Source organism: Macaca thibetana, chromosome 2 (genome assembly GCF_024542745.1).
Source record: "Macaca thibetana thibetana isolate TM-01 chromosome 2, ASM2454274v1, whole genome shotgun sequence".
Lineage (NCBI taxonomy): Eukaryota > Metazoa > Chordata > Mammalia > Primates > Cercopithecidae > Macaca > Macaca thibetana.
The window spans coordinates 10,934,172-11,056,067 of NC_065579.1; the positions used below are offsets into that span (position 1 = coordinate 10,934,172).

The window sequence follows — 121,896 nt, forward strand, 5'->3', positions numbered from 1 at the left end:
TGAGCAAATCAAAGGACATAAAGATGGAGAAACAAAGTTACCTCCAAGAAATGTTCAGGAGAGAAACTTGGCAAGACCTGATGACTAGTGTAGAGTTTGAGATAGAGAAAAGAATCAGGATGATGCCAAGGGGTTGGCTTGGGGTGATGGGACAGTCAGCAGATGGAACATCTTCAAAAGTCTGCCACTGCCAGAGAGTTTTATTTTGTGGCCACCTCAGAGCCCTCCCAAAGGAGTTTCTGCAGAAAGAGAAATGATATATTAACTTCATGAGTTGGCAAGGAGTGAGGAATAGGAAACACTAATTACAGGCCAAGATAATTAACCAGCAAGTCTGGGATCAGCTGCATGTAACCTCAGCTCATCTGCTCCTGAAAATGACCAAGGGAAGATGTGAGGGGAAGAGTGTGGGCAGGACATTTTGCAAATGCTGAGGGAGCAGCTGAGCTCAGGCCTCGGTGACACTTGAGTTTGATGTTCTTGGCACTTTGGCTCTGGTTTCTGGAGCCCTTGGGGGTGCCAGATGCACTGCAGCCGGTCAGCCAGTTGTCCAAACATCACTTCCGCCTCTGGGCCACTAATTACAAGGCTCCACTTTAGCCTTGCTGCTGTGCTGCATTAGGGCTTGCTGGTGACAGGCACGGGAAATGGACTAGAGGCCATTAGACCATCCAGGTTGAGAAAGGTCAGGTCTTGCCTCTGGGGAGAAAAGCCTAAAGTCTAGCTTTATAATCTGATGCTTGAAGCAGGAAAAAGATCTCAGGACTAGGAAAGAGGGATAAATTCTTGTCCCAGCCCAGTCATATGACCTTGGGCAAGCAAATCATTTCACTTCACACAGCCTCCGTTTGCTTACCCCTTACCTAGGCATAAATAATCCCTTGTTGGGAAGATCAGATGACATCAGAAGCACGGAAACACCTTCTGAATGGATAGCGCATTTTAAGAGCTCTTTTTCCTGCTGTTGATGTTAATTTCTAACACAAACATTAAGGTACACTGAACTGGGAAGGAAGAAAATAGGGTTTTGATCCCATTTCTGACTCTGATCTTCATATGACCTTAGGCAATTCACGTCTCTCCAGGCCACAGTTTCATCTGAAAACACTGATTTAGATCAATTATTCTCAACTAGAAATTTGAATTATAATTGCCAGTGGAGCTTTGTAAAGATGTCCATTCTCCACCCCAGATATGCTGAAGTAGATTCTCTAGAGAAAGGAGAATCTCGTGCCCACTGAGAACTGTTGGAATGGACGGTCAAGCTCTGCCTTCCTCCCACGTCTGCATACCTGCTCCCCCTACTGCTAGAACTATAGGACCCCTCCCTTAGGATAAGGCTGGACACAACTTCAGCTCTGACCCTATCCTCATGCTGAGGCACTTAAACCACGTCATGCCCAAGCTCTGGACCTCAGCGTCAAGTCTTCCAAGTCCCGAACTGGTTCTGACCTCTTGTGTCAGTCACATCTAAACTCCACCCAGACATCAAGATGTGGTGCTCACCTCATTTCCTAGGAGAGCTGCATGATGGCCTTGTCCAGCCCTGCTTGTTTGGCTTTTCTAAGAGTCTGAACCCAAGGCTACTAGCTGAAAGATTGCCCTGCTCTGACCACCTGCTGGGATTATACAGCTATCACTGGCCGTGGGACCCTTCCTTTTGTCATTCCACCTGCCTCACAAAGAACCCTGTCCCAACCTGAATTCCTGTTGGACAGCATGATGGGCTTCCCAGGACTGCATGTGGCCTGTTGTGCAGTGTAGCAGGTGGCATTTTCTGCCTCTAGGCTGCCTTCTCAATCCTTCCCTACTCCGAGCTTATTCCTGCACTGTCCAGCTGCAACCAAAGTCATTTTGTCCATTTCTGCCCCACATGTGATTTCAGTGGTTGCTACTATCCCTCAGGGCTGAAAAGAACCAGAGTGGTTTCTCTGGACTTCAGGGAAAGCACTGAGCCTCTCTGGGCCTATTTGCTCATCTGTAAAATAAGAGTAACAACCTCTGCCTTGTAGGAGTATTATCTGACTCAAATGCTCCTCCCCATCTATTAACTGAATGAACTTCCTGTCCTCTGGCCTTAGGTCTTAAACATTGCTTCTTAAAGATTTCCCTCACAAACATTCCCCCCGCAACTCTTCTGTGCTCTGAGAGCAACCAGTACTTTTCCTTTCCAACTCCTTAAACTTGTGTAATTGTTAATTACCAGTTGAAAGTCTTTCTCCCGGCCTGACGCAGTGGCTCATGCCTGTGATCCCAGCACTTTGGGAGGCCAGAGTGGGTGGATCACTTGAGGTCAGGAGTTCAACACCAGCCTGGCCAACATGGCAAAATCCCATCTCTACTAACAATACAAAAATTAACTGGGCGTGGTGGCAAGTGCCTATAATCCCAGCTACTCGAGAGGCTGAGACAAGAGAATCGCCTGAACCTGGGAAGTGGAGGTTGCAGTGAGGTGGGATCACATCACTGCACTCCAGTCTGGGTGACACGAACAAAACCCCATCTCCAAAAAAATAAAATAAAAAATAAAGTCTTTCTCCCTTACTATTTCATAAGTGCCATGAGGGCAAAAACTACCTCACCGCTATTAAATCCCCCATGCCTGGAATATAGCAGACATGAAATACACATATCTGAGGACCGACAGATGAAGTGTTGAAATCAACGAATATTATTCTCTCCTCTCCTTTCCTCTCCTCTCCTCTCCGAGAGTGCACCACTAAGCCCAACGCAGACAGTAATCCCTCAGCACAGAGCAACACAGAGCATAGCCGAGCTGTTGCATGAGGCCTAGCCCGTCCTCTCTCCTGGGCCCTGTGTGATCCGAAGCCCAAGTAGCAGCCACAAGTAACTCGAAGTCTGGTGAGAATGATGCCCATATCAGCAGTTATCAATCCTGAAGTATTCAGTATTTAAGAATTTTCATCTGGAAATCTTTTTTTAAATAGTGGTGCCTTTGTCCTACTCATAGAGATTTTCATGTAGTTGGTCTGGAATGTGGCCTGGTCTTTGGTCTTTTTAAATAATTTCCCTAAGTGAACCCAATATACAGCAATGGATGAGAACCACTGATCTGGTTCAATCACCATTTTTCGGATACAAAGGCTGAGGCACAAGGGGGAAAGGAGTTAGCCCAAGAACCTCCAATACCTTTTGCAGAGCTGGAGCTAGAAGTAGAAGAGCTAACTTTCCACCCACAACCCCTTCCACTGCACCAAGTAACAAATTGAAATCCCCTTTATCAATAGCAGAGGCGGCTTTCCTGGCATCAGACAAAGCTGGGAGGAGAGAGCTTGTTTTTTCACCCTAAAAGATCTGTTATTAAAAGCCTGTTTATGCAAGAAGGATATAATTAAAAGTGAATGAGTGCGATTTTTTATCGCAATGAATATTAATTAAAGGAAAACACTGAGTCAATACTCAATTAGAAAAAGACGGAGGCTGAAAGGCAGACTGCTCATACCAGGGTTGTCAATCACATCAGGCAGTAATGAGATGACAGGACCCTAATAGCAAAATGTTGCTCTATTTTCCTCAAATCCTCTTGGATTTAGAAGTTAGCCAAAATGCAAATCTGCTCTCAGGCTAGGCTCCATGGCTCTGCGCTCTGTTTGGGCACAGGACTGTCTTGCCTAGGACACAGCCCTCGGAGGGCGTCAGGCTGTAAATGGTTTTACTCATGCAGGGTCAGAATGCTAGAGAAGCAATTGGCCTCTTCAGCCTCTCTAAAGAGTGAGGGCCAAACAGATGCAGTGACTTGCCACATCCTTCCTGTCCCTGAGCCCTGGGAGAAAGGCAAAAGCACAGACTTTCCCAAAGAAGAATCCCCAAGTCATCAGCAGGTCTCCTGAGCTGATAAATTAGGCTCAACCAGGAGGCTTTTAAAAATGCAGTTTGCCAGGCCTTGCCTTGGTCCTACTGAATCTGAATCTTAGGGCTAAAGCATCGTAATTGGGAGTAAGCATTTTAACAAACTCTCGTGTTAAACTCTGGTTTTTAGCCCAGCTCAAGATCTTTGCTTGCCTTTGTCAATTGGGGAATTAGATGATTTTAGTCATCTAAGAATCAATCAATTATTGATTCACTCATTCAGCTGATAAACATTTGCCTTCATTAGGCACTGTGCTGGTCACACATAAAGACAGAGACTTGACCTCTGTTTTCTAGTTTCCTGTGGTTTCACAACAGAAACTGCCACAGTGATGACTGCACCGTGAAGGAGGAACACAGTGGTGAGGGAACACAGAGGTAGGAGAGCTCAGCTCTGAATGGGGAGTCCATGAAGGCTTCCAGAGATGATGAATGGAGAACTAGGTTGAGTGGTATGTTCTCCCAGCAAAGGTGCAGAGCCTTAGAGAGTTGGCTGAAGAATCCATTTTAACTGGATGGGGAAGAGCTCATGCCATGTAAAGGCATGTGCATTTCATCATGTCAAACACACATTGTACCTAAATTGTCTGACAGAATACAAATATCAGCAAAGAGGAAAAGAAGTGAATGGTTCAGGAGACTGACGCATACATTGGTGGGTTCTAGTGGGAGCACATGCAGAGATGGCAGGTTTAAATGCTTCTTCATTATACTGGACTTTGGAACCAAACAAGTGTTTGGGGGAGTAATACGGTTTGGCTTGTGCCCCATCCACATCTCATTTCGAATTGTTATCCCCACATGTCAAGGGAGGGAGGTGATTGGATCATGGGGCCAGTTTCCCCCATGCTGCTATCATCAGAGCTAGTGAGTTCTCATGAGATCTGTTGGCTTTTTAAGTGTTTGGAAGTTTCTCCTTTGCTCTTCTCTCTCCTGCTGCCTTATGAAGGAGATGCTTGCTTCCCCTTCATCTTCCACTATGATTGTAAGTATCCTGAGGCCTCCCAGGCCATGTGGAACTGTGAGTCAAATAAGGAACTCTTTTATAGTCAAATAAGGAACTCTTTTATAAGGAACTCTTTCCTTATAAATTACCCAGTCTAGGGTATTTCTTTATAGCAGTGTGAAAATGGAGTAATACAGAGAATTTCAAAAGAAATGCCTGATAGGAGGGGCACATCTACTTAGGAACCAAGATAGCAAATGTTTAAGTAATAATGGAAGGCAAGAAAAAAAAGAGACCAGAAGTTCAGAGAAAGAAGTGATATCTTCCCAGAGAAGCTGAGTAGATCCTGAACAGGCAGGGAGGAGAGGAGAAGGAACTTTAGGCTGGACAAGGCTTGGCCCTGGGACCAGCAGCAGTGAGCAAGGGCCCTGACCACTATTGTAAACCAAGAATGTCTTCATGGGCTTTTTGACCCATGGCTGTGGACAAATGCCTAACAAATTCCCAGAGAGAAGGGCCCCATGTTTGGCTGCAACTGCACAAACAGAGCAGCAGGATGGGTACCAGTTCTGATGACCAGAAACAGGTGAGCTCTGCACTCACGTGGGTCCCATGTGGTATATTTTAGAAGCGAGTAAGTGGATTCTATTTTTTCTGACACTGGTCTCACAGAATTGGGGTTCTTCAGCTCTGGAATGGCCTGCAGAGCTCCTCCATAGCAGCTCTCACAACTCAGAGAGAGGTGAGATTTCAAAATGAATGTCTGAAGGTATGGGGACCCTCCCACTGTCACTCTGCCATTTAGTCCCACCTGAAATGAGACCTTTCCCCTTCAAGGACCTGTTCTCTATTCTTCTGGTTAGCAAACCCAGCTTCACATTGCACTGGACTCTCCTGGGGAGTTTTAAAATTTGTTGATGCTTGGGTCCCACCCCTAGAGATTTTTTTTTTTTTTTTTTTTTTTTTTTTTCTGAGAGACAGGGCATTGCTTTGTTACCCAGACTGGAGTGCCATGGCACGATCATGGCTCACTGCAACTTTGAACTCCTGGGCTCAAGCAATCCTCCTGCCTCAGCTTCCCGAGTAGCTGGGACTACAAGCACACACCACCATGCCTGGATACTTTATTTTTGTTTTTTGTAGAGACAGGGTCTCACTATGTTGCTCAGGCTAGTCTTGAACTTATGATTTCAAGCTGTCCTCCTGCCTTGGCTTCCCAAAGTGCTGGAATTACAAGCATAAACCACTATACCAGGCCAGAAATTCTTATTAATTGATGAGGAGTGGGGCCTGAGCATTAAGCCTTGTAAATATTGCCCATTCTTACTCTCATTTAGATAGTCAACCAACAGATGTTAGAAGGAAATTAAGGAATTATTCAGCAATTGAGGTGTTCGCTAAGAATGTTATTCCTATTTTAATGAAGGATTATTTTCTTTTTCTTCTTATTCGTATCTTGCTGATTTTCCTTTCAAACTCCAAAGCAGTTCACACTTATTGCTATAGTCCAAACAACACAATAAACATTTTTGTGTATCTAAAATTAAGCTATCTATATTCTCCTTTATTTATCATAACAAAAACAATAACTTCCTACTACCCACATCCTACACAGGGATCATTTGGGGATTGATCTAGCATAATATTAATTTTTTTATTGTCCAACAATTATTTAGATTTAATTTTAAATTTTCTTTCTTTACTCAAGAATGCTTCTCTCTCCTGTGAATTCCTGTTGTATTCCTTTTTCATTTTAAAGATTAGAGTTTTCAGGAATTCTTATAGTGAGAATTGTGTAGAATTTTGTATCCTGAAATACTTTTATTTTGATCTTGCCTTTCAATGATCATTTGAGTCAGTACAGAATTCTGGTTTCAAAATTATTTTCCCTCATAACATTGAAGATACTATACTATTCCATTGTCTCTTCAAGCCATTATTGCCAACCAGAATCTTGTCGTTTATTATTGCTGTGTTCTTTCTCCTTTGTACATAATCTTTGGTTTCTTTCTAGAGGCTTTTATATTGTTTTTGCCTTCATTTTCCAAAATTTGGCTAGAATATGTCTAGGGTTGACTTGTTTCTTCCCAGTCATTTTGCTTAGAAACCTGGTGTGCCCTTTCAATCTAAAAGTTCTGGCACTAGGCTGGGTGCGGTGGCTCACGCCTGTAATCCTAGCACTTTGGGAGGCCAAGGTGGGTGTATCACGAGGTCAGGAGTTCAAGACCAGCCTGGCCAAGATGGTGAAACCCCATCTATACTAAAAAATACAAAAAACTTAGCTGGGTGTGGTGGCAGGCACCTGTAATCCCAGCTACTCAGGAGGTTGAAGCAGAGAATTGCTTGAATCCAGGATGCAGGGATTGCAGTGAGCCAGGATTATGCCACCGCACACCAGCCTGGGTGACAGAGCGAGACTCCATCTCAAAAAAAAAAAAAAAAAAAAAAAAAAAAAAAAATCTGGTACTAGGATATTCTTTTATATTATGTCTTTGATTTTTTTCTCATTCATTTTGTCTGTTCTCTCCATCTTGTACTCTTATTGTTATAGATACTGGAATTTTTATGCTATCCTTTGAATGTCTTAACTTTCCCCACATATTCTATCTCTTGGTCCTTCTGTTTGTTTGTTTGGTTGGTTGGTTGGTTGGTTGGTTGGTTGGTTGGTTTTGAGATGGAGTCTCACTCTGTCGCCCAGGCTGGAGTGCAGTGGCACGATCTTGGCTCACTGCAACCCCTGCCTCCCGGGTTCAGGTGATTCTCCTGCCTCAGCCTCTGGGGTAGCTGGGATTACAGGCGCGCGCCACCATGCCTGGCTAATTTTTTTATTTTTAGTAGAGACAGGGTTTCACCATGTTGGTCAGGCTGGTCTTGAACTTCTGACCTCAGGCGATCAGCCCCCCCTTGGCCTCCCAAAGTGCTGGGATTACAGGCATGAGCCACCACGCCCGGCCGGTCCTTCTGTTTTAAGTACTGGCAGAATCACTCCATTCAGTCTTGCTGCACACAACCTTTCTCTTCATGTATATCCAATGAGTCTTTGCAGCCCATTTATTGACTTTTTCTTCTCAACTAGCTTTTTTTTTCATTTCTAAGATCTTTAATTGGTACTTTTTTATAACAGCTTGTTCTTATTTTATAAATGTAAATGTTAATTATAGTTTTTACATTTTATTTACTGAATTTTCTCTTTCCTAAGGTGCTATTTTCTGTTAAGTTTTATTCCTTTCTTTCTCAATATTTGTTTTCTTAAATACTTAGTAATTCTTGGTGACATATTCAACTTTGTATTAGAGATTGCTTTAGGCCATCTGAGAGTGCTCTTTCTTTACCAAAATCTGATTCTAGTCCTGTGGTGGAGGAATGGGATGTGCTCTAGTCAATGAGTTGTGGCTGTGCCCAGAATTAGGTATGGGGGTGGAGGCATTCCAGCCCCTGCCTCTGGGGCCCCAGCACTAGGAGGCACTGTCCTGTTGCACTCATTCATCCGGCTTGCTACTTGGCTCTGTGAAGGGAATTCAAGGCGAAGACTGACAGCGCTACTAGTGGGTCTTGAGACCCTCCAGGTCTGGGGAAGTAGTGTGCCAATGCTCACATGTAGAGGAAGTGGGCCTCTCTTTGAATTTTATTAGTACTGGGCTCAGAGACACTTGGGAAATACATGCATCCAAACATAATCCAAAGACCAAAAAAAAAAAAAAAAAACCTTTAAACATTTCACTATGCTGCCTTTCCTTATTCTAGGGTGAATATATGTGTTTAAAAGGCCAGACCCTACTGGTTACGTGTGCATAGTTAACTTGAATATGTTAAGTGTTTTCCACAAGACCTGAAGCTTAATAAATTAGAGCCACTATGAAAAGACATTCAAAGAATGTATTATAGTCATCAAAAGTCATACGCTCTCCTCTTTTTCCCTCTATCTTTACTGCTTCTCTCTTTAAAATCAGATTTTAAGTTAGAATGGGTCTTAGAAGCCATTTACTTCAATCCCTATATTTTCACTTTTTTGAGGTTAATTAATACATTAATATTTCAAAGTTAATTAAAACATTTTCATTGCAGCAAATATGGAAAGTAAAGATAAAACAATACGAAGAAAAAGTCATCCATAAACTCATTACCAGAGACCAGATCAGCTCCATAATGTATAAGCTGTGGCTCAGGAAGGAGAAGTGGTGGGCCCGGAATCTAGCTAGCCATGAGTAGGTCATTTGTCAAGTCGTCTCCATGCCAGTCCTTGGTCCTTCCCTCTGAATCAGGAAGACTTTGTGTTTCCTATTGGTGGGAGAAACACAAAATTGACAACAAGCCCAGGTAGGGTTGTGGTTTTGCAAAGCAAGTACAGCACACAGAAGAGAAGGAGAGGTAAGGGATTTGGGAGTAAGTACAAGGAAATTGTAGCAATAGACCCTGAAGAAAAAATCACTGTCTTACTCAAGAAGCCCAAATGAAACCTCAATTCTGCCTGCTCATGCCCTCTTTCCTGTCCCTAATCGTGTTGGTCACAGTGTCTGTCTTTTGAATCTCATGGCCTCTCAGAGCTGAAAGAATCATTCTGCTCTTTGCTTGTCTTAAAGTATGAGTGTGGTAGGGGCTTTGTCATTCCAGGTGTGAGGCCATGCCAAGACCAGTCTTGGGAGAGCTGTGGTGGCTGTGCAATTGTTCCCCTGCATTACCCGGAAGCTTCAATGTCACCTCCAACTTGAAGTCCTCCTTCCTCTGGCCAGGCAGGGGCTCAGTCCCAGCTCTGTGTTCCTTAATACTTAGTGCTTATTTCTCCTACAGCATGTATAGGGTGAATGTTTATTTATAGGTCTGTCTTAACTGAACTTCCTAAAGACAAAGATACAACAGCTAGCACAATTCCAGGCACATAGCAAGGGATGAATAAAGCTTGATGAATTAATGAATAAATGTTCAAATTACTACACTTTACTAAGGAGGCTTACCAAATATTTTGGAAGCATTTTTGTTTATACGGAAAATAGCCCCAAGAACAAACAAGACGAATTCACGTGCCATACTAAACGTGATATAAACATTCTAATCAAGGCTTTCTTCTGTTAACATAGACATTTATTCCCTGACATATCCTAGAGTCAGGGGTGGAAAGCATGTGAGCAGTCATTCACTCTCACACCACAATCACTGCTTGCATTTATTTATTCTGCAGCACCTCAGAAGAGCGCTAATCTAGTACAGACTCCTCCACTGTCAGGGACACACCTGCTCTCCAATTCACCTATTTCAATCTCAGGAAAACACTATTTTTAGAAGAAAGCATTTTAGGAAATGGAAAGAGAATTGAATTTAAAGTTAAAGATTTAGACTTGAAGTCTCGGTCTGCTATTAACCTGCTTTTGTGTTCATCTCTTCACTATCCCAAGCCACATTGTATTATCTTGAAAGTAGAAATAATAATAACTGCTATCATAGGTGACTGTGGACACAAAGTGTGAAAATGAATATAAAAGGTTTTGTGAATAGTGAAACATTGTGTACACTTAAGGAAAGAAAGGAAGGGAGGATGGGAGGTTGGTCAAATTAAAATGATCCTTCTCTAAAGATGAGAGGGAAATCGTTGCAGTCATGGAATATCATATTACAGGGAACAGGAATGCCTTCCTTAGGGTTATGTGGGGAGTCAGCAGAAGGAATCAGTTTTGTAACTCTAATCTGATACCCTGTCTTTCCTGCCTCCATCCTCCAGCCTTTCTGATCCTGTGTCTCTCATAGGGAGCTATGTGCTTTGAGTCACACTGCCTCGGTTTGGATTCTGGCTCTGCCACTGATCAAACCTCAGAAAGTACTTAACTTCTCTGTGCATCACTTTCCACGCCTGTAAAATCGGTGTAATTATAGTATCTCCACATAGGGTCCTTTCTTCCCTCTTATCCAACTTTTTCTTCAGGGTCTATCACTACAACTTCCTTATACTTACTCTCGACTCCCTTGCCTCTCCTTCTCTTCTGTGTGCTGTACTCGCTTTGCAAAACCACAACCCTGGTTAATCAAACCCTCCTTTTCGACTCTCTGCCTGCTACCATGCAACTGAGAGGAGCTTGAGAAAAACCCACAACCACACAAACTGCCCTGCTTTAAATATACAACCCAGGACCACAGGTGTGCCCTTAAGGTTACTTGGCTACCATATTGTGTTTTCTCACTCTCCTCACTCTCCCACCTGCTAGAAACAATTTTGCACCTTCCCCCCTCCTTAATCTGCCATTGCCCACACCTGCGGCAAGTGACCTTGCTTTCCACATCTCTGAGGCAATGGAAACAATTAGACGAGCATTTCTATGGACTGTTGCAAATATATCCATAAAACTGCCAGCATGTTCAAACGAATCCTCTGCCTTCCCTTTTATTACTAAAGACAAATTTTCCATCTCCTCTCTAAAGCTGTTGTGGGTTGTATTGTGTATTCCAAAAATTCATACGTTAAAAGTCTTAATCCCCAGTGCCTCAGGATGTGACTTTATTTGGAAATGAGATCATTGCAGATGTAATTAGTTAAGATGGAGTCATACTGGAGGAGGGTGGGCCCCTAATTCAATATGACTGATCCTTAAAAAGAGGAAAAGTATATTCACAGATACACACATGGGGAGAAGGCCATATTAAGATGAAGGCTGAGATCAGAGTGATGCACCTACGAACTAAGGAACACCAACACACCAGCAAACACTAGAAGCCAGGGGAGCAGCATGGAACAGATTCTGCCTCACAGCTCTCAGAAAAACCAACCCTGCTCACACCTTGATCTTGGACTCTCAGCCTCCAGAACTGTAAGACAATGAATTTATGTTGCCTAAACCACTCAGTTTGTGGTACTTTGTTATGGCAGCCTAGTAGACTACCACGAATTCCAACCCTTCAATTACCTAAAGTGGCTAGTTCTTACCCTCTTTCAACTACTTAAAGATGTTGTTTTAAGAGCACTTCCTTTCCTCTCCTGTCGTGTTAGTTTTTCCCACTCTATTGCATCATTCTCATTGGCATCCACATAGGCTGTTATTTGTCCCATCATAAAAAATAATAGTTTTTCACTTCCTTTGACTCCACCTCCTCTGCCTTCCACCCCCTCTTTTCTCTGTAGTACTTTGCAGCAAAAATTCTCATGTTGATATATTCACTGTCTCCAGTTCTTCTCTTCCTATTTTCTCTTAAAGAGACTCGAACTAAGTCTTTCATGCTCATTGCTCCACATCAAGAGTTCTTGTCCAGGTCACTAGTGACTCCACATTACTAAACCCAAGGGTTGATTTTCAGCCACGCTCCTACTTCAGCCACCGGCAATATTTGATGCAGCCAATCTTTGCTTCCCCCTTGAAGCATTTCCTTTCCTTGGCTTGTGGGACAGCACCACTTTGGCTTTCTTTGTCCTTTTTCACTGGCTGCTCCTTCTCATTCTCATCTTCTTTGTGACTCCTGACATTGGAGTCCACAGGGCCCTGTCCTTCATCCTCCTCTGTGTGTGCACACATTTCCTCAGTGGGTTCATCCAGGTTCAAGGTTTTAACTACCGCGTGTGTATGAAAGACTTCTAAATGTATACCTTCAGCCAAGCCTGTTCCCTGAATCCCAGGCTCCCCTGGCCTACTTTAGTAGATACCAACAAACTTAACATGTCCCAAACTGGACTCCTCATCTTCCTCCAAATGCCTGCTCACCAGTATTCTTCTCCCTCTCAGTAATGGGCAACTCAGTCCTTCCAGGAGCTCAGGCCAGAACCTGGTAGTCATCCTTAACTCTTCACTTTCTTTAACTCTTCACTTTCTCTCACTCCACAGACTCACTAAGTTAAGAAGCCTGATTGGAGCGACATTTAAGCTATATCTGGCATCTAAACCTTTCTCACTTCCTCTGTGAAGCTATCATTCTCTCTCCCTAGAATTATTGCAGTCACCTCCGGACTGGTCTCTGGATTTCCACTCTTGCACCCTATGTCATGGGTGTAACTGGCTGGGGCTGACTTTGCGGGTGGTAAAGGAATTTATCAAGACAGTTGTAGGTACAAAAAGGCAGATTTATTAGAGAAAGTAGGAAAATTTTTTCAAGGCGGCAGTGGGCAGCACAGCAGAGAAAGCACTATCTGCAAAGATGCAGGGGCTGGAGGGAAGTTTTTTAGGGTCCTGTTGAAGGGGACTATGTGTGGAATAAGGTCATTGTGCCTGCCAAATAATGTCATTATACCCACAGATTATTCTCCCCCACCTGGGGCCCCTTCCTCATTGTTGCTTCCTTACCTTCTCAGGATTCCACACCCTACAGTCCGTCTCAACTCAGCAGTCAGAGAGATCTTGTGAAACACAAGTCGCATTAAGTCAGCTCACTTTTAAAGTCCTCCAGTGGCTCCCTGCTTGATCTTACTTGATTTGGAGAGAAAGCCAAACCCTTACAGTGGCCCCTTAGGCCCTTCATGGCCTCTGCCCACCCTTGTATCTCTGACCTCATCCCTTTTATTCCCCTCCTGCCTCCACTCCAGCCACAGGACTCCTTGCTGGCCCTAGAGCATCCAAGTTGCTCTCCCCTTAGAGTCCATGCACTGGCTGGTCCTGCCTGGATCGCTGTGCCTCCAGCTACCCACAGGGATAACTTTCTTTCTTTTTTTTTTTTTTTTTTTTTTTTTTGAGATGGAGTCTTGCTCTGTCGCCCAGGCTGGATTGCAGTGGCACAATCTTGGCTCACTGCAAGCTCTGCCTCCCGGGTTCACGTCATTCTCCTGCCTCAGCCTCCCGAGTAGCTGAGACTATAGGCACCTGCCACCACACCCGGCTAATTTTTTGTATATTTTAATAGAGACGGGGTTTCACCGTGTAAGCCAGGATGGTCTCGATTGCTTATTCACATGATTATCATATATGTTCTACCTCCCTGTGCTAGACTGTAAGCTCTGGAGGGCTGGGATTTATTTTTCTGTTTTGTTTATTCATGTATGTAATAAGTGCTTGTGAAAAGAAAATACATGTCAAGACCCCCAAATCACTAAGTGAAAGGCAAAAGTCAAGCTGGGAACTGCGTCAGGCAAACCTGCCTCCTATTTTAATCCTAAATAAGATAGCTGCAAAGATTTTTTTTAAAAACTATATACCTCCGTCACAATTTACCTGCAAGGAAATTCCTTGTGGGCCTCAAGATCTTTGCCCTAAACCAGTTCTGTTGAATTTCACCCTGGCAACATAAACTGATAGCTTATCTTCACAAGTGCGGGACAAAGGACAGACAGAATCAAGGTCATTCCTCTGCTCACCTGAAATAAATGCATACCCAGTTGCTTCCTCTGCCCTATTGTTTATGTAAAAATGCGGATTCACTGAGTCAGACTAAGGCATAAAAGACTATTCCTCCTCTACCCCCTCTTATATGTAAATTGTGTCTTTGGTGAAAGGCTGATCAAAGACCCAAAAGAATGCGACCTTTTGTCTCTTATCTACCTATGACCTAGAAGCCCCCATTTTGAGTTGTCCCACCTTTCCAGACAGAACCAATGTGTATCTTACATGTCTCATGTCTCCCTAAAATGCATAAAACCAAGCTGTGTCCCAGCGACCATTCGGCACATGTCATTAGGACCTCCTGAGGCTGTGTCACAGATGCATCCTTAACCTCAGCAAAGTAAACTTTCTAAATTGATAGAGACCCATCTCAGATGCTTTTGGATTCACATACTCAAAATTGATTTGTTAGATGAGTGAATAAACGAATGGATATAAAATTTTTAAATAGTGCCTGGCACCAAAAGAGTGCTTCATAATTATTTGCTATCATCAATGTTACCACCCATTGTTCAGATCACATTTGCATTATAGAGATCTGGGAACTTGGTTGGCAAAGAACCCCTTGAAGGAAAAGACCATGGGTGAGGAGGAAAACGCAGGGAACGTTTGCAGATTAATGAAGCTCATCCAAGACTCATTTATTTCCAGTAGACTTTGCATGGGCTCTTTGGTTTTTCCCCAATCGATCTCTCATGCCAGACTTGAATGGATCCCTTGGACCTAACCCTGGCAGAGCTCTGCTAAAATCACTGCTCTGGGTTTCTCAGGAGAACCACGGGCCCAATTTAGCTAGCAGGAAGTAAAAATTAACAACTTTGAAGAAACCTCAACCTATTTCTGCTATTACCTCATTTCCAGAAATTTGCTGTCTTTAAGAATTTAAACTCAGCCAAAGAGCTGGTAACGGTTAATGCTACTAAACAAAGAACAAGCAGGCTCTGCACAGCCTCTCAGGATATTCCAGTGATCAGTAGAAAATACAAATCGTTTAAAATTTGTTTTTAATAGAAGGGCTTACAAGGGGACTGACTTAATCAATCCATGTGACTTCTGCTTTACAGGATGACTCTGGCTGTGGCTTTTAAAACAGAGTGTAGGGTAGAAGGGTAGAAGTAGGGAGACCAGCTAGGAGGCTACTGCAATCATCCTGGAGAGAAGCGATGACAGCTCAGATCACAACAGTGACAGTAGAAGATGTGACAAGTGGGTGGGTACTAGATATGTCTTGAAAAAGAGAGTCAGTAAGTAGGATTTCCTGGCTGGCCGGATGTGTGATGTGTGGCATGAGAGAAAAAGAGGGGTCAGAAACACCAGCACAGCTTTAGGGCCAAGCATCTGGAAGGACAGAGTTGCCCTCAGCTGAGTTAGAGGGAGCCCTCAGAGCACCTCACCCCACCTCCAGGACACTGCTGATGTTCAGAGAATGTGTGCTTGCAGTTGCCTTAAATTTTTTTGTACATGAACATTTCACTTTTTTTTTTTTTTTTTGAGACAGAATCTTGCTCTGTTGCCCAGGCTGGAGTGCAGTAGCATGATCTCAGCTCACCGCAACCTCTGCCTCCTGGGTTCAAAAGATTCTCCTGCCTCAGCCTCCTGAATAGCTGGGATCACAGGCGTGCACCACCATGCCCAGCTATATTTTTTTTTTTGTATTTTTAGTAAAGACAGGGTTTCACCATGTTGCCCAGTCTGGTCTCGAACTCCTGACCTCAGGTATTCTACCACCTCAGCCTCCCAGAGTGCTGGGATTACAGGCGTGAGCCACATGTCTTCTTTAATGCAGAACTAACGGGTATTTTTCAATTTTCTCAGAAACAAGAGAGAATAATTCAAAATCCCTAATCATTAATTCCTCCTTTCCCTGCCTTTTTCACTCTGTCCTGGAAAATTAGTTTTCTGAATGATATTCACAGAACAGAAATAGCTCAAGTCTGACATGTTCTTCAATAAAAATGCAGATTTTAGTGACCTCCACACACACACAGCCTCTCCCAAGTGAACACAGACCCTCAATGTACAAGTCTTGCCTGAAAGCCTCTATGTCCATTTAAAGCCACCCAGTAAGAGGGGCAGGTATTTCTGTAACTGGGAGGAGTACTGGGAAGAGGTTAGAGATAACATTTTATATTTCTGAACCCTTGGGATAAGAAAGAGCCCCATTTTCTTGCCTGAAGTCCTGTGCGCAGTTAGAACCACTGGGCCACTGCCGCTCATCTGTAGCCCGTCCACTGATAGCTCCTCACCCAGACACAGAACCTGACCCAGCCTGCGGACCTGGAGAGGAAAAGGGGATAAGAGTGGGAAATGGGAACTGAGGGCCTCCCAGCTCCCCGTTATAATATTAATTTACTTTCTATATGCCACTATGGCTATGGGAATTTAGGACCACATGAAGCAATAAGATCAAGTGGAAATCTTGACCTGCTTGTTTGGGTGAATCAGGTTTCCTGGAAGGCTCAGGGCATTGTAGGGAAAGAATGCATACAAGGTGAAAGCATGGCTGCTGCCGGAGCCCAGGAGACCCCATGAGTTCAGTCAAGGCTGGGAGAGAGTCAGGGGCTCTACCCTGTGACCCCCCAGAAGAGCTTGCACCCAGCATGTCACAAGGGCACTGCTGCATTCTCAGAAGGGACCTGTATTACAACAAGTTTTCAAATGATTCACTGCTCTTTAGATCAAGGTTATTGTTATGAAGCAAAAGCAGTAGGAAGAGTGTGTGAGTAGAGCACTCTGCAATTAACAGAAGGTGTTCAGATACTTGCTGATTTGATTCTCAAACTATCCTGCACTGTCGGCTTCATCAAGACAGAGAATCATGTCTGTCCCATTCATTGTATCCACCGTGCTTAGGACAGGGAGTGGCACGTAACAGCGCTCAGTGCATATTTGTTAAATAAAAGTAAAAGAACCCAATAAGATAAGAAATAGGAGTGATTATTCCTATTTTATAACTGAGGCCGAGAGTCCCACAGGTAATAAATGGCAGAGCCAAGACCAGACTGAGAATCCTAATCCCAAGGTCATTGCTAGCTATTTTGTCTTATGAGGCTTCTAGGTCACAAGCTGCAGGATGCAAAGAACTCCAAAGGTAGGAGCATATGGAGGAGCTGTATAGTGCAGAGAAAAGCAGGCAGAGTCCCTGGAGCTTCCCAGAACACAGAAAGATTTACAAAGAAAGCTCAGGACTGAGATGTGGACACCGACATGGCGAAGCTTCACTTCCTCCCTGCGTGGCCAGGGCACATCCCCAGGGAGCAGGCACTCATTGGGGCTATGTGTGGCTTTTTAGCCTCCCCTGCAGGAGAGTTTCAGAATGCACCCTCTCTAAGGGGCTCAAGTGCTCATAGGAAAGCCCAGATCTGATGGATGATCCGCTATTGAGGTATTCCTAAATAGTGAGATTCATCACCCCCACTTCTTCTCCAGAGGAAATAACCAAGAGTTTAGTCTTACTACAAATAAGAAAGCTACTAATGTGCATCGCTCGTTATGAAGGACAACTATAAGACATTGGGTTCTTAACCTTGAGAGGAACCCTAAATAGTCCATAGCCTGGGTCCCTAGACGAAAATCTGCGAAGCTGCTGAAATAATCTGCATATTATGAGTATTCTGGAGGGGATTGTCCATGACTTTCATCAGATCCTCAGAGGGGTCTCAGACTCAAACCCAGCCACAGGAAGGTCTAGAATTACCTCTTCAGCCCCTCAACTACCCAGATTTGCTCAAAGCCCCAGGGACGGGAGGTCCGTCTTTCCCAAGGCAGCCGAGGTCATTTCCTGGGATCAATTCCTGCTCCCCACAGAGAGTGAGGAATGTACAGATGGTTCCACTAGAACCCGAACAAAACAACTCCCTCCATGTGTCCGGCATATGAGGTCCAAAAATGAGCTGTAGGGTGGGAGTACTGGGACAGCCTTCAAAATGCACCAGCCAGCATGGGAAGTGCTGCTTTTTAAATTTGTGCATTTAAAGACAACACTAACGACTAGTTTCATTGCCTCCCACAAAGTGAGGTTTTTAAGTGACAAATTCTGCTCCTCTGTCTCATGATAGTCTTACATAAAGATTAGGCATGGAGCTGATGGCACCCATCAGTCCCAAATTCGAGTGGACCACCTCCAGAATGAAGTTTAAGTCACGGAGACAACGCCCCGCGCTTGTGCTGAATGAGATCCTCTAGTGCTATCTGGTGGCTGCGACTTGTTACTGCACCTTTCACAACGCATTTGTACCAAGTGTGTATTTCTGATTTTTTTAAGTATTTCAAAACTGAAATCAGTTTAAAGTCCTCTCTTTGCTTACATATGAGTTTGGGCTCAACGACTGTATAATCAATGTGTCATGTGACTTATCAATGGCAGAGCCAACACTGGGGCTTAGGCCTTTCCTCTCGTTCAGGAGCTCTTCCCCACTCTGAGATTTGAAGGTGGGTGCAAGTGACACTTGATGGAGGGCATTTTGGTAGCAGGAACTGCCAGGCTCAGGGTGCGGGCAAGCCGGTGTGTTAAGGATATCTCCAGAGCACAGAGTAGATTTGAGAGTTGGGGGCAACCCAAGAGCTGCACAGGGGCCAAATCACCAAAGGTCTTTTATGCCAGGATATGGAGCTTAGCGTTTGTTTGTAAGGAAGAGAGCCCATGAAGGATTTTAAGGAGGAGAGCAATGGGATGGGGTCAAGGCAGCAGTGGGGAGGATAAACTGGGAAACATTGAAAAGTATGGCCCACAGGCTGGGCCCTGTGGCTCGTGCCTGTAATCCCAACACTTTGGGAGACCAAGCAGGGTGGATCACTTGAGGCCATGAGTTTGAGACCAACCTCAGCAACATTGTGAAACTCTGTCTCTACTAAAAACACAAAAATTGTACATGTCTGTAATCCCACCTACTCAGCAGGCTAAGATACAAGAATCATTTGAACCCGGAAGGCGGAAGTTGCAGTGAGCTGAGATCCCGGCACAGTACTCCAGCCTGGACAACAAAGTGAGACCCTGTCTCTCTCTCTCTCTCTCTCTCTCTCACACATACACACACACACAAAGGATGGCCCACAGCCTGGGCAAAATAGCAAAGCCTCATTTCTACAAAAATTTAGAAATTAGCAAAGTGTGGTGGTGCATGCCTGTAGTCTCAGGTACTTGGGAGGCTGAGTTGGGAGGATCACTTGAGTCCAGAAGATGAAAGCTACACTGAGCCGTGATCACACCACTGCACTCCTGCCTGGGTGACAGAGCAAGACCCTGTCAGGGTGGGGGTGGAGGAGGGCGGGAAAGTGTGGTCCAGGGAAAGTGTCAGAATCTCCAGGAGAGACAACTTATAATGCACGTTCCTACCCACCTCCAGAGACTCTATACAGTAGGTCTGGACTAGAACTCCGGTCATACCTTTAGCAAGCAGAAAGCTCCTTGGGTGTTTCTGACACAAAAGATTCCAGAGCCATACCTGAAGAGTCACTGGAGGAGAATGAGAGGAGGAAGCAGTCAAAGACAGGCAATTTGCAAGAAATGAAAGGGAAAGAGTGCCTTGAGATAACAGCTGAAGGGGGGCAGTCCAGGGTGTAGGAAGGAGAAAGGAGAACAGACAATGTGCGAAAAACTAAAGGAAGATTGTTTCAAGGAGACAATTGTTCACAAAAACATACTCAACAGGAAAGTTAAAGTAGGTATGAAGAGAAAACGGGTTGATTGGATGTGGCCACTCAGAGGGTCTCTAATGGCTCCAGCTGGCAGCGGCTTTATTGGAACAATGAGGGCAGAAGCAGACAATAGAGAGGAGGAGCTAATTGGAGAAGAGAAATAAAGAGAACTCAGGAAACATTCCTCTCTCCAGAAACTTGACTGGGAAAGAAAATGAGAAAGAAGATGAAGGCTGAATGGGAAGGGAAATTTTGTGCCAAAGAAGGATTTTGTTTTTCGGATGGGAGAGATTTGAATATCGGTCTAAGCTGTGGAAGATGAGTAGGCATAGAGTCACAAGCAGTGGATACAAGACAGAGTTGGCATCACCGGAGACCGGAGATTCCTGAGGACCAAGGAGGAGGGCCCCTTCCCTCCTGAGGCAGGTGGCTAGAAGCAAGAGGAAAGTGTGAGGGAAAATAGGTTCGCAGGTTGATTAAAGGTAGAGGCAATGAAAATAAATGTCCTGAATACAAAAGCTCATTTGGTAAAATTTGAGATACTATAAATCTGGGAGAACTGATGAGTTCATTAAATAACTGAAGATTCAAAAAGATATACACAATCTAGAGTGAATTGCTGCAAACTGGCTTCAGTAGTATAAGTGGAAATTCTGCAGTTGGTTTTTAAATTAGCTTGTGCAAAGACAGGAGAATGACTTGATCTAATAGCAAATGACGACATGAAAAAAATTAATTGGTGATATCTCCATTTGACTAAAAAGGCTTAGGAGGCTTTGAAAAGCTAAGAATTTGAGGTTATCAATGTGGGCTCTCAGGGGTTTCCAGAATTCTAGCCTACCAACTATTATATCATTTCTTTCTAAAGATGCAAAGACAAGAAATGGTGGGTGGTGTGATTGTTGAGGCAACTTAATCTATACTGTGCTTTGTAATCTTTTAATGGCCTTTATTTGCAAACCTTCCTGTTTAAGCTATAATTGGAAACCAGTTCTCTGTGACCTATCTCAAAACTGACCATACCAAAGGATGTGGCTACAAATGAGGCTCATAAACCTCCCCGACTACCTGGAATTTGTTTTTTGTTTTTTGTGTTTTTTTTTTTTTTTTTTTTTTTGGGATGGAGTCTTGCTCTGTCACCCAAGCTGGAGTGCAGTGGCACCATCTCAGCTCACTTCAACCTCCGTCTCCCGGGTTCAAGCAATTCTCATGCCTCAACCTCCCCGGTAGCCAGGATTACAGGTGCACACCACCACGCCTGGCTAATTTTTGTATTTTTAGTAGAGACGGGGTTTCGCCATGTTGACCAGGCTGATCTTGAACTCCTGACCTCAAATGATTTCCCTGCCTTGGCCTCCCAAAGTGCTGGGATTACAGGCACAAGCCACCACGCCTGGCCTGGAAAAACTTTTTAGGAAGGATCCCCACAGAAATTCCAACTGTTTAGGTCTGGGCAGGGGGTGAGAGGCCAGTGAATCATTCAGATGATCGGTTAGGTTTGAAACCACTGAAGTGCGTAGGAAACTAGTCATCAGTTGGTTTGGAAGTGACTGGTTCCATCCTCAACTCCTACAGAGAGATTGAACTTTTTTCCTTGTGCTTCACAAGCATTCAGAACCATTAGATTGGGCCTGTAGTGGGTATGACAAACTTATGTGCTTGAATCTGTGGCTAATTATGATTTACCAGTGGCCTTTGTTGGTATTGGATATGAAAATGTAGAAAGATCTGCTTAGACTTATAAAACTCATTTTCTTAAAAAGAATTCAGTTTTCAAAATAATTTCGATCAGTATTTATCTATTCTTTTTAATATTTTCAAGTGAATAGTCATTGATAAGCAATAGCTATGTGTAATGATGCTGTGGATGTTATGAAGAGAGATGAAGAAAGTAGTAAGAGGTAGTTTGGAACTAACTTGTCATACCCAGAGAACCTACATTTTAAAAAATGAGTAGGCCGGGCGCGGTGGCTCACACCTGTAATCCCAGCACTTTGGGAGGCCGAGGCGGGTGGATCACGAGGTCAGGAGATTGAGACCATCCTGGCGAACACGGTGAAACCCCGTCTCTACTAAAAATACAAAAAAATTAGCCGGGCATGGTGGCGGGCGCCTGTAGTCCCAGCTACTCGGGAGGCTGAGGCAGGAGAATGGCATGAACCCGGGAGGCGGAGCTTGCAGTGAGCCAAGATTGTGCCACTGCACTCCAGCCTGGGCGACAGAGCGAGACTCCGTCTCAAAAATAAAATAAAATAAAATAAAATGAGCAAATAATTTATCATCTGCATTCTTTAGGTTTAATTGTGTTAGTCATCTTATTTATTTGAGTTGTGATTTATAAACCATGAAGTCCATCCTTGATAAGTGTATTGTTTGATGAGTTTTAGTAAATCTGTACCACAGCGTAAGCACCATCACAGTTCTAGAATGCGTCCATTGTCTGACCGCAAAGTCCCCTCCTGCCTATGTACAGTCCCACAGCCTCAGCGAATCTCTGATCTACTTTCTGTCTCTATTATTTTTGCTTTTTCTAGAGATTCCCTATAAATGGAATCATAAAACCTTTAGGCTTTCGTGATTGGCTTCTTTCACTGAGCATAATGTCTGTGAAGATGATCCTATTCCTTATGTGTAGAGGTATGATCAGTCACTCCTTATTTTTTTCACTCTTGCATTTCTGTCTGTGATCCATTTACTAATCAATTTTTTGTGTATCATGTGAAGTAAGACTCTAAGTTTATGTATTTATGTATATGTGTATATATTTATTTATTTTTGCATCTGGATAACCAGTTGTCCCACTGCTATTTAAAAAGACCATCTTTCCCCCATTGAGTTACCTGGGCACCCTTGTTAGAAATCAATTGACCTTAAGTGTACAGATTTATTTGTGCATTCTCTCTTCTATTCCATCAAACTTTATGTCTATCCCCATAGAAAGCGTATTAATTTATGAAACCTTTGCTTCAGTTATATAAAGTAGGCTACTGTGTAAAATGTATTTCTTACTGAGGATTATGGTAAAAATATTTTTTAAACGACATTTGTCTAGGGAGTGCCAGATAATATTCACAATAAGACACAGAAAAAGAGTCCTAGAATAAATAGGCTGTTGGAACCCATAAAGATTGCAGAACTGGGTACACCCTCATGCTTTGCAGAAGGGGAAACTGAGGCTTATGGAGAGAAAGTAACCTTCCCAAGGTTATCACAGAATGCAAGACCGAAGGACCCCTGCCTGGAAGACCCCATCTTCCCACTGCATCTCCCAGCTGCTTCTACATCCTCCCTCCACTAAGCTCCTGCTGGCAGCAGTTGGCAGAGCCCACGTGGGCACAGGGCTCGGCAGCAGCCCACTGGTGCTCCTGTGCTTACCCCTCTCCTTAGCCTTCTCTCTGAATCTCACTGAAAACAGTCTCCCCAGATGCTGCAGAGCCCTTCCAGGTCCAGATGACAGTTCCCTGGGCTCTTGCCCCTCCCTTCTTCAGAGATGAAGGAGCTGGCTTTTCTTCAAGGACTCTTCTCAGAATGGAAAAAAGAAAGCAGTGCCACCGACGTCAAATGGCTCTTACACAATGGTAGCATCTTGCTCAGAGTTGTGTAAATAACTGGGGAACACATGGATTAAATTTCCCTCTACTTACCCAGGAATGTAGTTAAGTCAGGACTGTGAACAAAGGCTGCCACTTGGCCTTGGCACTTAGAACACTTGAAGGAGTTGTCGTTTCCCCAACCTCAGTGGCTTCCTACCCTGGAGCATTTCTATCCCTCTCAAGTTCCAAGGGCCCCTATGTTCTGCAAGGCACCCACATGTGGGCTTGGCTCTGTCCCGGACAGGTTGGCGTCAGTCATGACCTCAGCGTCCCAGGCAGCCTCCACCCCTTCCTTCACACGGAGAACATGCTTCCAACCTCTCAGACAGGGCTGATCATTAGTTCATTCATTCATCTCTTCACTCAACTAATACTAGTTAAGCACTGTGTTGGGAAATGCTGTGCTAGCAGTAGGAATACAACAGTGAACAAGAAAACACAGTCCTGCTCTCATGCCTAGTGAAAGAACTTTCTGGCATTCCAAGTAAGCAAAGCTTTTAGATAGAGGTGAGTTCCTAGCACTGGAAGTGTTCCGCAGAGGTTGAGACTCAAGCATCAGATGAAGAATTGAGTTATCGGACTCCAAGATCACACCCAAGTGCAAGGTTTCAGGAGGATTTTAAGTGCCTTCAGCACTGCACCTGCTCTCTTCCTGCCTCCTGCCTGTGCAGTTCTCTTCAGACAGCACCTGTAGAAGCTTTCAGCCACAGGTTTCTGTTGAGGGCATGGATGGTCCCTGGAGAAGCAACGATGAGTCTAGGTAAAGCAGATGCTCACCTTTCCTGCCTGAAAAAAAAAAAAATCATTATAATTTTTAAAAATGTTCTGTCTTCTCTGTCCCCTCAGAAAAGATCTGAGAATTTTCTCCTGAATGTGAATAAAGCTGAATAATAAAACAAAAATACTTAAATATAAAAGTTCTAGATAAGATGTTCCCATTGGGAGAAACTACATAAAGAATGCATGGGAAATCTTTGTGTTTTTTTTTAACTGAATGTAAATCCACAACTAACTCAAAATAAAAAGTATAACTAAACACCCCAAGAGCTCCTGATGCTTGTACCATGGGTATGTAAGATGTTACAACTAGGAGAAGAGGAGTGAAGCAGGTTCTAGCAAGGGAGCTGCAGATCCAAGCTTGGGAGACAGAGAGAGGGCATGACCTGGGAGAGAGAGAGATAGCATAGCCTGGGTGAGAGAGAGATGGCATGGTCTGTGAGAGAGAGAGATGGAATGGCCTGGACAAGAGATGGCATGGCCTGGGATAAAGAGAGAGAGATGGCACGGCCTGCAAGAGAGAGAGAGATGACATGGCCTGGAAGAAAGATGGCATGGCCTGGGAGAGAGAGAGAGAGAGATGGCATGGCCTGGAAGATGGAGATGGCATGGTCCAGAAGAGAGAGAGAAATGGCTTGACCTGGAAGAAAGAGAGAGAGATAGCATGGCATGGGAGAGAGAGAGATAGCATGATCTAGGACAGAGAGAGAGAGAGATGGCATGGCTCAGGAGAGAGAGAGATGGCATGGCCTGGGAGAGAAATGGCATGGCCTTGGGTATGGGAGATCAGAGTAGGTATCATTCCAACAAGATAAAGGGTAGAGGGAGAAATGGCTCCAGCTCTTCCTCTTATTTCTCCCTTCCTACCCACAACAAAGCCCTGCCCTCTATAAACCCCACCCCCTCCCCACCTGCACCCCTGCTACTCCAGAGCCAGGAGGCTGGGACTCAAGTTCAGAAAAGGGAGAAGGGCTCAGGCTAAAGTGCTGGCTGCAAAAGCAGAGGGAAGGAAAAGGAGGAGTGAGGGAATTTCCCCAAAGCCTAGAACAAACAAGCTGAGAGGGGAGAATTGACCAAATTTAGTCAATTCCGGTGTGGGGGGGATGCTCCTGGGTAATGTGGGAAACTAGATAAGTTGAAGGTTGCCTGTGGTTGTGTTTGTCAACACACAAGTGATCTAGTGGAAAGTTACGTGGATGATGAAAAAAAAATGGCTAACATTCATGAAGCATTCAAATCAATGGCTGACTCTACACTAAGCAGCTTACACACTATGTCTTCATGAAGTAGGCATTATTCCCCATTCATACATAGCAACTGTATGTCATACCAGTACCTGAGTTACACAGACACCCAAACTGCCTGAGGCCTGGAATCAGACTCCTGCTCTATCCACTAGGTTGCTTTACAACCTCCTGGGCTCTGTCACTGCCTACAAGCTGTATGACTTCCAGAAAATTGACCTTTCTGAGCTTTAGGATTTTTTACCAGTAAAAGAAGTTATGGTAAGTATTCCCCAAAAGATTTTGAGGTTCAGATAAAATAGTAAGTTAAAATGCAGGTTGCTTCATGAGTCTCAAACACCAACCTGATCGCTATTAGTAGTGGCTATGGCCTCTGACATTCACAAGGGTAGCCACTTAGAGAGTTTACATTTAGTTCTCAGCACCACTGGGTTGACATTTTAATTCTATTTTAAATAAAACCATTACTCACCAATGTAACTAATGTTTTATTGTAGCTAATTCCAGAACCATTACACCATGGAGCCAGAAGTTAAAAAGAATTTAACTGAAGACCAAAACATGCTCAGTAACAAATGCCTGTTTTATAAATAATTTCTATTTCAAATTCTAACTTGGAAATTAAACAAAACACTCCTGAACAACCAATGGATCAAAGAAGATATCCAACAGTGTCTTGAGAGTAATGAAAATAGAAACACACATAGCAAAATGTGTAGACTTCAACAAAAGTGGTCCTGAGAGGGAAGTTTATAGTAATAAGTGTCAACATTAAGAAAAAAGAAAGGTCTCAAATAAACAACCTAACTAACCTTCCTCAAGGTAGTAGAAAAAAAGAACAAACTAAGCCCAGTGTTAACAGAAGGAACTAAATGTTACTTCTGAATACATGCAACAGAGACTAGAAAGACAATATAAAAATCAACAAAACTAAGAGATTTTTTTTTAAAAAAGATAAAATTAACAAACTCTTCGCTGGACTATCCAAGAAAAAAATAAAGAGAAAACTAAAATAAATAAAATTAAAAATGAAAAAGAAGACATTACAAGCGATACCATAGAAACACAAAGAATATATTTTATGTCAACAAATTGGGTAATCTGGAATAAGTGGATAAATCCCTAAAAACATACAACCTACCATGAAGAAATAGAAAATCTGAACAGTCCAATAATGAGTAAGGAGACTGAGTGAGTAATGAAAAACTTCCCAACAAAGAAAAGCTCAAGACCAGATGGTTTCATGGGTGAATTCCAACAAACATTTAAAGAAGAAATAAAACCAATCCTACTCAAACTCTTCCAAAAAAAAAAAAAAAAAAAAAGATGAAGAGGAGAGAAAACTTCCTAATTCATTTTATGAAGTCAGCATTACCCTCATACAAAAGCCAGACAAGGATACTACAAGAAAGGAAAATGACAGGAAAATATCCCAGATAAACATAAATGAGAAGATATAATAAAATAAATAAAGTAAACTGAATTCAACAGCATATCTGAAAAATCATTAATCATGATGAAGTGGGATTTACCCCCAGGATGCAATGATGGTTTAACATATGCAAATCAGTAAATATGATATACTACATAAGCAAAATTAGGAAGAAAAACTGTATGATCATCTCAACGGATGTAGCAAAAGCATTTGACAAAATTCAGCATCCTTTCATGATTAAAAAAAACTCTCAAGAAATTAAATATAAAAGAAACATACTTCAACACAGTGAAGACCATATATAACAAGCCCGCAACTAACATTATACTCAATTGTGAAAAGGTGAAAGCTTTTTCTCTAAGATAAGGAGTAAGACAAGAGTGCCCACTCTGGCCACTTGTATTCAGCACAATACTGGAAATCCTCGCCAGCGCAATTAGAAAAAGACATAAAAATAAAGGACATCCCATTCAGAAAGAAAGAAGTTAAATTGTCTCTGTTTACAGAGATATGATTTTATATACAGAAAGCTCTAAAAACGCCATTAAAACAGTTTAAATTGATAAACAAATTCACTGAAGTTTCAGAATATAAAGTCAACATACAAAGATCGGTAGCATTTCTATACATTGACAAAAAACAGCCAACTCCGTCACCCGCCCCCCGCAAAAAAAAAATAATAAATAAGTAAAAAATAAAAAAAGAAACACTGAGAGTCCAGACACAGTGGCTTATGCCTGTAATCCCAGCACATTGAGAGCTGAGGCAGGTAGATCACCTGAGGCCAGGAGTTTGAGACCAGGCTGGTCAACATGGTGAAACCCCGCCTCTACTAAAAACACAAAAAAATTAGTTGGACATGGCAGTGGGTGCCTGTAGTCCCAGCTACTTTGGGAGGCTGAGGCGGAAGAATCACTTGAACCCAGGAGGCAGAGGCTTCAGTGAGCCGAGATTGCCACTGCACTCCAGCCTGGGTGGCAGAGTAAAACTCCATCTCAAAAAAAAAAAAAAAAAAAAAAAAAAAAAAAAAAAAAAGAAACTGAGAAAATTCCATTTACAATCCCATAAAAATATTAAAATACAGTCGTATGGTGCTTAATGACAGGGATATGTTCTGAGAAATGTGTTAAGTGATTTTGTCATTGTGCAAACATCATGGAGTGTACTTAGACAAACCTTAATAGTACAACCTACTACACACCTAGGCTATATGGTATAGCCTATTGCCCCTAGGATACAAAACCAAACAGCATGTTACTGTACTGAATACTATAGGCAATTGTAACACAATGTGTATCTAAGCATCTTTAATCATAGAAAAGTTAATGTGTTGCACTGCAATGCTAAGATGGCTAAGACACCAGTAGCTGATAGGAAATTGTATATGCAATCCATCATTAATTGAAATATTGTTATACAGCACATGACTTTACTTAAGAATAAATTTAACCAAGGAAGGGAAAGTTCTATGCACTAAAAACTACAAGACATCGACAAAGAAATTGAAGACATAAACAAATAGATGTCTCATGTTCATGGATTGGAAGAATTAATATTGTTAAAATGCCCATGCTAACCAAATTGATCTACAGATTTAATCCAATTCCTATCAAAATTCCAATGGCATTATTCACAGAAATAGAACAAACAATTCTGAAATTCGTAGGGATCTATAAAAGACCACAAATAGCCAAAGCAATCTTGAGAAAAAAGAATAAAGCTAGAGGCATCACACTTCCTAACTTCAAACTATAATAAAAGTAAATAATTAAAGCTATAGTGATCAAAACAGCATGGTACTGGCATAAACACAGACAGATAGACCAGTGAAACTGAATAGAAAACCCAGAAATAAACCCAGGCATATACAGTCAATCTTCGGCAAGGATGGCAAGAGTTCACAATAGGGAAAGCATAGGCTCGTCAATAAATGGTATTGAGAAACTGTATATCCTCATGTAAAAGAATGAAATTGGACCCTTATCTTATACCATATGTGAAACTTGAAGTGGATTAAACACAAATGTAAGATCTGAAACTGTAAATCTCCCAAAAGAAAACACACAGGGAAAGTTCCTTGGCATTGGCCTTGGCAATAATGTTTTGGATATGATTGATACTGAAAGCACAGACAACAAAAACAAAAGTAAAAAGGTGGGACTACATCAAACTGAAAAGCTTCTGCACAACAAAGGAAACAATCAACAAAATAAAAAGGCAACTGACAGAGAAGAAAATATTTGTAAATCATGTATCTGATAAGGAGTTACTATTGCAAAATACATATATAAGAAACTCATAAAACTCAATAGAAACAACAACAACAAAATGACGTGACTGAAAAATGGGCAAAGAACCTGAATAAACATTTTCCAAAGAGCACATAGAAATGATCAACATGTATATTGAAAAGTGCTCAACATCATTAATCGTCAAGAAAATTCAAATAAAAACTGTGATGAGATATTACCTCACACCTGTTAGAATGGCTTAAAAAAATAACAAGTGTTGACGAGCATGTGGAGAAAAGGGAACTCTTGTACACAGTTGGTGGGAATGTAAATTTATACAGCCATTATTGAAAATGGTATGAAGATTCCTCAAAGAATTAGAGATAGAACTAGCACACAATCCAGGTAATCCACTTTGGGGTACATAGTTGAAGGAAACAAAATTAATATCTCAAATATCTGCGCCCTCTTGTTGATTGCAGCATTATTCACAATAGCAAGATATGGAAACAAGCTAAGTGTCTGTTGATGAATGATGTACACACACACACATACACACATACACACAATGGAATATTATTCAGCCTTTACAAAGAGGAAAATTCTGCCATTTGTGACAACATAGATGAACGCAAAGGGCACTGTGTTAAGTGAAATAACAGGCACAGAAAGACAAATACCATGTAATCTCACTAACATTCTACTCTCAAATTCTGTGAGTTTGACTTACTTAAACAGTAAGGTGCTGGTAGGTGGGAGTGGGGATGCAGAGGTACTGGTTAAAAGATACGAAATTTTAGTTAGATAAGAGGAGTAAGTTCAAGAGCTGTACTGTACAACGTGGTGTCAATAGTTAATAACAATGTATTGGATTTTTTAAAATTTCTGAGAGTAAATTTTAAGGGTTTTTACCACAGAAAAAGTATGTGAGGTAATGGTATACATATGTTAATTAGCTTGATTTAGCCATTCTACAATGTATACATATTTCAAAATATCATGTTATACACAATAGACATATACAATTTTTGTCAATTATGAAGTAATTAATTTTAAAAATAAATTAAATGCTTACACATAAAAAAAAAAATGCCTTAGGATTAGCCAGCTTCCCTGAGATGGTTTTTTGTGAATAAGTATTTTTATTTGTAAAATCCTGCTTTTAAAAAAGCCATTGCCATTCAGATTTGCTGTGTTGTGACAGTTGGAGTGTTTAAATTTGCCCTGTAGTTTGGCCAGAGAAGCCAATGGACCACCCAGCCCCTGTGCTCCATGTCCATGACCCTCAGGCAAGATGGGCTCTGGCTGAGGACCCAGAAGGTCTCTCCAGCTCTTTTCTGAGCGGCCTTATCTGACATTTCTCCTGAGCCTATGGAGGTGCATGAGAACCAGGAGACTTGGGTACCTGGGTATTGTTAGCTCCCTGGCTTACCCTCCGGTCTCTCACCTACTCCTTCCCATCTCCCATACTACTGTCAAACAAGTGAACTATAATAATAATAATATTATTATTATATTTATATATTATTATTATTATTATTATTTTGAGACAGAGTCTCACTCTGTTGCCCAAGCTGGAGTGCAATGGTGTGATCTCGCTCACTGCAACCTCCGCTTCCCAGGTACAAGCAATTCTCCTGCCTCAGCCTAGCGAGTAGCTGGGACTATAAACACCCATGCCCAGCTTATGTTTTGTATTTTTAGTAGAGACGGGGTTTCACCATGTTAGCCAAGATGGTCTCGATCTCCTGACTTTGTGATCCACCTACCTTGGCCTCCCAAAGTGCTGGGATTATAGGCATGAGCCACCGCACTAGGCCAAATAGGTTAATTTTAAAAATCACTTCTGGCCATATCATTTTCTGTTTTAAAAAACTTTTATCTAGCCCCATTGCCTAAGAGTGTTGTGGTCCCCGGCCCTGGCCCACTGTCAAGATTCTGGATTGGTTGGTCTGGGGGATGTGGCAGAAGTTGGAGTTCTTCAAGTTCCCCACGTGACTCTGATGTCCAACCAGAGTTGAGAAGCACTCACCCATGCCATAAATTTTCTTTTTCTTTTTCTTTTTATTATACTTTAAGTTCTAGGGTACATGTGCACAACGTGCAGGTTTGTTACATATGTATACATGTGCCATGTTGGTGTGCTGCACCCATTAACTCATCATTTACATTAGGTATATCTCCTAGTGCTGTCCCTCCCCACTCCCCCCACCCCACAACAGGCCCCAGTGTGTGATGTTCCCTGCCCTTTGTCCGAGTGTTCTTATTGTTCAATTCCCACCTATGCGTGAGAACACGTGGTGTTTGGCTTTTTGTCTTTGCGATAGTTTGCTGAGAATGATGGTTTCCAGCTGCATCCATGTCCCTACAAATGATATGAACTGATCCTTTTTTATGGCTGCATAGTATTCTATGGTGTGTATGTGCCAAATTTTCTTAATCCAGTCTATCATTGGTGGACATTTGGGTTGGTTCCAGGTCTTTGCTATCGTGAATAGTGACACAATAAACATATGTGTGCATGTGTCTTTATAGCAGCATGATTTATAATCCTTTGGGTATATCCCCAGTAATGGGTCAAATGGTGTTTCTAGCTCTAGACCCTTGAGGAATTGCCACACTGTCTTCCACAATGGTTGACAGCTTTTTAAAGCTCAAGAGAGGCACCTCCCAGTAGAGACCAACTGATGCCTCATACGGCTGGGTGCCCCTCTGAAACGAAGCTTCCAGAGGAAGGATCAGACAGCAACATTTGCCGTTCTGCAATATTTGCTGTTCTGCAACCTCCGCTGGTGATACCGAGGCAAACAGGGTCTGGAGTGGACCTCCAGAAAACTCCAACAGACCTGCAGCTGAGGGTCCTGACTGTTAGAAGGAAAACTAACAAACAGAAAGGATATCCACACCAAAAACCCATCTATACATCACCATTATCAAAGACCAAAGGTAGATAAAACCACAAAGATGGGGAGAAAACAGAACAGAAAAGCTGAAAATTCTAAAAAGAAGAGCACCTCTTCTTCTCCAAAGGAATGCAGCTCCTCGCCAGCAACGGAACAAAGCTAGATGGAGAATGACTTTGATGAGTTGAGAGAAGAAGGCTTCAGACGGTCGGTAATAACAAACTTCTCTGAGCTAAAGGAGGATGTTTGAACCCATCGCAAAGAAGTTAAAAACCTTGAAAAAAGATTAGACGAATGGCTAACTAGAATAAACAGCATAGAGAAGACCTTAAATGACCTAATGGAGCTGAAAACCATGGCATGAGAACTACGTGACGAATTCACAAGCTTCAGTAGCTGATTTGATCAAGCGGAAGAAAGGGTATCAGTGATTGAAGATCAAATGAATGAAATGAAGCGAGAAGAGAAGTTTAGAGAAAAAAGAATAAAAAGAAACAAACAAAGCCTTCAGGAAATATAGGACTATGTGAAAAGACCAAATCTACGTCTGATTGGTGTACCTGAAAGAGACAGTGAGAATGGAACCAAGTTGGAAAACACTCTGCAGGATATTATCCAGGAGAACTTCCCCAACCTAGCAAGGCAGGCCAATATTCAAATTCAGGAAATACAAAGAATGCCACAAAGATACTCCTCGAGAAGAGCAACTCCAAGACACATAATTGTCAGATTCACCAAAGTTGAAGTGAAGGAAAAAATGTTAAGGGCAGCCAGAGAGAAAGGTCAGGTTACCCACAAAAGGAAGCCCATCAGACTAACAGCGGATCTCTTGGCAGAAACTCTACAAGCCAGAAGAGAGAGGGGGCCAATATTCAACATACTTAAAGAAAATAATTTTTAACCCAGAATTTCATATCCAGCCAAACTAAGCTTCATAAGTGAAGGAGAAATAAAATCCTTTACAGACAAGCAAATGCTGACAGATTTTGTCACCACCAGGCCTGCCCTACAAGAGCTCCTGAAGGAAGCACTAAACATGGAAAGGAACAACCGGTACCAGCCACTGCAAAAACATTCCAAATTGTAAAGACCATTGATGCTAGGAAGAAACTGCATCAACTAACGGGCAAAATAACCAGCTAACATCATAATGACAGGATCAAATTCACACATAACAATATTAACCTTAAATGTAAATGGGCTAAATGCTCCAATTAAAAGACACACACTGGCAAATTGGATAAGGCAGGCAGATCATAAGGTCAGGAGATCAAGACCATCCTGGCTAACATGGTGAAACCCCACCTCTACTAAAAAAAATACAAAAAATTAGCCGGGTGTGGTGGCGGGCGCCTGTAGTCCCAGCTATTCAGGGGGCTGAGGCAGGAGAATGGCATGAACCCAGGAGGTGGAGTTTGCAGTGAGCCGAGATTGTGCCACTGCACTCCAATCTGGGTGACAGAACGAGACTCTGTCTCAAAAAAAAAATAAAAATAAAAGAGTCAAGACCCATCAGTGTGCTGTATTCAGGAGACCCATCTCACGTGCAGAGACACATATAGGCTCAAAATAAAGGTATGGAGGAAGATCTACCAAGCAAATGGGAAACAAAAAAAAAGGCAGGGGTTGCAATCCTAGTCTCTGAAAAAACAGACTTTAAACCAACAAAGATCAAAAGAGACAAAGAAGGCCATTACATAATGGTAAAGGGATCAATTCAACAAGAAGAGAGAGAACTATCCTAAATATATATGCACCCAATACAGGAGCACCCAGATTCATAAAGCAAGTCCTTAGAGACCTACAAAGAGACTTAGACTCCCACACAACAATAATGGGAGACTTTAACACCCTACTGTCAACATTAGACAGATCAACAAGACAGAAAGTTAACAAGGATATCCAGGAATTGAACTCAGCTCTGCACCAAGCGGACCTGATAGACATCTACAGAACTCTCCACCCCAAATCAACAGAACATACATTCTTCTCAGCACCACATTGCACTTATTCCAAAATTGACCACATTGTTGGAAGTAAAGCACTCCTCAGCACATGTAAAAGAACAGAAATTATAACAAACTCTCAGACCACAGGGCAATCAAACTAGAACTTAGGATTAAGAAACTCACTCAAAGCCACTCAACTACATGGAAACTGAACAACCTGCTCCTGAATGACTACTGGGTACATAACGAAATCAAGGCAGAAATAAAGATGTTCTTTGAAACCAATGAGAACAAAGACACAACATACCAGAATCTCTGGTACACATTTAAAGCAGGGTGTGGAGGGAAACTTAGAGCACTAAATGCCTACAAGAGAAACGAGAGATCTAAAATTGACACCCTAACATCACAATTAAAAGAACTAGAGAAGCAAGAGCAAACACATTCAAAAGCTAATAGAAGGCAAGAAATAACTAAGATCAGAGCAGAACTGAAGGAGATACAGACACAAAAAAAACCCTTCAAAAAATCAATGAATCCAGGAGCTGGTTTTTTGAAAACATCAACAAAATTGATAGACCGCTAGCAAGACTAATAAAGAAGAAAAGAGAGAAGAATCAAGTAGACACAGTAAAAAATGATAAAGGGGATATCACCACCGACTAGGTGGCTTAATCAACAGAAATCTATGAAATTTGTTTTCTCACGATTCTGTAGTCTAGAAGACCAAGATCAATGAGTTGACAAGTTTGGTTTCCTCTGAGGTTTCTGAGGCTTTTCTCTGTGACCTGCAGGTGTGTCTTCTCCCTGTGTCTTCACATGGTCTTCCCTCTGTGTCTGTGCCCTGATCTCCTTTGTAAGGACACCGGTCATATTGGATTAGAGCCCACACAGACCATCCCACTTTAACTTATTCACCTTTTTAAAGACTCTATCTTCACATTCAGTCACAGTCTGAGGTAGTGGTGGGCAAGGACTTCAACATATGAACGTGGGAGACAATTCAACTGATAACAGAGAGTATATGTATCAAGTACTTAAGAACTTGGGGAGCCTGAGGCTGGCGGATCACCTGAGGTCAGGAATTCAAGACCAGCCTGGCCAACACGGTGGAACCCCATCTCTGCAAAAATTGGCCAGGCATGATGGAGGGTGCCTGTAATCCCAGCTACTCAGGAGGTTGAGGCAGGAGGATTGCTTGAACCCAGGAGGTGGAGGCTGCAGTGAGCCAAGATCACATCATTGCACGCCAGCCTGGGTAACCCCCAGAATTCTTCCTAATACCTCACCCATGCTCCTGCAAGATTACCATGGGGGAAAATAACCAAAGAGGAAACCAGATATCCTGTGTTACCAGCTAGGCTATTACCCGATTTCATAGCATTGGACTCTTCTATAATTCTGGGTTAAATGACAGGGCTTCCTTTGATTTAAGTGGAGCAGCCCTAGCCCCTACCAGAGCTTAAATCCTAATCTTGGTCTATCACCCTTTGTCCAAGTGCATGAAGAAAGAAAGACAAAGCCAGAATGATTTAAAGGAGTCTGGTCCCAAGCTGTTTTTTCACTGTATGAAATAGGGCAGAAAGCAGAAGTTAATGTGTAATATGGCCAGGTGATGACACTTTCACTGCCCGCTAATGAACAGACTCTGGTCTGGATAAGAATGAAGAAGAGGGTGGGCAGCAGGTTAGGCTGAGAGGCTGGAAAAAGGGGAGAGGTGTTCTCTCTTACATAGTGACTAAAGTAGGTTCTAGAAGTGATCATCCTAATGGCATCCAAGAAAGTGTGCAGATTTTGTTCTTCGGGAGAAAAAACATCTCAGTGTACCTTTATTTGACAATACCATGTGCTAGAAAGCCAGGCTGTGTTGACCAAGAAAAGGTCACTTTGCACCTTCAAAAAACAGTGAAGTTTCTTTTTAAGTACTTGCTCTCAAATGGAATGGTCAAAAACCTAATGCAAAAGAATATGAGCATGGCTAAGATATGGAATTAACCTAAGGGTCCATCAATGGATGAATGGATAAAGAAAGTGTGGTGTGGTATATATACACAGTGGAATACTACTCAACCTTCAAAAAGAAGGAAATCCTGTTCATTTGTGACAGCATGGATAAACATGGAAGACATTATGTTAAGTGACATAAGCTGGGCACAGAAAGACAAATCTCACACAATGTCACTTACATGCATGTCTTAGTCCATGTAGTGTTGCTATAAAGAAATATTGGAGACTGGGTAATTTATAAATACAAAGAGTTTATTTGGCTCGCAATTCTGATATTTGGAAAAGTTCAAGATTGGGCACCTGGTGAGGTCCTCAGGCTGCTTCCACTCGTGGCAGAAAGTGAAGAGGAGCTAGCAGGTGCTGAGATCAATCACAGGAAGTGGGGGTGGAAGGACATGACAGGCTTTTTTTTTTTTTTTTTTTTTTGAGATGGAGTCTTGCTGTTGTCGCCCAAGCTAGAGTGCAATGGCGTAATCTCAGCTGCAACCTCCGCCTCCCGGGTTCCAGCAATTCTCCTGCCTCAGTCTCCTGAGTAGCTGAGATTACAGGCGCCCACCACCACGACCAGCTAACGTTTGTATTTTTAGTAAAGACAGGGGTTTCACCATGCTGGCCAGGCTGCTCTCAAACTCCTGACCTCAGGTGATCCACCCGCCTCAGCCTCCCAAAGTGCTGGGGTTACAGGCGTGAGCCACTGTGCCCAGCCGCCTGGCTCTTTTTAAGACCCGCTCTCATGAGAAAAGATAGAGTTAGAATTCACTCATTCCTGAGGGAGGGCATTGATCTATTCATGAGGGATCCATCCCCAGGACCCAAACACCTCCCATCAGGCTCCACCTCTAACACTGAGGATCAAACTTCAACATCAGGTTTGGAGGGGACAAACATCCAAACTATAGCAATGTGTAATCTAAAAAAGTTGAACTCATAGAAGTAAAGAGTAGAATGGTGGTTGCTAGGGTGTGGGGGGAGGTAATATGGTGGGGAGATATTGGTCAAAGGATACATGTCAGTTAGATAGGAATGCATTCAAGAGGTTTATTGTACAACTATAGTAAATAACAATATGTTGTATTCTTGAAAATTGCGGAGACTAGTTTTTTTTTAATGTTCTCAGTGCAAAAAAAAGTATGTGAAGTAATGCATGTATTAATTAGCTTGATTTTTCCTTTCTGCAATGTATATATAGTTCAAAACATCACGTTGTACACAATCAATATGTACAATTTTTATTTGTCAATTTAAATGAACAAATGTTCAAAATGAAAAAAAAAGAGCATGAGTACAGGGAAATCCGTGTTCATGATCCCAGCCTCACCTACCTTCTATGTGACCCTGGGCAAGGCCTTTCTCTCCTCTGGGACTCAATTACCTCCTCTCAATATTGCTAATTTTATAAGTAAAGTGAAGATGATCATGTTTGACTTTTTCTGTTGTTTTCAGTATGAAATGAGTATTAAAGGAGAAACATTCTTTTTGGGAATAATGTCTTGTTTAATACCAGAGTGCACCCCCTTTTTAAAACTACTCTGAGAACCTCTAAAACTTTAATCCAGTCTTAATAATAATGTAATAGGTGTAGTTCCACACACTGAAACAGAGATACCATAAACTGTTTTGAGTAGAAATGTGCTTTAAACACACATACACACACACACACACACACACACACACACACCCCACCAAATCTGGCTCAACATTGTGAATTAGAAATCCAAAGCCCAAGGAAGACCAAAAGTTCAAGGTTTCACATTGGGTTAAGACAGAAATTGGCCTCTGTCTCAGGCATCGCAACTCACACTCCAGTCCTCTCCCACCTTGCCGGGATGCTTTTACTGAGTCTACTCTCCAGAGCAATGTTTCTGTATTAGTAAGGATCTCTAGAGAAATAGAACCAGTAGGAAATATATAGATTAATAAGGGGAGATTTATTATAGAAACTGGCTCACATGAGTATGGAAGACAAAAAGTTCCAGGATATGTCATTTACAAGCTGTAAAACCAAGAGAGCCGGAGCTGTAATTCAGTTCGAGTCCAGAGGCCTAAGACCCAGAGGAACCAGTGATGTCTAAGTCCAAGGTTGAAGGCCTGAGAGCTTGGGAGGGTGGGATAGGCATGTAACCATTGGTGTAAGACCCAGAGTCCAAAGGTCCAAGAACCAGGAGCTGTGATGTCTGATGACAGGAAAGGACGGATGTCCCAGCTCCAGAAGAGACAGCAAACGCACCCTGCCTCTGCTTTCTTGTTCCACTGAAGCCCTCAATGGATCAAATGATGCCCACCACATTGATGACAGCAGATCTCCCATACTCAGCCCACTGATTCAAGTGATGATTTCTTCTGGAAACGTCCTCACAGACAAACCTAGAAATAATATTTTACCAGCTATCTGGGCATCCTTTAACCCAGTCAGGTTGACATATAAAATTAACCATCACTATTTTTAACACTTGGTAATTTATCTTTATGTTTTTTCATATGTCTTAATACCACCTGTATTATTACTTATTTCTATATTTTTGGTTAAATCTATTCTGGAATTTTGTTTGTTTGTTTTTTGTTTTTTGTATTTTTAGTAGAGACAGGGTTTCACCATGTTAGCCAGGATGGTCTTGATCTCCTGACCTCGTGATCTGCCCACCTTGGCCTCCCAAAGTGCTGGGATTACAGGCATAAACCACCGCACCCGGCCTATTCTGGAATTTTTGACAGAAATCCACATATTTAAAAGTATGTTGGCCAGGCACAATGGCTCACGCCTGTAATCCCAGCACTTTGGGAGGCCGAGACGGGCAGATCACTTGAGGCCAGGAGTTCAAGACAAGGCTGGCCAAAATGGTGAAACCCTGTCTCTATTAAAAATACAAAAATTAGCCAGGCGTGGTGGCGGGGGCCTATAACCCCAGCTAATTGGGAGGCTGAGGTTCAAGACTTCCTTGAACCTGGGAGGCAAGAGGTTGCAGTGAGCTGAGATTGAGCCACTGCATTCTAGCCTGGGTGACAGAGTGAGACTGCATCTCAAAAGAAAAAAAAAAGAAAAAAGTACGTCACTACCACTGATAATACTTTTTTTTTTTTTTTTTTGAAACAGAATCTCATTCTGTTGCCCAGGCTGGGGTGCAGTGGTGCAATCTTGGCTCACTGCAACCGCTGCCTCCCGGGTTCAAGCAAGTCTTGAGCCTCAGCCTCCCGAGTAGCTGGAATTACAGGCACCTGCCACCAAGCCTGGCAAAATTTTTGTATTTGTAATAGAGACAGGGTTTCGTCATGTTGGCCAGTCTGGTCTTGAACTCCTGGCCTCAAGTGATCAGCCCACCTTGGCCTCCCAAAGTGTTGGGATTACAGGCGTGAGCCACCGCACCCAGTGATAATACTTTTTTTAATTGTCAAACTCTGGAATACTAATGCCTCCACAAGGCTCTGAATCTGAGACCCATCATTCCTTTTTAAGAGGCACATTAGTGTTAATGGCATAATGGCCCCTTGAAGCTTTCTTCTTAACTTTCTTCTTAATAATATCGGGAATGAAAGACAAATGAAAAAGGCAGGACTGTCTCGGCACGTGAAGGTAACGAGAGCTGACTCCTGCAACACTGATTTCCAACCTCGGGCTTCCTTGCTGCCTGCCTTGCCGTATAAGCTGCAAAATAAGAATTTGACTTCCCAGCCTCCCTTGCTGCTAGTGCTGGTTGTGCAACCCAGCTCTGGCCTGGGAGACACAAGCAGGAATCTCCCAGTGCTACCTCTTCCTTGTGCTCCTTTTCTCCCCTCCCGCTTTGAATGTGGACATGACATCTGGAGTTACAGCAGCCTTTTTGTGACCAAGAGGTGGCAAGCATGAGGAGGAAAGCCCCATCCTAAGGCTGGCAGAGTGGAACAATCTTGAGCAGTTGCCCCAGCCATGCCTACTTCCTTACTTCTTGCTATGTGAGGAAAATCAGCCCAATCTGCTTCAACATTAGTGAAGATTTCTCTCACTTCCTACCAAACAGAGCCTTAACTGACCCAGGGTTTGTTAATTCCATGAATGTGATGTGTGAAATCAATGCGACACCCGTGGTAGTATGGGTTTCATGCTTTGGGAGGCCTTTCTGTAAGCCAGCTGTATTCCTTTGCCAGAGATGCCATCACAAAACACCACAGACTGGGTGGCCTAAATCACAGATAGTTATTTTCTCACAATTCTAGGGGCCAGAAGTTCAAAATGGGAACTGATCATAATCCTAAAGGACAGTCCCAAATGCCATCATCCCCAATGTTAAAATCCTGAAAAATCAAAATCCCAGAAATATTTTAGAAAAAAACTTTTCCAGCCAGGCGTGGTGGCTCACACCTGTAATCCCAGCACTTTGGGAGGCCGAGGTGGGTGTCACGTGCATCCGTGTGAAGAGACCACCAAACGGGCTTTGTATGAGCAACAAGGAGGCTGTTTATTTCACCTCGGTGCAGGCGGGCTGAGTCCGAAAGAGAGTCAGCAAAGGGTGGTGGGATTATCATTCGTTCTTATAGGTTTTGGGATAGGCGGTGGAGTTAGGAGCAATGTTTTGCGGGCAGCGGGTGGATCTCACAAAGTACACCCTCAAGGGTGGGGAGAATTACAAAGAACCTTCTTAAGGGTGGGGGAGATTACAAAGAACTTTCTTAAGAGTGGGAGAGATTGCAAAGTACATTGATCAGTTAGGGTGGGGCAGGAACAAATCACAGTGGTGGAATGTCATCAGTTAAGGCTATTTTCACTTCTTTTGTGGATCTTCAGTTGCTTCAGGCCATCCGGATGTATACCTGCAGGTCATGGGGGATATGATGGCTTAGCTTGGGCTCAGAGGCCTGACATGGGCAGATCACCTGATGTCAGGAGTTCAAAACCAGCCTGGCCAAAAGACGAAACTCTATCTCTACTAAACATACAAAAATTAGCCAGGCATGGCGGCGGGCGCCTGTAATCCTAGCTACTTGGGAGGCTAAGGCAGAAGAATCGCTTGAACCCAGGAGGCGGAGGTTGCAGTGAGCCGAGATTGTGCCACTGCACTCCAGCCTGGGCAACGACAAAAATAGCAAGATTCCGTCAAAAAAAAAAAAAGAAAAAAAAAAAAAAATATATATATATATATAAAAACATGACAGAACTCTTAATAGGCTACTTTACACAATAAAATGGACAATAATACCATATTTTTTGCAAGCAGAAACACTCAGATATACTAACAACAGTCACATGGGTATAACAGTTATGAGCATACGAACCATATTCATAAACAAATAGATCAAAAAGCAAAATATAAAAATGTATATCACACTATGGTTGGTAATTTTGTGCCCCCAGCTTTATACAGCAGTCATCTGAAATACTGTGATTCTTAGATTCTTCTAAGTCTTTTGATTGATTAAAAACCATGATGAATCACCACCATATCACCACATCAGTTGCCCAAAGAGCCAGGGTATTGAGAAATTTTATTTTTCATAAAAGCAGATGTACAAAGAAGATACATTTGCATTTATTGAGGAAGTTTTAATGTCTTTATGCACACACATGTTGCTTACACACAAGTTCAACATTTTGAAAATACACTGTCATGGAGTTACATTTGCAAAAATGCACAAAGCAAATTAGAACTCTCCAAAACTCTTTGTACAATGCATATAGCATTGGAAATGATGCAAAGATGAAATAGGTAGCATAGAGAATTATAAAAAAGAATGCTGACAATTTCAAATAGTGAAAGAAACTAAAAAAAAAAAAAAAAAAAACCTAGAAACTAAAAAGAAAATTCAACAAATAAAAAAGTTATGGAGCTAGATTATGGGCAATTGCATGGAGATTGTCCATAAGAGCTGGCGAACTTTCACAGTCATTAACTATATTTTGAAGTCTCACATCACAAGAAACAGCTACTTTTTTTCTTTTAGGACATGGCTGTCCTTGGAGAATATGTTCACATTTATTTTCTATGTGACACTGCTCTTTTGAAAACTCTTCTGTGGTTTAATATACACCTACATGAGCATTCCTCATTAAGTTTTCCCGTCTTCTGTGCCATCCTTCCGTGTTGTTTCCGTGTTGTTGCGGGTCTGTGGAAATCTATTCCATACGCACACACACACAGACCACAGATCTGGTGGAAGCGATACTGGTGATTGAACTGCAACAATACTGCCCATCATGCACGTAACTGTTTTTGAACCAGTCAGTAACTTCGCTGGCTTCTTCAGGCAAATGTGGCTTTAATTCATTAAAAACTCCTGGAATACCATCAGAAGGAATGAATGCCAATACAGGCAAATGACGCATTTTTAAACTGAAGTTTTCGTCATTGCTGTATCACATGACCAGTCCACTCATCTGACTTTTCTGCCAAAGACATTGGACAGAATGGAAAAAACACGCTTTATTGGTAACACCTTGAAGTTTGCCTTTAGAAACCTCAATCACACCTAATTCTAAATCCGTCTTAATGGTTTGAGGATTCAATTGAAATCCATTTTCCTCTGCATAAAGACAATAACAAAGTAAATAGTTTCATCTAATGTGATGCAACTATCCTGTGATTTCGATTTTGGGGGTTTTTAGATGTTAGGGATTTAGACTTCAGAGGTTTTGATTTTTTGGAATTTCAATATTTGGGATTATAGATTTCGGGATTGTGGCTTTCGGGACTATAAAGAAAACCTGTCCAAGATGGAGATGTTGGCAGATTTGGTTTCTTTTGCGGCTTTGACCCTTGGCCTGTAGATGGCCATCTTCACCCTGTGTCTTCACGTGGTCTTCCCTCTGTGTGTGTCTGTGTCTTCATGTCCTCTTATAAAGACACCAACTGTATCCGATTAGGGCCCATTCTAAGGATCCCATTTTAGCTTAAACACCTCATTAAAAGCCCTTTTTCCACATACAGTTACCTTCTGAAGTACTGAGGGTTAGAACTTCAACATATGCGGGTTAGAACTTCAATATACGCATTTGAGGGGAATGTAATTCAGCCCATAACAGAGTCTAATTATTTATTTTTTAAATAGAAGCTATTTTTGTCTTCTCTAAAATATTGTAATCACCTGACAGCATGGCGCATGAACGTTCAGAGTCCACAAGAAGTAAGAGAAATTTGCAGACGACAGGGAAGAGCCTTGCATTTGAGATCAGGGGGCCCTGGGCTCTAGATAGATATCATTCACTTACAGGCACGGGCAGGTTTAGTTTCTCTGAACCTCTATGTCTTTACTTGTAAAAAGATGTGAATACTACAGGCAATAATATATACAAAAGTATCTGGCATATACGAAGTATATCTTATCAAATCTAAGAAGCCATCAATTATAAAATGTTTCATTATGCTATTTGTACCGAAAGTGGCAAAATCGTGCCAGGGGAGATTTTCAAATTACAGATTCAGGAGCCCTACCAGCAGATTCACTGAGTTTGAATCTCCTGGGATGAAGCTCAAGGATTGTCATTTTTAAAAAATATTTTCCCCGTTATTCTGTTGATAGACTCAGAAGCCAGGACTTTCAGCATGCTGTCAGTCAATGTGCTGAAAAACCGAAATTTTAATTCTAAGCTGCCATCTTTGGAGCTACTTATCGTTTTCTCAGATATTCTATAGGAAGCCTGGATTTCCGCCCTTGCCAACAAAAAGTCATTGCCCAAATTCTTTACATTTTCTAACCCATTCATTGAATTCCAGAAACTCTAGCTCATAAGTTGCATAAAATAAATACTTTGGTAGAACATGTAAACAAAAACCTGTTCCGGTGGTAGGAATGCTGCTGCATTTACCCTTAGTAGGTAGCTCTCTGATCCCTTTCCCGGACTATAGGACTATAACGTGCGGGTGCTGAGCCCCCCTCGGTCATTCTACACTTTCATGATTCTAAATGATGTCAGTTCCCTGTATTTTTTAAATCATTTTTGCCAAACTTTTAAAAAACTAGTTGAACCCTTTTAAATATTACTTTTTCTGAATATCTATGATTAAATTCTGAGTAACAGTAACCTTATTATGAGCACAGAAAAAGCAAATGTCAAGATTATTAGAGCTATTTTGAACTCCTTGACAATCTTTTAGGTCTAGTAAACTACCTAACCGCCTCCCAACGACATCATTTCACAGTCTTCAGATCCACATGTATATGCTCTATGATCTCAACTGAGTCCAAGCCCCTGATTTCATAGCTGAACAAACTGATGCTCCACCCCTCCACCCCTCAACCCCCACCCCTGAGAAAGTAAGTGACTTCCCCAAGGTCACATCCAAGCTGGCCTATAGTCACTGAGCCCAGTTCTCCTATTTGCAGCCTAATGTCCCTTCCAGTCCTCCCACCCCTCATGGCCCATGATCTGTTAGTGACACTTCAGGGAGATTTCCCAAAAGCATCGGACAATATGTAGTCTAACCGAGCAGAAAACTGCCCTGAATCACACACAGATCATTCCTGAGCCACGTAGTTCCTGTTTTTATGCAGATTTCCTCTGAGCCTTGGCTAACTCCCAGGGAAGCGCACATATCAGCTCTGCTATATATTGGCAGAACTTTGGCTTAGAACACATCTCGAATGCTTTCCGTTGAACATTGGCAGCCTTGAAGAAACATGGCTAGAAAATTATTCCAGGAGGCCTAATTGCTCGGTGACACTTTACAAGGAGAAGCTGATGGCTTTCTCGCCCAAGCTCTTCCCTCTGTGCCCAGAACAAATGACTGCAGTTCCCAGTATATGCCCTAAATTAGGAGAGGGCAAACTCAGGGGCAGCATGAATTGAGGGACTGTCTCTACTGGGCAGGGGCTCTCTTCCCAGCACGGTGTGCATTTTGCCAAGCTCTTTCTCCTTCAGTTTTAAAACCCTGTGTATTCCAAGAGAAATGTCGTCCATGTGTTTCTGATTCACTTACACTTAAATCATTAAAATGTTGTTTTGTGAGAGTTATTTAATGTGTGAGGAGCTGGTGAGTCTTCTTAATGGGAATGTTAAAAGCTTTTTTTCCTGCGCTGACTGAGACAGAAAACATGTTGCTAAAACAGTGCCTGAGTTCAAACATATCCTCCCATCTCATATACTTGTACCTGCATTATCAACCACAGCCTCTCGATTATGCCAAGCTTGGCAAGGCTGGCATTCAAAAGTGTGAAAATTAGAGAAACTGGAGAGAAAATGGAGTAAGAAGTGCAGTGAGAGTCAAGCCACTGTTTCCCAGAACGTGCCAAAGGAACGTTATCTGAGGGTAGAGAGTGCCTGTGTCTGCAGCTTTGGTGGGCGTGGCTGGCAGCCCTCTCTCTGATACTCCCCTGGACACTTCTACAAGCACAATCTTATTTAAGCCTCATAGTAACTCCCATTTTCCAAATGAAGACACAGAATCAGATACGTTAGGTATTGTGCCCAAAGTGCACAGCTGTCTTGGGTAGAAAGGAAAGATTACAGCTGAGTCTAATCTTCTTTTAAAATGACTCAAATTGAGTTTCTCTGTGAATGCTGTGTGTGTGTGCATTTGAAATTCCATATGCATTATAAAATGTTAATGAGTAGCAGTGTAATACAGTGGCTAACACTTCAAATTCTGCCTCTATTACTTTCTAGCTGTGTGAACTTGGGAAAGTTACTTAACCTTTCTGGGCAATTTCCTCTGAAAAATGAGAATATTACCAGCTGTGTATACAAGATATAAAGATGACTGAAGGGAGTTGATCTATTAAGTGCTTGGAGTAGTGCCAGACACATAGCACTCAATAACAGTTAGCTTCTAGTGGTCGTGGCAGTGAGGAGTAATAAATAACTGGATGATCTTGGCAAGTGGCATATTCTCTCTGAGCCTTAGTGTCCTCACTTGTAAAATGAGTATAACAGCAGCACTCTCACCAGTTTGCAAAAGTAACTGAGATGACGTTTGTGCCTAGCACTGTGTCTAACACAGAAGAGGTGCACAGTCAAACTTAACTTCTACACGCAGATATGCCGCTCCCTGTTCAGTGTTGGTTTGTTGTTGCTGTGGAGGGGGTAATTTTCTTATTATTCAGCTCATCTTAGATCTAGTGTTGATTTCTCCAGAAGCCATGGGTATACACACGTATACAGGCCCAGGTCTTTCTATACCCCTGGGGCAGTGAGATTTCTTACGTGATGGGCCCTCTCTGGGCTGGATTAGAGCCATGCACACTCCAAGCTGGTAAATAGTGCCACAGGTATTGCTTATGGGAAGGAACAACCAGCCAACTTCAGGACTTGATGCTCCCCCAATTCTGGGGCCAGTGGCTCCGTTCACACGAAAACCTGTCGGCGTTTGTAACTCTGATCATGAGAAAACCTGTAGTTATTTGGGGCTCTGCTCACAAGGAAACCTGTAGTTATTTGCAGACAGAGGCTCTGGGATTTAGACCTTTTTTATCTTCTAGTGTGGGTGCTAGCATTGCCTTCTTAGTTGGTTGTTTCTATTTAATTGCTTTACTTTCACGGGTGTCCTGAAGAAAGGCAGAAAATTATAGTCATCTGGCAAAAAAAAAAAAACTAAAGAGAAATTAGACTTTGTCCCCTTTCACTCTCATTCTCCACACACACACACACACACACACACACACACACGGAGTGATACAAATACCTGCTTGAGCCCCTCAGTTATTTTCTCTCAAGGGCTGAAGTCGGTCACACGGGATAAAGGAGGGAACGGAAGGAGCAGATCTTTTCGGGAAGAAGACACGTTTTGTTGTCAGGTTCCTGGGAGTGCAAGAGCAAGTCAAAGCAGAGAGAGAGGAGAGAGGAAAAGCCAGAGGGAGAGAGGGGGAGAGGGGATCTGTTGCAGGCAGGGGAAGGCGTGACCTGAATGGAGAATGCCAGCCAATTCCAGAGACACACAGGGACCTCAGAACAAAGATAAGGCATCGCGGACACCACACCGGGCACGAGCTCACAGGCAAGTCAAGCTGGGAGGACCAAGGCCGGGCAGCCGGGAGCACCCAAGGCAGGAAAATGAGGTACGTGCCAGGGGAGGAGAGGGCACAGTTCCCTTTTGGGGACCCGCTGTCAAATAGCAGGGAGGGTCTGACCTTGCCACTGGACAGACTCACCTGTGTGTCCTGCCTGTGGTAGAGAGGGGGGTTCTCAGCAATTCTTGGGGCTCTGAGAAGGGAGCTGTGGGTGGGCTAGGTGCCTTCCCCAGGACTCCGGGAGACCTAAAACTTGAAACGGGAGACTGTGTAAATCCTGCTTCGGGCGCTGCTGAAGCTCGGATTTCTCCCACTGCCTGCGCAGGGTGCTGCCTGCTGGCGAATGTGACTCTTCTCCTGCTCACCCACAAGGCTGATTTTTCCGTGTTCCTCCTCTGGAAAGAGCATTGCTTTCTCTCTTCCAACACTTTGTGAGTTAGATATGTGTTTGTGTGTTTATTCGTTCTGACCAGAAAAGAAACCAGCTTCCCATAGCTTGACTCTGTGGTTTCTTCAACCTTTACAAGTTTGCCAGTTAAACCTCAATTTAGAAAACTAAAAATCTGTCCCCATTTTACAGTTCCCTACAAATTTTCCGCATTTCTCATTGAAATCAGAGGCAGCTGGTGGCATGAATCAGGCTATGAAGTACACCAAATGGCTCTTAAAGAGATATCACCCTTAAAAAAATAAATAAATAAAGGATTTTAGAGTTCTGAAATCGAGAACTTCACATTCTAATTGGTTTTAAACTCTTTAACCTTTCTTATTCCTCATTATACTTGACACTCCTTACCAGACCTTTCATACAAGTTTTTTCCCGCAAGTCTGAAAACCCAGCCACCCTAGTTATTTTTATTACTTACGTGTTAATGCTGTTAAACACACACACACACACACACACACACACACACATACACACACAATGCTCTGCAGATGTGCAAAGTCCCTAAATACCTCTTTTACTATAATTTTCTTTTCAGTTGGGAAAGTGTTTTTATTTGTTTCTCTTCTGCAAAGTAACCTAGCAACTTTTCTGGGTCTGAGACCAATGAGAGGCTTCAGACTCTGTTAACTCTTTGAACTCCAATTACCTGTGGTTCAGAGAGATAACCAGGTCTTTAAAAAGTTAGTGCAATAATTCTGTTCTTTTTAAATCCATTGTAATTTTAAACCTGCCATTAAACATCATTTTTCTTTCTCCAAAAAAAAAAAAAAGGAATTTATGTCAATCTATGTTGAATGATCATCTCATTTATCTGTCAGTGATCTGGTCTGAATCCCACCCTACCATTCAGTGCCCCAGCCCATATCAAACTACTTGGCTAAGAGATAGTTCTGTATCATTGCATATGCTCATCTCTAAACTTGGAGCAACCTTCTTCTTTATTTTCCACCTAGAAGACCTGATTGTTCAAGCTGGCACAAATATCTCTCTCTCTCCTGACCACCATCTTCCAGAGTGAGCAACCCCTCCTTTGTCCTTTGTTCTGTCTCTGTCCCTTAAAGCTGCATCTCTTATTGTCCTTGTAGTATGTCCTTGTTTAAATGTCCACCTCCCCTTACAAATCTCAGTGCTCCTTAAGTTACATGATCTATGTCTTCGTGTTTGTATGGCCAGCACCTAACATAATGTCTATTTCCTACTAGCCATTCAGTACCTATTTGTTGAATTGAATTCAATTTTTGAATAGCCAAGCAACTACGAGAAAAGCGCTCCACTAGAAAAGTCTCCAGCAGGTCTTGTCTCACATGGATACAGTGTTTCAGTGTTTGCAGAGCACTTTCAAGAGCACTGTCTCATCTGGTTTTCAGATTCCGGATGAAGTAAGGATTTATGGATAAGTGGTGGGTATAAACGCAGTGAAGCAACTTGCCCAGACCACACTGATGATCATGAAAAGGTGTAAATTCAAATTTAGGTCTTCGAGCTCCAAGTTCAGGATTTTTTCTACTATATTCCACTAGACTTTCAGCCAAGCATATTATTCTAAACTGATGGCTCGTAATTCTGACTGTACATTAGAACAATCTGTGGTGCCTTAGAACATGCCAGTGCTCAGGCCTCACCCCAGACCAATTAAACCAGAATCTCCTGGGGAGACACTTTGGCATTAATATTTTTAAATTTTTCACATAAAGCCATGGATTTTTAAATTATTTTTCACAGAATTAATTGCTTTGGCCAGATGCCTGGGCATGATATGGGCACGGACCCAGCTTCTTCTGTGAGCTCTTATTATTCCCTTCTTCTGTTGAAGTTATTCACCATATGGTATTGAGCATGATGTGACATCTCTTGGGGTCTCCTTTTCATCATCTGTCAAATTAGGGTGCTCTGTAAGGGATCCATGCAGTCCCTTCCAACTCTTCAGTTCAAAAATGGAGTCTTGGTGTGGTGTGGGTTGAAACAAGGGGCGTGTACGGAGAGTGTATGGAAAAGAGAGCAAGCGTCATTCATGCCACGATCAAGATATATGCAGGCATTTTTACAGAGTCCTGCTAGCCTGTTCCTACAGTGGGACCTATAAAATCTCAGCTCTGTATATTACTTTTGACATTTCAGCAATGTAGCTAAACTTTTTGATTAGCCGGAGGATAGATAGCAGGTGTCAGAAACTATACAGCCGGTGCCTGGTATATAAGAAGCCAAAAACATTCAGAGAGTGTGACGAGGAATGAAAGCTGCCACTTATATTCTTCAATTTACAGCCCCTAACGCGAGCAGGCAAACATATGCTCAAGCCCATTACATGAAGGGAGATATTTGTTTCATATGTTTGAAACCGTTTTGAGATGCAAACAAAGTAGAAGGGAACGCTTCCTGGGCCTTCCTCCCACGCTGACCAGTTGCCTACCACACATGGCACCGGGTTTCTGGGCTAGACAGGGCTCTCTGCTGCCAGTCCTTGACAGAACTGGCCTCAGGAGGTTCAGTGTCTCCTCAATGTGGTCTGGAAAAAGCAGACATGGAGGAAGTTGACCTTTCAGCCTTGCATAATTTGGGTGTCAATATTATAGGGAAGTCCGGTTTAGGAACCAAAGCTCATTCCTGACTCTTGCTTTTCGGGAAGTAGCGCGATGGAATAATCATAACTAATGTTTGGTTAGGGCTAGACAGTTAACAAAATACTTCCCCATCCTCCTTTACTCTGATAGCAGTGCTGTGGGAAGTCATTATTATTACCACTTAATGGATGAGGAAACAAGACCTCCCATGACCTCCTAAAATGGACAGGACAAATAAAGTCAAAGCTGGAGCTGAATCTAGCTCTTCTGACCCAGGGCCAGTGCTCTCCCCTCCTCAGGAGGCCTGAACTCCAGCCCTGTTAACATTGGTTCATTTCCTCACTTGAAAATGGGATGCTTGGGCCCTGCCAACTGGTTTTTTGACTCAGCTTTCCAACTAATTCGCAGGTTAACTTGGACATATGCCTTCCCTTCCTTCTGCCTCTGAGGCCCTCCTTCCACAGATTGGTTTAAGAAAATATTGACATTGGCTATGGGATTAAGATATTTTGTTTTCTTCATAGAATGTCACATATTGCTACTGTAGGGACCTTGAAAAAAATTAAATAAATTTACTTTCTTTTTCTTGAAAGAATAGTACATGGTCCTTCTTGACAAATGTAAACATTTTATATGCATAAAAATAGAAATACTTATATTCCCATTTCAGAGATAACTACTGTTAATACCTTGGTGTATATCCTTTCAGACTTTTTGTACTTACCTATTTACACGTTATATAAATATTAACGTGACACCTGATTACCAAATATATCACTGTTAATCTGAAGATGCTGGTATGGTTTCCCAGCATTGACTTTTTAGGCTATCTAAGACTCAGGCCCCACTTTCATGGATTCATTCATTTATAATCTGTTATAAATCAGACTCTATACTAGGACCTTTATATGCATCATCTTTCATGCTCATAGGAGCCTTATGAATTAGATATTATAATCTCCATTTTATATCGGAGGAAACTGGGGCTCAGGGAGACTTGTTGCCCAAGTTTTCACAGTCAGTAAGTGGAAGAATTGGGACTTAAATCCAAGTACATTTCACTCCAGAGGGTGTGACTAAAGTAGTGCAATGTAGTGCAATAATAGAGAAATGTGCAGGGTGCCGTGGCTTGTGGAGGAGTGAAAGGATACTCCATAGCTGGGAAGCTCTGAGCTGGATGGTGGAGGACAAGCAAGACGGTGGAGGATAAGTAGGTGAGGAGTGAACAGGGCACATGCAATGAGGCTGGAATGGAAGGGCATGGCATGGCCCCAGAATAACTGGGGGATCACAGGGCTGGCTACTGAGATGAGATGGGAAGGACAGATCAGCCAGATCAAAAGTGCCTCAACAGCCATCCCAGAAGCAGACACTTTACCCAGCAGACACAGTAGAACAGCATGGTCACCTCTGTTTTAAAAAATCAGCTTTGGCAGAAGACTGTTGGTGGTTGGGTCGGGGATATCTGTTAGGATGCTACAGCAATAAGTTGTATAAGAAAATGTAAACTATGTAATTAACTGGAGAGGAGGAGAGACGGATTTCCAAAACATAGGAAGCAGAATAAGTAGGACGTGGTAACTATTGACTCTGGGGTAAATGAAAAGATGAACGGTTAAAGTTCAGGCCAGGGAACTAGTTGATGGTAATACCATGAACAGAAATCAGAAACAAGAGCAGGAAATGATAAGGAGAGGAGTGATGAGGCAGCTTCAGCACCACTAAGTTCAAGGTCACCAGACCTCACAGGGGAATCAGTCTGTTTGACAGAGGCCTGGTGTAGTGAATACTGACTGACCAGGAGGGCTTTGACCAGCCTTGGTCATTCTGCCTCGTTATTGCGTCAGCCATGGTGATGTGCTCTGTAAGTTTTATTGAATTTTCCTTGCCTCTTTTGCAACTCTTTATTAGTCCATTATCTCTGATTCCTACAGGAATAAGTTGTAGGTTTTCAATCCTTTTACTAAGAGGAAGAAAACTTGCTTTGCTTATTCCTTCTTTATTAAAGATTTTGCATACTTTGACTGAGTTTGTGGTGAAATACCATTTCAACGTGTTAAATCTGTTTAAGGTACTACAGATTCCATCAATGCATTTAAGCCTCATCCCAGTATTACCATGTTATTATCATTTACTTTTTAGAAAAGAGAATCGAGAGTTTATGATTCTTAAATTAAGCCAAGCTGAAGAAATATCAACTTTTACCTAATTATGAAAGTTACATTTTCGACAGTAAAATGGAAGTGTCAGACTCCCAAATGTGATACTTTCTAGGAGTTTAAATTTAACACTATTATCAGAGCTTTGAATGAGCAAAACCAGAAGAAATGTTAGAAATTATCTAGTTACCATTTTCCCATAATACAGACCGAGGAGGAAGGTCAGAAGGGGAAAGGTAATTACAGCACGCCAGAGAGAGAGACATGCTGAGATCTTGTTCTCCTGGCTGTGATTGAGATGAATGGCGGGGGCCTGTGTTTATAAATGTAAGTAGACCTACATTCATGTCTTTCAGGTGGCTGCTTCTCTATCATGCTCTGTGCTTCTCCCTGTCAAAGGCTTCAGCCCACACCGTGGAGCTGAACGATATGTTTGGCCAGATCCAGTCGCCTGGTTATCCAGACTCCTATCCCAGTGATTCGGAGGTGACTTGGAATATCACTGTCCCAGACGGGTTTCGGATCAAGCTTTACTTCATGCATTTCAACTTGGAATCCTCCTACCTTTGTGAATATGACTATGTGAAGGTGAGACTCCTGATGTCCCCTAACTGGGCCTGGCTCTCTGCTGGGATTTAGACAAGGCAGTATGAAACTAGACCCTTCCAGGGTGGCATATAGTGAGAGAGACACACAACATCACTATGGTAGGAATTCATGTCAAGGTGGAAAGTTAAGTGCAAGCTGATGGGTAGAACTAGAAAGGTCCATGAAGGAAACTGAAGCTGATGGAGTATGACTCAGCCCAACACAACATCCCTTCTTTCTTCCTGTTCTCAAAGCCTTTAATGATTCTACCAGTCTCTGTTCCAAGGTCACCTTTAATTCAGTGAGCAGAAAAGGGCAGAGACCTCGGAGTAAGCGGTAATCATGGAAACAGAACCATAATTATGCCCAAAGTTGAGGCATTACAAAGCAGTGTCCAATTTCCCAAATAATGATCAAGTATATGGGAAGTGCAGAGTATACAGTGGTAAAGAGTCGGAGATGAAGTAGGAAGGGTGCGTGGAGGGGACATTCTTAAGGGCCTTGAATGTCATGCCAAGGAGTTTGCATTTTATCAGCAAAAAGCATGGGTAGGGAGGAGAGGGTCACTATCAGAAGTAGATGTAAAAAGTAAATATGGGGGAAGAGCAGGACCGCATCAAAACAATATACCCTGGAATTTAGAGAACCCCCCACAAAAAAAAATTTCCATGGGTGAGAAGCTGTTCTTCTTTTAAAGTGCGGCTGAAAAAGGTCAGAATATTTCTAAGGGATCAAGTCTATTGCAATTATATCTAGTTAAAAAAGATGTGGAGACCTAAGAACCTACCTTCTAAGCTCTCTCCAGCTTCCTGGAAGAGGTTCTCATCAAACAACGCTAGAGCATTTAGACATTTTTAGTATTATTGTACACTCATTATTCCATAACCAGTAATTCAACATGAATTAACCTTGTATTAATCAGAATATTTAGTCAACAACAGAGAAGTGAGTTCACAAGGTGCTTTTATAATGATCTCATTCAAACTTTAAAACAATTTTGAGACAGGAGCTATGATCCCATTTCACACGTAAAGAAATAAATCCAGGAAGGTTAAGCAACTCACCCAAGGTTGTACATCTGGTAAGTGACGGATTAAGCTCTCAAACCCATGCCTTGTGTTTTTGAAACACATGCTCTTTTGTCTACACCAAACAACTCCCAAGCTATTCTCCACTGAGCCTAGGATACAGCAGGGGCATATAAAGGCACTGTGCTTCCACTTATTTTATATGTAGAGTGTTGTCATTGTATATGTTGGGTCTGCTTGCAATGTCCCATTTACAATAGGTCTCTGCATCTAAAAATTTTCCAAAATTGGTGTTCCATGGTAGGGATTTTTAACCTCAGCACTACTGATATTTTGAACCAGGTGATTTGCTGAGAAAAGCTGTCTTGAGCATTGTGGGATTTTTAGCAGCACCCCTAGCTTCTATCCTAACTAGGTGCCAGTAGCAGCACCCCCCTCCCAACCAGTTATGGCAATCATAAATGTGTCCAGATATTGTTAAATGTCCCAGAACCACTGCTGTATGGGATGATGCCTCTTAGAATGCCCTGTGCTAGGGACAGTGGAAATATTAGGACACAAAAGATCTGGTCCCTTAGAAAGAAAGGTGAGCCTTGAAAATAGCCATTGCACAAGATAGAAAACAGTGATAGCAATAAAAGACTAACTGATAAAGAATGACAAAAGGTGGAACTGGTTGCTCTAAGAGACAATGTAGATTGGTAATCTAGATGCAATTTCTATAAATTCATTAAAAATAGAACTAATTTCTCAGGGTCACAAGGATCAACCAAGAGGTCTTCACTGAGGCTATGAGTATGTATCATCCTAAACTGAACTTTCTGATGAAAAGGTTAGTTATGCCTTTCAGGATAAAAGGGTTAACCAGAGTTAAACTCCAGGATAAGATAGATTATAGGTGTGGGTCTTCAGGCTAAGTGGAATTTCCCAGCCCATTCCCCCAACTAATGTTGGTCACAAAATCATGACATTCTTTAATATTTTGATTGGAGTGGTCTTAACTGGAAGAAAAATTATCAAACCTTGGTTTAATATGACAATAAGTTCCATGGATTTAGACAAGGCTTGATATGAACTTTCTAACTATATTTTTCTCCACTTTCAAATACGTTAACCATCTAGAAATTTTATCAGTGCCAATAGCTTTTATTGGTACCTGAGACTCAAGATCACAGAAATTATAGAATATTTTTCCTCAGTTGTAGCAATGACCTCTTCTCATAATTTGCCCCCTCTCCTCCTTAAGGTTTGACTCTTAACTTCATATTCATTGAGCAATTCTTTCTCTTAAGTTTGATTCTTTTTCAGACAGAAGACAAATTTAACCTTGTTAGATCTCCTTTATCAAGGTGATAAACACAGAAAAGAGGGTTTAGCTCTTTTCTTTGCTCCAAATAAGTGGAGCCTCCCAGGAAGGCAGATGAAGCAGCTGACATAAAGCAGCATTTTGTTAATGGGGAAAAACCGATGCTACTTTTCAAGAGCAATAATAAAATCTGAAGACCTCTTCTAACACTGAATTAAAGATACTGGAATAGACGTCTATCCAAAGCTTGGCTTTCTAGGCTACAGAATATTTTGGAAACTGGTTGATGGTTTCTATCTAGAGTGGTGAGACTCCTTCCTGAAACCACAAGTAGATGGACATGGGCCCTCTGGAAGAGGCAGTATGGTCCTGGGCTCTTACATGAAATTCAGAAAATTCCTTTTCTGGTCTCAGATCTGTCACTAACTCCCCAAATGACATGGAGTGGAGAAAAATATTATTTTACAGCATCCTCTCTGCTCCAAAATTAGACAGAAGACCTCTGGGCATAACAGAGAAGTAGTCTACTTGAGACAGCTTAGGGACTGAGCTGCCTACCTGAAGTGCCCTAAGGTCCTTGCATCTGTGAGTTGGGACATTTTTCCAGTTCCTTTGAAAGAAGAGAGTAACATGGTAGCGGCAGGAGGTGAGACAGATTTCTCCACTTGCGCTTGCACAGCTGACTGTCTTCCAGAAAGCCACCCAAATGTCAGCATTAGCCTCCTGCAGAGGTTCCAACAGCCGTGGGGCACCAGCAGGCCTCACCTCTGCAGGGCGCTGCGTGCTGGTTGGCTGACTACTGGTGCTCATGTGGAGACCACCCCGTGCCCCTGCCGACACACAACCAGTGAGTTGCCCTCCTAGAACTGAGAACTCACAGAATGTCAGGCTGCAGGGGCCCTCGGGGACGCATCTGATCTTAAGTTGTGGTTTTCAAATATGTTCTCCCCAGTACACATTTTCTTTTTTTTTTTTTTCTTTCAAGACAGAGTCTTGCTCTGTTGCCAGGCTGGAGTGCAGTGGCGCGATCTCGGCTCACTGCAACCTCCACCTCCCGGGTTCAAGAGATTCCCCTGTCTCAGCCTCCTGAGCAGCTGGGACTACAGGCACATGCCACCATGTCCGGCTAATTTTTTGTGTTTTAGTAGAGACGGGGTTTCACCATGTTGGCCAGGATGGTCTCCACCTCCTGACCTCATGATCCTCCCACTTCGGCCTCCCAAAGTGGGATTACAGAGATGTGAGCCACCACACCCAGCCCACATTTTCTTCTTGAAAATCTTCAGTTAGGCCTAACATAGAGAAGAGACAGAAGTGAGCTGCTCTAGCTGTAGGTGGCCCTGCTTGCTCATCCTCCTTGGTTACCCTGAAGCACCTTGAGGGATTGTGACTTGAATCTTGCTGCTCTGGTCACGTTCCTATTGGACAGAGAGGAGGTCAGAGTTCAGAGAGAGGGTGAGCATTCTGCCTCTGAAATCCCAGACCCAGAAGTCTTCCACACTTAGTTGAAACCCACTGACTTTTTCTAATTGCCTGGCCAATGCTAGCCCCTATCATATATGCTTTTTCTGGCCATAAATGGAAGAGAAACTCTTCCCTTTCCGTCTAAATAAAAGCGCAAATACGCCACGTGGCCCCCGGGTAAATCCATATCCCTCTCCAAAATTCTGTTTTTTCCTCTGTTCAGTGAGAGGGTGGAGTGAGATGATCCCCATGGTCCTTTCAATTCTGGAATTATAATCCCAATCTTCCTCGCCAGAACTTCTAAGACGACCCCATCAAACCCTCCTTATCATAGTCAGGATAACACCAGAAAACAGAAATCTTATGTTTACAGCAGCTGCGTCTCAATGTTGCATAGCTGCAAGCACTCCAGTAGGAGCCTGCAGCCTGTTGGGGATGCCTTGGTGGTATGTCATCACAGAACTTGTAAACATATCATGCCAACACTGTCCTTTACAAAGCAACTTAAAATAACACTGACTTGCCTTTGGCAGGATAAAATTCCCTGTTTTAAGGCATTTTTGCTCTATGACTAAATTCTCCTCCCAGGCCTATATAGGAGTGGGTTTAAGAAACCTTCCAACTCACAGGAACATTTTCCAGCCAGCCCAACCCCACAAACTGCCCTTCCCACCCAGGCCCATCAGGGCAATGATGATGGAACTGCTGATACTGCTCATCAGTAGCCTGTAGAAGAGCAGGACCCCCAAGTCTGTGGTCCGGATGCTCACATTTATGAAAATCCCTCTCCTGCCTGATTTCCCACAGTTCTTGGTCTTCAAGACTCATGCACATCTGCACAGCAGCATCTGCTTCCTGGAAATGTTGCTGCAATGTTTAGATTCCTGTAGTGCACGGATGAGGCATACGAATCCAGGCTGGTTAATGCTGCAGGCAAGAGGCAAAGCACAGATGCTGGTCAGAGTCAGGCAGCCTGGGTCCTGGGTGTCATTCTATACTAACTAACCTTGGGCAGATGACTACACCTAGAAGGAACTCTGTTTCCTCCTCTGTCAAATACAAAGGGTAAAACCAGATGGTCTCTAAGGTCTACTTTGCCTTGATACTCTGTGCATCTAAGACCTTAGAAATCATGATCCAACCCCATGATCATCATGTCCAAAGCCCAGGGAAGGGCAATTCATTGGCCAACATCACGCTTGTATCAGAATTTACATCTTAAGATTCTCAGTCTTTTCTTCTAGTTATTTAACAGAGTTATTTAACAGATTAAAAAATAGCGAAGTCCCATCTTATGAATGACTAGGTTTTTATGTTGTAATATAAGACAAATATTGTCTATAGTCAAACTTACCATTAAAAAAATCCCTTAAATATTGTAAAGCATTATCTTTTAGATGTCCAGAAAAGAATTTTTTTTCCAGAAAAGCAAGAAATTAAAGTTTCTTTGGTTGAGCACCAGAGGTGCTTACAAAGAAACTGTGAAGCCATGGTTATGGAGAGAGTTTAGATAGTTAGAAACCAGAACCACCAAGAGAACAGCAGATTACACATTCCAATTTCAAGTTCATTTCATGGCATCTATTCACTGTAAAAGGAAGCATAAATTACCTGCATTTGGATACTCTCTTTTTTTCTCTTTATGTCACCATGTGTAATATTTCAATAGCATCTGTGGCATGTTTATGTAATGCAATGCCACTGTTTTCCTTTTAACCCTATATCCTCGATGTATTTGATATTTCTTCCCGCCTTTCCACCGTTAGTTCCTTAGTTCCAATTCTTATTCCTCTCAACTAGTCTATTGTAATAGCCTTCTATATGTCTACCAGATGTCAGCCTCTCCCCATCTAGCCTACCTTCTATGAGTATCCAGAAGGATCTTCATCGAACATAGCTTTGATTATGCTACTCTAAAAATCTTTCAATGCCTCCCCATTGTCTATGGAATGAAGCACAGTAATCCTATTGAAAATCTACCATAAACTTGAGACTATGCCAAAGACTGGGTGTGCAAAGATCAGTAAAAAGAATTCTTCACAGTAAAATGAACTGTAAAGACCTCAAGGAATTCAGAGTTCCATAGAATGTGATGAAATAAGTGCATAATAAAGCCAGACAAAGTAACACAAGGGGTATCAGTCAGTATATACATTTGGGAGTGGTCATTTCTAGATGGCCAGGGAGAGCTTTGGAAATACTTGATGTCTGAGATTAGTCTTGAGGGGTAAATAATAATTTGGCAGTACAGTTCCCTAAGTAGGATTTCTTAGCAGAGCTACCATCAAAGCAGGGAGGTTGAAGAGGATGGGAATGATGCAAAACTGAGAATAATCAGAGTTGGCATGCTTTGGGGAGAGGTAAAACCCAGAAAGATTATCTGAGGGTGAACTGAGAAATGTTTGGTAAATTTGGGTTTAAGCATGTGCTCCCAAAATCGCAAAAAAGTGGTCAAAGGTTGAATTAATTTCACCAATGAATTTTGTTAGCCAGCCTAATACTAATTTATACTATGATTTGGGGCCGGGGTGGGGAGTAAAAAAAGAAGAAGAAAGAATTACGACAACATAAAATTTCCAATCTCACACAACAGTCTACATTTCCAAATTATCTTGGAATATTAGAAAATCTGGCAAATCTTGCAGCTTCCTGCCTTCCAACAGCCAGCCAGCGCCAGGAAGAGGTGGCCCTGTGGGTAGAGTCCCCACCATTCCCCATAACTCCCCCATACTAATGCTTTCTGGCCTCTTCGTGGCACCATTGCTTCTTTTACAGTAAAGAAAGTGACACATTTTTCCCCAGTGTCTCTATCAAAAATAGGAAAGTTGAAAGTTCCTGAGAAAGACATGTGTTTCAGGAAAAATCTCTTTGCAGAGTGAAGAATATCCCTCTGTATTTAACATGCAAAGTGTGTATTTCTGTCTAAAGAATTCATAGCAGCTTGTTTCACTCATGTTTTCTGCCTGGCATCTTTTAGCATTTGAGTCTAGGACCTCCAATTAGAAGCTGTGATGTCACGGAGGGAGGGGGCAGTGAGGTTCGGGGATGTGACACAATCATGGGTATGCTTGAGCAAGGTTAATCTGGAGCTACATAAGGGGCATCAAGGACTGGTAAAGTGAAAAGAAACTGGAGCCGCTGAATGAGGCCATTTAGGTGGCTGTGCTAAATAGATTGGATATGACTATGTGGAGCGTAGTATACTTCAAGAAAGCCCACAGGCTTCTTGGACAGCTATGGAAGAGCAGGTAGGATGTGCAGAGGTAAACCCCACAGGAACTGGCTGCATATGGGAGAGGAAAAAGGAGGAATCAGATGCTTTAAGCTCTAGTTAGGACAACTTATTGGCTACTAACCCAGAAATTGAGATCAGGAACGTGAAGATGCGTAGATTTGGAAAGATATAGAGTGCACTGAAGTGCATTGAGTTTTGAATACAGCTGAAAATGCTGGTCTAAAGTTTGAGACAGAGCTTAAAGAGTTGTAAGAATGGGTGTGGGAAGAGCACAGAGACAGTGATGGAGAGAGGATTAACACATTGAGGATTAAATTCTGTTTCTGCCACCATCTGAGTGAGGAATCTTGGTGAAGCTCCTTGATCTCCCTCAGCACTGGTTTTGTCATCATTTGAAAGAAAGAGTTCCTAATGAATACAATGTCTTCCTCACAGGTTGTGGGAGGATTTGAGTGACAGAAGGGTCTGAGAGGAATCAGTACTGCAAGCGCAGTTGTGCTCAGCAGTTGGGAGCTCAAACTTTGGAGTCATTCAGACCCATGGTCAAGTCTTGCCTCCACTTCTTACGGGAGCGTTTGCTTAACCTTGCCAAGATTTTCTTCTCCACCTGTAAAATGGAGATAATAATGATGTTTATTTCATAGGCTTACTGTGAATGCCAAATGAAGTAAATGCTTCAATGGCATATGTCTAACACATCTCTAATTAGCTCATAAGTACATTATAGTGGTAATGAAGGCAATGGGATGAGTAATAAAAGTGTCTGCCTGGGCCGGGCGCGGTGGCTCAAGCCTGTAATCCCAGCACTTTGGGAGGCCGAGACGGGCTGATCATGAGGTCAGGAGATCAAGACCATCCTGGCTAACACGGTGAAACCCCGTCTCTACTAAAAATACAAAAAAACTAGCCGGGCGAGGTGGCGGGTGCCTGTAGTCCCAGCTACTCGAGAGGCTAAGGCAGGAGAATGGCGTGAACCCGGGAGGTGGAGCTTGCGGTGAGCTGAGATCCGGCCACTGCACTCCAGCCTGGGGGACAGAGAGACTCCGTCTCAAAAAAAAAAAAGTGTCTGCCTGGTATCATCAGATGCTCAATGAATGTCACTTTTCTCATCAACTCTGACCCTACCACTGATTAGCTGTGTATGGCCTTGCTAATGTTACTCAGTTTTTTCTGGCAATTTGTAAAAAAGTGCTTCCAAAACACTATTCAAAAGCTGGGGGTTATTTCTCCTTTGTATTTACTGTGTAGAAACACAAATTTTACAGCAGTTTTTAATCTATTCATTCATTTGATTCTTATGGAATAGGAAGAGTAGGGATTATTGCACCGAATTTACTAAAAAGGAAACAGGTACAAGTGATTTTGCTCAAGTCTCTGCAAGGAAAGCCAGGTTTGACTCCCTGCTCTTCTAACTCCCCGAGTCATGGTTCTGTCTGTCTATGGAGGCTTCCTCAGAATAGGCTTTATTGTGGAAGGGGCCCTGTTATGTTTCCTGGCCATGCATTATTCCTAAAACAAGGTTGTGGGAGAACCTTGTTCTCTCCTACTTGTCAAGATAATTTTATAAAATTTGGTAAAACAGAAGGTCCTTGAGGGGCCCTATATTGTCTAGATTATTTTAAATAACTTTCTCGTTTATCCTTTGAGAGAAAAAAGTGTTTTTTAAAAATAATAGAAAATGGAGTCTGAACTACAATGAATCGGCAAGTGCTTGTGTTATCTGCTTGTAGTGCGTAATTTCTAATGATGAGCTCAAGTTCATTCCCACTAGATTGCCAGCCCCATGAGTTCAGGGCCTATGTCTGTGTTTTCTCCAGTAGAAAGCACAGTCCTGGGCAGAACAGGAAAAGGCACATGTGGAAAGGGCTCTGGCCTAGAAAACAGCTGCTGACTCCTGCTGAGAGCTTGGGCAAGTCACGTCTTCATTCAAGGCCTCAGTTTCCCCATCTGCCTGATGAGGGAACTGGACCAGCTGGCCTCTCCAAACCTTTCCGGTTCTGATGGTCTGTGACTCCCAGTCCAATGCCCCTTCCCTCAGGCCACATTGGGTCAGTCTGCATCCTGCTGTGTAATTGAGAGGTAAGTCGCTCCCAAGGGGGACTCTTCTGACCCCTAAGCTCCTAATTTCTGTGCAATGCTCTGTGTTTACTTAGAACATGCCCTCGACCTTCCGGCTGAACTCACTTCACCTACTGCAGTAACTCTGCTCAGTCTCTGGGAGTGGACAGGAGGCCTTGGCCCCAGAAGGAAATGAGAAATGGGTAAACATTTCTCATGAATTTCAATTGTAGTCTCCAGTGGAATTCTCCCACTCCAGAGACACAGGGTCCCAAACAGCAATTCTAGCTGACTCAGAAGAATTAGAAAAGGAAAATGAGCTTGCATCAGGGAAGTGTGATGAAAGCTCATTTCATGCCGAAAGTGCAAACAGCACAGGCTACAGGGTGATGGAAAACAAAAGGAAGCGCCCAGTGCTGAGGCAGAGAATGTGGGTGAGTGTGAGCTGGGAATGTCCCAGGTGTGGGTGTACATGGGGTGCACATCTCTGTGCTTGAGTGTATTACATGCTGCTCTTCAAAACACCTTGGTGAAGAGCAGTGCCTGAATTTACTTTGATATGCTTATAAAGGGAAAAGTTAGGGAAGGAGAGGTGTTCATTTATTCAACAAATATTTATCTAGTGCCTACAATTTATTAGAGCTTAGGGTACAGTAGTAATTAGAACAGACAGAAATCTCTAAAGTGAGGCTTACATTGCACTGGGATACACAGACAGTAAACACTAAACGTAATACCTAACTAGATGATGTAGTAAGTAATAAGTTTACGGGCAAAGAAATAAAATAGAGCAGGGCTCTACATGAGTCGAGATGGGGGCTCTGATTTAAATATGGTGCTCATTGAGAGAGTGACATTTGAGGAAACACTTGAAGCAGGTAAGAAGGTTAGCCATGTGGCTTTCTTGGTGGGGGGGCTACCCTTGGGCCACTCCAACCAGAGGGAACATTCAGTGCCTCCAGGTGGAAAGTGCCTGTTGTGTTTGAAGAATAGCAAGGATGGCAGTGTGGCTGGAGGGCAGGAACATCAATGAAGACAGAGGTACAGAAGGACAGCGGGATGGGAGGCTGCAAAATAGGGTTCCTGCTAAATGCTGCCAGGCAATGGCAGGCTTCGCAAGCTGCTTTCATGCCCCAAATCTCATTTGACTTGACGTTCAGAGGATAGTATTAATGTCCACTTTTTACGTCTGTGAAAACTGCGGCCTGGAGACAGGGGTATGAGTGCTAACAACCAGATTGGGGGGTGGGGGCGGGGAATGGGGGAAAAGAGACGTGCAGTGGCTCATCATTCAACATTCAGATATCATAGACACAGAGAGCCCTCAGAGCATAGATCATAGAACAATCACATAATTAGGAAGTAATAAGTTTTCATAGAACTAATAGAATATATTTAATGGTAAGCTTGTGAAACTTAATGATGACTGGATTTCACAACAGGGGAGCAAAATCCCTGAAAAACTGACAGTTGGCTCCTAGAAACTGGTGAGAGCTGCTGGCTCCAGCACACCTACTGTCTGGGGAGGTTTAAGTGACCCCTGAGGTATGAGTGGCAGAGATGTGACAATTGGTCCTTCTTCCAGTGCTCTTGTAGGATTTCAGTGCAAAGATTTGAGGATGTAAGTTTAGTGTGGGCCAGGGCAAGGTCCTGGACAGTGTCACAGGAACACAGCGGCTCACAATCCTTGAAACTCTGCTGGAAGACACTTGCCCAAGGCGGCCCCTTCTGTCCACTCAGCACAAGCCTCATCACTGCCCTCACCGGCATCCTGGCTATGACACACCTGGAGACAGGCAGCTTCTGCCGCAGAAGAACACAACAACCCTTTGTGTTTCCCATCCTCGGGCTATTTTCCTGTCCTGAACTGTTTGGGGCCCAGCCTCCAAGTTGCAGAAGGGATTTGCATATGAATGAGCTCAGCTCTGGAGTTCCAGAAAGGGTGAGGTGGGGGAGTCTGAGCCATTCTCAGGCCAAAGAGAGTGTCAATCCTCCCTGGCTGTCCCTCCCAGACACAATTCCCAGACTCTTCCCTCCCACCCCACCCCCCAGCCCAGCTCCCTCTGAGACGGTGGGCACTGCTGGTTTCCCACCTGCGGGATGCCCGCTTCCCAGGCTCTTGGCAGGACCCCTCCCCTGCCAGCTCTTTCTTCTCCCTCTGCTCATGCTGCCCTTTTCTGACCAGAGCCCTCCCGAGAATGGGCAATGCTTCCTGGCAGCAGTGGGATTCTTGGACTCTTTGGGATTCCTGGACTCTTAGGACCTGCCAGCTGTTTCTCTGGACCCCACCAGCTGTTTCTCAGGCCCCCACATTCTTTATGGTGCCAAGCATTTGCATGTACACAATACCTGCTTAGGGGCTCACCCAGCTCTGTTAGGAGGTTTTCACCCTGATTGACAAATAAGGACACCGTCCTGGGAAGAGCAGTGCACCTGCGCCCGGTACTGGCTCTGCCATTGACTGACTTTAAATAAGTCTGTTTCTCCACGTAAGAAAGGACAGGTATAGACTTGAGGTCTTTTCATGATCTTTTCAGCTTTGACCTTTGCTCTGGCAGGTGGCTTATCAGCTGTGCGATTCCAATTATTGAGCCAAACCCGGTTGTCAGAACATCCGGATGTTGTCTCAGGTCTGCTACTTGTAGGTTGTGTGGACTTGGGGGAGTCCTGTCACCTCCCTGGACTCAGAACTGTCTCCCTGAAGTGCATTCACTACATGACTGCCATTAGGAGCAAATAAAATAGAGAAGGTAAATGTGCCCTGTCAACTGGAAAGTTCCACATAGAATGAGGAATTATTATCATCATCATTATTTTTATTACTTTTTTTTTTGATGGAGTCTCACTCTGTCACCCAGGCTGGAGTGCAATGGCGTGATCTCCGCTCACCGGAACGTCTGCCTCCCGGATTCAAGCAATTCTTGAGCCTCAGCCTCCCGAGTAGCTGGGATTACAGGCACCCGCCAGGACGCCAGGCTAATTTTTGTGTTTTTACTAGAGACAGGGTTTCACCATGTTGGCCAGGCTGGTCTTGAACTCCTGACCTCGTGATTCACCCATCTCGGCCTTCCAAAATGCAGGGATTACAGGCATGGGCCACGGTGCCTGGCCAATTATTATTACTCTTTTTTTTTTTTATGGTCGAAAGACTTGAGCCAGAACTGGAGCATTAACTTCCAGAACCTCTCATTTGGAGTCAACTTGAGCTTAGATCTGCCAGCTTAGTTATTTTTACTTTATGTGGCTTTCAAGAGCTTCTGAAGTGCAGCACACACATGCAAACACACATACCAGATGCCTCCTTCGTTTCTAGGCCCAGGTTTCTATCTGGTATCAGGTGCCTTTAACTTTCTTCTACTCAGATCCTTAACTGAAAGTAAAGCTACCTGGTGAAGTAGCAGGACTGGGCCATTAACCACTGGCCCAGTGGCTGGGAGTGATGGACTTTCCCTGAAGGTGAGCTCAGGAGTACCGAGCACTCACAATGAGCAGGAGTCAGCCCGGGGCTGTCAGTGAATCATTGGCCTACGATTCATGCATCTAGAAAAATCTTTTGAAGCACAACAAAGTAAAGAGAGAAATTCCTAGACTTAATGCTATCTTCTTGTGGACAGAAGCCTTCAGAGACCCCTCACTTTGCTCTGATCGCCTTTCATAACTTAAGAGTACCCTTTTGATGTCTCCCAGCCCCAGGACTGTTGGAAGGCTTTGCAAAGTGCAAAGAGCCAAGCAGCTAATAAACCACCTGCCAGAGGAGGAGGCTGGGCTGGGAGGTCTCTCTAGGTGCCCTTCCAGCTCTATCAGCTTGGGTTCTGAGTCCCCACAAAAGGGGAAACCACTGCTGATGGCTTCAGCAAGATTAGGAAAAGAGTGAAATGCAGAAAATAGAGGGTATCCAGGGACAATCTCAGCTTCTTAATGTTCTCCAAATGCATGAAGTGACCCATGGCAACTAGCTGGGAGCCAGAACGTGTCATCTTGGTTGGTGGATGGATCTCAGCAGTCCTGTTTTTCTCGTTGATGTACTGAGGGCTCAACATATCCCAGGCACTTCTCTGAGTGTTTTACGTACATCAACTCCCGTCCTATTTTCAATAGTTCTGTGATATAAATACTATTATTTTCACTATTTGACATATGAGAAGACCTGTATACAGAGAATATTAGCTTTCTATGACTTCTGTAACAATGATCACAAACTAGGTGGCTGTTTAAATGGTTAAGTTTCTTAACCACAGAAATTTGTTCTCACGCAGTTCTGGAGGTGAAAACCCTGAGATCGAGGTGTTGGCAGGACCATGCTCCCTCTGAGGGCTCCAGGGGAGAATTCTTCCTTGTCTATTCTAGCTTTCTAGAATAGGCAGTTGTAGGCGGGCAGTCTTTGGCACTCCTTGGCTAGTGGCAGCGTAACTCTAATCTCTGCCTCTATCTTCACATGGCTGTCTTCCCTCTGTGTGTGTCTCTGTGTCCAAACTTCCCTCTTCTTATGAGGATACCAGTCACTGGGTTAGGGTCCGCTCTAACCCTGTGTAGTGTCATCTTAACTTGATTACATCTGCAAAGACCTATTTCCATATAATGTCGCATGAAGAGAAACAGGGGTTAGAACTTCAACATGTATTCTAGGGGGACACAATTCACCCTATAGTACAGAGAATTTAAGTAATTTTTCCAACATCTAATCACTGGAGAAGATCATATAAAAATGAGGTACCCTAGTAAGTAAGGGGTTGCATCCTAAAGAAACAGAAAACCTAACAAATTGAAAACAATTCACAATTTGACTCAGTCTTGAGAAGTCAACAAAGGGCAGAGATGCTCTTATTGCAACCTTTCTTAAATATCTAAGATCTATCTTTCTTCTCTTTTTCTCTCTCTCTCCCTTTCCTTTCCTTTAGGTCTTCATGAACTCTGGACGAAGAAACTCTTCTGTCTCCCCTTAGCCATCTACTTACACCTACCTACTCACTCCTTGGACTTCACAGTCACAAAAACTGTCCCCTGACATGAGACCCTCCCTGCCATATACAGACATATGTGACTTTTAGGTATTCTGAGTTTCTTGATGTTTTCTCAGAATTTTACTTTTCACCTTATTGTTTATGAAGCAAAGATCTATTTTTCAACTCTGTTGAGACCCAAGGGCTAGAGAAATGAGAGGGGGTGACAGTGCTGAGGAGTACCCACGCCATGTTCTGTGATGAAGGGAAGACGAGGGGAGGAGGGTGATAGCAGATGCATGACCCTGCATTTCCAGGCTGGTTTAGTTGCTCCTCCTGTGTGCCCCACTTGTTTGTTGACTTGAATTAACCGATTTTATACCATGGGGTGAAAGATAGAGAGAAGCAGCTTTGAGCTCAAGTTTCTTTTTAAATGTAAAAAGAGAGGAAGAAGAAAAATTACCTATAGTTCCACTAACCATTGCTAAGAGTTACTTTAATTCCTTCTCCTTCTTATTTTCAATGCATACTTTCAACATAGGTATAATTATACCATATATACTATTTTTTCTGCTTTTTCACTTAGTATCGCCTCCTAAGAATATTTACATATTGCTACAAACTCTCCATGAATGTGATAATTAATGGCTGCCTTGTGTTTAGAAGTTAATACTAATTTAACTATTTCTCTAGAATGGGATATTTACAGTATTTCTAATATTCTATTATTATATGACTGCTATAAATATCTTTGTTTATAGAAGTTTTTTTTCCACATTTAGAATATTTTTCCCTAGGTTATATTCCCAGATATGGAGCCAAGAGATAACTTTCAAAGTCCAGGATAATCCAAATAGCCTGATCTATCTTGGAAGATGCTGAGTTTCTCATCCCTGCAGCTGATAGTGAAAAGGTGGTATGATATTCGCTAAGGGTGTGGTAAAAAGATAATAGGTTAGACTAGGTGACTTTTGAGGCCCCAGGAACGCATGAGATTGTGATTCTCCAAATTTCAGTTTACAAACATCAGCCTATTCTTTGTCCCAAATCACTTTCTTACTTGCTATAAAAGTTATCTATTGCTGTATGATAAAACACTCCAATAGTTAGTAGCTAAAACAACATCCATTTTGTTTGCTTATGATTCTGTGGTCAGGCGTTTGAGCTGGGCCCAATGAGATGGTCTTTTTGCTGGATTAGCCTGAGGTCATTCATGCAGCTACAGTTGTTCAGAGGCATGTCTGACGCTGGAAGGTCAAAGATGGCCTGAGTTGCTCATCTCGTGGCTAATGGTGAATGCCAGTGAATTGGTCCAGAGATTTTAATCAGATGGTTCATCTCTGCCCTCTGTGGCCACTGATTCTCCAGTAGGCCTCACAGGGCTTCTTCACACAGTTGCCTCAGGGCAGTATTCCACATATGTAAGTGTTAAAGAAAAAATTATTCCATTGTACTTGTTAAAGTGTGGTAAGGCAGACTTTATTCAGGACGAGGACAAAAAGTATAGGGACCACGACAATGGGATTTTGCAGTGAGGGAGAGAGATTGGGTTCAATTTTGAGTATAGCATGGGCAAGTGGGGATTTAAAGCCAGGGAGCAGGGTGGAGGTCAGCGGATGTTAAATTACTAAGAGGAAACATCAGGGGTAAGGGGGGTTCTAGCTAAAATGACCTAACAGGATTCTTGCTGATGACAGGCCAAGATGATCAGACAGCACCTGGGGGATGGTGGAGGATGAAGATCCCAATTCAATCTCTAGGGTGAAAAGATTTCAGGGATGGGGCATTCTTGCTACACTGATTCAGCAAATATTTTGCTAAAACTGAGTTTTACAAGGAAGTACACAGATGAGCCGAGGAGATGTTTCAGAAGTTGACTAAAGTTTGGCTAAGCAAAGAATCTTTGTTAATAGCTTGAGGCCTTAACAAAGGCCTAAACAAAGGCCTAAACAAAAGAACCTTGAGGCCTAAGTTTGGAAATAGTATACTGCTTTCAACGTGTTGTATACTTATTGTCAAAGCAAGTTAGGTCAATCAATGAGCGGTGAAGTTACATTGCAAAAATTGTCTGTGTGCAGAAATGGAAGAGATTATTGTGAATAATTTTTGCAAACAATATATTATAATCTATCCTAGGGACAAAACAATTCATGTTCTTTGCATATGCGAAATGCACGTTTGCCCCTTCTCTCAAAGTTTTATCCCATTAGCAGGTCAGGCTTGAACTCCAGGACCTCATGATCTAAATCAGGTCTAGAGTCAGATGACAAACAAAGATATAGCTCTTGAAGTATATCTCCTCTGGATTTAGAGATCTCTGAACCCAAAAGAAAAGTTATTTTCTCTCCACATGCTCAGTATCTCCTTGTCTTGGTGAGAGAAGAATAAGATAACCACAATAGAATTTCCATTGAAAAATGAAAAAAGTGGGAGGCTTATAGCAATTACTGCTCCATAGTATTTCTGAAATTTAGCCAGGCAAACGTTGCCGACTCCAGACACCAAGAATGTTCCTTGATTAGAGCCCACTTCTGCTTCCTGGGAGTGGTGAGAGTGGATCCCCAGTCCATTGCTCTCTGGGAGCGGTGAGAGTGGCTCTTGCCTCTGATCTTGACTCTGCCTCTGGCTTCTTAGCTTTGCCTTCTGAGACGTTCTTTCCTTTCTATAAGAAATGGCCCATGTTTGCAGCTGAGTAGTCTATTTGGCTCACTTCCTGTACATAGAAACCTGAAGCTCAGGAGCCTCTTTTCATTTTGAATTGCCACAATCATTTCTAGTCCAAGCTGATATAGCTCCCTTAAAATCTTTTTGGGTCTCCTATGTAGCAGAATATAGTTCACTCCACTAGATAAAAAACATATCCACAGTTCTTTTCAAAATAGACCTTCCTACTTTGAAGGGCATGTCATGATGCTACAGAACGATGTTCTTAAGATTCTCCTGGCTAACCCGGTGAAACCCCGTCTCTACTAAAAAATACAAAAAACTAGCCAGGCAAGGTGGCAGGCACCTGTAGTCCCAGCTACTTGGGAGGCTGAGGCAGGAGAATGGTGTGAACCCGGGAGGCGGAGCTTGCAGTGAGCTGCGATCCGGCCACTGCACTCCAGTCTGGGCGACAGAGCGAGACTCTGTCTCAAAAAAAAAAAAAAAGATTCTTAGGTGCCTTGTGGTCTGGCTGATAGGGAGTACTAGGTACTGCCTTAAATATTCTAGGTCTTGACAAATGATTCTTACAGCCACATCATTGATTTGACATTTACCCTGAAGCCATTTTTGGTTTTAAAATCTTTCTTTTTTTTTTTTTTTGAGACAGAGTCTTGCTCTGTTGCCCAGGCTGGAGTGCAATGGCATGATCTCAGCTCACTGCAACCTCCTCCTCCCAGGTTCAAGCAATTCTTCTGCCTCAGTCTCCTGAGTAGCTGGGACTACAGGCGCCTACCACTACACCCAGCTAATTTTTGTATTTTTAGTAGGGATGGGGCTTCGCCATGTTGGCCAGGCTGGTCTTGAACTCCTGACCTCGTGATCCACCCACCTCGGCCTCCCAAAGTACTGGGATTACAGGCGGGAGCCACTGCACCCAGCCTTAAAATCTTTCACTAGTGGATAGACTGTTTTCCAACCCAGCTAGTTCTGGGCGCTCTATGTTTCCTCTAAGTTCCGCTCACGTATTGGAGACTTGCTTCTTCCTGAAGTACATTGCCATACACAACTAGAAGAACATACTGACACTTTCAACATCCTGTCTAAAGATTTCCTTAGCCAGATATGCAAGTTTATTACATACAGTTTTCTTTTTCTTTCTTTCTTTCTTTTTTTTCTTAGACAGGGTCTCGCTCTGTTCTCTGTTGCCCAGGCTGGAGTGTAGTGGCATGATCATGGCTCACTGCATCTTCAACCTCCCAAGCTCAAACGATCCTCCCACCCCAACCTCCAGGGTAGCTGGGACTACAGGCACGTGCCACACCACCACACCTGGCTAATTTTTGTACTTTTTGTAGAGACAGGGTCTTGCTATGTTGCCTAGGCTGGTCTTGAACTCCTGGGCTCAAGTGATCCCCTCACCTAGGCCTCCCAAATTTCTGGGATTACAGGTGTGAGACACCACACCTGGCCCATTACATACACTTTTCTACCTTCTAAGTTGCCGCAGACAAGTTTTGCCAATTGATTCACCACTGCATTACTCAAGTGGTCTGTTTTATACTCCTATAGCAGTCTCTTCACTGTTTTTCTAGTATTTACTTGCTAGCCGATCCCAAAACTGAAGCCACATATTCTAGTTTTCTGTTACTGCAGCATTCTACTTCTGGTATCAATAACTATATCAGTCAGACTTCAATCAGGAAGGCAAAGTCTTTATGAGTAATATGAGATAATTAATATTTATGGGTATTAGAACTCATGTAATTATAGAAGGAGTTGGGCAAGTGAAAGTTGGGAATGGGGAGTTAGAGGATTACAGAAAAGGTTGTCACCAAGCAGTTCTTTTAAAGCCCTGGCATGGGTGGAAATACTTGCATCTGCAAGGGAATCTGATAAGTCAATTCAACCTAAGGGGCCAAAGTGCAATTATGAAGGGGAGGCTCATGGAAAGGGGTCTCTGAGAAGCTGTTGGCTATAAGCAGCTACCACCTCTGTGGTTTCACCTGAAAGCATCTGGTGATAGGCATGGGCCACAGTTGGTCATCAGAGCCAGCAGTTATAAAGAAGAGCTGGGTTCAGAGTAAAGGAATGTGAGAGCAAGTGAGGATGTATTGGACACATCTACACCTTTCTTTCTCTGTATGTGATTATAAAACAACCTTCAGTGAGTGATGACTATTGCCTTTCAAACTTGCACAAATTCCTCTTTTGGCCAACTCTAATGTGGAATTATACAGGGAAAGAAAGTCTGGGGAACATAACTCCCAGAGTAACTAAACTGGCAACAGGGTAATCCAGCATACTCCCTAAATGTCTGCCTAAATTAGGTCTGCAATGCTCCTCAAGGGCCCTGAGCAGATTTCAGAAAGGCTCCAGGAGTTAGCTCGGGAACATTGACAAACAAAGTCATGAGGCATTTGGGTTATAAGACAGCCTTTGTTTATTTGCCTAATGTCTTAGAGGAGCACTGGCTAGGGAATCAGGATGTTGCAACTGTGGACCTAAAGCCATCACTCACCAGATTCATTTATCATGAGATTCATTCTCCACTCACTAGATCCACCAGTCACCTTGTCCAATTTGTTCAAATTATCTGGGCTTCAATTTCCTCATCTATAAAAGGAGAGCAATCCCTCCTGGGCTGCTTTCTCTATACACTGCTTTCAGGAGCCAGTTGGTAGCCGTCAATGCATTTGTTAAGCTGATGTAATGAATTCATGGACATGCAGAGAGCAGCCATACATAGTGAGAGTAGCTGTCCTTCCATAGAGTAGCTGTTCTTCCATAGAGTATCTGTCCTTCCACAAAAATTTGGTCAACCCCTGCTGCCCTGCCATAGTTTTGCCTAGGAGGTTTGTGCTGTTTCTGCTGAGGTAGGAAACTCATGGAAACCAAAGCCTCGTGGCTTCTCCTTTTCAGATCTGCCTTCCCAGCTCTCTGTCCTCAACAGATCCCCTTTCTGACACCAGGCAATGGGTAGTGGGGAGGAGCAGTTGAGACTTGAATATCCCAGACCTTCACTATTTCCTCTCCCTACATACTCTACCCACCCCCTGCCATCCATCCACGATTTCTACCTGCCTAAATTCTATTCATGTTTCAGTCTCCAGCTCAAAGATTATTCTCTTCTTTCTAAATGTTTTCTGATTCCCCTCAGCTGGATGCAATCTTTTCCATTCCTTAAACCCCCCGGGCAGCCTATCTTTGATTGCACTTACCATACCCTGACAATACTCCAACACATATACCTTTGAGTACTTATCTTATTCTTCTACATTCCTGAGGCAGGGAACTTGCTTATTAAGCTCGTATAACAAATAAATAATTTTTGGCATACTTCACATTAAAATGTAGACAGAACTTAGTACATACATATTTGGTGAATTGAGTTCAAAGAAAACAAATTGAGGACATATAGCCACATGTTGGTGTCCTAAATAACAAGCCTATAAGGACACAGTTGCCCACAAGAAGAAATAGAAAAATGAAGAGTTTATGATTCTCAGCCGTGTGGGTCTCTATTATTACGAATATTTTATCTTCACTTGATAAGGTCTCTCCATCATGTTGATATGATGACCTCTGAGACGGGACAGTCCAAATAGAAGCTAGGTCTCAATCCGCCTATACTCAGAGGTAAATGATCTTTATAGAACTCCATACTCCACAGCAGAGGATGCAAATGTTAACCAGGGCCAGTGACCCCTCTGTTTAAGTTATGACTGGAGCTGTCAGTGAGCTACATCCTCTCTAAGAGACAGTCCATGCACCCAAGATAAGGTTTCAAGAGCCCTTTGAGCCAGGAAAATTGTTTGGCCAAGTGTCTGTGTCTTTAGTCATGTACTCTCTGGGTTGGTGGGTTCTTTTCTCTCATCTCAGAATAGTTCCCAAAGCAAAACTGATATCAGAAAATGTTCGTGTTATCTCTCCAGTCTTGAGCAAGTCACTTCCCCTCTCTTGACCTCTGTTTCCTATAGAAGGAGGCAGATGGAAATAGCTCTTAAAGGTCCTGCCCAGCTCTGATATTCCAGGACTCTATTCTGAGCTACAGGCTGAATTCCCAGGGCCCCAGGCTACTGGCCTTCTCTTCTCTGCTTCTAAAAGGATGTATGGCTCAGACTTTCCCATGGGCCTCAGCTGGGGCATGCTTCCTGTTCTCTGGAATACTGTGGCTCTGCAGGTGATAACCATTTATCTGCCATTACGAAAAGGTCCTTAAGCCCAGACGTTACAAGGAGGGAGGTCATTTATCGCAGACCCTAAGTAGTATCTCCCTAATCCAAATGACCAGTGGGTTCATTGAAAAGTTCATGTCCCAGTCATTGCAAAACCCAAAAGGCCTTGGGGATACCAAGTTACAGAAAGAAGGCTGTGTAGCTGGAACTGTTAATGCCCAAGGCATGACTATTCATTATTAACAAGTTCAAGTTCATCAACAGGCAGTAATCTGAGTGTTAAAATTCCTGCTTACCATCTTCTGGTTGGTTTATATAATATATGACTATGATGATTTGTTAGAATTCTATTAGACTATGATGACTACTATGTCCGAATTGGAAAGGAATCTAGAGCTCAGCTAGTCTAAACCCCTGTGTTTACAGGTGAATAACTGAGAGCTAGAAAGGAGATGGCCCAAAATGCAGGATATGGCAGTGTCAGGAACAGGACCCAGGACCTCCAACTGCCAGGTTCCTATATATCATATTACTCCAAAGCAGAGGTCACCAAGATGGTATACTCTAGTTCATGCAGTTACTCACAGAAGAATCCCTTTCCCAGGCCCTCATTCTAAATCTATTTAGCCTTTTTTTATTAAGTTCTAGCAAGAGCAGTTTAACTGGTTTCTAATTCACAACATATTAAAAATAAGCAGACAGAAAAGTACAGTGAATAGGCTGATAAAAAGACAAGAAATAAAACACCACATAAAGAAGATTTCAGAATTTCAAGGCTTTATAGTCCGGCAATGTTTAATGCAGGTCAAGCGACATTACACAACTCCATATCCCCAAGATTATCACTTTAATGTAGTATCACAATGGCTGACATTCATAACAATGTCCCTGGATCACCAAGAAAGGGTTAGCATGTTTCACTAGAGAAAGTGGGTACTTCTTTAAAGAACTTTTTAAAAAAGTGTTACACCGAAAAGAAAATTTTTAGTTATAGTTAGGTAAACCTTTGGCTATCTGGAAAACTGAGTCAGACAAAATAACACAGCAGCTGGGGGTTCAAGGAAGTGACATTTCAGCTGTGTGCAGATAGGCACATTCTACAGTAACAAGACTGGTGTGAGTTTGGCTGGTATCTGCAGAGAAGAGGAATAAATAGCAAAGCCATGATCTCATCTTCTGTTTACACTTCAATTCCCAAAGTTAGTGATTAATTGTACTTGTGTTTTGTTGCCAGGGCAAATTGTTTTTCTTTAAAACTCCCACTTATTTTAAATAAATAAACCATTAGTTTCAAAACAGAAGTGTCAAATGTCAAGATATTTCTGACATGCTAAGCTAATGAACAAAACAATGAATTCATTAGAAGCTACTAGAGATAGGCAGCCTTTGAGAACTTTTCTTTAATGACTCTGAAAGGCAGCAGGAGTCATTCTTGGTAAGAGATTTTTTTCATGCATCTTGGCTAAAATATTAGTCCAGAGGTTGCAAACACAAATACAACTTATAAGAATTGGATTAGGTATAAGATAATTGAGTAGGTACGTCAAGAATTCATACTCAAATAAATATACCAACTAGCTATCATATGAAGCTTCCCAAACTCCTGTCTCACATAAAATCAGCTTTAGGCCACCAGTTTAGGATCTTTGCCTGGATCTCTGAATTCGCTCAGAGCCTCTGGCTCTTCCAAAGAAGGGAATTCTTTTAGCAAACAGGCATGTTTTTTGCATCTAAGTCTTAACACGAACATGTATACACAGAGATACACATTCAAACTACTTTTGGATGATTCCAATAAATAGTTCTGTATTAAGACTGCCTATTAAACATTAATGTTCACTACATGACTTTCCTGCTTAAAAGTTTTCAGTGTCTTCCACTTACTCACAGAATTAATGGCATTCAAGGTCAACCATAATTTACTTTCCATGTATCCTTCCAAGTACATCTCCTCCTACAATCCCCACAGACTCCCTGGCTACTCACTGTTCACAGAATGGGGCTTGTACTTTTAGTTCTTGTAAACAAATGTTTATTGGATAACTACTATGTGCCAGGTCCTGTTCCATGAACTGAAGACACATCTCTAAAGAAAATAAAGTCCTCTCCTGTAGCTTATGTTCTAATGTGGATTGTTTGCCTGCTTTGAGTGCATATGCAGTGCTTCTGCTTGTATGAAAGCACTTGTCACACTGTATAATGCCTGCCTGTGTCTGTGTTCCTCAACCTCAACATTGCTGTCCTGTGCACAGAACTGTGTCTGACTATCTCTCATCACCTCCATCTCATGCTGGGCAGTAGGCACACCTTGGATATCAAGGAATGACTTATATTGTGTATACAGTTTCCATTCTTTGGAAATGTGGTAAGTTCCTGTTGCACAGAGAATCTGTCTGTGAGGTCATCTAACTTTTTTAAAACTTTCATATTGAGTTGTTTTTAATAAATAAGCCTTTTCGTTATTGACAGGAACGACAAATATCAAGTTACTTCTAATGGAACTAAATAAGATGAATGAAACTGATCAGATGTCCACATTGACTTAACCTGTAATGCATCTTTTCTCAAGAATCCTAAACCTCCTTTCTTTGGGTTTCTCAGGCTGACTAACCTACTCTTGGGTGGCCTCTTCCTTTTTCTTTTAAAGATAAGAAAAGAAGCCTAGCTGGGAAACTGCTCACCTTGTTCCCTTTCTCTTTGACCTCAAAGGTAGAAACTGAGGACCAGGTGCTGGCAACCTTCTGTGGCAGGGAGACCACAGACACAGAGCAGACTCCCGGCCAGGAGGTGGTCCTCTCCCCTGGCTCCTTCATGTCTATCACTTTCCGGTCAGATTTCTCCAATGAGGAGCGATTCACAGGCTTTGATGCCCACTACATGGCTGTGGGTAAGTTGGAGAACCGACTCATCCTCAGGTCTCTCTCTCTCTCTCCCAAGATAAAAACTGCCTGGGCCCTCTCCTTTACGATGGAAATCTGTGTATGCACCACATAGATTATGCACCACATAGATTCTACCATTAATGTCTTACTGCATTTGCTCTATCACATATCTATCCATCCATCTATCCTCTATCCATCCAGCAATTCATCTTTCACAAAGTGTTTTAACGTAAATTGCAGACATCAGTATACTTCTTCCTAAATAATTCAGCATGCATATTATCTTGCTAGAGTTCAATATTTGTTCACAGTATTTTTTCTTTTTGTGTAAAATTGACATAAAATGAAATACACATATCTCATGTATACATTTGTTGAATTTTGAAAAATCTATATTTGTGTGTAACCCAAACCTCTAACAAGACATTGAACTTTACCACCAGCCCAGAGGGTTCCTTTGTGTCCCCGCCCAGTCAATCTCTGCTCCCACTTCCCTTAGAGGAAACAACTGTTTTCATTTTTTTTTCTGCTATAGATTAATTCTTGCCTCTTCTAAAACTTCATTTAAATGAACACGTAGAGAATATATTTTGGGGATGAGGATTCTTTTACTCAGCATCATGTTTTTGAAGTTCATTTATGTGTCGCATGCATCAGTAATTTGCTCCTTTTGCCGGCAGAGTAATTTTCCATTATACGAAAATACTAAAGTATGTTTACTCATTCTCTCATTGATGGCTACTTGGGATCCAGCCATTTTTTGGCTCTCACTAATAAAGTTTTTATGAACCTTCTTGTACAAGTCTTTTTGCAAACATATGTTTTCAATTCTATTGAGTAAATATATAAGAGAAGAATTGCTGGGTCAGAGGATAGGTATATGTTTAGCTTTATGAGACATTGCCAGACCTTTTCCAAAGCAAATGTACCATTTTCTATCTGTCCCCCAATGTATGAGAGTTCTGGCTGCTCCACATCTGCACCAACATTAGATGTTGTCAATTTTTTAAAATTTTAATCACTCTGGTGGGCATGTAGTGGTACCTGATTGTGGTTTAAATTACATTCCCTTAATGACTAGCAGTGTTGAACATCTTTTCATGTGCTTATTGGCCATTTGTTTATCCCTTTTGGGGAAATGTACATTCAAATGCCTAGGACAGGGCTTGACCCACATTAGGGGCAGAAAGAAAGAAAGCATGAAGTAGAAGTTAAGAGCACAAGCTCTGTACCCAGCTTGTCTGGATTTAAATCCCGGGTCTGCCACTTACTATCTGTGTGACTCTAAGTTCGTTAATGCCTCCATGTCTCCATTTCATCCTCCATAGAATGAATAGTAACAGAACGTGTAGTAACAAATGTGCAATACTTCATGAGGTTGTTATCCCACACACGGTTATTATTATTATGACTGTTAGAGGATAGTGGTCCCACCAGAAGTCAGGTTGCCTGGGTTTGAACTTGGCTCTTTGTGACCTTGGGTAAGTTGCCTAACCTCTCTGAGTTCCAGTTTCCTAGTCTGTAAAGTGAAGATAATGGCTACCTCTGGGCTGTACGTGAGGATTAAATGAGAGAATGCATGAGTCTCCCAACATAGTGAGTGGCCCATATCAAGTGCTCTATAAATGTTGGCTATAGTCTTCATCATCATGCATGTATTGATGGAGAGGCTTTACCTGCCCTACAGATGTGGACGAGTGCAAGGAGAGGGAGGATGAGGAGCTGTCCTGTGACCACTACTGCCACAACTACATTGGCGGCTACTACTGCTCCTGCCGCTTCGGCTACATCCTCCACACAGACAACAGGACCTGCCGAGGTAGAGACTACTAATGATTCTATGCATTGCCCTTATAGGCCACATCCTCAATAACCTTAGATGAGGCTCAGAGAAAGACAGATATGCAGTAGAAATAAGTAAAAATGAAGTCAATGATGCACCTCAGACCCCACGTGGATGAAGATGCAGAAATGTCCACCCAGCCTGGAAACCCAAACTTGGGTTCCCAAAGGACAGAAGCTGTAGACTATTTGGCCATCTTTCTTTCTGGGCAGCATTTTTGCTATATAGGTTGCTGTGTCTTATCCTATTGTAGGCAATTGGTCTGGTCAAGTTAGGGGAAAACTGGGGTTTCCCAGTTCTTTCTCTTTGAGTCATGAATTATGCTTTACCCAGCAACCCCTTTTCCTCTTTTTTTCCATAGCCCCTAAGTTCCTCTACAATAAAGAGACCTCAGTCCAAAGGGAAGAAGACAGAGAGGAAAGAGGCAAACAGAAACAGCCAGAAAACTTCCCATTCCTTCTCTCTTTGTTTTCATCTCTCATCAACATACGTACTATGCTGTAGTCTCGTGCTTAGGGAGGGATGGAGAAATGGAAGGGTTTAGCCACTTTCTAGGAGGAGCTCTTGGGCTAGTAGGGTAATGGCCACGTAAGCAAATGGTGAAGTGTCTTATGGTCTCTATTTCAACAGTAATGTTTCCATTACATTTACATAATGGAAGTATGGACATAGCACAATCAGACCTGTGCAGGCAAACACCTCCAAGAGTTGTGACCCTTGACAGAGATGAAAGAATAAGGAGAAGAAGGGCCTTCCAGGTGGAGAGAACAGCTTCTGCAAACAGAGGTGTGATAGAACTTGCAATGTTTCAGGGAACAGCCAGTAGATTAGTGTGGTCCAGGATAAGCATCTATGCTTGAAATCTCACTTGGAAGCTCGGTGAGGGATCACTGGAGGAGGGCAAGTCTGGAGACAAAAGTTCTTTTTCTTCCTCCTTCAAAAGCTGCTATTTGCTTCTGAATAAAACCCTATATAACACATCAGTATAAAGCGATCTAAAACCAAAAGAACAGGCAAGTACAGGATTTTTCTTAAAGAGTGTATGTTTTCTATTGCTTTTATTCAGTTGAGTTTTTACTGAGTGTCTACTATGTGTTGAGTACAGTCAGGGCCAAGAATGCTTAGGGCAGAGCAAGCTTTCTCACTCATTTTCTTCATTTTCACCCGTCACCAGGAGCTTTTTAAAATATCATTTTCCTAATAGTTCCTCTCTCCTCCATGAAATTTTAATACCACAGATATACTATATATCTGTTTATGTACTGTATGTCCATCTGTATATTGTGCATTTAAAAAGTAAGACCTTCCCCACCAAGAAGGAATTTTAGCTTTCTTGAGGGCAAGATCGCCCCCATGAGAATGCTTGGGGTAAAAAATGAAAACAGTTGGGAACTCAGGAGACTTCTACCTTCACGTTGTCCTGCAGCTCATAGCTGTGAAACTTTAAGTTAGTCATGCCCTCTTTTTCAGAACCACAGTTTTCTCATTTGCAAATAAGCAGAATGAACAAGGGCATAGAAACATTGACATCCCAGATCTAGGATGAACTGGCCCAAGGGTAAAGTCTTAGTGACAAATCAAGGTTCCTTAGCAGGGCTAAAGTCATGTCTAGGTTCCCAGGACAGTGGATTCTTGGGTGCAGTAAATGCAGTGGGGAACGAGGCAGAATTCCTGCACTCACAGAGTTTGTAGTCCAGCGGGAGCAAGAAAATAAACATAAAGTAAAGGAGCTGTTAAAAGAAAAACTTGAGACAAATTAAATTTAACAGAGTTTAACTGAGCAAAGAACAATTTGAGAATCCTCCCCTCCACCCACCCTACCACCACCAGAATATGTTCAGACCAACTCCAGGGTTGCTCATGCTGGATAAGATTTATGGGAAGTAGAAGAAAAGTGATGGACAGCAAATGGAAGTCAGGTACAGAAACAGCCAAATTACTTACAGCTTGGTATTTGCCTTGTTCGAACATAGTTTGAACAGATGGCCACCCGTGACTGGCCAAAACTCCGTGATTGGTACTGTTAACTTGAAAATCAAGATTTCAAATCTGTAAGTTTAGAAAAAGAGAGGAGATTTTATTCCTTATAAAGTCTTACAGCAGGTGGCCATCCTCATAGTCTGGGAAGCACCACCTCCAGCCAAGACCAGAGACAGGCACTTAAAAGGAGGAGGGATTGAGGTAGGAGCTTTATGCTGAACAGGTTGGCTAAACATATTCAACAGGTTACAGGAGGAGCTATGAATATTTATGACAGTGGTCCTGACACATGCATATTGAACACACATGCATGCAACATATGACCCATGTTCATTTTGGGATGGAGACTTCACAATAAATGTATTACAGTTAGGGTCCAAACGTCTTTTCAGGACAGGAGGCATTCAGGTGTGCAGCCTCTGTAAACTGGCCAGAACCAGGCCATGGTCAGAAGTCTCTTATCAAGAGAAAGTGACTGAAATCGATGTCTTGTTCATTCAAAGCCATAGTTATGGCTTGTGGAACAGGGTGGGGATCAGCCAGTCGGCATCTGGTAGAGCTGAAAATTGTTTTCATATCACTTATTGCAAGGCCAGTGCTTGTTCAGCTGCTGGAGATAAAGAAAAACTTTGTAGCATCGTTAGAACATAGTTTCTGCTTTCAGTGCAGGGATGCATGACTTAACCCTTACCTGGCATGGCCTTAGGTCCTTCATCATTTACAATTTGGTATTTTATTGCCACGAGTAGTCTGTTTTCTCACTCTCATGATCTCTATTTAACATTAATGCTGGTCACTTGTTGTGTCCAAACTGCAGAGAAACGGATATAGAAGGAGTGTCTAACCTACCACTCCATCATAGCCAGGAATTCCGTTTCTGGAGATCCTTTTGCCTCAGGGGGCCCATTAGGTCAGTGGAGGGCTTAGGATTTTATTTTTAGTTTACAGTAGAAGAGTAGATTACAGTCTACTTAAAAATCCAATTAGGTTACAGTTCACCATGTATGCAGAACCCTTCAGGCTGAATTTAAAATATGTAAGAAGGCCAGGCAAGGTGGCTCACACCTGTAATCTCAGCACTTTGGGAGGCCAAGGCAGGCAGATGGCTTGAGTCTAGGAATTTGAGATCAGCCTAGGCAACATAGCAAGGCCCCATCTCTAGAAAAACTACAAAAATCAGCCAGGTATGGTGGCATGTGCCTGTAGTCCCAGCTATTTAGGAGACTGAGGTGGGAAGATCACTTGAGTCCAGGAGGCAGAGGTTGCAGTCGGCCGAGACGGCACCACTGCACTCCAACCTAGGTGACAGAGTAAGGTCCTGACTCATAAAATAAAATAAAATAAAATAAGTAAGAAGGAAGCTTAAGGCTACATTTAATTGAACACAGTGAATAGCACCATAAAGAAAAACAAAACAAAGACAGGGGCTAGAAAGTGAGGGTGTGTGTCAAGGGCCTATAGGAGATGAGGGATCTCCTGAAGTTCTGGGTGGAGGGAGGGCAGGATCACAGAGGTCCAGGCATCCCTCTGACCACTCCATCTCGAAACCCTTCCCTCTCAGATCCCTCTCCCTGACCCCCAAACCAGAGGATCTCATGAGAAGGATCTTCACACAGGGTAAACAGCCCTGGACAGACAATTAGAAAATCTGTGTTTGAGTCTCAACTCGGTAAATTGCTAGACATGAGACCTTGGATAAATCATTTCCTTTCACTGAGCTTCATTTTTCCCATCTGTAAAATGGAGATGCTGATACCTTCCCTGTCTACTGCTTGGGACCATTGGGAAACTCATATAGTAACAGATAAGCAAGGCTTGCTGTGGCCATGGTTGCGATGTGCCATCTTCTCTGCTATGTTTCCAACAGTGGAGTGCAGTGACAACCTCTTCACTCAAAGGACTGGGGTGATCACCAGCCCTGACTTCCCAAACCCTTACCCCAAGAGCTCTGAATGCCTCTATACCATCGAGCTGGAGGAGGGTTTCATGGTCAACCTGCAGTTTGAGGACATATTTGACATTGAGGACCATCCTGAGGTGCCCTGCCCCTATGACTACATCAAGGTGAGCCTGCAATGAACACTTGTCCTGGAGATGCTGGAAAATCTTGGCTTAGTTGGGAAAATTGATATTGCGGAATCTTCACCTTCTTCTCCCAGGATAGAGAGCCAAGCAGCTAGTTTCTCAAAAAGGCATTATTTAAAATAATATCTACCATCTTAATTAGATCTATTCCAGGAATCTCTGATCTGAAATGACCCCCCCGGCCATCAGGGAGGCTTGAGGAGGAGAGTCGTAAGGTTGAATCTGCATTTTAGAGAGGTCTGTTGCTGGCATGCCTAGCCTCATGGGCATGCATCCCATGCTGTCACATAGGGCCCTGTGCACAGAAGGGCCTCATGCTTGGTTTAATAAACATATGAAACTATGTTTCTTCTGTTTATTTTTTTAGCCAACTACCAAGGCAAAGAAGAATGTATGAAATTTTTAATTTGTTTTAAATAAGGGGCCCCGTATTTTCATTTTGCCCCAGACCCCACAAATTATGCTGCTGGGCCCACTTGCGGGAAAAGGCTATGTCGAAGGCAGATAAAGATGGAAGAAATACCACAGGCAAATAACTACTCTATTTGTGGTTATTTCAATATTATAATTAAGAATTTGAGCCATGGCTGGGATAATGGGGAGATATTTTTGAGATGTCTGGAAAGTAAAACCAGAAATTCTTATAGAGTGAACAGCCAAAACATCCAAGTAGAGCTGAATATTAGGGTCTAGCTCAGAAGAGACACTGAGCTGGGGATAAAGATGTGTGCCGTCAAATGTTTAAAGAGGTGCTGATTTAAACTGTGGAAATGGGACGTCCTAGAAAAGAAAAAAAAAGGAAGCCAGAACACAATAGATTATGAGACCTAGATGGAGGAAGAGGAACCCACAAAAGAGGTCAGAAAGAGCCAGAAAATGAGACCGCCCAGGAGAAAGCTGTCAACAGTGAGAGAGGCAGAAAAGCCTGAGAGGACACAAAAGAAAACTCTCGAACTTAGAGCCTGGCCTGTCCCCTACTTGGATACAGAGGCTAAGAGGCAGCTTGGCTGGAGGGTGATAGCAGGAAGCACAGGCCACGGGTTTTCTATTTTGCTGTGTTAGCAAAGTGCCACAAACATAACAGCTTAAAACAATGCCAATTTCTTATCCCAGCATTGTGTCGGTCAGAAGTCCCAGTGAGCACAATGGGATTCTTTGTTCAGGGTCTCATGAAACTGAAATCAAGGTGTCAGCTGATGGAGCTCTTATCTAAAGACTCTAGAGAGGAATCAACTTCCAAGATCATTTAAGTTCTTGGCAGAATTCAGTTCCTTGCAGATGTAAGACTAAAATTCCCTTCTTCTTCCTGGCTGTCAGCTAGTGGTGGCTCTCAGCTCTAGAAGTTGTGCTTAGATACTTTCACATTGGTCCCTGCCATCACAGACAGTCCCTTCCATCAAATTCCTGTCACACTTCAAATCTCCCTGACTTCTGCTGCTGCTACCAGCAGAAGGAAACTGTGTGGAATGGGCTCGTGTGATTGGGTTAAGCCCACCCAGATAATGTCCCTCATTTTAGGTCAACTAATGAATAACTTTAACACACCTGCAAAATCCCTTTTGCCATTTAACATAACATCATCACAAAGTAACTCCAGGGGTGAAGGTGAACCTTCAATCTAGAATTCTGCCTGCCATAGTGTCTCAGGAGCTACACATGGGAGCCTTATCCAAGCATGCAACCTCTTGGGGCTTCATTTGTTTCCCCCTCTCCTCAATAAGGACAGGACAAAGATGTCACTTGGGATTGTAGAGGTCACCAAATGATTGGTAACGAGTCATGGCCCTCAAAGATGGGAGAAAAGTGCATTAAAGACATAGAAAAGAACCAGGAATGAATGGTGGGGAATCTGGATCAGATAATAGAGCCTATTGCCTTCTCTTCCCTACTGCCCCCAACCTACTGCAAACTCATCACCTCCCTTCTGCTCAGCTGCAAAACTTCCCAACAGGTTTTTTTGTTTTGTTTTTTTGTTTTCTTTTTTGCTTCCACTCTTGACCTACACAATCTATTCTCCCATAGCATTGAGGGTGATCTTTATAAAAGCTAGATTCGATTGAGTTTGCACTTTAAATTAAACCTAAATTTCTCAGCACAACTTGGCCTTTGTCTGTTGTCCAACCTCATGCCATGGCACTCCCACTGCCCAGCCAGCCTGGCTTCCTGCCTATTCCTAACATGAGGCAAGCTCTTTACCAACCTTGGCCTTGATCTTTACATATGCAGTTTTCTCTCCCTAGAAAGTGTTCTTCCCTTCTCTTCAAATAAGCTCATACTCATCCTATGTATCTCAGATTCTCAATGCTACCTAAGGGAAAGCCCTTGCCTTGATCACCTAATTAAAGTTATTGTCTATTATATTATCATTATAGGAATGATTACTTCTATAGGTTACATAGATTTTACGTCAATTATAAACATATAGCATATATTTCTATTATATATGCATATCATCCTGATTATTTTTATTACCCTTATGATGCCCTATAATTATTTTGTTTATTATTTGTTGTTAGTCTCCCCCAACTAGACTGCAGGTTTTTTGACAGCAGAGATTGTCTCTGCTTTATGCACCAGACAGCACTCTGCCCTTCTCTGAGCCACAATATGTTTATCTTTAAGCAGAAGATTTTTTTTTCAATTTAAGTACTGGGATTCACATGCAGAACGTGCAGGTTTGTTACATAGGTATACACGTGCCATGGTGGTTTGCTGCACCCATCAATGTGTCACCTAGGTTTTAAGCCCCACATGCATTAGGTACTTGTCCTAATTTACTCCCTCCCCTTGCCCCGCCACCCTCTGACAGGCCCCAGTGTGTGATGTTCCCCTCCCTGTGTCCATGTGTTCTCATTGTTCAACTCCCACTTATGAGTGAGAATATGTGGTGTTTGGTTTTCTTTTCCTGTGTTAGTTTGCTGAGAATGATGACTTCCAGCTTCATCCATGTCTCTGCAAAGAACATGAATTAATCCTTTTGTATGGCTGCATAGTATTCCACAGTGTATATATGCCACATCAATGCCAGTCTATCACTGATGGGCATTTGATTTGGTTGTATACCTTTGCTATTGTAAATAGTTAAGTAGAGGATTATTAACCTGCCTTGTCCACTTCAAGAGTCATTGTAAATTATAAAAGAGAGAATGAAGATGAAACCATTTGGTGAATGGTACGGCTCATTAAAAACCTAAGTGAATATCAAGGGTTCATATGGAAGCTTCCAGAAAACCCAGAGTGCAGTGGAGAGGTATTACCTGCAGAGGCCATGTTGGCTGCTCAGATGGAACCCTCTCTTTCTCTCTCTCATATTTTGCAGATCAAAGTTGGTCCAAAAGTTCTGGGGCCTTTCTGTGGAGAGAAAGCCCCAGAACCCATCAACACCCAGAGCCACAGTGTCCTGATCCTGTTCCATAGTGACAACTCGGGAGAGAACCGGGGCTGGAGGCTCTCATACAGGGCTGCAGGTAACCTCTTCCCTCCCAGGTTACACTGAGCTGCTGTGCTTAGCCCTTGCAGAAGCAGTGGCTAAGGGAGGAGGGGTGCAAGCTTGGGTCTCCTCTCGGGACCTGATGGGACTCCCAATAAAGTAGCTGGGGATCAAGGCACGTGCTCTTTCCTGACTCAGTTTTCCATCTATAAAATGGGGGCAAGGGCAACAATAATGTTGGGTGGACTAGACAGGTGGTTTTCAAAACATGTACCTCAGTATCACATAGAGAGATTAAAGAAAAAGAAATCTTGTTTCCTGAACTCTACACCTCACACAGTGATTCAGTAGACTTGGGGAGGAGGGCCTTTTCAGCTCCAGCCTTCTCCAAGTCTAGGGTTAGAATTTGGATATGGGCCTGTAGCCCAGAATGTTTCACTATGGTGCTTTGCCTCCTTCTGGGTCCCCCATCGGCAAAGCCCATGGATCTCATGCCCCCGTCCCTCAAGTCAGTCAGTCCTGGCCCAAACTTTGATCAAGCCATTCAACCTGCAGTAACTGGTCTGTAGGAACTCAAGGAAGGAGAGGGTGAACATCAGTGACAAAAGATCACAGCTGGGCATGACTAATCCAGTTCATAGACTAAAACTCTGGCCCTGCCTACATTATCACATACACTGCCCAGATGGGGGAGAGCAGACAGGATCGTAACAAAGGAGAGTTTGTCTTAGAAAAAGTGTCAGGGATAGGCCCAGGCCTGAAGAGCCTGTCAGATTTAGCTTTTCGAGGAGAGGACTCAGAGGCATATGATCACAGCCTTTCTGATGCTTTGAAGAAGGGCCTTGGGAAAAAAGAGCAATTTGGGTCATCCTTGGTGGCCTGAGAGGACAAATGAGTAAAAATTACAGGGGCGCAAATTTCAGCTAAGAAGGAAAACAATGTTCGTGTAATCAGCAGAGTCTGAGCCTGAAAGGTACAGGTTAGGGAGGCGTTAAGCTCCCTGTCACTGTGTCCCTGAGCCGCCATACTTAGCCCTCCCAGGGGTGGTGGCTGAGGGAGGAAGGATGCTGGTAGTGGCTGAGGGAGGAGGGATGCAGGTTTGGACCTGGTGGGGCTCCTAGCTGAGCAGTATGTTTGGTGTCTACTGCAGAGGATGTTGTAAGAGAAGCATCAGACAAGGATTGGATTTAATGACATTTAACATTCCTCCCAATCCTGAGTTTTACTGAAATCATCTGGTCGACCATTTCATTCCACAAGTAAGGACGTGGTGGTCCAAGTTGGAAACTGCCCTATTCACGGCTCCAGAATTAGTCTCTTGAAGGGCCCGGAAGATCCATGCCTCCAATACCCAGTTCCATGTTTTATTCACCTTCATCAGGCCTTGCTTTCTAGGGACTGGCCCTTTAAGGTCAGAATTCTCATTTTCTCACCTGCTGTTCTTTCATTTGCTCCCCACCAGGAAACGAGTGCCCAGAGCTACAACCTCCTGTCCATGGGAAAATCGAGCCCTCCCAAGCCAAGTATTCCTTCAAAGACCAAGTGCTCATCAGCTGTGACACAGGCTACAAAGTGCTGAAGGTGCAGAGCCCTGCCTGGGAAAGGGTAGTGAGCAGGCCGCAGAAACTCTCCAAACCGGGCACCTCCCCAGGGCAGATGGGCTGCCAGCACTTGTCATAGTTCCAGCACAGAATTTCCTAGCTGCCCATCAACTTCTCAAATGCTCCAGAAATTCCAAAGCGTGTGTCCCAGGCGGTCTCACACTCTGAAAGTGGCACAAAAATTTGTTTTATTTTTTAATCAGAGCATGAGCTGGTTTGAATTTTTAAAATATGCATCCATACAGCTCTATAATCAAGGCTGAGAACTGTGACAAAGTTCATCGGCTTATAGAGGGGAGTGGAGTGGGATACCAGGAAAGGAAGTAGACGGTTTAAAAGTAGCAGATGGGGCCAAGTGCAGTGGCTCACGCCTGTAATCCCAGCACTTTGGGAGGCCCGGGTGGGTTGATCACCTGATCTCAGGACCAGCCTGGCCAATATGGTGAAACTCTATCACTACTAAATAATAAAAAAATAGCCGGGTGTGGTGGCGGGAGCCTGTAATCCCAGCCACTCGGGAGGCTGAGGCAGGAGAATAGCTTGAATCTGAGAGGCGGAGGTAGCAGTGAGCCGAGATTGTGCCATTGCACTTCAGCCTGGGTGACAAGAGCAAAACTCTGTCTCAAAAAATAAAAAAAGGAACAGATGGGTTCCCCTTACTCTCCCACCCCCTGAAGCAGTAGTTCTAGGAATCACATTGTTAGCTTAAAAAAAAAAATCACCTCCCAGCTCTCACCTGAGATCAGTTAAAGCAGACTTTTTGGGACGGGGACCAGTGATTGGTGCAGCCAAGCTAAAGGACCACTGCTTCCAAGGAATGGTTCTCAAAGAGGGGTCCTCAGTCTCAGCATCACTGGGAACTTGTTAGAAATGCAAATGCTTGGGTAAGCCAGCCCCACTGAATCAGAAACTCTGGGGAGAAGCCCGGCCACCTGTGTTTTAACAAGCCCTCTAGGAGATGCTGACTGCTTGCCCTGGTTTGAGAAGCACTGCTCTGAAAAAGGAGTCAATGCTTACAGTCTTCCCTTCAGAGATAGTTGCCCAAACCCCTTCTTGCACACAGCCCTTGCCCCTCTCCAGAATATGAAAAGGGAATATGAATTCAGCGTGTATCTTTCCCCTACCTTCAAGCTTGCCCTTGGAGGCCCATGGGTGGAAAATCTCAGTCGAGGACAGACACGTGTGGAACTTGAGTTGGTTTTGCTAGGAAAAAACCCCTAACATCACCCCCGCCTCCTTCTTCCCACTCCCTTCTTCCTGTCTCTTCCCAGGATAATGTGGAGATGGACACATTCCAGATTGAGTGTCTGAAGGACGGGACGTGGAGTAACAAGATTCCCACCTGCAAAAGTAAGAAAGCCTAATGGGTTGTTATAAAGATACTGAGCTCCCCAACACTGGCGGGATCCGAGCGGAGCATGCAAGGGTGAAAGTGTGGCAGGAGCACTCTGAAGGGGATGGGAGCAGAAATTTAACAGACACACAAGGGTTGGGGGAAAAAAGAATATCAATGCCCCTTTTGGCAATAAGACGTTTGGATCCCAAAAGAAACTTGTGGGCCCAGTACTTTGTTAAACACCAATTTTACTTCAGTCCATAGGTGGGTTGCCAAGCTTACTAAAGGAATAACATGTGTCCAGGCTCGAAACCAGCTTTGGCAATTGCTAATTCAGGAAACTAGTTTGGTGCTGGTGCCCAGAGCTGAGTGACCTTGCTAGTCTTCACGTGGCCATCAGCCATATCCCCTACATCTTCTGAGACAGCTCATGATTTAGGGCTGTATAGGAAGGGCTGTGGGGTCAGCACAGTTGGCCTGCATGAAGCAAACGATACAGCTCTTTACTGGCTCCTAGGACCCAGAGTAAGATCTTGCCTTGGCTCTGCCCCTAACCAACTCTGTGATTGTGAATAAGATCCTTCCCCTCAACTATAAAATAAGGAGTTTGGACTAGCTTTATATTTTAGAAGATGTGCCAATGGTTTTAAAATGATATAGTCTATATAAATCATCTACTGAGCTTTGTAAAAATACAAGCTTCCAACCACTTCACCTCACCACCACCCTCTGCAACCACCCCTCAACACCCAGGTGATTTCAATGAAAGACTTATAAGGACCACAGTTTTAGAAACTTATCTATGGCCAGCATTGATGAGAGGAGGCACAGTGACAGAAATAGTCAGGGAAGGAAGGGAGAGAGAAGGGAGAATTTGCTTTATGATGGAGAGGTGAGGTCAAGAATTAGAGCCTGGCGTGGTGGCTCACACCTGTAATCCCAGCACTTTGGGAGGAAGAGGCAGGTGGATCACTTGAGTTCCAGAGTTCAAGACCAGCCTGGCCAACATGGTGAAACTCAGTCTCTACTAAAAATACAAAAATTATCCAGGCATGGTGGCACATACCTATAATCCCAGCTACTCGGGAGGCTGAGGCAGGAGAATTGCTGGAACCCAGGAGACGGAGATAGCAGTGAGCCGAGATTGTGCCACTGCACTCCAACCTGGGTGGCAGAGCAAGACTCTGTCTCAAAAAAAAAAAAAAAAAACTGGATTGGAGTTGGTCCCACCCATCTTCTTTTCATGACTTTTCATGCAAACTGGAGGGCTATCCTTGTCCCTTTCTCCTACATGGCCTTGATTCAGTAGCAGACATATCTCCTCCCATTGTCCCAAGGGGGACATTCCCTTAAGGCAAATCCCAGGAAGAACTTTGAAGTAAAATATGCTTGTTCTTTTCCTTTTCATATGATGAAATTTTTCCTTTTCCTATGATGTGGCTGGGGTCAGAGCCTAGCGTGGGGAAGGAGGGGGCATTTTATGACTTTAACAAAATGTTTCAACAAATGTTGACTGGATGCCTGTGCAGAGTTCCATAGGGAAGTCAGATGGAAAAGACAAGGTCCAGGCATGGAGGAACTCAAGTGCTGGTGGCCACAGTCACCACCTCCTCCAATCCCAGGCTCGAGGCACAGTGCTGTGACTAGGTTCTAAGCAAAGCACTCTGCGGAACAAAGCAAGGGCCATGTAGAAGAAGAAGGTAAAGGAGGATATGAGGTGTTTTGGATAGAATCAGGCTTTGGAATTAGGAAGTTCTAGATTCAAATGCAGACTCTACCAGCTGAGAGTCCCTAATCAGTGTATTCAGACTCTTTGGCCTCAGTTTCCTGCCCTCAAGATTGCTTTGGGGATTAGCTGGGTTAATATACATACCATACCCATGGAGGGCCAGAAACGTGCAAAAGATCAACAAACATCTCCCGCCCCAACCCAATCCCCTCACTAGGAAGTGGTTTTGTTTCTCTCATTCATATTTTTGGAAAGTAGGAAACATTAATAATTTTTCCCTGACTAATATTTTTTTCTGACTTACATTAGCGTACAACAGAACACCCTGTCATTTTGTAGTAAAGAGGAACTGTTTCCATCATATGACCCTATTCTCCCAAAATAGGCTGGATTAAGACTATCAGAATTCCCATTCAGGCATACCCAGCATCTTTGCTTACTCAGGTATTTATTGAGCATCTCTCTATACCGGGCACTGTGCTAGGTCCTAGGGGAGAGGCAAGGACAGGACTGACGAGTTGAGAGTCCTCAGGGATTATGGAGTACAGGGCTGGAAACAGACAAGGGGTGTGCACTGTGTGGTAAAGAAACGTGCACTCGAAAAGAAGCTGGGAATTACGGGTTGTTGTTCTGGCCTCCACCTTGCTGTGGTGGCCCCTGGACAAGCCCTGTTCTACTCTGAATGCCGTCAAGTCAGGGTTTGGACCAGATGCAGGCAACGCTCCCTCCAGGGCAGAATTTTATAATCCTCATGAGCCAGGATGTATGACTCTGCAAATTCTCAGAATGATACAGATTCCACAATCCCAAACTGTTCTTCGCACTGGCTGTACCTAAACTATGCATTCTTAATCAATTCTGGTGAAGTGATTTCTGTATTTCCTGCATAAACTGTTTCTGCTTTGCTTGCTAATTTCTCTCTCTCTCTCTTTCTCTTCCTTTCTCTGCTTCCTTCCTCTGTACCTCTTGATCCCTCTTTGATCTTCACCATAGTGGCAGAAAACGAAATCGATCTGGAGAGCGAACTCAAGTCAGAGCAAGTGACAGAGTGAATGACGAGACCCCACACAATGCAGACATCCAGAAATGGATCACTCCCAAGACCCCCGGGGCCCACAGCTGCACCACCCCTCCCCACCCAACAACACTCCCGTGCCCCTTTCAGTGTGGATTAGAATGGGTGCTGAACAAGGCAACATGATCTCAGCAGTTGAAGCTGCTACGTGTGTGAAAACAAATTCGCCACTTGAGGGTTCACCCATCATTCAAACACTACTCCTGAAAATAATGAAAAAAAAAATATGGGATTTATTTTAGCACCTCTGAGTGGACTGTGCTCTTCTCAAAGGAAAAAAAAAAATGCCCTTGGTCTTAGAGACATAAGATTGAATATATAATCACGTGGCCTCAGGCTGACCAGATCAAAGTGGTTTCTAATCCATTCTACATGTCAAGTTTAAATAAGCCAGACTGCCTGTGACTTTATGAATCCGAAGGTGTTACCTGTTGCTGCTTTCTTAACCACCATGAGTAGGTAAAGCAAATAATAACTCACAGAGTGTGGATTTTTGAGAATCTGAATGTTTTCTCATTCACAAAAGTATCCCTTCTACCCCTACCTAGCATGGGGCTGAAATGTCATCATTAGAGGTTCTGTCTTCTGGGGCTTACGAGTCCTATGTTTCTTAAAATTCGCTGATTAAAAATTTTAAAAAGATAGGTATCACACCTGAAAGCAGTAGCCCCAGCTCTGTGCCATGGGACATCACAGGTCCTAAACAGTGACAGAGAAAGGGCTGGGGAGTGGCAGCTGGAATCTCTGCTTCCGTCTGAAGATCTGGGTACACATGTCAGAGAAACTTTGCATTAAATGGACTGCCCGATCTATTTGTGATTAAATGGCTGTGCGGTGAGGGGAGAACCCCGGGCAGTCTGGAGACCGAGGTGCCATTCTTGGCTAGAGCCACCACTGAAAGAAGAGATGGGCTGGCTACTAAAGACAAGTGTCCGTTGAATAAATGTCTTTAAACCCACAAAGTATTAACAGCAATCTTACTCAGTGCCATACAGGGAATCAGAATTTAAGAGGAAGATTTGATATGTACCCAAATAATTGTAATAGCTTTGATGCAGACAACATCAGATACATCCCATCAAAGAAACAAGGAAGCAGCCCTGTCCAGTTAGAATTAGAAAGGCTTTCAAGAAGAAGCAGTGTTTCATCAAGACTCCAGGGTGGCCAGAGCATGGACATAGGGTGCCCTGGGCAACAGGGATGGCACCAGCAAGGCCTGGGAGCTGGAGGCAGCAGGGGAGCACACTGAAGGAGCTGGTGTGTGGAGGGTGGGTACACTGAGGGGAGGAAAGAAGATGAGGCCAAGGAAGGGGCTAGAGCCCAAAACCCCAGGCCTGAGTGCCAGGATTATCTGATTGCACATCGTTCTCTAGGAAGCCCCCCAATACAGCAAAGCACACTTGGATCTGCAGGTCAAGCAAGGTGTGTCTGGAGGAAAATAAGTGGCAGCAAGGAATTACCGTGGAGATAGGGTGTTGGGCGGTACCGCCAAGGCAAGGGGAAAGAGAAGGGTGTTTTGATTCCAGAGTGCGGATCTGGCCAGACAGGACTTTACAGAAAAGGGTAACACCCTTCCTAAAGCAAAGAGCATAGGCCAACGGCGGAAGCAGGGTCTAGTGTGTGCTGACTGTGCCAGACAGACCTGCTCAAGGCCTCTTGTGATGGAAAGTCACTTCCGTGTCCCAGAGAGACATGGCTTTTTCCCTGCCACTATGGATTTGGGAAGAAAGTGTGCCCCTCCACGTTGCCAAGACCCTCTATGTTCCACTATTTATCACCCCCTCTACCCAGTTGTAGGGCCAGCTGTATCAGTGGACAAAGTTACTTCTCTGAAGTGATGTGAAAGTAGGTCCTCCACCCAGATAATATCTCTCCGCCAGCATCAGCCACATAACAGGCTCCGAGGACCCCACTATCTAGCCACGCTAAGGCCAACCCTGGAATTCCTAAACTAGGTGGTCAGGTCTTGAGATTAGTTTAGGCAAAACAAACTGCTGGACCAAAGTTAAGGGAGATGAGTAACGCCAATACCTAGGTACCAAGTCAATGGTGTTTTCTAAAAAAGGAGGAAAAATCTGCTTTAGCAGAATTTAAACTGTTTATAGTATTTAAATAATAAATATTATTGGTCATTATCCTAGTGTTGAGCTGCACACGTTTACCTCACAAAGTGGAAAAGCGTCTCTACTTTTGGGTTATCAAAACAAATGGAGATGATTTGTCCAGGGTAATTGGACTGGGTGCCAGGACAAAACCTGTTGTCTTGGTTTGCCTTCTTTGTGGATAAGAAGTACCTGTATTTCCTCCCTTCCTTCATCTTTTCCTCCAACCTGGAGGGACTTGGAATTATTTACATTTTAAGTGGACTTTCTAGCTAATCAAAAAGATGAATTTGGAGTCCTAAAGTCAAAATCACACTGTCTAAATGGCACTCAGGGGTAAATTACGTCTCACTGTTTCCCAAAATGACCAGGTAAAATTCAGGAGGACATGGAACTTTGGAAATTTTACCAGGGCTCTGGAAATTCTGACAATTGATATCCACCATTGGCCAGCTAAAATAGGCCATTTAACTGGAAAACAGATCCTTAAGAACTACTAGTTCCATTTACTAAAACAGCACTGGGTTTGAGGTCAAATCTTGCTCTCACTCTGACAGTAACTTGCTGTATGACCTTAGACAAGTCAAATCTCCTCTCTGGGCTCATAGATAAAATAAAGAGAACATTCTAGATTGCCTACTTCAGGTTTCTTTCCAGCTGTGACAGTCTATGATTCATCTATGATTCTTCAACTCTGACGTAGGCTGTTATACCTAAGATTAGGATTTCCTTAAGAATGAAAAGATTGACAAATTTGGGTCCAGAGTCTCTGATGTGGCCATGAAAAGATGCCCTGACTCTCAGCTGACTCACGCTGGGCTCCATCAGTGCTGACAACTCCCCTAAGACTGAGCTGGACTGGAAAGCTCCCCAAAGACCACCTCTGAGGAGCAGGCATCTTTAGTCATGTCCTGTACTGGGAATTATGGCTCCAACATCTGGCCATCAACAATTGTAGAAAATGAACAGGGGAAGGCTGAAAGCTGATCTGCCTCCAACCCTGCCTCCTGGTTTCTAGGGCCAAGCAAGCTGCCTGGGGAGGCAGCAGGGTGGGGCTGTGTACTCATACAGGAGCTGGGTTTTTTTTATTTTTTGTGCCAGACTCCAATGTGAGCATATTAGCTGCTATTATTCAGCCTAGGATTGGGACTAGAAGAACAAAGATTATTTGGTTTATGTCAGCTATAATTTTCTTGCTAAGCCAAGGGTTTCATCCTTGGGCAGAAGAGGCAGAGAGGACTGTACAATAAAACTAGAAGTCAAAGAAAGAGGCCCTGGTGGGTAAGAGGCTGGAGTCTGTTTAAACCTCAGGACACCTTCTCCTACCCAAAATTGACACTGGCCAGGTGAGTTGACCACACAGTAGTACCATAATGAATGGGAGAGACCTCGAAAGCAGGACCACTGGTAGCTTCACAGGTTGTACACTGCACATCCCAGGGGCACCCTTCAGAGGCATTATAATATTGCTTTCTGGAATTGTGTGCAGTGCACAACCTGTACATCTGCATGACACAGATCCATCAGATAGCCAGAAGAAGATGAGCAAAAGGCAGTCGAGGGTTCTCACTTCTTCTCTCTCAGTTATAGACTGTAGAGCCCCAGGAGAGCTGGAACACGGGCTGGTCACCTTCTCCACAAGGAACAACCTCACCACATACAAGTCTGAGATCAGATACTCCTGCCAGGAGCCCTATTACAAGATGCTCAACAATATCACAGGTAAGCCCTCCATGCTGAGCCACCCCACTCCCGTTTCACACTCTCGGGGCCTCAGGGTTGGGCGGGAGGCCGAGGCAGCTCTGAAAGGAAGAACTGCTCATAAGTGTGCAGAGCCAGATAATGCAAAACGTGTCACTCACACATCTCCTCAGGTTCTCACTTTCCATGAGCTTGTGTTACTGTGTCCATGTGGAGATGCAGAAACAGTCTCAAGACCAAAACCCAGGCTTTTTTGTTTTTAACTTTAAATCTAGCACTGATTTACTAATGAGTTGTTGGTGGGAGCGTGAAGGAGTCACACATTGATACAACTAAGGGAAGAAACGAGACCCTAAAGGAAGCCTGGAATACCCCAAGTTAAACTCCTTCATGTGGTCTGAGGCTGAGTTGGGGTTTCAAAAAAATGGCCAGTATTACTGCTTCACCCAGTCTCTGCCTTGGCTTCTGGGTGAGGGCAACATCTCACCAGGCCAGACCCAGTCAGCAAGTAAGGGACCTTCCTTCAAAGACCTGTTCCGCTGATACGGACAGGGGTCCAGGCAGGGTTGGGGAGTGAGGAGCAGATCCTTTGCCTCCCCAGGGAGCCCAGCATATCCCCTGACCACAGCTCAAGCACAGCCACAGCTACAGCAGTCCCTGTCCAGACCTCATCCATGCCGCCTGGCAGAGACCCCTGGCTGCCCCAGGGACTGGGCAGCAGCACACTGGCCAGAGGGTGAAGGACTTGCAATAACCTGTCCCTTGGCCACACTGGGGGTTTGGGAGGAACTGGGAGGAGAATGGCTTAGAGACATAACCCGCCTCTCCCTGCCTTGTGGCAGCCAACACCCCCTCACACGCACTCACAGTCCCTAGCAGAAAAGGAGCTCTCAGGGAGAAAGGAGGGCCCATCAGCTCTGCCTTTCTGGCATGCAAGCCCTGAGAACATTCTCTTGACTCATCTAAGCCTCCAACTCCTTCTTATTTTTTTGTTTTTTGTTTTTTGTTTTTGTTTTTGAGACAGGGTCTCACTCTGTCACCCAGGCTGGAGTGCAGTGGCATGATCTCGGCTCACTGCAACCTCGACCTCCTGGGTTCAAGCAATTCTCTTGCCTCAGCCTCCCAAGTAGCTGTGATTATAACAACTTGCCACCATGCCCAGCTAATTTTTGTATTTTTAGTGGAGACGGGCTTTTGCCATGTTGGTCAGGCTGGTCTTGAACTCCTGACCTCAAGTGATCCGCCCACCTCGGCCTCCCAAAGTGCTGGGATTACAAGCATGAGCCACCGCACCTGGCCCGAAATCCTCATTTTTAAAAGAAGGAACAGTGATGAAGCTCTTAGAGCTATTTTGAAACTCCAGTGAGATTGTGGTCACAAATGTATGCTTATGAAAGAGTCTGTCAAATGGAGAAGAAAGGAAAGGGCATCTGTGCAACAAAGAGCCATGTAAGCCCAGGTCTTTGTGACAAGTGAGGGGGAAATGCCTTCCAGGACCTGGGCAGCGTGGGGTGGGGAGGGGAGCAGCCCTCAGCCAGGCAGGAGTGGGACTCCCCAGAGCTTTAGACAGACACCATGCTGAAGAGCGTGGTGTTTATTTTTGAGGGTGACAGCCAGCCATTGGTGATTCTGAGCTAAGAAAGGACATGGTCAGATTCCCGTTTTAGAAAGATCCTTCAGGTTGCAAAGGGAGTTTGATAGAAGGACTAGGATGGTACCCCTGTGGGTATCTGAAGACATTTAGAGGTTAATTGGCCCCTTTGGAGGATTATATCCCAGAGACTACCTGCCACATTCCTCCACTTTCTTCCTCATTCTTCTTAGTACATCTAGGCTCAGAGACAATCATATCTGAGCCTAGATGACCATTTGGAGGACTTTTGTAATAACTCACTTGAGAGAAATTAAGTACCCAGATCTATTTTTCATGTGCTGCAAATCAACCATTTTCTCCCTTTTCTCCTAACCTCTTTCACTAATCCAGGTATATATACCTGTTCTGCCCAAGGAGTCTGGATGAATAAAGTATTGGGGAGAAGCCTGCCCACCTGCCTTCCAGGTACCTCACCCTCCAAATCCTTTGCCTCATGGTTTTCCATCCAAGGCCCTAGGACCCCAGGTCTTCTGGCTGTTAACAGGGAGATGGGGGACAGGGGAGGTGATGCTTTCATTGCTTTTTAAGAGGCGTCTTCAAAAGGTTAAAGGTCAGAGAAGCCCTGCTTCACACCTTCTCAAACCAGCCTGTATTTTCTGCCTGCTCCGTCACTCTGAGAGCCCTCCTGTCCCCTCTCTGTGTCCTTGCCACAAGCTTTTTCATAGAACACAGTTTGTGCGTGCATCTGCTGTCCTGCCAGGGAAATTGAAAAAGTGGGTACCCTGTCCTCAAGCACTCACCATGCTATCAAGGAGATGATAAGACAAACAACATCATGATAAGACAGAGTGAGAAATTCTTTCTTCCAAACAGCAATGTGGTCAAGCCTTTCCAACTGCTGCCTTTCCCATGGTTTACTTACTGACTCCACTTTAAAATGGAAAGAAAATTTTGTGGTGACAGGAAGTGTTACTGTGCATACAGATTTTGGGGACATTTGCTTTAGCATTAAAAGTATAGGCCGGGCGTGGTAGCTCACGCCTGTAATCCCAGCACTTTGGGAGGCCAAGGCGGGTGGATCATCTGAGGTCCGGAGTTCAAGACCAGCCTGGTCAACATGGTGGAACCCCATCTATACTAAAAATACAAAAAAAAGTAGCCAGGCGTCGTGTCGCACATGTGTAATCCCAGCTACTCGGGAGACTGAGACAGGAGAATTGCTTGAACCCAGGAGGCAGAGGCTGCAGTGAGCCGAGATTGCACCATTGCACTCCAGCCTGGGCACCAGAGCTAGACTCTGTCTTGAAAAATAAATAAACAAATAAATAAATAAATAGTATGGGTGATTTGCACTGCAATCACACTGTGTAGCTACTCAAGTTGACTTAGAAAAGTATAACCCCAAAATGCACACTCTAGGGTTAAACAAATAATCTACAAAAAAATTAAATTTAATATTCACAACATGGTAATTTTTTTTTAGAAAAAATAAGAATGACAGTAGTTTAATGACGCAATCACTCAAGACAGCATTGAGAAATACTGAAAATTAAGTGCCTTGTCTAATTCCATCTGCATGTTTGCAAAAACAGCAGGAAATTTGCAATATGGTTAAGCATTGGGTGATATTTGTATTTTGCTGAATGAGAATGTTGGGTAAACTGACGTAGTATATTATATTAACGGTACATTTCAGTAACCCTACAGTATACAGTATAAAGTAGGTATACCAGTACACAGTAGGTATATTAGTCTGTTCTCACACTGCTGATAAAGACATACCCAAGACTGGTAATTGATACAGAAAAAGAGGTTATTGGACTCACAGTTCCGCATGGCTGGAGAGGCCTCACAATCATGGCCAAAGGTGAAAGGCATATCTTACATGGTGGCAGACAAGAGAGAAATGGGACATAGCCAGTTTGAGACATAGCCAAACCATATCAGGAGGCTTCTACATATCAGATTAGACACTAAAATGGAAGGCTATGGAGTTGTCTACTATTCATCCTTAAGAAGTGAAGAATGTGTTAGCATTTGAGAGTCAGGTTTTGACCATCACAGGTGCTATGGGATCCCAGAGAAGAAGGAAGTAACAATGTCTGGTTGTCTATGAGTGGAGGGGTAAGAACTGACCAGGAAGGCTTCACATAAGAGGTCTTTATTTCTAAGAAAAACTTATGAGGATGTGGAATAAGGGAATGTTCATCCCACCCATTCTGCTGATTCCACTTACCTCAATTAGGCTTGCCCAGAAGTACACCCAAGGACTCCAGGCAGTGAAGCCTCAGAGAAGAGAGGAATGGTGGAGCTGTAGCAAACCAGAGGATCTAATCCCCATTTTGCTAAAAGACTATGTGAGCCAAAGAAAGCTAGGGATAGATTCCATGCTGGAAAGCCATGTGGCCACCTCAGGAAGGGGAAGAAGCCCTGGGCAAAGAGTCAGGGCCCTAGGTACTAATACTGATGCTGCCATTTCCTAACTGTGATCTTTGGTAAGTAATTTCACATCTCTGGGTCTGGGATCCCATACCTCAGAAGTAAAGCATCAGGACCAAGAGACCTGTGATATTCTATGACTCTTTTCTTGAGACAGAGTTTCACTCTTGCTGCTCAGGCTGCAGTGCAATGGTGCAATCTCAGCTCACTGCAACCTCTGCCTCCTGGGTTCAAGCAATTCTCTTGCCTCAGCCTCCCGAGTAGCTGGGATTACAGGCATGCGCCACCATGCCCAACTATTTTTTTTTTCTTCGTATTTTTAGTAGAGACAGGGTTTCTCCATGTTGGTCAGGCTGGTCTCGAACTCCCAACCTCAGGTGATCCTCCTACCTCGGCTTCCCAAAGTGCTGGGATTATAGGCATGAGCCACTGCGCCCAGCTATTCTATGATTTTTAATGGTCATCATCCTCTATGTTTGTACAAAGCATCTTGGATACAATGAGTCATGAAATTCTTTTTAACACCAAGTGTTGGGCAGAACCATGGTGTATCATTGAACCAGGCCAGAAATTTGTAAAGTCTCTCTTCGCAAAACACTGTGTGATTGAACCAGGATGCAGGCCAGGATGGAGAAGGCCATCTCATCTATTGTCATAAGGCCCACCATTTCAGGGGGCCTGCTAAGCAAATATTACTTGCCCCCTTATTTTATAAATGAGAAAACTAAGTATCAGAATAATGTAGTGATTTGTGCAAGGCTACTTGTAGAAAATTAGGGGCAGAGCTGAAAGGTGAACTCAATACTTTTGATGGCAACATAAGCAATGCCGAGCCATTCTTTTACCATGGTCATGTTTTATGCCATCCTCAGATACCTTGAATCCTAGAGCATCACATTTTTCTTTAAAGACCTTCCCTCACTAACCACTATCCTCTAGAACCCAAATCTGGCTTCAGCATAGCCAAAGCTATAACATTTCAAGAAGATTCCTTTCTCCCAGGAAAGACTGGGTGGGGAATGGCAGCAGCCAATAAGAATGACCCCATTTCAATGAGCTCTCCCAAGGGCTTGTTGCATCATTCAACCTCTTAAAAGGACAAGAACACATCAAGGAGAAAACAGATTTCAGTGGAGATATGAAGCTAGACTCAGGACAAACAAGCTCGAGTTCTGGCTTTCCCTCTAACAACTCTGAGTAAGTCATTGCTTTCTCTGAACTTTCCCGTTTCCATCTGTAAATTAGCTGTTCTCCAAGGTTTCTCCAGATCTGATCTGTGACCTGCAGTGTGCCACTGGCACCTTGGTTGGAGAAAGGTACCGTTTAGTACTGGCTTTGTTGTGACCATGGAACAAGTCACAGACGTGTCCCTTACCAGATGAGGGCCTTGAAGCACTAAATATATGTAGGACCAATCGCAGAGCTGCGTTGAGATGTTGCCTTGCAGTTTGCTACTTGTAATTGGAAGGCTGACCCTCAACTTTGAAAGGCCAGGCCACAGAGAGTTACAAAGACCAGTTCACATCTGGCCTGGGGTGAATGGCAGGGTGCCCCAGGATCAAGCAAGAAGCATTTGGCCTCAGGAAGAAGAGCATCTGAAAAGCATTAGGTTGCTAAAAGCCTGCTCTCCCAAAGTTGCCAAGAAAACTCAAATGTTCCATGGTGTCTAAAGGATTGTCAAAAGCGCCCAGGCCAAGGAGTGTAGTCTGGCCATTTGGAACCAGGAGGAGGCCCACACTCACAGTAGGTCTACCTCCAAGACCCAAGCACCGTGCCTGGGAGGGCCGTGCAAGCATGTTCTTAGCCAGCGGGGGCCTGGTGCCGAAGACCTGCTCATGGGCCAGAGGCATTTGGCTGCAGGAGGCTGGTGGTGCATGTGCATGCTCAGGGTGCAACTCAGTGGAATGAAGTTTGCTCAGATCTTTCTCCTTCCCCTAAAGGTACTACACAGCTCCTGGGTGCAATGATGGGTGGCCCAGAGTAGGGTCCATGCATCATTGCTTATAGATTATGCCATCTTTCCCCAACCCTGGATGCCCTGGGCCTTAATCCATGGGTACCAATTTATAGCAAGATTCTTTTAGGACAGAGAAGAAAAGGTTTAAGGCCCTATGCCCATGGTCTTAATATCTGTTGAGTTAGTGTGGGATACTAGACTTAGAATCTAGTTAAGCTCCTGCTATCTGACTTAAGAGTCGTATCCCTTTAGGCTAGTCACTCAAACTCAGGAGGTTTACTCACCTAGAAAATGGTGATGGCTAAGGCAAATAAAACGAAAATTAAAGGATCCCTGGAATTTGAAGGATCCCTGGAGATCATTGTGACCAAATGCCTCGTTTGACAGATCAAAAATTGAAATCCAGAGAGGGAAATTTACTGACTCAGAGTCACAAGGGAAATGGAAGAGAAAAGCCAGGTCAAGACTTCCAGCATCTTTGTTACCAGTCTAGCGTTTGCTGTGGCCTGCTAGATGGTTTTTTAGGTTCCTTCCATCTCTCTGTCCCCATGGAAAGAAAACTTTCAGAAGCTTTCTAGGTTCCCATAGCATGGACAACTTCTGAAATAAGACCTGCCTTTCTAGAGAAGGAAGGGGATAAGTGTCCACTACTAGAAATAGATGGCTGTCAATGGTCCGAGTCACAGGTGGTCTTAGCCAGAGGTGGTTCAGGATAGAGAAAGCCCGAGCAGAGTGGTCCAGTCCAGAGAGGGTCCCAGCTACAGAAGAGCCAGACTAGAGATGGGCCAGCCTAGAGAGACGTAGACCCAAAATGACCCTGAGTAGAGCTCTTCCAGGCTAGGATGACCCAGGCAGGCTAGGGTCCCATGGTGGCATAATCTATAGTAGATGACACGTGAATTTCTCTTTGTGGCTTCTGTCATATGGCTGACCTGACCAGTCTCTGTCTCTTGTCCCTGTTCCCTCTTTCTCCTTACAGAGTGTGGTCAGCCCTCCCGCTCCCTGCCAAGCCTGGTCAAGAGGATCATCGGGGGCCGAAATGCTGAGCCCGGCCTCTTCCCATGGCAGGCCCTGATAGTGGTGGAGGACACTTCGAGAGTGCCAAACGACAAGTGGTTTGGGAGTGGGGCCCTGCTCTCTGAGTCCTGGATCCTCACAGCAGCTCATGTACTGCGCTCCCAGCGTAGAGACACCACGGTGATACCAGTCTCCAAGGAGCATGTCACCGTCTACCTGGGCTTGCATGATGTGCGGGACAAATCAGGGGCAGTCAACAGCTCAGCTGCCCGAGTGGTGCTCCACCCAGACTTCAACATCCAAAACTACAACCACGATATAGCTCTAGTGCAGCTGCAGGAGCCCGTGCCCCTGGGACCCCACGTTATGCCTGTCTGCCTGCCAAGGCTTGAGCCTGAAGGCCCGTCCCCCCACATGCTGGGCCTGGTGGCCGGCTGGGGCATCTCCAATCCCAATGTGACAGTGGATGAGATCATCAGCAGTGGCACGCGGACCTTGTCAGATGTCCTGCAGTATGTCAAGTTACCTGTGGTGCCTCACGCTGAGTGCAAAACTAGCTATGAGTCCCGTTCAGGCAATTACAGCGTCACGGAGAACATGTTCTGTGCTGGCTACTATGAGGGCGGCAAAGACACGTGCCTTGGAGATAGTGGTGGGGCCTTTGTCATCCTTGATGACTTGAGCCAGCGCTGGGTGGTGCAAGGCCTGGTGTCCTGGGGGGGACCTGAAGAATGTGGCAGCAAGCAGGTCTATGGAGTCTACACAAAGGTCTCCAACTATGTGGACTGGGTGTGGGAGCAGATGGGCTCACCACAAGGCAGAGCCCCAGGTGGAACGGTGAGCTGACTTCCTTCCTCAGGGCCTGCCTCCCCTGAGTGAAGCTACACTGCACTTCCGACAGCACACTCCACATTACTTATCAGACCAAATGGAATGGAACACACTGACCTAGCGGTGGCTTCTCCTACAGAGAGAGCCCCCAGGACCGTGAGAGGCAGCAGTGTGGTATAGGAAAAGGCTCTAGGCAGGAGACCTGCATTCCTGAGGTTGTCCAAGTCTCTTCCCCTGTCTGGGCCTCACTCTCCCCAGTAACACAATGCAGGAGCTAAACCAAGGCCATCCCAGCACTCCTCTTCAGGCCATACTTCTTATCCCAGTGGCCTTTATTCACTCCTGACCACTTATCAAACGCATCGGTTCCACTGTTGGTATGACTGAGCTTGGACCTGACTATTAGAAAATGGTTTCTAACATTGAACTGAATGCTGTATCTGTATATTGTCCTGCTCTGCCTTCTGGGACTAGCCTTGGCCTAGTCCTTCCTCTAGGAGAAGAGCATTCAGGTTTTGGGAGATGGCTCATAGCCAAGCCCCTCTCTCCTAGTGTAATCCCTTGGAGAACTTTCTTGCCTGGGGTTTCTCTCCCAAAAGCTTCTTGCAGTCTAAGCCTTATCCCTTATGTTCCCCATTAAAGGAATTTCAAAGGACATGGAGAAAGTTGGGAAGGTTTGTGCTGACTGGTGGGAGCAGAATAGCAGCGGGAGGCTCACCAAGCCCTTAAATTCGCATTGTCAACTCAGAACACGTTTGGGCCCATATGCCACCTTGAAATACCAGCTGACACCATGGATGTCCACACCTGCTGCTCCAGACAAGCACAAAGCAATCTTTCAGCCTTGAAATATATTATCTAAAAGGCTACTACCTGAACCCCAGACCCAAATTTGGGGACTTAGCTGATTACCTGGGAAAAGAAAAGACCCACACCGTATCCTGCTGTGCTTTTGGGCAGGAAAATGGAAGAAAGAGTGGGGTGGGCACATTAGAAGTCACCCAAATCCTGCCAGGCTGCCTGGCATCCCTAGAGCATAAGCTGGGCGGAGAATCCACCCCACAGAATGTTCAGAGAGACCCACTCCTTCATTTTCCAGAGTCAAAGGAATCAGAGGCTCACCCATGGCAGGCAGTGAAAAGAGCCAAGAGTCCTGGGTTCTAGTCCCTGCTCTGCTCCCAGCTGGCTGTATAACCTTTGGGAAATCATTTTCCTTCTCTGAGTCTCTGGTTCTCCATCAGCAATAGGAGGGTATTAGGTCCCCTGCAGGGTCTTTCTAGCTGGAGCACTCAGAGCTTCCCTGACTGCCAGCAGCCTCTCTGGCCCTCACAGGGCTGACTGTCCTCCTTCTACCTGGAGCTCTCTGTCCTGGAAATCTCCATCAGAGCAAGACAGCCAGAGAAGCCCCTGAGAGGGAATGACTGGGAAGTATCCACTTCTCCAACCAGCTCGTCAAAGCACACTCCTATGTCTATGAATGGCACATGTAAAGATGTTATATTTTGTATCTTTTATATGATATGCTTCACCGCTCTGTAAAGGGCCTCTGCATTGTTGCTCCCATCAGGGGTCTAAAGTGGAAATAAACCCTCATGGATAACCAACAGCCTTGGCTATAGGTTTTGTTATTGTTGGGGAAGTGTGTTCATTTGTTTTGACTTTTTTGAAAAGAAATTGGCCTCCTCATGAAACCAAAATCTCCCTTGTTGCAGAAAAAGTACAACTTTTGGTATCTGGACGTTATCCAAGAGGTAATGAGGAAAGGATTTGGTTATTGATGGGTCTTCTTCTCAGAGGCTGCTTGTTCCTTCGTTTAAGTGCCTGGCATTTAAGTCCTTGCCTTCAAAGGACTTGAGCCTGAAGGCCCAGCCCCCTACATGCTGGGCCTGGTGACCAGCTAGGGCATCTCCAGTCCCAATGTGACATTGGATGAGATCAGCAGCAGCGGCATGCAGACCTTGTCAGATGTCCTGCAGTATGTTAAGTTACACGTGGTGCCACACGCTGAGTGCAGAACCAGCTATGAGTCCTGCTCAGGAAACTACAGCGTCACGGAGAACATGTTCTGTGCCAGCTAGTTTCTAGTGCCAGTTTCAAAGGGTTGAAACTGGCATGCAAGACAAGCTTATGTGCATATAGGTCTTAAATAGGCAAAAGAAGTTAAATGTAGGCCGGGCGCGGTGGCTCAAGCCTGTAATCCCAGCACTTTGGGAGGCCGAGACGGGCAGATCACGAGGTCAGCAGATCGAGACCATCCTGGCTAACCCGGTGAAACCCCGTCTCTACTAAAAAATACAAAAAACTAGCCGGGCGAGGTGGCGGGCGCCTGTAGTCCCAGCTACTCGGGAGGCTGAGGCAGGAGAATGGCGTAAACCCGAGAGGCGGAGCTTGCAGTGAGTTGAGATCCGGCCACTGCATTCCAGCCTGGGCGACAGAGCGAGACTCCGTCTCAAAAAAAAAAAAAAAAAAGTTAAATGTAAAAGGAACAGAGATTTAAGTACTATAGGAACTTAAAGAAGGGGCTATTTCATACAGCTGAAGGGGCTTGGAATAGCTTTGCAGAGGCTTCAAAGGATGCATGGGAGATAGGAGGGAAGGGGCAGAGTGGAAAAAAGCATGAAAGCTTTCAAAGCATGAAAGCTGGCCATGGTTAAAGTGAGAGCGGTGGGCATTGAGTGGGAAGAGTTTTTAAAGGCATACTCTATTTGAACTGTCCTGAAATGAGTGATTCTCTAAGTTTGGGGCATATGAGAATCACCTGGGGTGCTGGTGAAAAATGCAGATTGCTGGGTCTCACCCACTGGAAAATTTGAATTCAGTAGGTCTGAGGGTGGGCAGCATGGTGTGGAAAGTGGAAGGAAGGAGCTGAGCTAGGAAAGCAGTTATGCAACTACTGCAACTGTCCTGATGAGGGATGGTGCAGACCCACCAGCCATAGGGCTGTGACAGTGCAGACAGGACGAGGGGCAGTTTAAATCGATTTAAGTGGTACATTCAGCAGGGCTTGGCCTATAGGCATCTCTTGATACGTTTAAGCATGAGTGGCATGTGATAGTGAAGTCTCACCATGGGACGCACTCATGGTTTGCCTTTGTTTTTGGTTTGTACCATAATGAAAATGCCATTCTTTTTACACTATTGAGAATGAAAATAAGAGCATATTTATGCTTTGCACTTTATGGTTTGAAGGGCTGTCGTGTCTCATGTTCTATTACATTTCCAACTTTTGCTTTTCTTTAGATACTTGGACTTTATGTTGTGACATATTGAGGTACTGAGGCATGACGAGGTTACACACAGAGCACTTTGTGACATGGAGTCAGGGAGACATATCCCTCTCCTTCTCCCAGGGATTTACCAGCAGCTTAGTGACTGATTGAACACGAGGTTGAAGAAAAGAGAGGCAACAAGGACGTGGTTGATTCAGACATTAGCAGACATCTGGAATAAGAAAGGGGAGAAGGTTAGTGAAGGGTGGATACTCGGGCTTGGTTTCACTGAGTTGGAAGAGTTTATGAGCAACCAGCTGGAAATGTAAGTCAGCAGTAAAGAATGGTGAGTTTTAGAGGACAGGACAGATTGAAAGACACTGATTTGAAATTCATCAGCACATGGGTAGTATGATGGCATAGAGGTAGAGGGCATCATCTACGGGAAATTTACAGATAAGAAAAGGAGACCAAGGCCTGGGGCCGAATGGGTGAAACTCCAGCATCACAGAAGGCATGAAGAAAAGAGAGGCCCCAAGGAAAAGAAAAAAAAAGGGAAGGGATCAGAAACACAGGGAGAAAAGTGCTTCAGAAGCCAAGAGGAGGAGCTGTAAAGAGGGATGAAGTAGTCAACAGCACCCAATGCTGCTAAGAGTCCCAATGAAGGACTCCAGGAAGGAAGTTCCCCAGGACAGGTGTCAAGTCTCCACTGTCATCCCTGAGGGGTATGCAGGCAGCAGGCTCCATGCGTGAGTTTCAAGTCTCTAGGACTTCTCTCTTCCTTAGCCCTCTCTCTCTCTCTGTACTCCCTCCTTCCTCTCTCTCTCTCTAGCCTTCTCAGTCTCCCAGGATGGGCTTTTAGCTCTTTTCTCAGAGGTAGGAAACTGCCCTTGCATCTTCTGTAAGCCTTGTGGTAAAAATTACATGTTCAGTTCTCCATCTTTTGGTTCCTTGAAACCTACAAATTTTTTATTCTTACTATAAAGCCTGATTCTTCAAAGTGAAAGTCTGTCTTTCCAGACTTTGGTTTCTGCTTTGCTCTTTCAAGTCAAAGCCTTATCCAGCCTTTGCTTAAAACCACGGATGCTCCAGCTTCAGTGGCTTGGGAGCCACAGTGCACAGAGAATTCCTAGGGATGAAAAATGTATCTGATAAGATTCGAAAAATAGTATCCTACTCTGTATGTAGATATCATGGTTGAAGTTCCATTTATGGTCTCAGAGACATTTTATTTCCATCTACTATTTGTAGACCTGTTAAATATTCAAATGGCTGCCTATTTCCAAGTTTGTGCAGTACATGGCACTTTCTTCTTCTGAATACAGCTCCAAAGGGGGAGGAAGAATGTGGGAAAGGAGTGTCAACTCGTCTTTTCAGAAGCTTTACTATAGAAGGGAGGAGTAGGAGAGACTGTGGAATGAATGGCAAATGGGGAAATGGAAGCTGATTTTTAGGATGAAAAGTCTTGACTGTGTTTTAGAGGCATAGAATAAGGAGAGATGAAAAATACAGAAGAGGGGTGATAATCTCCAAGGCCAGGTCTCCAAGAGTTCAAAAGTTAAGAGATCCAGAGTGAAAAATTAGTTCTGAAGACAACAAAGTTTACAGGGAGAAGAGATGGTGAGGAGGATGGTTTGCACTCAGTGGGATTCCCACTCAGGGAGTTCCCACTCAGTGGGCTCTGAGAGTCTATTGGGAATGGAGGCAGGACATTAGCTTGGGGAAACTGGCTGTGGGCATGTAGAATGATGCTGGGAGATGCTGAGGCTGCATCAAGGTTGTGGATGCAGAGCATTTATCTGTGATTTTCTCCAGCCTAGTCACAGCTAAAAAGGTAGCAGGTAACTGCCTGGATCCAGGGGCTTGGGTTATGAGTGTTCTGGGAAGCCACATAGTTAAAAGTTTATGGGGCTGGCCAGAGTAAGAAAAGCCCAGAGTTGGGAGTCAGGAGACCTAGATTGATAGTCTTGCCACTAACTCATGGAATACCTTTTGGCAAGTCAATTTCCTTCTCCGGGCCTTGGTTTCTTTAGCTGAATGATAAGAGGGATAGACCAGATGGTCTCCAAGGGCTATTCAGTTGTAAAGTGTGTATGTGGGAGCATGTGTGTCAACTCAAGCCAGTGGAAAATGGGATGGAGCAGGCAGACACTGTGGTGGTGAGGATCTTCAGCTCCACAAGGCCCTGAGGAAGGGCTTCTCTCAGGAGACAAGATTCCTTGGATGGAGCATAATGATTCCTTATTAGCTGTGACTCTTTCATTAGTAAGTGACATAAAGCCAACATAAGCAGCTTAAGGGGAAAAAAGAGAGGTAATTTATAGGCACATCTAACTGAAAAGGCTGTACCAAAAGGCTTCACGTATGATTAGATCAAAGGGCTCAACTGTTATGGTGCAATCTCTCTCTCTCTCTCTCTTTGCCCCTCAACTGTCAGCTCCACTTTTCTTCATCAGTCTCAGTAGACTCTTAATGAAATGATTGTTGACAGATCTGGATTTATGGCTAATAGCTTGGCAACTCCAGTAGGGAATGACTTTCTCTTCTCTAATATGCTTAGCAAAATTCTCAAGTAAGGCTTTCATTGGTCCAGCCAAGGTCACATTCCCATCTCTGAGCAATTGCTGTGACCAGAAAGTGCATGGCTTTGATCAGCCACATTTCTATCCCTGAAACCAGAGGTGAGATCAATCCAACTCTAACTGCATAGCCTAAGAATGGGGAAAGTGCAGACTCCAAAGAAAGATTGAGATGCTATTATCAGGAAGGTCAATTAATGCTGGAGGAGCAAAAATAATAGATGTTCCTAACAGGGTGATGAGTTGGGCGCTCTGGCAGTGGGCAAGATATAGTCCAGAGTCTGATCTGTCTCTCCCTCCCTCCCTTGGATGCAGTGTGTGGGCTGCCCAAGTTCTCCCGGAAGCTGATGGCCAGGATCTTCAATGGACGCCCAGCCCAGCAGGGTACCACTCCCTGGATTGCCATGCTGTCACACCTGAATGGGCAGCCCTTCTGCGGGGGCTCCCTTCTAGGTAAGGAGAAGGTGGAAGAGGTGGAAGCTAAGGAACTGAAACCCCCTCCTTAGAGACTGACCAAGGTTTCTTCATTGCGAGTCATTGTGCACACTAGCATCAGGGTACAGGGTGCAGTATGGTAGAAAGAATTCTCGACTAGACTGGATCCTGGTCTGTCTCTGGCACTGGGAAGGACAAAGTCAGGGAGTCTCTCAACCATGAATAACAGTACATGGGGGTCAAAGACAGGGCATGCCAGGGCTGTGAGGTCAGGGAGAGCCAGGAAACTCACGCTTGGGGATCAGGAAAGGTCGATTTACAAAGACCTTGAATGCTATGCTTAGGAATTTCTATCTTGTCTTGAATGCTGCTTTAAGTTGATAAGTATGTTCTGGAAAGTTCTCTCCAGAGGCCGCATTGATAAAAAGGAGGGTGAAACTGGAGGCCAGGAGATCAGTGAAGCATCCATTGCAGTAGCGGGGAGAGAAGGCATAGCCTCAGAATAAGAACAGGGCATGAGGGATGGAAACAAGGAGGCAGATTCAATAACACTGGGAAATAGGACTGTCACCTTTGTAATGGAATGTGGGTGGGAGTGGGAGCAAGAATGAGAACAGCTGATGGCTCTCCCTGCCACAGTTTGGTCCAGGCAATCTGAGGTCTGTTCCTTTTCTGATGTCAAAAGAAAGCTGAATAGCAATCTAGGCTATCTACTTCTGCATCAGATCCCACCACCGAGGAAGAAGGCCTGGCTTGGCCCATCTCTGCATGGGCAGCTCCCAGGCTGATGGGCATGCCTCTCAATCAGTGTCACCCTCCTCCAGATCCAACCAGGGTGGACAGTTCTGGGGCGGGGATCCCTTTGGCAAGGCACCAGGCCTGGGCTAGAGCTGCAGCCACAGCACCAGGGCTACATAAAACCCTACTCTGCAAGGAATTTATCCTTAAATTCTCACAGGCCCAAAGATGAATGGTCTCACTCAAAGGAGTCCCCCAGAGAGGCAAAGAGAGTGAGGGAAGGTATTAAGGGGCCAGAAAGGGCTGAGGGCAGTGCAGTGGGAGCGGAGTCAGGGAAAGGACCAAGGGAGAGAAGGGAAGAGAAACAGAGGACCAGAATTGGAAAGACAACAATGGAGAGGACAGAGAGAGACAGGGAACACTGAGAGACACCTGGAAAATAAGATAGAGGATTGATGACAGTAAAGAGAAAAATGAAAGGGAGCAATCCAACAAGAGGAAGAGGTACTGGCAGGGCACAAGATACCCAGGAGAGAAGAAGCCAGGAAAGGAGGGACCTGAAGGGAAGTTGGAGAGAAGCAGGGTGGTGTGGAGGATGAGCTGCCAGCAAGGGCAGGGGGAGGGAAGACTCTGCTTCACCAGACATCTCCAATTTTGTTAGAGGGCAAATAAGAAAGATGGATTGTGTGCACCTAATTTTAAGAATGAATTCATTTTCTTAAACCTTGATTTTTTTTTTGAGACGGAGTCTCACTCTGTCACCAGGATGGAGTACAGTGGCGCAATCTCAGCTCACTGCAACCTCCACCTCCCGGGTTCAAGCCATTCTCCTGCCACAGCCTCCCGAGTAGCTAGGACAAACCTTGAGTTTTTGAGTCCACTAATGTCCACCATGTATTGTTATTCATTGTGTGTTTATTCCCTATGACTTATGTTTGAAAAATGTTTGACGTTCACTTCTCTACCCCCAGCCAAGCTGGAATGCCCTCACACTTCGTACTCCTTGCAGCACCTCTGATCTATCACTTCTGTCTACCTCCTATCATTCAGTCTTAAAGAGCAAGGGAGGGATAGGAGAGGGCAGAAGAAACAGGAAAGCAGCTGAGGGACAGAGGAAGGGGAAAGCACCTTGTTAATGCCCACACTGATGCCTGGGTAGCGGGATCTGCAGAGCTGGGAGGCCAAGCTGTATCTCTGGACTGGCCAGTGCACACCCCTAGGTTCATCTAAACAGCCCAGAGTCCCACACCAAGGCAGGCTCTCCTAACCTGGGTACCTCGGCCCACCTGACCCACCTGGAAAATCTGGTCCTGGACATGGGCAGAGATCAAAAAATGGCCCAGGGCAGAGAAGAGTGACTTAAGTGGAGCCCTGGCCAGGACCCAGGAGCACATAGCTGCTCCTGAGAGGATAAAGTGGAGCCTGGAACCTGCTCTGGGACTAAGCACTTCTGCCCTCGACCCTGAACTTTGACCTGATACTCAGCCTCCCCCACCCCCATGTTCTAGAGCTTTTCTTTCTGCTTGGCTCATCCTGGATATGTCTCTGGGCTCAGCTACTTATGGGCTTGTCATCTGCTCCACATAAGAGGTGAATGGAAGCCTGACCCTCCGTTAAACGAAGGGCAGATGCCTGTCCATCCAGAGAAAGATGCCAGCTGAGACACAGGAAATGCACTAAGCTGACTATCAAGAGCCCTGGGGTCTGGACCTGGCCCTGACCCTGAAACCAACCTGCTGGGTGCCCCTGGACATCTTTGCTTTCTCCAGGCCTCAGGGTTCCTGTCTATATAATGAAAGGTCTAGATCAGAGCAGTGATTCTCCACCCCGGCAGCAATAGAATTAACTAAGGAAATGTTTAAAACATTATCTGTGCCTGGGCTCCACCCCCATGACATAAATGGTTTAAATATAGGTGCAGTCACTGATTTTCTCTGTTTTCATTCTCCAGGTAATTCTAATGTGCAGTCAGTGTAGCTAGCTTCTGATTCGTCAATTTTAAACTTTAATGTGCATACAAATTACTGGGGAGTCTTGTTAAAATGAAAATTCTGATTCAGTGGATCCGAGGTGGGGCCGGCCTAAGAGTCTTCATTTCTAAGAAGCTTGCAGGTGATGCTAATGTTGCTGGTCCAGGGAACACACTTTGAGAAGCAAGGCCTGAGAAGCAGCCAGTTGACCACAAGCTTTCTGTGCACCCACCTTGGGCTCTCTGGCTCTCACCAATGCCACAGGCTTAAAGAATCCCTGAAATCCTGTTTACAATGTTCAGTCCTGGCCTCGGTTGTAGAAGGCAGGTAAAAATCACAGGTTTAAATCCCCATATCTTCCGATTAGGATCATATGAGCATTTGAGTTGGGGGCCATAAAATACAATGGAGAGAAATACGGACATTTTCGAGGTCTTGAGGGGTCCCCTGGAGTAGTCTGAAGATCCTCAGCTCAAGACAGAGGGAGGCAAGACCGGGCAGTGCAGGACGATGGCACATGTGTTCTATTCCCCAGGCTCCAGCTGGATTGTGACCGCCGCACACTGCCTCCACCAGTCGCTCGATCCAGAAGATCCGACCCTACGCAACTCAGACTTGCTCAGCCCTTCTGACTTCAAAATCATCCTGGGTGAGTGAGTGAGGGGCAAGCTGACTCCTGAAACCAGCTGTGGTTCTGGGAATGGGATGACCGACTGGCCCTTTACAAAGAGTGTGTGCTCACTCACTCACTCACTCATTTGTCAGGCAGGACACCTGGGATGGAGGTCCAGGAACCTGAGTCCAAGCGCAAAATATGATTCTCCAGACACATGACCATGAGCAAGGCATTGAAGTCTATGCTTCAGTTTCACAACAATAAAATGAGGAGACCAGTCTAGATAACTTCGAAAGACCTGTTAGGTTTCCATGAACCTCTGGTTTCAAGTGGATCATACATATACAATCCAGACTTCCTCTCTTGTTTATAAAATCAGACCACCAGCTGATTCAGTTCAGATCCACACATATTTATCTACTGACACTATGCCAGGATCTAAGGACACAGTATAATCAAGACCTAGTTTCTGCCCACAGGGAGCTTACAGTCTAATAAAGGAATAAGATATGAGCACAGAGACCTCTAATGGAAAGTAGCAAGCAGTAAGTATTATAGAAGAAGAACAGATAAAGTGCCATGGGAGTTCAGAGGGGAAAGACTTCTAACCCAAGAGTTGAGAGGCTACGTGGAGGAGGTCATGTTTGACCCAGGCACTGAAGGTGATGATATGGATTGAACATGTGGCAGCAGGCATCAGAACGAGCATTACAAGGCAACAGCATCAGTTCCTGAGAAAAGACAGAGGTGGGAACCCATGAGAGTATGTAGAGAATGACCAACAGGGCGGGATGTCTGGGAAAGGTGGGTGAAGGCAGTGAAAGGGTTAAGGCTAGAAGCATGGCTGGATGGGGCTGGGGTGGGGGCTGACAGGGAACAAGGTGTGACCTTATCCCCCATTTGCCCCCATGCCCCACATGTCGTCTTCTTGCCCAGGCAAGCATTGGAGGCTCCAGTCAGATGAAAATGAACAGCATCTCGGCGTCAAACACATCACTCTCCACCCCCAGTATGACCCCAGCACATTCGAGAATGACGTGGCTCTGGTGGAGCTGTTGGAGAGCCCAGTGCTGAATGCCTTCGTGATGCCCATCTGTCTGCCCGAGGGACCCCAGCAGGAAGGTGCCTTCCCCCACCTCCACCTCTGCAGGGCAGCTGGTGCCTCCACAGGGAGTCCGTCTTCATGTTGGTGAAGCTCTGGTGCCGATTAAGTCAGCTGATAGTATCTGCATGACTCACCAGCTGCTTCCCCTCAAACAGCCAAGTCAGAACTGGGTCCAAGGCAGCAAAAGTTGCGGGAAGCACATAGTAAACAGTCAGACCTGAGGGTCCAGATAGAAAAACAAAAACTAGACTAGTTATGGTAACAGAGAGAATTTAATATAGGGCACTGGAGGATTGGAGAAGTAAAAGGGAAGAGCTGAGATCATAGAGATGGTACCTGCAGGAAGAAACCACGAACCCTAGGGCAGGGGAAACATAGGTAAGAACCTGGAGTTAGGAACGAGAAGCTTGGAAAGGGGCCCTGTGGGGCCAGAACCTGAGCTTCTGCCGAAGAGTCTAATGTGCTAAGGAAAACAGCTGGAAACAATGGCCACTACTGGGGTGAAAGACCACTGCTAGGGCTGATGCCAACAGCCACAGCACGTCTTCCTGCCTCTCTGTAAGTGCCCCCCTGTTTTCAGGAAACCAGCTAGCAAAGTAGAACTGCCCACTTCAGAGAGTCATCCCTAGTGCCACAAAGCAGAGTGTAGAAGGGAAAGTCTCCAGCTGGGGGACAATGGCTTAATACTCAGCACAGGCTCAAACCCCACTGCGACCATTTCCCAGTTGGGTGATCTTGAGGAAGTTATTTAACTTCTTTTTTAACTTCATTAAGCCTCAATCCTCTTACCTCTAAACCAGAGATGCTATCCCATGTGGTGGCTGTGATATTTCCATGTTTGAGATAATACTTAAACATAGGCGACCCATGCCAGCTGGCTTCCTTTTCATTCAATTTCCATGGTGCCACATCATAGTTCACTTCCTTTAGCTCAAAAGGAAAATGGCTGAGATGTCATCTGAGGCGTATTTAGGGGAACTGAACCAACAGGAAAGGCGCAGGCGTAGCTAGCTTTGACTCACTGGGTGCCATGTGCCTACCATGTGCCATATGCTTTATGTTCATTAACTTATTTATGAACCATGCAAGCCTTGCAAGGTGGCATTGTAGCCTCATTTACAAATGAGAAAACGAAAGGTCAGCAAGGTGAGGTGACTCATCCGAGATGCAGCTTGTATGAAACAGATCTGGGGATATAGTACAGGTTTTCTAACTTTAGGCCCAACACTGTTTTCAGTGTCCAGGCTCTTTTTCAAACAGGAAAATAATGGCTCTGTCGGCGCTCAACCCACTTCCACCTTGCCCCCCAGATTTACCAACTTCATAGACTCCTAGAATGTCAAGTCTGAAAGGGGTTTTAGAGAATACCAGTCCAGCCTCCTCATTGTAAGGACAGGAAAACCGAGGCTTAGAAGGGGAGCAGAGAGGAGGGCTTGCTAAAGGCAGCATAGCATATAGTGGACTAAGCTGGCTTTTGTATTTATTCGCCATTCTTGATTGAGCACCTCCTATGTGCCAGCATTGTTATAGGCATTGCGATATAGCAGTGACCTAGAATGAGGTTATGCTCTCATGGACCCTAAGTTTCAGGTGGTTGAGGGTGGGACAGAATAGAAAACTAAACAAGTAAACCAGTAACACATCATAGAAACCAGTGCCCCTAGCTCTGCTGCAGGTAACCCCTAGCCCAGCTGCCCTTCACACGTTCCTCCCCACCATGCCACCTTTCTCCGAGAAGAACAATCCAGTCTTTCCTCCCCAGACAGAGGATGATGGAGCTGTAAGCTGCACCCCTCCAAACACCCTGCCAAGACAGCCTCTCTGTTCTCACAGTATCTTCTCTCCTTCAGGAGCCATGGTCATCGTCAGTGGCTGGGGGAAGCAGTTCTTGCAAAGGTTCCCAGAGACCCTGATGGAGGTGAAGTTCATTTTATAACCCACAGACAGGGACACCTCAGCTCTGCACTGGGCCTTCCTGCTCCATATTGTTCCCTTCGGAATTTCGAGGCTTGGGTGGGGGTTGGTGAGAAGGAAACTAGGAGCCCAGAGCCACCTCCACAGTTCAATGGGACTTTGAACCCCAGAAAGCTTGATTTGTTTGTTCTACATGTCATGGACTCTAGCCTCTAAACACTGTTAAGTTTTCCTGGTAGCTTATTAAAGGCTGAGCTTATGAAAATTCTCCCAGAAAGCAGCAAGTTTAGACACCCCTATGGATGGCAATCCAGCTGTGCACCATGAGAACTGCACACCAAATTGGCCAGAATGAGCCAGGCTCTTGGCAACCACAGTCCTTGCAGTAATGAACCTGACAGTAATGAACCTACACTTAGAAGTTCATATTCCACTCATTTCAGGAAAAAAAAAAAAAAAAACACTGAACTAAAAGTAGGGAACCACGGTTTCAAGTCTTGGCTCCTACTAACTTGCTGGGTCATCTGAAACAAGACATTTTGCCTCTCTAGACCATAAGATACTATTTCCAGCTCCAAAGTTATGGGGCAACACGAGCTGCCCTCAGAGAGCTGCTTGGCTCTGATATCATCGGGGCCTATGACTGACATGGCTAGTTTCTAAATTCTTCCACATATATTATTTTGACATACTTTAAGACTTGGGATTTACAACAACCATTCACCCCTTCATCCACTAGCTCCTGGGGGTCTATTTGGTGTTTCCTTGGTACCAGATGCTGTACTAGCTACTAGCTGGCTGGGGTAAAAGGATAGATCTGGTCCCTGGCCCCCTTGGGCTTATGGTCAAGTAGGATGGACAGAAAGTAGTTCTGGATGTGATAAAGGTGGAGAAAGAGAAGTGTAGGACACTCCAGAACATATGAAAGAGAACCTGATCTCATCTCAGGGGTTCGGGAAGCATTCCCAAAGGAAGTGATGCTGAAATGATACCTGAACGATGAATCCAGTGCTCAAGAGGAGCTGAGGACCTGTCCTGAGGACCACCTTGTCCTGAGGACCACCTTGTCCTGGCTTCCTCTCCCCTTATCCAGGGAAGGCCATGGCCCAAGAGGGATCTGAATGGCCTTTGGCTTCCTCCCAGCAAGGGCAACAGGAGTTGTCCATTTAGATAATATGGCCCATTCAGTTCTTGATTTGACTGAAAGAGAATCATATGTTTCCTCTTTTTATTCCAGACATCTACTCAACAGTTACCCCCATGCTGGATCAAGGGCAATAATAGCCACAATGCCTTGTTTTTCTGTATCAATTTTGCTACAGTGCAAAATATACATATTTTTTCTGGGTATCTACTAAACTCCAAGCAATGTAAGAGAGAAATGCATAAAATACGGATCCAGCATCTAGACAGATGCTCATACTGTGGTGAAGGAGGACAACATAAGAAAGCGCTTGCTGCAAAGCCAGCAGTGATAACTCCACAGTAACTAATATGTATACAGCGTGTGCAGTTTACAAAGCACTTGTTCATGCCTTTCCTCCTTGTACAGTGATTAGTATATCAAGTACTGCAACTTCCATTTTTCAGATGAGGAAACAGAGTCTCAGAGTCTGAAAAACAATGAGTAAGCCACATGTTCTAGGTCCTACAGTAGGGGTGAGAGAAAAGAAAACTGACCATCATTTATGCATATATTGTCCTATTGACTAATACATCTCCTAGGCAAGTATTATTATCTCTATCTTACTGATGAGAAATCTGAGTGCCAGAGAGGGCAGATTACTTGCCCAAGTTCACACAGCCAAGGTCTGCATAGCTGAGACTGCCCTAGAACACGGGCCTCCTGATTCTCCACTCAGTTGTTCCTTCACCTGTAGCACGGGGCAGTCTCTTAGACCAAGTCTAAGGTAGACATAGGTCCGTCCAGGTATGGAGTGGAGAGGAGCTGGCTTCGGGAGTGTTAGAACAGCAGAGGCTTCTCAGCCAGGGGTGGAGACCAATAACAGCTTTGTGTTCTAGATTGAAATCCCGATTGTTGACCACGACACCTGCCAGAAGGCTTATGCCCCACTGAAGAAGAAAGTGACCAGGGACATGATCTGTGCTGGGGAGAAGGAAGGTGGGTTAAGAGGCTGGCAAACAACAGGGGCGTTGCCAGCCAGGGAATGGGGCAGAGCCAGCAAGGGAGCACAGAGGCCTCCCAGCCTGGTGGGCTGCCAGTGTGGGGGTGCAGGGGACTGGAGGAAGGCATGGGAGGAGGGACTCCACAGGAGAAGATGCATCGGAGAAAAGATATCTACAGGATGTTCATCATTCCCTTCCCAAGTCCAGTGTTTCCCTTAAGAAAGGCCTTGACCGGGCGCGATGGTTCTTGGCTGTAATCCCGGCACTTTGGGAGGCTGAGGCGGGCGGATCACCTGAGATCGGGAGTTCAAGACCAGCCTTGCTAACATGGCAAAACCCCATCTCTACTAAAAATACAAAAATTAGCCGGGCGCGGTGGCAGGTGCCTGTAGTCCCAGCTACTCAGGAAGCTGAGGCTGGAGAATCGCTTGAACCCAGGAGGCAGAGGTTGCTGTGAGCTGAGATCATGCCACTGCACTCTAGTCTGGGTGGAGCGAAACTCTATCTCAAAAAAAAAAAAAGAAAAGAAAAGAAAAGAAAAAAAGGAAAAGAAAGCAAAGAAAGAAAGAAGGGAGGGAGGGAGGGAGGAAGGAAGGAAGGAAGGAAGGAAGGAAGGAAGGAAGGAAGGAAGGAAGGAGGGAAGGGAGAGAGAGAGAAAGAAAGAAAGAGAGAGAAAGAAGGGAAGGAAGGAAGGAAGGAAGGAAGGAAGGAAGGAAGGAAGGAAGGAGGGAGGGAGGGAGGGAGGGAGGGAGGGAGGGAGGGAGGGAGGGAGGGAGGGAAGAAAGTCTGAACCAGGGCTTTCTAGAATCATTTGAGCTTTGATGTGGCCTAACCTAGAACCGCCCGGAGCCCAGGTTTGGGTCCAACGGTCTGCTATGCCCTCTAGTGTCCAATTCTCTGAACTACAATCCAGACGTGGGAGAAGGAGACTTGGGCTGGGAAGGGGCGTTTTATCTTCGTCTGCGTCTCTTTTTCATCCAGGGGGAAAGGACGCCTGTGCGGGTGACTCTGGAGGCCCCATGGTGACCCTGAATAGAGAAAGAGGCCAGTGGTACCTGGTGGGCACTGTGTCCTGGGGTGACGACTGCGGGAAGAAGGACCGCTACGGAGTGTACTCCTACATCTACCACAACAAGGACTGGATCCAGAGGGTCACCAGACTGAGGAACTGAATTTGGCCCCTCAGCCCCAGCACCACCTGTTGTGGTCAGTCAGCAGCAAAGGACAATCCTCCGATGCAAGCGGCCATTTCTTCTTTCCTCCCTTCCTTCCCTCTTCCTTCAGCCTATCCATTACTGAGCAATAGAGCGGGTATCTTCGCCCCCTTTTCACTCTCTTTAAAGAGACAGAGCAGGGGAGTGCTCAGAACACGAGGCCAAATCCAGGCTGTATCACTTATTAGTTTGCAGTGCTGGGCAGGTGACTTCATCTCTTCAAACCTCAATTTCTTCATAAGATGGAAATGCTATACCTTACCTACCTCATAAAAGTCTGATGAGGAAAAAATTAATTAACAGATGCATAGCACTTAGCACAGTGCATAGCATACCCTATGTTTTCAATAAATGTGCCTTAGCAGAAGGTCGGTGTGTCTACCAGGCAAATGAAGCTCTCTTACAAACCCCTGCCTGGGTCTTAGGGTTGATCAGTGACACACCTCTCCCCTCAACCTTGACCATCTCCATCTACCCTTAAATGCTCTATGCCACCGTGCAACTTTCCTAACAGCAATCTTCGCCCTCACCCCTAAAAACTAAAACAGACAAGGTTCTGAGTCCTGTGGTATGTCCCCTAACAATGTAGCTAGGAACATGCGCTAGACGCCAGATTGCGGAAGGGCCTGAGAGAAGCAGGGACAGGAGGGAGCATGGGGATTGTGGTTTGGAAAGGCAGACACCAGGTTCTAGAACTAGCTCTGCCCTTAGCCCCCTGTATGACCCTATACAAGTCCTTTTCCCTCATCTCAAAGGGTCCTCCAAGCTCTGACGATCTAAGATACAATGAATCCATTTTCCCCCTGATAAGATGAGGTAAAGCCAATGTAACCAAAAGGCAAAAATTACAATCGGTTCAAAGGAACTTTGATGCAGACAAAATGCTGCTGCTGCTCCCGCAATATCCACCCCTTTCCACTACGGGTGGGTTCCCAAAGACATAGGCCAGGCAAAGTGCGAGCCAAGGGATCCTTCCTTATTCCTAAGCAGAGCATCTGCTCTGGGCCCTGGCCTCCTTCCCTTCTTGGGAAATGGCTGCACGAGGTGGGCCCTAGGAGTTTGTACCCCAGGCCCCTAGACTCTTCCTTCCTATGTCCACAGCTGACCCCAAGCAGCTGTTCCCCAACTCCTCACCCCTGAGACTTACCCTGAACTCCCTAATCTTGCAAGGCCATAAGTGTTTTCCAAGCAGAATGCCTCTCCCATCCTCTCTCAGGAAACTTCTAGAGACCTTATGCCCTCCAGAGCTCCAAGATATAAGCCCTCCAAGGGATCAGAATCTCCAAGTTCCTGTCTTCTGTTTTATAGAAATTGATCTTCCCTGGGGGATTTTAACTCTTGACCTGTATGCAGCTGTTGGAGTAATTCCACTTCTCTTGAAAAAAAAGAGGAAGATGATGGAGAATGAGAATATATATATGTGTGTGTGTGTGTGTGTGTGTGTGTGTGTGTGTGTGTGTGTGTGTGTGTGTGTGTGTGTGTGTAAAGCCCCAGGCTGAATACTCAGGGACAGCAATTCACAGCCTGCCTCTGGTTCTATAAACAAGTCACTCTACCTCTGTGCCCTGCTGTTTATTCTGTAAAGGGAAGGTGGCAATAGGACCCAACTCCATCAGACACTTGTCAGGCTAGCAGAAACTCCATTTTCAATGCCAAAGAACTGTAATGCTGTTTTGGAATCACCCCAAGGCATTCCAAGACACCATACCTTCCCATTTCAAGCACGGCCTGGGCACACCCCAACAGCCCAGGCTGTGCTGACTGCTGTGGGAACTACCTAGATGAGGAGAGTATCATTCATACCTTCCAGGAGCTCCTATTGGGAGACATGAAACATACGTAAGTGACTGCTGTGTAACGGAATAAACCCTGCCAAGTGCTGTTTTGGAAAGTCATGGAGGTAAAAGAAAGACCATTCTGGTATGAAGGTTTTGGGGGAGGAAATATCAATAAACAAGGCTTCTCAGAAGAGGTGACTGGACCGGAGCTTTGTCCACAGGTAAGACGGAGGAAGCCTTCCAGATGGAGGGAGAACAATAGTCAATGTCCACTCAGGATTTCCTGTATTATACCAGCTCCTCCCACAAAAACGCATGTCCAGTAGACTCATTTTCTGGGATCAGAACCAACACCAAAAAGAGCTTTTCTCCTTGAAGTTGGAATTCTAAACAGGACTTGAAATGGCCTCAAGATTTGTGCACAAATACTGACTTCTGGCTGGACCCAGCTTATTTTTTTATTCCTCCAATTGCAATTTCATCCTTATCCTGAGAAAATGTCTAAATAGGCCCTGGAACCCAGGCTTCCCCGTGATCTACAAGCGCTTATTAGCTGTGCCAGCTCCTGCACTGCTGCTAAGGCCCAAGAAACCCAAATCTCTCACAGAGCCATAGAAGCAGAGGGTTGGAGTATCTGTGAGGACAACCTTGTCTAACTTCACGACCTCATTCTTGAGCATTTCTACTGATGAGAAACTCACTATCCCCAATTGCAGCTCATTCCAATTTAAAAATTGCTGCCTTTTGAATCATTGGTTGTGAATATTAATTTTTTAAAAAATAAGTAAGAAAATGTTTAAATGAGCTACCACTTAAAAAGATCTCCTCTTAGTGCAACCAAAACCCACCTCTCTATAACTGAAGCTATGATTTCATACCATGAGTGCTGCTGTTGGCAATAATAATCACACACAGATTTTATTAACAACAGAAGCTGTTGTTCTTATGAAAAAACAAACATTAGTTCCAATAAACATCTGTATTGAGTCCAAGCTCCCTGTTTGTTTGTATGTTTTTTATGCACTGATGATTCTAGTGAGTTGTTTTCATTTACCAACATGTTGCTCTATTCGTGTAGGGTCACTGTACCATGAAGGGAGAGACTATGATAGGAAGATTATTGTAAATACAAAACCATGTCTTACATTTTTGGGTCAGTTCTGTTTAAATACTTGTCCTATTATTCCTGTAAATTATCCAAATATCCCAGAATGCCA

At 44.1% G+C, this 121,896-nt stretch overlaps 1 protein-coding gene across 2 annotated transcripts; it reads left to right on the forward strand.

Annotated features, from left to right (window-relative positions):
- The first annotated feature begins 46,728 nt into the window (after window positions 1-46,728).
- On the forward strand, window positions 46,729-121,692 carry MASP1 (MBL associated serine protease 1). 2 transcript variants are annotated; one of them, XM_050776477.1, is made up of 16 exons: window positions 46,729-46,832; window positions 52,309-52,540; window positions 76,102-76,279; window positions 77,962-78,093; window positions 81,965-82,161; window positions 85,502-85,649; window positions 87,075-87,193; window positions 88,485-88,563; window positions 95,040-95,177; window positions 97,141-97,215; window positions 109,098-109,235; window positions 112,461-112,574; window positions 113,478-113,663; window positions 115,497-115,564; window positions 117,583-117,682; window positions 118,669-121,692. In XM_050776477.1, the coding sequence occupies exons 1-16, from the start codon at window positions 46,828-46,830 to the stop codon at window positions 118,857-118,859; spliced, it is 2,100 nt and encodes a 699-aa protein (XP_050632434.1). In that variant the 5' UTR covers window positions 46,729-46,827; the 3' UTR covers window positions 118,860-121,692. The 2 variants fall into 2 exon arrangements, with proteins under 2 accessions (XP_050632434.1, XP_050632446.1); XM_050776489.1 differs by lacking the exons at window positions 95,040-95,177; window positions 97,141-97,215; window positions 109,098-109,235; ... (3 more) ...; window positions 117,583-117,682; window positions 118,669-121,692 and adding an exon at window positions 91,272-92,309.
- Window positions 121,693-121,896: the final 204 nt, after the last annotated feature.

Coding starts and splice junctions, on each gene's coding strand:
- MASP1 (XM_050776477.1), top strand. Junction 52,541..76,101: donor GTGAATATGACTATGTGAAG/GTGAGACTCCTG, acceptor TTGACCTCAAAG/GTAGAAACTGAGGACCAGGT. Junction 112,575..113,477: donor TGACTTCAAAATCATCCTGG/GTGAGTGAGTGA, acceptor CTTCTTGCCCAG/GCAAGCATTGGAGGCTCCAG.